The sequence below is a fragment of the Salvelinus fontinalis genome, chromosome 27 (genome assembly GCF_029448725.1).
Source record: "Salvelinus fontinalis isolate EN_2023a chromosome 27, ASM2944872v1, whole genome shotgun sequence".
Taxonomy (NCBI): domain Eukaryota; kingdom Metazoa; phylum Chordata; class Actinopteri; order Salmoniformes; family Salmonidae; genus Salvelinus; species Salvelinus fontinalis.
The window spans coordinates 1,572,877-1,692,136 of NC_074691.1; the positions used below are offsets into that span (position 1 = coordinate 1,572,877).

At 43.5% G+C, this 119,260-nt stretch overlaps 2 protein-coding genes and 1 long non-coding RNA gene across 5 annotated transcripts in view; 2 read left to right on the forward strand and 1 right to left on the reverse strand.

Annotated features, from left to right (window-relative positions):
• LOC129824846 (uncharacterized) overlaps positions 1-6,081 on the forward strand; it is a 6,747-nt gene extending 666 nt beyond the window's left edge. For both annotated transcript variants that reach the window (XR_008754795.1, XR_008754796.1), the window contains one exon: positions 4,256-6,081. This is a non-coding gene — a long non-coding RNA (uncharacterized LOC129824846). The remainder of the gene's footprint in view (positions 1-4,255) is intronic.
• An 8,726-nt stretch (positions 6,082-14,807) lies between these two features.
• Positions 14,808-41,117, reverse strand: LOC129824848 (tau-tubulin kinase 2-like). 2 transcript variants are annotated; one of them, XM_055884353.1, is made up of 15 exons: positions 40,718-41,117; positions 39,622-39,759; positions 39,149-39,296; positions 38,831-38,904; positions 38,385-38,525; positions 37,782-37,886; positions 37,401-37,466; positions 37,227-37,319; positions 37,026-37,151; positions 33,047-33,204; positions 29,221-29,437; positions 22,133-22,332; positions 21,113-21,551; positions 19,829-20,544; positions 14,808-19,430 (listed from the first exon to the last, which is right to left on the reverse strand). In XM_055884353.1, the coding sequence occupies exons 2-15, from the start codon at positions 39,691-39,693 to the stop codon at positions 19,067-19,069; spliced, it is 2,919 nt and encodes a 972-aa protein (XP_055740328.1). In that variant the 5' UTR covers positions 39,694-39,759; positions 40,718-41,117; the 3' UTR covers positions 14,808-19,066. The 2 variants fall into 2 exon arrangements, with proteins under 2 accessions (XP_055740328.1, XP_055740327.1); XM_055884352.1 differs by having other exon boundaries at positions 14,808-19,433.
• Positions 41,118-41,494: 377 nt separating this feature from the next.
• On the forward strand, positions 41,495-109,057 carry LOC129824847 (uncharacterized). The gene is made up of 32 exons (XM_055884351.1): positions 41,495-41,997; positions 42,718-44,554; positions 54,480-54,704; positions 55,037-55,385; positions 56,398-56,467; positions 56,903-57,048; positions 59,495-59,598; positions 59,832-59,907; positions 60,089-60,177; positions 60,422-60,565; positions 60,687-60,779; positions 60,977-61,155; positions 97,088-97,164; positions 101,301-101,396; positions 101,487-101,611; positions 101,854-101,997; positions 102,131-102,217; positions 102,298-102,459; positions 102,580-102,676; positions 102,903-103,120; positions 103,281-103,437; positions 103,664-103,872; positions 104,035-104,152; positions 104,314-104,516; positions 104,777-104,891; positions 105,049-105,218; positions 105,442-105,539; positions 105,616-105,746; positions 106,612-106,801; positions 108,451-108,592; positions 108,715-108,832; positions 108,951-109,057. Exons 2-32 carry the CDS (start codon positions 43,034-43,036, stop codon positions 109,028-109,030), a joined length of 5,733 nt encoding a protein of 1,910 aa, XP_055740326.1. The 5' UTR covers positions 41,495-41,997; positions 42,718-43,033; the 3' UTR covers positions 109,031-109,057.
• The last annotated feature ends 10,203 nt before the right edge of the window (positions 109,058-119,260 follow it).

Below are 119,260 nucleotides of genomic sequence, written 5' to 3' on the forward strand. Positions count from 1 at the left end.
GATGTCAACCATGTTCAATTCATTGTTGTAAATACTTAAGCTTCTAATAACAAGTCAAGTAACTGTATTTTATTTAGAGACATTGAGAGGAAAATAAGTAAAATTGTCTAAATTTCCACTGGCCAAAGTAATATGGTGTGGAGATTTTAATACAGTATTACATGATAATCTAGATAGATGGCCTCCTAAGGATAGCAATTCTGTTTGTGAGATAAGGAATATATGTCTAAGGTTAGGTGTTCTAGATATTTGGAGACATAAGAACCCAGATAAGATTATGTTTACATGGAGTACCAAAGATTTATCTATACAATCCCGTATTGATTTCTGGCTGATATCTGTAGATATGGCTGACAAGGTTCATAAAATCAATGGTTCAATCGAGACTCTAACAGACCACAACAGGATCTCAATAAAGATAAATATGCATGGTTTGTCAACCAAAAAAAGTTAAAGGTTACTGGAAAATGAACAAGACTTTACTAGAGAATGAAGTATTTAAGAAGGAAGTAGCAGGATTGAATGATAAATACAGGAATTGTGCCTGTGTTATGAATACGTTTGTTAGTTACTGGGAGCTAATGAAATTTGATTAAGGCTTTTGGCTATTTCAATGGGGAAAGAAATTGCTCGTGCCAAGAGAGAGAAAGAATATGACATCATAAACGGAATAATGGATTAAACTAAAAAAAGGGAACTAACTAATCAGGAATTACTGGAGCTATCATCATTGCAAATGCAGTTAGACTGTATCTACGAGGAAAAGGCCCGGGGAGTGTTTGTAAGATCAAGACGAAAATGGATGGAAGAGGGAGAGAGAAATACAAAGTATTTCTTTAATTTAGAAAAAAGGGCAGGTGAAAAGACTTCCTTTTGTAAATTAATGATTAATAATACTCCCAATGAAAATCCAAAAGAAATCTCTCAGCATGTTTCCCAGTTTTATCAGAATCTGTATACATCAGCCCATCCAACTTCCAATATGGATCTTTTCTTAGACAATGTCGCAAACATTGCTAAGAAGATAATGATTTCAGGGATTTTTGTGATGAGTTATCTGAAATTGAGATAAGACTGTATTAAAAGCCTTAAGGACAACAGGTTCCCTGGAAATGATGGTTTAATAAGCGAGATTTATAAATCATTCAACGATAAATTGATTCCTTTCATTCTTTGCTATGCTTCCTTACAGCAAGGTGTAATTACTTTGATTCAATGGACATGGGTGGGGGAATATTTGTGTGACGACCTAAAATGGGGGCAGAAGCTCACCAGCACCCCATCTTATATGTCCAACCACCCTGAACGTCAGACTCTATTGAAGCACATACAGTGGTGTAAAGTACTTGAGTAAAAATACTTTAAAGTACTACTTAAGTAGTTTTTGGGGGTATCTGTACTTTACTATTTATAGTTTTGACAACTTTTACTTTACTACATTTCTAAGGAAAATAATGTACTTTTTACTCCATACATTTTCCCTGACACCCAAAAGTAATCGTTCAATTTTGAATAGCTAGCAGGACAGGAAAATTGTCGGTTGGATGTACTGCCAAATTCTCCAAAATGACGTTGGAAGCGACTTATGGTAGAGAAATGAACATTCAATTCTCTGGCAGCAGCTCTGGTGAACATTCCTGCAGTCCGCATACCAATTGCACAATCCCTCAGAACTTCAGACGTCTGTGGCATTGCGTTGTGACAAATATGCACATTTTAGTGGCCTTTTGTCCCCAGCAAAGGTGCACCTGTGTAATGATCATGCTGTTTAATCAGTTTCTTGATATAGTGCACCTTTCAATGTGGATGGATTATCTTGGCAATGGAGAAATGCTCACAATTTTTTTGGTGTACAGAACATTTCCGGGATCTTTAGTTACAGCTCATGAAACATGGGACCAACCTTTTACATGTTGCATTATTTTGTTCAGTATAGTTTATTACAAATATAGCAGTATACAGTCCTCCAGATATCTGTTGACAAGGACATGCATCACTGTGTATGTGTTACTCTGTACATACAAAAATTGCCAAACATTTTTTTGTTTGTTGCCATTTTCCATTGTTACTAACTTGTACTGGTTAAAAGTATGATTAAAGAAGAAGAAAAAAACGTAAGTTTTGCAAACCATGTTTAGTATATCTGAAAGAGACAATGACAAATTCATGGTTCAACAAGATATTATAGTCATCAAAAGGGTAGAATTTTAGCATTGATATACTTATGATACAGTACTTTACAGCTTTGATTGGTCACAGAATATATGACATGAGGGGTGATGTAATATTCTGAATTACTGTAGATTTGAATAGTTTAGTTAATCAAAAGTGAAGTATGGTTATAGGTCCAATGGGTGTTGTTCATATACCATTCTCAGACTCAAAATCAATATATTAGATGCAAACTATTTATCAGCATATTGACATCAACTGCTGGTTGCAAGTTATTTTTGTATCTTGTTTTTATCTTTTGGAACAATGGCAATTAAGTTGATTAAAATTAAGTAGAATAGATAGATGGGCTAAACTATAGTTTGTTAAAACCTCTCTAGGGTACGTGGGACTCAACAGCCTGTGAAACTGCAGGGTGCCAAATTCAAAACAGAAACCCCATAATTAAAATTCCTCAAACATACATGTATTTTACCCCTTTTTAAAGATACACTTGTTGTAAATCCAGCCACAGTGTCCGATTTCAAAAAGGCTTTACAACGAAAGCAAACCAAACGATTATGTTAGGTGAGTGCCTATTTACAGAATAACACAGCCATTTTCCAGACAGAGAGGATTCATAAAAAGCAGAAATATAGATAAAATTAATCACTAACCTTTGATCTTCATCAGATGACACTCATAGGATTTCATGTTACACAATACATGTATGTTTTGTTCGGTAAAGTTCATATTTATATCCAAAAATCTGAATTTACATTGGCGTGTTATGTTCAGAAGTTCCAAAACATCTGGTGATTTTGCAGAGAGCCACATCAATTTACAGAAATACTCATAAATGTTGATGAAAATACAAGTGTTATGCATGGAATTTGAGATGCACTTCTCCTTAATGCAACCGCTGTGTCAGATTTATTATTATTATTTTTTATTACGGAAAAGGCAAACCATGCAATAATCTGAGGTCGGCGCTCAGAGCCAAATCAAGACACAAATAGATCCGCCATATTGTGCAGTCAATAGAAGTCAGAAATAACATTATAAACATTCACTTACCTTTGATGATCTTCATCAGAATGCACTCCCAGGAATCCCAGTTCCACAATAAATGTTTGTTTTGTTCGATAATGTCCATCATTTATATCCAAATTCCTCCTTGTTGTTCTAGCGTTCAGTACACTTTCCAAACTCATGACGCGCGGGCAAGTCCAGCGGAAAGTAGACGAAAAATTAAAAAAGTTATATTACAGTCCGTAAAAACATGACGAAGTATTGAATCAATCTTTAGGATGTTTTTAACATAATTCTTCAATAATGTTCCAACCGGAGAATTCCTTTGTCTTCAGAAGTTCGATGGAACAGAGCTCGCTCTCACATGAACGCGCATGTTCAGGTCATGGTAGACCTTACTCAATCCCCTCTCATTCGGCCTAACTTCACAGTAGAAGCATCAGACAAGGTTCTAAAGACTGTTGACTTCTAGTGGAAGCCTTAGGAAGTGCAACATTACCAATATCCCACTATCTTCAATAGGAACTGAGTTGAACATCGACCAACCTCAGATTTTCCACTTCCTGGTTGGATTTTTTCTCAGGTTTTTGCCTGCCATATGAGTTCTGTTATACTCACAGACATCATTCAAACAGTTTTAGAAACTTCAGAGTGTTTTCTATTCAAATCTACTAATAATATGTATATTCTAGCTTCTATGGCTTTGTAGCAGGCCGTTTACTCTGGGCATGCTTTTCATCCGGACGTGAAAATACTGCCCCCTACCCCAAAGAAGTTTTAACAAGAAATTTGTGGAGTGGTTGAAAAACTAGTTTAAATGACTCCAACCTAAGTGTATGTAAACTTCAGACTTCAACTGTATGTACAATACTTGAAAATGTTGAGGTGCGCTTTGTTTGCATTTTTGGGACTAATCCATTGGTTATATTGGACCAGGTAAAGAAATGAAGCAGAGCATTTGTATTTGAAAATATTCTACAGAAGGTCTGGCTTGATTTTTTTTAAATTCCTTTTTCGTGCATCACCCCTCTCCCCCTCCTGTATGTCTATCCCTCCATCCTCCTCTCCCTAGATGGTTGGGAGCCGGCAGCACCTGCAGAAAGACTTCTTCCTCTACAACGCTTCCAAGGCCAGTGCAAATCCTACATTAATCTGCACGAGGTGAGCGAGCACTTCTGCCTGCCCCTTGGGGAGAACGTGATCATCCCTTCGACCCCCATGAGGAGGGAATTCACCCTAAGGGTCTTCTCTGAGAAGAACAACACCTCAGAGTAACTGTGAGGGGAGGGAGAGTGGGGTTAGGGAGTGTATCTATGAATTAGTGTGCGAATGTTTGGTTTCTGTGGGTGAACATTTGTGTGTGTGAGTGGCATGCCAGTCAAGAGTAGCAGTAAAAATAAAGCGTCCATGGCAGTAAAAATGGCGTACGCTTCGATCTCAATCTTCTGCCACGGCGATGAGAACACAATTTGGTCAGACCAAATAGAGGTTAGTAAATTGACCTGCGTCTCCCTCACCTCCCAATCTGTTGTCCAAATTACCATATCCATCTGTTAATTTCTGTATGTCTGTGTCTTTGTCCTCCACCTGCCAAAAATACATCACTCAAACTTGAATGAAAAATAGTCCCATCACTGACAATCTCAGTCTGTCTGTCTCTCTATCTCAGTCTTTGGCTCTGTCTGTCAGACTGTCTGTCTCTAGCTTTTTCCTTTAACGAGTCCGACGAGAAAGATATACTGCTTTCCCGGGAATAGGCCCAGATACACGTCATTTGCGTAAAGAAAAGATGAAGGAAAGAGGACGCAGATCAGGCTGCCTTTTGAGAATGGGTAGACGAGCGAGTAAACACCCATTGCCATCAATTCTACTTGCTAACATGCAATCATTGGAAAATAAAATGGATGACCCACAATTATGATTATCCTACCAACGGGACATTAAGAATTGTAATATCCTGTGTTCCATCGAGTCGTGGCTGAACAACGACACGGACAATATAGAGCTGGAGGGATTTTCAATGCGCCGGCAGAACAGAGAAGCTAAGTAAGACGAGGGGTGGGGGTGTGTGTCTCGTTGTCAATAACAGCTCGTGCGCGATGTCTAATATTAAAGAAGTCTCAAGTTATTGCTCGCCAGAGGTAGAGTACCTTAGCTGTAAGCTAAGCTCTAAGCTGTAGACCACACTATCTACCAAGAGTTCTCATCTATATTATTTGTAGCCATCTATTTACCACCATAGACCGATATTGGCACCTAGAGCGCACTTAACCAACTCTATAAGGCCAAAAACAAAGAATAAAGTGCTCACCCAGAAGCGGCGCTCCTAGTGGCCGGGGTCTTTAATGCAAGGAAACTTAAATCAGTTTTACCAAATTTTTACCAGCATGTCACATGTGCAACCAGAGGGATAAAAACTCTAGACCAACTTTACTCCACATACAGAGATGCATACAAAGCTCTCCCCCGCCCTCCATTTGGCAAATCTGACCATAATTCTATCCTTCTGATTCCTGCTTACAAGCAAAAACTAAAGCAGGAAGTACCAGTGACTCGCTCAATACGGAAGTGGTCAGATGGCACGGATGCTATGCTACAGGACTGTTTTGCTAGCACAGACTGGAATATGTTCCGGGATTCATCTGTCACTCTGGTATAAAGGATTTGGAGACAGGCGCAGGAATACATCATCTGGAATTTGAATACACCCAAAACAAACACGTATACAAAACACTGGGATGTGCCCAAACAAAAGAGCGAGGGTAAACCTCGTAGAATGTCACGGTATGAGACCCGTAATACACAAAGCACAAAACACGCAGCACAGGCTGAAACAACGCATAGGTACTCACACGACCAACGGACATGGGAACAATAATCGACAGCCCAATGGGGAAACAAAGGGCACATAGGTGTACCGACCTCGGGCTTGCAGCCATAAGAGGTAGGTTAACATTCACAAAGCCGCGGGGCCAGATGGGTTACCAGGACGTGTACTCAAAAAATGCGCGGACCAACTGGCAAGTGTCGTCACTGACATTTTCAACCTCTCCCTGACTGAGTCTGTAATACCTACATGTTTCAAGCGGACCACCATAGTCCCTGTGCCCAAGGAAGCGAAGGTAACCTGCCTAAATGATTACTGCCTCGTAGCACTCACGTTGGTAGCCATGAAGTACTTTGAAAGGCTGGTCATGACTCGCATCAACAGCATCCTCCCAGATACCCTATACCGCCCCAACAGATCCACAGATGACGCAATCTCAATCGCACTCCATACTGCCCTTCCCACCTGGACAAAAGGAACACCTATGTGAGAATGCTGCTCATTGACTATAGCTCAGCGTTCAACACCATAGTGCCCACGAAGCTCATCACTAATCTAAGGACCCTGGGACTAAACACATCCCTCTGCAACTGGATCCTGGACTTCCTGACAGGCCGCCCCCAGGTGGTAAGGGTAGGCAACAACACGTCTGCCACGCTGATCCTCAACACTGGGGCCCCTCAGGGGTGTGTACTTAGTCCCCTGCTGTACTCCCTGTTCACCCACGACTGCGTGGCCAAACACGACTCCAACACCATCAAGTTTGCTGACGACAACAACAGTAGTAGGCCTGATCACCGACAACGATGAGACGGCCTATAGGGAGGAGGTCAGAGAACTGTCAGTGTGGTGCCAGGACAACAACTTCTCCCTCAATGTGAGCAAGACAAAGGACCTGATCGTGGACTACAGGAAAAGGCGGGCAGAACAGGCCCCCATTAACATGGACGGGGATGTAGTGGAGCGGGTCGACAGTTTCAACTTCCTTGGTGTCTACATCACCAGTGATCTATCATGGTCCAAACACACCAAGACAGTCGTGAAGAGGGCACGACAAAACCTTTTTCCCCTCAGGAGACTGAAAAGATTTGGCATGGGTCCCCAGATCTTCAAAAAGTTCTACAGCTGCACCATCGAGAGCATCCTGACCGGTTGCATCACCGCCTGGTATGGCAACTGCTCGACATCTGACCATAAGGCGCTGCAGAAGGTAGTGCATACGGCCCAGTACATCACTGGGGCCAATCTTCCTGCAGTCCAGGACCTATATAATAGGCGATGTCAGAGGAAAGCCCATAAAGCCTCATTTATACATAAATTTACATTACATAAATGTTTTTGCTTTGTCATTATGGGGTATTGTGTGTAGATTGATGAGGAAAGCCTCCCGAGTGGTGCAGCTACAGACCTGGGTTCAATCCCAGGCTGTGTCACAGCTGGCTGTGACCGGGAGACCCATGAGGCTGGTCTTGGTGTGGCCCTCCAGCGAGCACAGCAGCAGGCTGCTCTTGGCATTGCGCACGCTGATGGTGCTGTCGTAGGAGGCCACCAGCAGCACCCTCCGTGAACGCCCTCCTGGGATGCGCCCAGGCAGCTCACCCCCCACGGGTTGTGGCACTCATCCAAGACTGCAGGGGAGATGGGGAGGGAGGGGGTAAGAGAATTAAAATGTTTGTATCATATTCTGGCCCAAGCTATAACTAGGAACTACTATGTTGAATAGAGGTTAGGACCTGGACCCATCAAAGCGTCTCAGAAAAGGAGTGCCGATCTAGGATTGGTTGTGCCTTTTCGATCGTAATGAATACAATTATATGGATAGGGAGGACCTGATCTGCACTCTACTCGCAAAGAACACACAACAACAAGCCACCTAGGTAAGTAGATAAACTATCTATGGGGTTGTCAGAATTGTATATTCATCACTTGTTTTGTTTGCAGAGGAAAAGTAAATGTGAACTGTTCTACCAACTTCAAAGTGCGCCTCGGTAGATCATTTTTGTCATGTTCAATATGTTTGGGGTGTGACACTTTATGAATATCTAGACTCATCCCTTGAGCTAAAAGCTGATCAAGGATTCATTTGCCAGGCCTACGTACAGAATGCTCCAGTGAATGTGCAGACACAGCACCTGGCCCGACAAAGATTTGCTCAAGGCACTTATTTGACTGAGAAGGGAGAGGAGAAAGATGAGCACAATAGGGATTTAATGAGATGAAAATTCACTCATCAAAAGATGAGACAATGTACATGGCATATATGTACAGGCCAGACAGAAACGACACCAGCCAGGCAGTTGATCTTGTTGGTGTGGCCTTCGAACACCGCCTGGCACTCTTTGCTCTGAAAACACACCAGGAAAACGTTAGTCTACACACATTAAATCATCCCTCTTCTTACTTAATTCCCTACACACAGGGCTCCAGATAAAATGTTTCAGTTATTCATTTGGTCACACTTTTTTTTCCACAGGGTCACGCAAAAACATTTGTATTAGCTTTCAAAGTAATTCACAGTGCTTTATTAAAAAGTCTAATAGACTACTGAGATGGTTTTCACATTGTTTCATAATATTTTTATGTGCAACCTATTACAGTGATTTTTATGCATTTGGGGTTGACAATTAGGCTATTGTTATAAAATACGGATCCAGAATTATCTGAAGGTAATTTTTTGTTGTTCAATAGAGATGAATGTCTGCATCTTCATGTGCACTTATAGGCACATTTATTTGGTGCTAATTCACCACCTGAATAAGTGGAAACGTAAAACACATTAGCTAGCTAACTATAAATACAATATCCACTGCTAGTTGCCAGTACATTTAATGTCCCCAAAAAACGTTGTAGTCTACCGCCTATACAATCGCAATGGCCAATGAGTATTTCGTGCTCTCCGTATCTCAAAGTCATATCAAATATCTCAGTTGTAAAATAGTTGCTATTGAGCTCAAATTGTGAGTTGAGAAATAATAAGTATACCTACAGAAATATGTGAACCTCCTTTTTTCAACTATGCCAACAAGATAGCTGTGTTTTCCCCGCAATTGCATGTAAATGTTATACTATCAGCATTAGTTTTACCCTGGGGAAGGAGAGTGGCTCGCTCGACACAGCATTTCAGTGCTATACTTACATGTATACACCTGCTATATTACGCACCACTGGCAATATGCTTGCGCCGTGTTGTGCCCTGAACATGTATACAGAATTCCCCCGTGGATCTGGAGGTCATGGACGGGGCCAGTGAGGCCCTCAGAGCTCCCTAGGGACGGCTACTGCTCCTCAGCCACGTCAGCAGACTGAGCGGGGAGAGATGGAGGGTCAAACCAGGAAGCGGAGACATATCACAAACACGGGTTATCTAACAGACAGAAATCTGTACACCGTGTCGACGAACAAACAGACATACAAAACAATCATTCTTTATGGCATGAAAATCATGTTTATGCATTACTGCCCATCTTCCATTTCAGCGAGAAAGAGGTGGAAGTGGACTCACTTGGAGGACTATTCTGCTCTTTCACAGTAAGAGAGGGTAACTTGCTTTTGCTAGGAAAACAAGCCACATGTATTTCACACGCAGTACCATTAGGGAGAAAATTCAAGAGAGAAGGATTGTAATGCAATGGTGTTGGTGTAGGGGAGGTAGGTGCAGGTAGGCTCACTTTGGTGAAGGTGTGGGAAAGAGGACAGTGGAGGGAGGGTTCACAAGGGGGTAGGGAATGACAGGACTGTGGGAGGGGGCAGGGCAAGACTGGCTGTTGAGAGAGAGGCTCTTTGATGGGCAGGTTCACTGAGGGGTGGGGTTAAGGATGGACATGACTGAGGAAGTGGAGAGGTAAGCCAGGGTCAGTTAGGAAAGGGGAGAGAGGGCGTCGCAGACGTGGTTACAGGGCGGGGGAGGGGAAGGAATGAGGGAGGTGTCCAGGGCCTGTAGGGAGCCGCTCATCTCCTCCTCCATCAGAGAACTGGCTAGCAACTGGTCAACCTGGAAATTCTCTATAGAACAGGGGATGGGGTTGGTGGGGATACAACTGACCATACAGACAAAGTGGTGGAAGCCGATTTAGAGACTTTTGAGACGCAACCACAGAGACCAAAGACAAATATCCCACGTTGACAGCACAGTACAGCAGGGAAGTAACAATCTGGGAATATTTCAGGAAGGAGGGCACCACTAGATGAGGCAACTTGTTTGACTTGACCTTTTGACTTCTTCCTACTCTGATCCACACTAAGAGCATCAAGCAATTCACTATCCTGACAGAGGAAAATCAAAAGAGAAAAAGTGTCACGGCCGTCGAAAGAAGAGGACCAAAGTGCAGTGCTATAGTGCCACTAACAAAGATAACTTCCCACAATGACAACAGAGGAAAAGGCTGCATAAGTATGATTCCCAATCAGAGACAACGATAGACAGCTGTCCCTGATTGAGAACCATACCCGGCCAACACATAGAAATACAAAAACATAGAAATCAGAACATAGAATGCTCACCCCAAATCACACCCTGACCAAACCAAAATAGAGACATAAAAAGGCTCTCTAAGGGCAGGGCGGGACAAAAATAGTGCAGTGGCATTAACCCTAGCCGGCACAGTTAACAATAAAGAGACTTTAGGGTGTTCGTCTTCAGCTCCTACTTTAATATAAAGTCGGAGGAGCAGGAGCCTGATTGTCCAATAACTCTACTACTCCTATACCCCTACTGCTTTTCGCTCATTCTTTTTCCTCTATGTGTTCAACTCGCTCTGTTCACTCCTGCATTTCCGTACTGCTCGTGCTCTGATTCAGTCTTCACATATTACAGACACAGGGGCCTAGGAGGACCTGCTATCCCACGATACAATGCTAGGCTTCTCTGAGCCATGTGTCCGAGCATCTGGCGGTCACTCTGACGACATCAAGTGTGGATATGGCTGCAAGACTCTGTCTGGGAAGGCAGACTCCCATAGGAAGCCCTCTGTTAGGGGGAGGTCTTCATCTTCGTCCAGGAACAGGCCCTCGGGGTTGGATAGGGAGTTTCCAGCTCAATGCCAAACCTGCAACATGAAAAACAATAGCAGAACTTCAACCATCACCTTCCAATAACAGCATAGCGGGTAAAACCGGATGCATTCTTTCAGATGTTATCTTTATTGTTAAACTGCATAGTTACAGAATGGTCCAGAATAATCATCTGATTATTGCATGTGAAGGACTATATGGGCTGGTTTCCTGAACCTAGATTAACCCTAGTAATGGACTAAAAACTATTCTCAATAAAGAATTTCCATTGAAAGTGTGTTTTAGTCGAGGTCTAGGCTTAATCTGGTGTAACCAGGCCAGGCAGGAAATTCCACCACTTTTCAACCTCCTTTTCATCATCTCCAGCACAATACCAGTGTCTTCATATCAGAAAACGGCACAGTTCTACAAAAATATAAAGTTCAAAAGTTCTACCCAATGACATCATCAAAAGTTTAAACATAATTTTTTTTTAAAGTGATTTTCAAACACTATGAGATTTGTGGTGATGTGGGAAGCAAGAAAATACCCTCCCTCTGGCTAGAAACTCATTGCCGGTTTTGAAAATCAGTTTTTTAAAAACGTTTAATCCTACCCTGTGATGTCACAAAAGCATTTTTTAGGACCTTTCTTCTTATCTTTTTAACCACAGATCTTAAAATGCGCTGTTTTTACATGCAGACACTGGTTTGTTGCAGACACAGAATTGCCCTTCAACCTAAGTATAGGAAACAGGTCCTAAGGTTCTCTCAGCGACAGTGAAACTCCCTCACCTGGGCATGCCTTTGACCTTCTCCTGCTTCTTCCAGTTGGCCTCCTCGTACATAACCCTCCAGTTCCCCTTCCTCTGTGATCCTACCAAGCTCAGTTACCAGGCAGAGGTCACGTTTTACCATAAGCTACAGATCTGGTAGTGATAACCTGTGGGGAATGCAGGAAGGGGAGGCTGGTGAACTGGCTGGAGTGTGGAAGTGTGGCCGCCTCTCCGCGCTCGGTCCTCTGTTAGGCCGTCCTTGGCCTCTGCCTCTACCCTCTGCGTTGGCCCTGAGTTGGGGTGAGAGTCGGGATGACCGGGGAGGCTTTGGGGAGCTCCCGCACCCCCAGGGCCCAATGCACCTGACGCAGCGTCACCGTGACGTCCACGACCCGTATCCGGCCCGTGTCGCTGACCCAAGTGACCTGAGCTTTAAGGTAGAGACTGGGGCATAAGTATTACCAGAAAAACCCTCCCATGGACCGAAGATGATGGCTCCCTTAGGAGGTAGGTGATCACTAGTGAAATCCATATCCTGGGTCTCCTTGGAGGTGGGCATACTGGGTCCCTGCCCACAGAACTTGTATCCAAATTACTCATGTTAGGCCACCTCGGATGGCCTGGTGGTGGTGTCACAGGTTTTACTCCAACAGGTTTTACTCCCTCTCCTCAATGTAATAACCCTGCTAGCTTTGAAGCCCCTTCCTCTGTCTCTAGTGCCCAGGCTCTGGAAGTTAGGATTGCCAGACATTGGAGGATTGTCGTCACTGCAAACTTGCTGGGGAAATGTGTGTTGTTCATTATAGATCCACGTTCTACCTGGGACTTGCCTAAACTCTGACCAGGGAGACTGAACTCTACTCTGCTGACTGGGATGCAGCCATCCTTGTCTCCTGGCAAGCCTTCTTCTCTACCATCTTACCACTTGGTGGCTGTGATAATGTTTTCTGCTGGGGTTGCTTTTGTGACTTCTCTTTGGCCTGTTTTGGCGTTTTCGGTTTCGCTTGTTTCCGTGCTTTTAGTTTTGCTACTTGCGATATCACATTCAGTGCCTGTTCCTTTGTCTGCTAGCGAACTTTCCACTTTCCGGGTTTAGCTGTGCTTCCGTTTTTATCTTTTTGGTAACCAAAATGTTACCCAACTGTAAACAAAAACAAGCATTTCTTATTAGACAATTTCAGAGAGTATTTCCCCACGTTCTGCTGTTTTGTGTCTAATGAACATGGCCCTGAAAACGGTGCGTCTGTGCTGGAGTCTGTTTCTCATCTTACTAATGGTCTTTCTTTACTACCTAGAAGATGTGTGTAATTATAAATATAAAATATAATTTATTGAAATAAATAAATATTTAATACAATTGACAAACGCTTAGGCTCTACTTTACATCATCTGAGTTTTTTGTGTTGTGCCTACCATCGTTTGAGACATGCTCTTGAATGCAGAAATATCTCATTTATACAACAATATATCCCTTCAGACCACTTCAATTTAGCTGATACACCATTAACATTTTTACTTCTAATTACTACGGTAAAAATGTCTGCTGTCAAATGTCAACTTCAATGTCTATCTATTCTATTATGTATATTTCTATGATTTCAATAGGTTTCCTATGGAGGATTGACAGTATCACTTAAAACAGATATTCACATTCAAAACATTTTCTGATGTGTAGACCATGGAGATAGAGGACTCATCTTTGTATCTGTGCCATCATAGCATCTGTGACCGCATTGGCAGCGCCATTGAGGTTATCTCCATTTAAGTAGTCAATTTTCTTCTTCGTGATTGGCTGAGCCCTCCTGATGACTTGGTTGGACATGACTCAAACAGAGTCACCAGGAGGGGTCAGCCAATGAAGTTGTAAATCCCACCCAGTTGACTACATTAAAATGGTGGAAGCTCTCTATGGAGCTGTCCATGCTAATACAGCCTTTTAGCCACTAGGGGCCTTTGTCATTCTCTATGGTGTGGACCTCCAACAGTCTTTGCAGTAACATTTAAAAGTTGACATTTCTATTTTATTCCAAGTACATTTATCAGCCAAAACATGACACCCACTCTGTATTCAAGAGCATGTTGTATCTCAACCGATGGCAGGCACAACACAAAACCTCAGATGATGTAACATAGTGTCTAAGCGACAACATATGCAAATATGAAAAAACGTTTTTAGAATGATGTTGAGGTAAAAAAGTCAATTTAATAAAAAATCAAGAAATTGTGGTGGGGTATGCAAAATGGGTCAACTTTGAGCATCTTTCTTTATCTCTTGAATGTGTTGGAGATCAGGTCCAAAAAGTCACTTTCTGAGCACTTCTACAAAGGGCAAATATGTATCGAAGGTTTCGTTCAAATGAAAGGGGAGCTTTCAAAAAGTGATTGAATTCAAGTGGATTTACACTATAGTACGTTTTTAAAATGTAACATCGAGATGGGAAAATGTGTTTTTTATTCAGTTGAACATGTGGTCTTTATGAAAGAATGTTAAAATTAAGTGAATGTCCCTTTTTTTTAAACCAAGTTAAACTTCTCAAAGGCACCAAATTGGTGGAATGACCCAACTATAAATAATGACATTTGTTCATGGTGGGTGTTACTATGCTAAATACCACATAGCTGCATTGACTATTCCCTGTGACTTCTCTCCTGACGGCAACGTCATGGTCCTCTGTCCACTCCACGAGTACACGATGGCTGTGTGGGAAGGCGGAGGACTCCATCAGTGTGCTGCCAGACGATCCCAGGAAAACGGCCCCTCTTCTAGAACTCAGACTACAATGATAAGACAGACGACCAGGCGTAAACAATCAAGAACTGCGCGCTCAACATGAACCATAAGTCCTATGGCAGAGAGATGCACTATTACTGTTCTAGAATACAGAGCAGGCATTTTAGAACACATACTGTATCAAACCCAAAACCAAGCATCTCTATTTATGACTCTGTCCAGACGGAACATTTCACTTAAAGCACAGAGCTCATTCTTTACCACAGACTTATCATCAACAGTATGTGTAAGCAAAGTCCTCATAACATAGAACATGTTACTCTTTATTGACCACAGACATAATACAGTCTACTAGAATTGGACTGTATGGCTCGGGTTCACTTTGTAACAACCCCAAGCCCCTAGCCCCTATCAGAGATTCATCTTGGCCAATCAGAAGGCAAGGAGGAGCTTCTGCCATATTGCATTTACCTACGGATATACATCACGTTTGAGGTTTTGGGGGTTAGGGGTTGTTTGGGGACAGGGCCAAGTTTTCCAGACAAATACATGTTTTAGGACTTATAACCCTTATTGGTTCAGAACAGACTGCTGCTCAGGAGAAACAACTGTTACAGATCACATCTGTTTAATTAAATAGCTTTGACCGTATATTTTTTTATATGAATATTAAGTGAAACAAATGTTTGTTTTTGGGAGGAGGGGTGGGACTTGACACCTTGTACACATTTGTTGGTTACATAATAAAGACAAAAGGGTAGGTAGCCTACTACATTGAACATTCATTTCATATAGTTCACTATAAGCCAAATGTGTACTTTATTTGATTTTCTGCAATCATGATATCAGTTTTTCAGGAGGGGGGATACAAATAGACTACAATTTTGCTGGTCTGCATGATAAATGTATTTTTAAAAAATCGGGACCAGTTTATTAAAAAATACAGATTTGTTTTAGCGGACACTACAAATTATTTTAAAAATACACATATATTTGCAATGATATCCATGCACTTGTTACATTAATTCAGTATGAGTGCTTTTTATTTTATTTTTTTACATTCCAACAGTGTGACACCTCCACATCACCTAAATCAAGAGATTTTCTCGCAATAAAATCACAGAATTACATTGTGAATACGCCAGAGTGAGTGAGATCTTTTAAATAGCTTGAAATAGATGTTTCATCTAGTAGTTTTAGGGAAAGGAGGAATGGAGTTTAGATGGGACTACATGCCCTGGTCATTACAAATGAATGCCGATATGTTGGTGCAATAAGATGAACATTTAGTTTGATTGAACAGCACTGAAGTGCTCTCTATACAATTATCTTTTTAAAACGGTACATACAGTTGAAGTCGGAAGTTTACGTACACCTTAGCCAAACACATTTAAACAGTTTTTTACAATGGCTGACATTTAATCCTAGTACAAATTCGCTGTCTTAGGGCAGTTAGCATCACCTCTTTATTTTAAGAATGTGAAATGTCAGAATAATAGTGGAGAGTGATTTATTTCAGCTTTTATTTCTTTTATCACATTCCCAGTGGGTCAAACGTTTACATACACTCAATTAGTATTTGGTAGCATTGTCTTTAAATTGTTTAACTTGGGTCAAACGTTTCAGGTAGCCTTCCACAAGCTTCCCACAATAAGTTGGGTGAATTTTAGCCCATTCATCCTGACAGAGCTGGGTGTAACTGAGTCAGGTTTGTAGGCCACCTTGCTCGCACACGCTTTTTCAGCTCTGCCCACAAATTTTCTATAGGATTGAGATCAGGGCTTTGTGATGGCCACTCCAAAACCTTGACTTTGTTGTCCTTAAGCCATTTTGCCACAACTTTGGAAGTATGCTTGGGGTCATTGTCCATTTGAAAGACCCAGGTCAGGAAAGTATGATCTTTGTCCCCATGTGCAGCTGCAAACCATAGTCTGGCTTTTTATGGCGGTTTTGGAGCAGTGGCTTCTTCCTTGCTGTCACAGTCAAGGCACAGTCAACTTAGTGTATGTAAACTTCTGACCCACTGGAATTGTGATACAGTGAAATAATCTGTCTGTAAACAATTGTTGGAAAAATGACTTGTGTCATGCACAAAGTAGATGTCCAAACTGACTCGCCAAAACTATAGTTTGTTAACAAGAAATTTGTGGAGTGGTTGAAAAACGAGTTTTAATGACTCCAACCAAAGTGTATGTAAACTTCCGACTTCAACTGTATATACAAGTCGACCTCCTTTAGATCCCTCATATGATACAGTACAGATCTTTTTGGTCTCATGGCATACATACATACACACATACATACATAGTGTTAAGAACACAGGACTGGGGTCAGGGAGAAAGAGTAGACCATCTCAATGTTTTTCGGAAACGTGACGTTCCGACGCTGGAATCAAGCTACATTTTTCAAGTACATTTTTCGAGACACGTCAAATAAATAGATACATTCTATCGTACATTTTACATTACATACAGTACATTCCCTGGAGTACAGTAGTAGATCATACATATTTACACATGCTGTCAAAGTTGAAGATTGGATCAGATACAATACGTTCTCTGTACATACATTATTACAGTCTGAGTAGCCATAGGGCCGTGTGCAGTGGGGACGAAACAGAGATGTAAACAGAGATGTACCTGCTGGAAGCAGGGCTGGCCCTGGCTGTTCTATCACCCTAGGCGAGACAAATGAAAGACGGTCCAGACCGGACCAAATCTGAACCAAACATAGATGTCTATGATTTGGTCTGGACCGGACTAAAAACCAACATCCGTGGACGTGGAAATCAACGCCGGTCCAGACAGGACCCCTCAAAAAAAAAGACATCCAAAAGGCGACGGCATCGATCCGTGCTTACTGAGGTGTAGCCTACAGTGTCGTCTAATTCCAATTTTACGAATGCCCATCTATGTAGTAGGCCTACCGTTTGTAAAACACCAATAAAAGACGGCAGCTCCGGACAGGACCAAAAAAAGACATCCAGGAGATGTCGGCCCATGCTTGCTAGAGTGAAGCCTACTGTGTTGGTCTGCAAAGGAATTTTATCAACGCCCATCCATGTGGAAGACCCACCGTTTGTAAAACAGGCGTTGCATTGGCTTTATTAGTCCTGATTCCTGTGACTAATCAATTTGGCTATTTCAACTCTGAATATCAACTTCATCAGGAGTTATCCTGAGCCTATTTGCAATGTGTTTACACAGCGGGAAATCAGAAGTATTTTATTTTTTCGCCATGATCAGCTCGACAAAAATGTACAGATACAAACTTTAAACCACTGAACATTTTCCCCACGGGGTGAAACTTCTGGACAGCAGTTGTGAGTAACCTGATTATCCATTTCATATTGTCCATTTTACTATGACCTGTCCTGTTTTTAGGATATGTTGTTTAACATGTCAACGCAATTTAGATTAGGGTATTTGATCGGAGAAACCTGTATGATGTAAAAAGTCTCATTACATCGTCATACATTTGATCTCCGGCCTGTAGGCTACAGAAAAGGCCACATACTCTTTCTACCATATGCTATATTCAGTGGTGAAAGTATAATTAATTTCTTGCCGGTATGGGACCAACCGCGTGCGCACAACATTTTCCCAAGGGCCTAATCATTTTTCCCAAGGGCCTAATCATAGAATGATATCCCTATTAATGAGTCCCTATTAATTAATGAGTCCCTATTAATTCAATAGGATCTCAGTGGGCCTAGTCGTAAAGATCTGTTATTTAACTTTTAAAATGCATTACCTTATACTGTGGCATAAAAACAACCAGTCAAAATGTTTTCATCTGATTGTTAAACTTCAAAGGGCTCCGTCATAGGCTACCAGTGCACGTTCATCCACTTGCAACATATTACCAGACTCCAAACAGTGGTGAATGTAAAGAGACATCTGTTAAACGTAAACACCAAAAAGTAAAATGACAAATTTGGCTATTGTCATGTCGCCACGTCTCTGCCTTGGCAAAATGTCAATATTCTCGTCAAACCACATCACATTTGACTGTAGGCTATACCACCCGTTTTCAAGTCCATTCGCTAATTTGTCATGCCTCTGACATGCGGTAATTATAAAGTGGTGTAATAGCATAGTTTTCTTGACATTTTGCTGTAATTATTGTGAACGGCTCATGTTTTTACGCTGGCTATATCTGCTACATGATTTATGTTAGATCATTTTCTTAACGGAACGTTGGTGGAGCGCCCAATGGACAAGCAACATTTTTGTGCCCCTGCCCTTGACAAAGTGGGAACTGCTTATCACAGGGCAGCATCAGTGCTCACCTAAAAAGCCCATATGCCACTGGTTGAGAGAAATTGTCATTGTTTTGGGGCAGAATTATTTGAGGTTGTGTTGTTGGGTGTGCATCTTGTTTAGTTTAGCCCAGAAAATGCCACCCTCGTCAATCTGCCGCCATAGGTGGCCGCCTAATGAACTGACAAGGCCCTGGCTGAACGTGTCCAATTAGAAATGCTCATTTCGGGTTTATCGTTGCAAAATGTTTTACAACGGTGTGCCCTTCTGAACAACACACTGATCCCCATTCTGTCCACTTATCGGCTCACTTTGCCGCTGCCTTTGCCCTCGTGGCTAGGGCCCCTCCCTCTGGCACCGGGCCCTGCGCCCCACGGGATCCCCTGCCGCCCACTAAGCCTGTCCTGGGGGTACCATGGAGGGGGAGGGGACCCCGAGAAGCTGGACGGAGAGCGGCTACGCCCCAGGAATACCCCTCCCCCCTCGCGGAGCTCGTGACGTGAGGGGGAGGAGCTGAGTGAGCGCTGTAGAGAGGAGGAAGAGCTGCGGGGGTGTGGCGCCGGACTGGAAAGTGCACCGCCGCGGTCCTTTATCAGTTGGGTCAGACTGGCAAGGAAGTCGGCGTCGCTGGTGCTGCTGGCGCGCACCCGGAAACGCCGGCGCCTACTGGGGCAGAGAACAGAAGAGGTTGGATTTTAAAAACTAAAACAAACAATTCTGCAACTATAATGTATTATTCAGACACTCAGGTCTATACATTCTGATTTGTAGGATGCACCGATATGTTCCTAAACCAATCCACACAGAAAAAAATTGTCTATCATCAGTGATGTGGGACGCAACCCTTACTATCACAGCCTACTAGTCTTGCGTTTGGCAGGGCACAACGTTGTGGAACGTTCAGATACATATATAATGTAGAGTAAACATGCTTCAGATTGAATAGCTGTCGAATAAGAAAGTACATCAGTTTCATTCATGACATTTCTATCTGCAACACTCCATAAAGGTTGCTATTAAACGTGCCCCAGTGCTGTGCCATAATACCATGTTCTTCATACCTGTTGTCTACAGCTGGGCGGGTGGGCGGTTTCCCGGGAGGCGGACGAGGCAGAAACCTGCCGGAGGAGGAGAGCTGCTGCTGCTCGAGCCCCGGAAGAGGGGGAATGACAGGCCGGGGGATTTTACTCCTGCTGCCCGAGGAGGAGAGCGAGAGGGAGTCACGGTCTTCCCCCAGCCAGTCGGAGCGTGAGCCACGGTCTGAGCAGGAAAGGAACCTCTCCCGGACGCCACAGGGCAGCAGGTTGTCGCAGGAGAGCGATGGCGAGGGCGAGTGGGAGGGCGAGCCAGGCACGGGGCTGCTCCAGCGGTGGCGGCGGTCTATGGTGGGGGAATCCGGGACGGTGGTTGGATCTCGTATGGGGATGCGGCTCAATCTGGGCGAGGAGGGGGATTCTCTTCGCAGCAGTACCAAGGTGGGTGGGGGAGGGGAGGAGGAGAAGGTGCCGGTGCTCTCCGCGGCACTTCCGGCTTTCTCCATCTGAGGGTGTTGGTTGGGTTCGGAGGAACGGTCGGGGAGGCCTGAGTCGCTCTCTGGGTCTTTATCGTTTGCGAGGTGGGCTGGGATGAGGCTTGGCACAGGGCTGGGGGCTGACTCGACAATCTCCAGCTCGTCGACCTTGACCTCTTGGGGGTCATTGGGTTTGGTTGACAGGGCCTCTAGTGGTATGGCTTCACTCTTCTCCATCCCAGGGGACTGTGGTACAAGGTTGGCAGACTGTGGAGAGGCAGACCAGAGATTATTGGGAGATGGACATGAGAGGTGGTGAGGAGGCACAAGTAGAACTAGGACAGCAGAGCCCCTGACCATCTTCTGAAAACGACTGAAACCCTACTTCTTCAAAACAGTATATTAAACAAGACATCTCAGTCTTATTCTATCCTCCCAATAAAAAACTAAAATTGCACTTGTCTTTTCCTACTAGCAGTGACTTTGCTAATAACTTCTGTATCGAGGAAAGATTGACCTACTACGACTGTGATATGTCGTTGTCTAACCTAGCTATCTTAAGATGAGCGCACTTGAAATAAGTCGCTTTGGATGAAAGCGAGAAGTACAGATCTCTGTTCATGTCAGTGAATATCTGGCGTATGTACAGTTCTTCAAAAGTTAACCTGTACTGCAGTGGAGTAAGAAACGTTTCCTTCATAATGGATGTAACTGCACCGTCAGGGGCCATACTTCAGCAAGACATTTTGAAAAAGTTACATTTTAATGCCCAGAATACAACTTTATGTATATGTGTGAGCAATTCTTATTCTGCCAAAGCCTTGCTCGCACTCACCTGCTCCATCTGGGCTCGGCCCATGTGGCCTAGCATCCCAGGCAGCCTCCTGCCGCCCAGTAACCAGGTACAGGGCAGGGCCATGTGGGACAGGACGGGGCTGCTTGGGGCTGAGGGAGGCTGGTGGTCCTGGAACTCAGCCTCTGAATGCACCTCTAGTTTATTTCCATCCAGAGCATAGACTCCTGGAGGCTTGGCTGCCCCCGAGGCTTGGCTGCCTCCCCCCTGCTCCAGCATCAACCAATCCTGGGAGTTTCCCTCCTGGGGAACAGAACTGAGGTTCAGGGCCACAGCCCCCTCCTCCTGGTCGGGGGTCCCCACTCCGCCGGGAGTCTCTGTCGCCTGGTCCTCGTCACAGGGGGTGCCAACCTGCTCAACCCGCCCCCCGCCGCTTTCGGGGATGGTGATCTCTCGCTCCTGTGGAGGCTGATTTCCCAGACTGGAAATATAAAAGAAAATTTGACACGAGTAATTGCTTAATAAATATTTAAAAGTTGACTAATGGAAATTATTTTTAAAAATTAGATTTGTAAAATCTGCATAACTAGCTAATGAACATTCCAACAAGAGAGATTAAGTAAGTCGCCTTGCATGAGCCTTGGCTTGTGCAAGCTAGAAGCAGGAGCTTATCCTCGGTTTCTGTAGCATGATGTACAAGTACACCCCCTGGACTAGCCAATGAACAGTCCAACAAATTCAAGGTTGGTTGAAACAAAAACCTGCATACGGTAGATTAAGGACTAAATTAATACATATCCCTCTGCCTTGTGCCTAGTGCAGTGGTTCTCAAACCTCTCCTCCGGGACCCCCAGCAGTATTTGATCTATTCCAGAGCTAGCACAATGATTCAACTAATCATCAAGCCCTTGAGTACTGAATCAGGTCTTGTAGTTCACGAGTAAAACACAATTGTGAAATGTCTGCCCCCCCTGAGAGGTTTGAGAACCACTGTCCTACTGAACACTGTAGAACAATATAAACTATTAAACTACTATAAATGAATGGTAAAAAGGTACTGACTAGGCATCAAGGAAGCGTTCGATGGTGGGCTTGGGTTCGGGAGCCAGTCTCTTCTCGAATGCCAGGCTCTGGCTGTGTCTCATCCTCCGGAGCAGGGGGGCCGCCCGGTCCAGGAACATGGTCTCTGAGCGCACCCTTCTGGGGGAGCTCTGGCTCTGGTTGCCACCCTGGTTCCGGCTGTGCTCGTCCTCATTCACCACCTGGAGAAGGCGTAAGGAATGTAGTTGTCACAAAAAAAGGTGTTGGAAGTACAGCGTAACTGTTACCAAAGCCAGGTGACTTCTGACACACACAAAGAGAGGACAAGGTAAGAGGCTAATCTCCTTCAGCCTCTTGCTTCTCTCTTAGTAAGATCTTCGATTGCTTTTGCGGCCTATGGTCAAGTCATATTGCTGGGTCTTAAAAGAGTGACTGAACACACTGACCCCGCTATGTATCTCTGTTGTTCATTACGGGGAAAATAATGCAGTCTTGGGTGTGGTTCAATGTGGCAGTTACTGATGTTTTCCCCCCATGAGACACCATAGGACAGGGGTTCCCAAAGTGGTGTCCATGGATGTGGTACTGCAGCGGTCCGCAGCCAGATCCATCTCTCTCTCTGTTCTCCGTGGAATATGTTTAGAGGGTGTAATTCAATACAATGTAATATTAATCATCTACATTTTCTTAACCTTGGGCAACATGGGCCTGGGAGGCTTACAGGGATATTGGTATCCACAGCACTCCAATGATCCATTATATAACTGAATACATTCCTGTATTTTTTTTACGTTTAGAAAATAAACACTGTAATTTAAGCTTTAAAAACGGCAAAATATTTTGAAAAGGCTCGTAAGCAAGCATTTCACGGTTAAGTCTACACCCGTTCTAGTCGGCGCATGCGACAAATAAAATGTCTATATTGATATTAGGTATTAGTTCCTGAGGAACTTGCAATCCCAAAAGGGGTCCCTGGGCCCCAAAAAGTTTGAGAACCCCTGCCATGGGAACAAAGCCAGTATCACTTCCTCAAAATAATCAGAATGAATCTAAGATAGGGGAAAGTGTGGTAAGTACCTTTTTCTTTTCTTCACATTCAGCAGGGTAAATTAAGCCGCCTACAAATTTCTGTACTGAATAAAAAATGAACACTAACTTTATTTCCCAAACACAATTCAAGACAATCAAGTTTTTTAAACTTTTAATCTTTAATCTTTTAACACGGGCTTAACACCTAAACACATGCCTTGCATTACGCCTGGGAAAAACACTTCAATTTGCTCAACTTGACATTGGCTCACCTTACCTCAAAGCAAACATCAACTATATTAGCCCACAGTGACAAGAATGCACTTCCATGCTAGGTTTAGGACCTAATACTGAAGCTTAGAGACCCCAAATGATGTATAGAAAAAATCTTTAAATTATCTACTTTCTGGCCTCCCGAGTGGCGCAGTGGTCTAAAGGCGTCACAACAGACACAGGTTTGATCCCGGGCTGTGTCGCAGCCTGCCACGACCGGGAAACCCATGCCGTGACCGGGAGACCCATCTTCAACGTTGACGTTGAGACTGGTGTTTTGCGGGTACTATTTAAATGAAGCTGCCAGTTGAAGACTTGTGAGGCATCTGTTTCTCAAACTAGACACTCTAATATACTTGTCCTCTTGCTCAGTTGTGCACCAGGGTCTCCCACTCCTCTTTCTATTTTGGTTAGAGCCAGTTTGCGCTGTTCTGTGAAGGGAGTAGACATTTCTAAGTGACCCCAAACTTTTGAACAGTAGTATATATAAATAAAACCAACAATTAACTACTTTGGTTTAGATACAAGTATCATGAAACCTCAAACAAAATAAATAAATTAGACTTTGTGAAAAAAGGTTTTTTTGAACCTCACTTTTTCCATGTGGTTTCTTCCTTCACAGACTCCATGAAATGACCTCTTCCTAAATATTTGATCAAATTATACATTTTGTGTATAGTTTCCTAGAAACAAGGGTGGCTCAACTTACCCCTTTGGCTTAATTTACCCCACTCTCTCCTAATTCAAGAGCAATTTTACATCTAGCTAACGTGTTTGGTGACGTGTTGTCTTATGTAAACAAAGTCCGATCTGCTGCCAGCTGGGCATATATGTCTCACGGTCTGTGTGTTCAATCAAGAAGGCAGGTCTGAATGCTCATAATCATCAGCATAGAGTCTTTTCTTCTCCTCTTTCATATTAACCATGTACAGGTCATTCACATATTTACCTTACAGCCTATAAGCACGGCACAATAGCAGATGTTCTGAAAGAGCTGCAAAACCTGGACCCGTACAAATCAGCTGGGCTAGACAATCTGGACCCTCTCTTTCTAAAATGATCCACCGCCATTGTTGCAACCCCTATTACCAGTCTGTTCAACCGCTCTTTCGTATCGTTCGAGATCCCTAAAGATTGGAAAGCTGCCGCGGTCATCCCCCTCTTCAAAGGGGGTGACACTCTAGACCCAAACTGTTATATCCATCCTGCCCTGCCTATCTAAAGCCTTCGAAAGCCAAGTTAGTAAAAAGATCACTGACCATTTTGAATCCCACCGTACCTTCTCCGCTGTGCAATCCGGTTTCCGAGAAGGTCAAGGGTGCACCTCAGTCATGCTCAAGGTACTAAACGATATCATAACCGCCATCGATAAAAGATTGAAGACAGTACACAGTACATCGATGCACAGTACATCGACCTGGCCAAGGCTTTCGACTCTGTCAGTCACTGTATTCTTATAGGCAGACTCAACAGCCTTGGTTTCTCAAACGACTGCCTCGCCTGGTTCACCAACTACAGTTGAAGTCGGAAGTTTACATACACTTAGGTTGGAGTCATTAAAACTTGTTTTTCAACCACTCCACAAATTTCCTATTAATTAAAAAACTATAGTTTTGGCAAGTCTGTTAGGACATCTACTTTGTGCATGACACAAGTAATCTTTCCAACAATTGTTTACAGACAGATTATTTCACTTAAAATTCACTGTATCACAATTCCAGTGGGTCAGAAGTTTACATACACCAAGTTGACTGTGCCTTTAAACAGCTTGGAAAATTCCAGAAAATTATGTCATGGCTTTAGAAGCTTCTGATAGGCTAATTGACATCATTTGAGTCAATTGGAGGTGTACCTGTGGATGTATTCCAAGGCCTACCTTCAAACTCAGTGCCTCTTTGCTTGACATCATGGGAAAATCAAAAGCAATCAGCCAAGACCTCAGAAAAACAATTGTAGACCTCCACAAGTCGGGTTCATCCTTGGGAGCAATTTCCAAACACCTGAAGATACCACGTTCATCTGTACAAACAATAGTACGCAAGTATAAACACCATGGGACCACGCAGTCATCATATCGCTCAGGAAGGAGACGCATTATGTCTCCTAGAGATGAACGTACTTTGGTGCAAAAAGTGCAAATCAATCCCAGAACAGCAGCAAAGGACCTTGTGAAGATGCTGGAGGAAACAGTTTCAAAAGTATCTATATCCACAGTTAAATAAGTCCTATATTGACATAACCTGAAAGGCCGCTCAGCAAGGAAGAAGCCACTGCTCCAAGACTGCCTTAAAAAAGCTTGACTACGGTTTGCAACTGCACATGGGGACAAAGATTGTACTTTTTGGAGAAATGTCCTCTGGTCTGATGAAACAAAATGAGAACTGTTTGGCCATAATGACCATCGTTATGTTTGGAGGAAAAAGGGGGAGGCTTGCAAGCCAAAGAACACCATGCCAACCGTGAAGCACGGCGGTGGCAGCATATTGTTAGGGGGGTGCTTTGCTGCAGGAGGGACCGGTGCACTTCACAAAATAGATTGCATCATGAGGCAGGAAAATGATGTGGATATATTGAAGCAACATCTCAAGACAGCAGTCAGGAAGTTAAAGCTTGGTCACAAATGGGTCTTCCAAATGGACAGTGACCCCAAGCATACTTCCAAAGTTGTGGCAAAATAGCTTAAGGACAACAAAGTCAAGGCATTGGAGTGGCCATCACAAAGCCATGACCTCAACCCTATAAAAAAATGTGTGGGCAGAACTGAAAATGCATGTCTGAGCAAGGAGGCCTACAAACCTGACGCAGTTACACCAGCTCTGTCAGGAGGAATGGCCAAAATTCACCCAACTTCTTGTGGGAAGCTTGTGGAAGGCTACCCGAAACATTTGACCCAAGTTAAACAATTTAAAGACAATGCTACCAAATACTAATTGAGCATATGTAATCTTCTGACCCACTGGGAATGTAATGAAAGAAATAAAAGCTGAAATAAATCATTCTCTCTGCTACTATTCTGACATTTCACATTCTTAAAATGAAGTGGTGATCCTAACTGACCTAAGACAGGGAACTTTTACTAGGATTAAATGTCAGGATTTGTGAAAAACTGAGTTTAAATGTATTTGGCTAAGGTGTATGTAAACTTCCGACTTCAACTGTACTTCTCAGACAGAGTTCAGTGTGTCAAATCGGAGGGCCTGTTATCCGGACCTCTGGCAGTCTCTATGGGGTTGCCACAGGGTTCAATTCTTGGGCCGACTCTTTTCTCTGTATATATCAACGATGTTGCACTTGCTGCAGGTGATTCCCTGATCCACCTCCACGCAGACGACACCATTCTGTATACTTCTGGCCCTTCTTTGGAAACTGTTAACAAACCTCCAAACAAGCTTCAACGCCATACAACATTCCTTCCATGGCCTCCAACTGCTCTTAAATGCTAGTAAAACTAAATGCGTGCTTTTCAACCGTTCGCTGCCCTCACCCGCCCACCCGACTAGCATCACTACTCTGGACAGTTCTGACTTAGAAGATGTGGACAACTACAAATACCTAGGTGTCTGGCTAGACTGTAAACTCTCCTTCCAGTCTCATATTTAACATCTCCAATCCAAAATTAAATCTAGAATCGGCTTTCTATTCCTCAACAAAGCCTCCTTCACTCACGCCGCCAAACATACCCTAGTAAAACTGACTATCCTACCGATCCTCGACTTCGGCGATGTCATTTACAAAATAGCCTCCAACACCCTACTCAGCAAACTGGATGTAGTCTATCACAGTGCCATCTGTTTTGTCACCAAAGCCCCATATACCACCCACCACTGCGACCTGTATGTTCTAATCGGCTGGCCCTCGCTACATATTCGTCGCCAGACCCACTGGCTCCAGGTCATCTATAAGTCTTTGCTAGGTAAAGCTACGCCTTATCTCAGCTCACTGGTCACGATAACAATACCCACCCGTAGCACTCGCTCCAGCAGGTATATCTCACTGGTCATCCACAAAGCCAACACCTCCTCTGGCCGCCTTTCCTTCCAGTTCTCTGCTGCCAATGACTGGAACGAATTGCAAAAATCGCTGAAGCTGGAGACTTATATTTCCCTCATTAACTTTAAACATCAGCTATCCGAGCAGCTAACCAATCGCTGCAGCTGTACATAGCCCATCCAATCTACCTACTTCATTCCCATATTGTTTTTATTTACTTTTCTGCTCTTTTGCACACCAGTATTTCTACTTGCATTATTTCTATCACTCCAGTGATAATTTGGCGAATTGTAATTACTTCGCTACTATGGCCTACGTATTGCCTTACCTCCTCACGCCATTTGCACACACTGAATATAGACTTTATTTTTTACTATTGTGTTATTGACTGTACGCTTGTTTATTCCATGTGTAACTCTGTGTTGTTGTTTGTGTCGCACTGCTTTGCTTTATCTTGGCCAGGTCGCAGTTGTCAATGAGAACTTGTTCTCAACTAGCCTACCTGGTTAAATAAAGGTGAAATAATTGTATTTTATTTTAAATCATGCACATTCCTCACGCTTGTTGTTTAACTTAGGGGCTCAATCCTGCAATTATCACCTTCCTCTCTCTCAACCAATGGGTGTAAATCTTGGGATGTATTCAGTTGTCAACTTACCCATGTTCTCACTTCCTTTTTGTCAGCAACAGTTTGACAACCATCCACCATCAGCTATAATAACCTTAAGGCCCGTCATTGGAACTCCTTTCCCCTCATCTGGCTCTGAGGATCCTCCCTTGAAGTAGAGCCCATTCCCCAAACGATTGAATAAAATGTCATATTGCACTCAGTCTGTTGTTCATTCAGTTACGCTTGTACTCGATTGAACTGTGATAGGATTGGATAGAACGTAATCACTGCAGCTGTGTATTCCGTGTTAGTGGGCAAGTGAGCATTGTCGAAATCAAAACCCAACCCTCAAGTCATGACGAATTCACTTACAAAACTCTGTTTTGGACAAGACTGAATTTAGGACCAAAATGGTCCTATTTATACTTTCTACTCAATTCTGGCACTATAATAAACGTTGGACTAATATCCTTAGCACATTGGCCAGTTTTCTATCAGAGAAGTTGTTTATTGCCATCAGTTGAGCTTTAAGTTTAAGTAAAGATGAAATCCATATCATATTATTTGGGTCTCAATGGTGTTGCACACATTGTTAATATGCATTACTGCAGTTACAGATGGACCAAAAACATCACTGTATAGAATCATTATAGAAAATCAGTATAGAATTCTTGTCTTTGTGCTGTTGTCTGTGCCCAATAATGTCCGTACCATGTTTTGTGCTGCTACCATGTTGTGTTGTTGTCATGTTGTGTTGCTACCATGCTGTGTTGTCATGTGTTGCTGCCTTGCTATGTTGTTGTCTTAGGTCTCTCTTTATGTAGTGTTGTCTCTCTTGTCGTGATGTGTGTTTTGTCCTATATTTATATTATTTTTTATCCCAGCCCCCGTCCCCGCAGGAGGCTTTTTGGTAGGCCGTCATTGTAAATACGAATAAGTTCTTAACTAACTTGCCTAGTTAAATAAAGGTAAATTAAATTAATAAATTAAAAAAATAGTATAGTACTGTAAATACAGTCTTTAGTATAGAACATGTACCTGTTGAAGTAGACAAGGTTGGCTGAACTGCAGCAGTAATGGGAAACTAATGGGGGTGTTTATTTGATAGCATGCCATAATTGTGTGTTCCTGTCTAAAACCCAGTATTTAATTACATGGTCAATAATATTTGATTATTTCACAAATATGCATGTGTTCCAATCCTGACCTTCCTGATGAGCGGTTGTTGTTGTTGCTGGGCTGCGGCGTGGTTGCAGTTGCGGTTGCGGTCCATCTCCTCCCACACGTCAACGCCCTGGGCAGCACGTTGGTGCTGGGCCGGGATGGGGGGGCAGTTGTCGGCGTCGCTGAGGCGCTCGCCCTGCAGTACGTCCTCAGTGTTCTCCCTCTGCAGCTCGGCGGGGAGCACCGAGGCATTGGCCATGCTGGCGGGATATAGAGAAGGAGGAAGGGAGGGTGTTCGAGAGGGAGAAGGAGAAAGGGACAGAGGGGAGAGAGAAAATCATTCAGCTGCTACTTTCCAGAGGACAAATTAGGCCGGTGGTTTCAAAGGGATCGCTGACCGAATACACAGATTTCCTTTCCACCCAAAAAAGCGTGGCAGATTTGACAGAATCAACCCATGGATTGAATTGCGTGAGTGGGACAAAAGTTATACCATGTCGATTTGAAGGAAGGCATTACAGTCAAATCAGCAAGTGCTGACCAATTAGGCATCAATTACACCCATTCACACAAACATTCTGCCTCACACCAACCGACACGAAGCCAAACAAAGTGATGTATTAACATAACATTTCTCCATCTGACCTGTCAGATCAGCTCTGAAAAAGAGCTGATGTGAAAAGATCTGGGGCATCATTTATCCATCATGCAGAGCAGAGCTTGGGAGGATCAGAAAGGCAGAAACTCCCCAAATACAGGTGTGCCAAGCTTGTAGCGTCATACCCAAGACAACTCGAGGCTGTAATGGCTGCTAAAGGTGCTTCAACAAAGTACTGAGTAAAGGGTCTGAATACTTATGTAAATGTAATATTTCAGATTTAAATTTGTTATATATTTGCAAAAATATCTAAACCTGTTTTTGCTTAGTCATTATGGGTTATTGTGTGTGGATTGATGAGGGGAAAAACGACTGAATCAATTAGAATAGAATAAGGCTGTAACATAACAAAATCTGGAAAAAGTCAAGGGGTCTGAAGCTTTCCGAAGGCACTGGATGTGAAAATTGGGCATTTCTAGGTTTTGTAGTAAAAAAGAAACTCATCTTCCTGTCTTTTTTTTACTACAAAACCTAGAAACGCGCAATTTTCACATATGTTGTGGTGGATTAATGAAGTTGATTTTTTTTTACATTTCTCTTTAAATTAGAGACACGTCATCAGCAAAAGGAACAGGAACACTTACAATTCCCATACACCATGGCACAACAGGTTGAAGTCAAGAGGGGTTTCTTTGCCATAATGCCAATGGGTTTTCCAAATACGAACGTAGCAATAGACGGCACCAACATGGCCATAAAAGCCTCCTCCCAAAACAAGTTCAACTATGTGAACAGAAAAGGCTTCCACTCTTAATGTGCAGGTGATGGGTTATATGATGCGCAAAATACACTGCTGAATGTGGTGAAAAGGTGGCAAGCATGACTCGTTCATTCTGCAAAACAGCAATGTTGGCCTATATACCTGCAGGTGGAAGCTATTGAGGATGGATGGCTTATTGGCAAGTATTGCCTACTCATTTCAAGTATATTTGCCATTGCTAAAGCAACATGAATTGTCCTAACGGTCCTCTCTTTGTAGCTATGTTTTATTTTTACTGTTCAAGCCACAACGGAGCAAACCGAATAAAACATTTTGTTTTAACTCAATCTCTAACACTAGCACCTATATTCAGTCTCTGAAAATAGTTATTGTTATACTTTTTGGGGTTTCGCCATTGTATTTCATGGTAAGGCGTTGTATATTCCCCACAGACTTTAAAGGGATGATTGACCAAACAGTACCCACCGCTAATATTGGCACCCTTGGTAAATATGAGCAAAACGGGTTGTGAAATGAAATGTCTTTGCTGTTTATCCTATTTGTCTTTCATTCAAAATATTCACTAAACTCTAACCTTTAATTGAAGTCAAATTTTTATGTTAAATAAATGAAATATTTTTCTCCAAAACATGTGTGCCACAATTATTGGCAACCCATAGAAATTCTTATGAGTAAAATCTAACTGAAGTATATTCCCATATTTTACGTTTTTAAGTTCACCTGAGTGATTAGGAACACTTAAGTGGTAAGCCATGACTTCCTGTTTCACTGGGGTATGAATATGAGGTGACACACAGGCCAAGTTCCCATAGTCATCCATCACTATGGGAAAGACCCGAGAATACAGTAATGACATGCGACAAAAGGTTGTTGAGCTGCAAAAATCAGGAAATGGCTATAAGAAAAAAGATCAACGGTTGAAAATAGCCATTTCCACTATCAGGGCAATAATTAAGAAGTTTAAAGCAACTGGAGATGTTAAAAATCGGCCTGGTAGAGGACGTGTGTTTATAAGACCCCACTCACAGTGAGGAGGATGGTTTGAGTGGGTAAAAAATCTCCAAGGATAATACCTGGAGAATTGCAGACGTTTCCTGGGTCTTGGGGTCAGAAAGTCTCCAGAACTACGATCAGACGCCACCTACATAACCATAACCAAGTTGTTTGGGCGGGTTGCCACATAAAAAAGCCTTTGCTGTTATCAAACAACAAACTCAAGCGCCTACAGTTTGCCAAACGTTACTGGAACTTCAATGGGACCAGGTTCTATAGACAGATGAGACCAAAATAGAGCTTTTTGGAAACAAACATCAGAGGTGGGTTTGGCGAAGACAGAAAGATAGCCGTGCGTGTGGTGGTTGATCTTTGATGTTGCGGGGCAGTTTGTCTTCCAAAGGCCCTGGACAACTTGTCAGGATACATGGTATCATGGAACATCAAGTACCAGCAGATATTAAATCAAAACCTCTGCTAGGAAGCTTAAACTTGGCCGTGGTTAGATCTTCCAGTAGGACAATGATCCAAAGCACACCTCAAAATCAACACAAGAATGGTTCACTGATCACAGAACTAAGTTTTTGCCATGGCCATCCTAGTCCCCTGCCCTAAACCCCATAGAAAACTTGTGGGTTAAGCTAAAGAGGAGAATCCACAAGTGTGGACCTCCTGAATATGAAGGATCTGGACAGATTCTGTATGGAGGAATGTCTCAGATCCCTTGCCATGTGTTTTCCAACCTCATCACTCATTATAGGAGAAGATTCAGAGTTCTTATCTTTGCAAAGGGAGGTCGCACAAAGTATTGAATCAAGGGGTGCCAATAATTGTGGCACACATATTTGAGAAAAATATTGGTTTTATGATAAGAATGCATTTTTTCTTTCAATTATTTTACTTTTTTTAAAGGTTAGATTTTTGTGAATATTTTGATTGAAAGACCAAGAGGATAAACATTTACCAAGTGTGCCAATATTAGTGGAGGGCACTGTATATGCACTAAGTCCGAGAACATTTACATTTACATTTAAGTCATTTAGCAGACGCTCTTATCCAGAGCGACTTACAAATTGGTGCATTCACCTTATGATATCCAGTGGAACAACCACTTTACAATTGGTATTTATCAATGGTCATCAGCTGCCGGTGTACATATGACACTCGTTAGGATTGTTTGATAAAACACACTTTTTCTATGCAAACAAACATTCTAAATTCTGTTCGTAAGTAGTATTTTAGAAAAGTTTCGAAGCAATATTGATAAATATTAGTGGAACAAATATCAGAATTGGGCTGCCTGCAACATTTTGGGTATTTTCCCAAAATTTCCAGGTTTTCCAGATATCCAGTTTGGAAGATTCCTGGAATAAGTAGGAAATTCAGGAATTCTCCTACTTGGATTCCTGAAAAAAACTGCAACCCTACTTCTGATACCACACAGTTCTACCTCTTTGCTACTATTTTAAAACAATTTGCCATCATTGCAGTTCTTACCCAATGTAAGCTGGTGTGAGGCGGGTCAGTTGCTGAGCGGTAGTGGCTGAACCGGTGATGGTCAGCATATCCTCTGAGTCGCACCTCTCCCAGTCATACGGGTCGTTCTCCAACACGTTGTGGCTCTTCATGGCATTTTCAAACACTGAAATTAGTAGCTGGAACAGAACAACCAAAACCATTGACATTTAGCATTATGAAACAATGGGAAGATCTATTGTTGGCTTGTTGTTGGCAGACAAATACACACATAGGAGTGGGTGTAAATTCCATTCAAATTCAGTCAAACCAGGGAGTTAGGGCTGTCCGACAAATTTTTTGGGGGGGGTTGGCCAAGAGTTATCTGATCTTTTGACCAATGGATTGGTTGACATTTTTAAACATGTATCTTTCCATATATTTACACATCCTATGTGTTTAAATCAAATCAACTATATTCACTGAGCTTGTCTGATGCTTTAAGCACACGGTTTGATTAAATAATTAAGACACACTGGTCGGGAGCCCGACCAGCAATTGATTTGATTGTGCCGGGCCAGCTCAGACTTGCTGCACTGTGTTAAAAAAAAAGTTGTCTCTCTATTCCCTGCTGCAGCGACCACCACAGAACATCAAAGTGTTTGTTGATGAAGGTGCAACACAATTATTGCCATTTCTGTTACCGAAATCTTTCATTTCTTTAGGAAAAACATTCCCCATTCCCTCGACCCTTGCTCTCTTTACATGACACATATGCATCGCATGCACATGACCAAATACCTATTTGTATGGGACTAGTATTACTACAGAACGTTGGTTATGTAATTATTACTCCAGAATGTCTGTTATTCCAGAGGACAATTCAGGCGAGATTCATTTCTAAAAATCCAATAAATTGACAGTTTATGACGGAAGCCTGGAGGTTTGAATTCTAGGCATGAAGATACAGTATTTCATCATGTCCAGGTGATAGGGCCACACGGATAACTCAAGCTTGGTTCCTAAGTTTCTAAACCATACCAAACCATCTTTGCTATCGCGTCGCCATACTATTTGAATTGAGTAAGAGTGATGATAATCTTTAGGATATTTTAACGATCCGCAGTAGGTTACGTCCCAAATGCCCCGCAGCCTTCGGATGTGAGCTAAACAGTGCACTTGCCAGGGCCGGTCATTGCCTTTCTGCCGCCATAGGTGAGACCAAAAAATGCCATCCCCCGCAAAACTAGAATAGTCCCAGTAAACAAAATGACGTTGAAAAGAAGTCTAAAACATGTATTTTCCAGACGTTCAAGTTCAATATAGGTTCTGAATTAAATATGAAATGGTATTTTCCATATGTTTAAAATATATATTTTCCAGGATGCTGAAAAGGCATCTTTTCAGGACGTTGAGAAATATGTATTTTCATGACGTTGAAATCAGGTCAATTTTCGGTTCTTAATGAAAGTTGAAAATACTTACTTTCCTGATGTTGAAAATACATATTTACGGATGTCGCAAATATTTTGGGCAGATGTTGAAATCAGGCAATTTTTTGGTCCTGAATGAAAGTTGAAAATGAGTCATTTATAAACGTCTATGTTTGGACTGGTGCAAACTGGACAAAGTCTGAACCAAATCGTCCATGATTGGTTCAGATTTGGTACGGACCAGACAAAAAAACAATGTACATGGACATCAAGGCCTACGTGGAAATCAAGGACGGTCCGGAACTGCACCAAAAAAGGACATCCAAATGACGTCGGGCCATGCTTATTGAGGTGTCGCCTACAGTGTTGCCTGAAATGTCATTTTATGAATGCCCATCTACAGTATGTGGTAAGCCTACCCTTTTAAACACACCAAAAAACAACATCCGGACAGGACCAAAAAAAGACATTGGCTCATGCCTACTATGTCGCCCGCAATGGAATTTTATGAATGCCCATCCATGTGGTAGCCCCACCATTTGTAAAACAGGCCGCTGCATTGGCTTTATTTGTACTGATTCCTGTGACTAGTCAATTTGGATTTTTAAGCTCTGAATATCAACTACCCAACTTTATCAGGAGTTATCAGAAGCCTATTTGCAATGTGTTTACACAGCGGGAAATACAGAAGTACTTTCTTTTTCGCTATGATCAGCTTGTAAAAAAAATGTCTGGATACAAACTTCAAACCACTGATCATGACAATGGGGTGAAACTCCTGGACAACAGTTGTGATTGTCCATTCCATATTGTCCATTTTATTTTGACCTTTCCTGTTTTTAGGATCTGTTGATTTGTGACAGCTCTTCTTTATTTAAATGTATTTCATTGAGCGCCATTTATGTTTTTTGATCTGAGAAACCTGCATGATGTAAAAAGTGTCTGTCTCATTACATTGTCATACATTTTATCTCCAGCCTCTAAGCTACAGAAAAGGTTGTGTCCACCAAACAGGCGCTGTATAGATTACAATATTATTTTTCTGACTGTTTGGAACAATGTAAACAACACTAAATAAAGTGTAAGCATACCAGAAAGTCTGTTGTAAAAAAAACATTTTGTTAAGCCTTTATTACAGCAAAGACTAAAAACAGTCGCATTCACTCATGAATGCAATTTCCAAAATGGAACGGTTATTTTTTGTTTAAACTATTTATTCAAGGCTCGCTTTTTTATTTATTTTAAAACTAAAATGCTTGACTGCATTTCAAATCATGAATGACTCATACGCTGTGTGATGACATTAACAAATTAATGATTGATTCAGTAGCCTGTATAAGTATTGAAATATAGGCCAAATACGGTATTAACACTAAAAAGGATGCACTTTTACACCTGCAACACAATGGTGGTTATACAAGACTGCTATACTAAGCCTACTAATGATAATGAGAAGGATAAGGACAATAAAAATAAGAAAAATATCAAGAAAAAGGAACGTTATTGCTATTATAAATATAATTTTTCAGACAATTTGGAACAGTGTAAACAATAAATACATTTTAAATCATTCCAGAGAGGCTGCTCTAACGAGAAAAAAAAAAGTCTAAATCTTTACTACAGCAAAGCAAAGATAAAAAACAGCCAAATTTGTGAAATTGTTTACTTGACATGTCATTGCATGAGGCTTGGTGCTCAATGAATCAGTGGGCTATTAAACAAACACTCAGAGGCAACAGAAGCAGGATCTGTCTTATTTCTGTAGATATATTGATGGGCTCCCGAGTGGCGCAGCGGTCTAAGGCACTGCATCTCAGTGCTAGAGGCATCACTACAGACACTGGTTCAATTCCAGGCTGTACTGGCCGTGATTGGGAGTCCCATAGGCTGGCGCACAATTGGCCCAGCGTCGTCCGGGTTAGGGTTTGGCCGGGGTAGGCCGTCATTGTAAATAAGATTTTGTTCTCAACGGACTTGCCTAGTTAAATAAATACCTTTTTTTTTTTTTAAGTATAAAGCAGTTAGGCTATTGATTATAGACCTAATTAAGTTTGCGTTTCCTCTCTCCTCATTCTGCTGCTGCAGCATTGTTCTCAACACCAAAATGCTGGTTAACTTTGCTATTATGCGCATAGTAACATGGTCTACGAAAAGGCGCCAATTAAACAGCAGTTTTCAGAACAGTGGACAGCGACTGGTACCCAAAGAGGGAGAAAGCGCATTTGTTATAAAATAATATTATTTTTTATTAGTGTTGCACCATTGTTCTTATGTAATATAACCATGTACAATTTAAGTAGCACATATATTAAGACTGATGGACTGTGCCATCCCCGCGGCCTCCACAATGGATCAGTCCACTCAGACAGGTGCGAATCAGACATGTGTCTTACACACCATGATATTTCTTTTTTTGTTCTACTGCTTGACTAAAGAAATCTGGGTCGACCAACAACCTATCGACCAGTCAACTAAACAGTCCACTAAATGGGGACAGCCCTACAGGAAGTAAACTAAAATTCCAACTCCAATATTTTCTGGATATTTGAGTTAATGCACACATACGGAAACATATAGACCAATGTTACCTGATAGTCAGGCTTAGTGAAGTAGTCCAGGGTCAGGATATGATCCAGGAAGACGCTGAACTCTGAAGGGAGGTGTTTGAGCATGAGGCGATTGTCGTAGGTCTCTTTTAGGTTCCCCACCTGTTCCTGTGAGCAGAGGGAAAAGAGCATGAACACACATGCTCATACATGTACAGTGCACACACATGCACATACACTTACTTTGTCTTTGACCTTCCTCCAGGGTAGCTGGCCCACCGTGAACTCCACCAGCATGTAGAAGAGAGACCAGAGGTCATCATGGCGACCCATCTCCTGAATACCACAGACACACACAACATGGGTGAGCAAGGTGAGAACATGTACTCATATAGCCTAGTATAAGGTTGACCTCACCTTATTCTTGTGTGCGTTGACTGAGGCATAGCGCACCGTTCCTCTGAACCCTGCCACGGGACGAGGCTGACAGAGAGAGAGAGATGGATAAGAAATGAAATTGAATCTTCAATACTCACACTAGCATACTACTTAGAATACGTGCCCAATGCATTGCTTCATTTTAAGTGGACATGGAAATGTAGCCATCACATTGACATTTTAGTAATTTAATGGACACTCTTAACCAGAGTGACTAAAAGTAGTGAGTGCAGACACGTTCATACTTTTTTCGTACTGGTCCCCCATGGGAATCGAACCCATAACCCTGGCATTGCAAGCATCAAGCTTTACCAACTGAGCCACATGCGCATACACACATGCACGGGCAGGAATACTTACAGGACGCACTTCCTGACAAGAGTTGGTGAACTGTCGGGCCAGACCAAAGTCGAGCATGTAGCAGCATCGACACGTGCTGGCCAGGCGCCCCATGGCAAAGTTTGACTGGGGTAGTACAAACACAGTAAATCAGTCACTGATAATTAGTCTTGTCCTTGCCATTGATCTGATGAAGCAGGCAATAATCTAAGTAAATCCTGTTACTCTTTCCAGCAATGCCTGGTACAATGCTTTGAAACTTGAAGCGGTCTTATAATAAGGCATTTCTCACCATGCATCGTTTTTTTTTTACTGATAATAACAAAATGGCTGGGACGTCGTCAGGATCACTATGAGACATTATAATATTGTCATACATGGTTATGACAAGTTGACAATGCATTTTAAAACCACTTAAAGCGCTATACCTGCATTCATACACTGGACGCAGAGACATAAAAAGTGTATACATTAGTTAATCTGACGCTTAATTGCCAAAATGTCAAACTATCCCTTTAAGGCTTGAGTGTAACCAGTACATTATTTATGCTCTTATCTTGTTCCCTTACCCCTGATTCATGACCCCTTATTATTCCCTCATCTTCTGACCCCATGACCCCTTACCGGTTTGATGTCGCGGTGCAGGAAGCCCACAGAGTGGATGCTCTCGATGGCCTCCAGCATCTGTCGGCCCAGCCTCAGAGTGGTGGAGACGGTGAAGGTGCCGCGAGACATAGTTCTCCGCAGGTCTGCCAGATTCCTCCCCTATTAGGACACAGACAGTACAGCAATGTTTGTGGGATGGGGTGATGGTCACCCAAGGCTGAGATACCTGCTCATTCTTTCTTTCTTTCTCTCTCACACACACACACACACACACACACACACACACACACACACACACACACACACACACACACACACACACACACACACACACACACACACACACACACACACACACACACTTTATTTGAATCCACAAATCACATTACAATTAAAGGGATTCAAATATTTCAATGGTCGCACACAAGTGCGCATGAGCACGCACACGCAGCCAGAAACCTTACCTGAAGTTCCATCACCACATAGTTGAAGCGGTCATTGCGGCCACAGCCTACAAAGCGACACACATGATCTTTACCTGAAACAGAGAAACATAAATGTTGCTTACTTAGAAGGTCTCTCTTCTAAAACACATCAGATATTTACAGTATCTGGCCAAATTATTAGAAACACGTAAATATCCAATCAATATTTTCCACAAAGGTTTGATACGGTTGTGTGAATTTCAAAGTGATGGACATTTCAGTGCATTTCCGAACGACCTCCATTCTAAACGTATATCTGAGGTCGTACTGTATTCCAACAGTACCCCTGTCTCTCACCCTGGAGCTTCTTCAGCACGGCCACCTCCATCTTCAGCACCTGTTTGGGCTGCTGAGCAGACTCCACCTTCAGGGCCACGTTGACCTGGCTCAGCTGATCCAGCACCTCGTAGATCTCCCCGAAGCCACCCCCACCAATTTTCTTCAGCTGAAAATAGAATGGAGAAGGTGGAATGCAGGTAGTAAAGAAAGAAGAGAGAGCGGGTGGGTGGGGGATGGAGGTGGAGAGAGAGAGAGAACGAGAGGGAATGTGTGAGTGTTCTGTATGTAAATTGCCATACTCTACCTACAGAAGGTATACACACACACCACATCTTATACCGGTTAGACACATTACATAACACATTACAGAAAGCTGCTTTGACATTCTCGCTGCTGCCTTCTCGCTAGGAGAATGGGAGCAGCAACAAAGACAGATTTGACCGAAGCTAGCTGTGCCCTTTCTGTAGCTGGTAGTATTTATAGTAACTCACCACTCTCCATCTCTCCCGGACCAAGTCTGTGACTGACAGGATGTCTGCCGCCTGCTCTACTGCACCACTCATCCCAAGTGCTGCTCGGAGTGCTCCCAACGACGGCCTGCACCTGGCATCAGTGTCGCTGGCTTTTTACTGCCGAAAGAAATGGCGAAAGGAGAGAAACATTTCAATTTAGACAACTGACAAATCATGCCGAAGTAGAGTCCCTGATGACCGCCGTCTTCATGTGTCCCCAGAGAGATGTCAAAATGTGTGTGTTATCACTGTCATTTTACTTTCTTCACCTATATACTAATGTAAAGGACGTATTGGAACATTTACATCCATTTTGTTTTTACTCACTGCAAATAATGTTTCTTTAGATAATCGCATCACTGGACATATTGAAAGCACCATCAGCAGAATCTACAACCTCTATTGCAGGCTACTTTTAAAGCCCATTTAGCCAAGTCCTTTTTCGTACTGTTGTAATAGCTAATATAGCTAAGGATAATGCATGAACACAGTGATTGCCATAAGAGCTGCTTGTTCGCAACTTACCCTGTGTGTTGTTTACGTAGCCAACAGACATAGCAGTGTACCAACCTAACATAGCCATCCTATTCCAACATCATCAGCTGTCATTCTGAAAACTGTTAATACAGGCATTTCATTTGATAAAATATCTGGCAAGCTGGTAGGCTAGCTGGCTAACGTTAGCTAGGTCTAGTAACGTTAAGGTCTTACAAAAGAGAGAGAGGAAGGATCGCTTTGCTAAAAATTAGATAGCGTAACGTTACCTTGCTTGACAACAAAGCATCACCCTTTGCATCCATCACGCACTGGACCAGTTAGCTAACAACAAACCTATGCTAGCTATCTTTTTAGACAGCTATCTATCTAACGTTGTCTATCTATATGGTATTTAGTAGCTGGGATAACACTAAATATGGGTAACGCTAGCTAGCTAACTGGTACAAGCAAACGATTTCTTGTCTCTGTAACATGTCGTTTATTTAGCAAGCAAAATAGCTAGCATGCTATGTAACAAGCCTAGCTAGCTAATTTTGGCTAGTAAAACAGATTTACATGCGGCTTTCATCTAACCTACCTTATTTGATTGCACCATTTCCAAGAATATACTCTTTTCAATCCAGACAGTTAAGTGACATTTCTCCATATCCACTGCTGTGCTTTCAACTCTTAAAACGTTTCATGGGAAGAAGGCTTCTCCTCCGCTCATTCACACAACAGAAGCGGTTACGTCACGGGCAAGCGCTCCTTCTATCAATTGATTGATCAATCTGCATCCCTCTGCATCTTTGCAGAGTTCTCTCTTCGATAAGAGGATGCTCTGTCTCCGCTGCCGGGCTAGGGATACGAAATATAGATGTCCCTGTCATTGCATTATTATAATCAACAGCGTTCCCTGGCACATGCTAAAACTGTGATGAGATTGTGAGATTACAGTATTATGCGCAAAAGAGTGGCACCTCAGAACAGCAATGCAGAGACTGATCGACAGTGACAGATCAGAATGAATCCACTGACATTTTAAAGCTAAATTGTGCTATCAAATGCTACATAGAATACTTTGGAAATGCAAATTGTGCTAATGATATATATCCACATATTATTACAATGCCACACCACTGTCCAAAATCAATCATTTTGGATTTAAGCATGCAGGCACCCTTCAACATGCGATCCTTATGGGAGGCTGGGGGCTTGCTGACGGAATTTCCCGTTAGAAACACTGCCAGGGTGTGCTGCAATTTACTGGATGACGCCAAACGCAAGCAGTGGGACAACCATACAAGTCATTGGGACAACCGTATAAGGTGGATAATAGGCGTGGTCAGACAGTCGAATTGGATAACAGAACGTCAGTTGAAGGGTGAAGTGGAGCGTTCACGAGCGTCAGAACTTCAACGATTTTGCGCAGCTTCACAGATTTATAAACACTGTTCAGGATGATTGTATCTAGGACTATAATAGGAACCAATGTATATGACAGACAGATTTGTGAAAAAACGGAACAAAATGCAGCGTACTTCACATTTTGAGCATACCACGTTATCAGTTTATGTACGTATACACACTCGATGCGGGGAGTAAGTTTTTGGACATGTTTTCCTGAAAGTGTATAATTAATTCACTGTTACGGTGCGTAACATCCTAGACAGTATAGCCTGATTTCGGATTAAATAAACATTGCGATACCAAGTCCAGTGTTTGCATGGTTTCGACGCAAGTTTAATCTTTGGTCTGAATAGAAGTAGTCGAAGTATGTCATCTGCTGCGCACGATCCCGCCATGCAGTCGACTTTGGACCAGAGCAAATTGGCTCCACAGAACTTGCTGTCAAATACATAAAACGATATTGAAACGGTAAGTGTCTATTGAATTCGTGCCATATCACGTTTCTGTTGTTGATCAACATGAGCGCAAAACATGGAGAACTTTATATTGTAAACAGAATCCCATGGCAGTATGCAATGTGTGTTTTGTAGGTTTCGTAGTTTTTTTTTAAACTCAAGGAGCCACGATGTGATTTAGAGAACCTGTCAACATGTATTGCACACACACACACACGCACAGATTGTTACCGTATCTAATCTGCGACGGTAACAGTGTTGCAACATAATACTAAAATGTAACACAAAAGGTTGCCTGAAATTTCGATGCAATTGGCTGGGGACTGGGGGTTCCACGAGGAGGATAGAAAGCGGCTCTGCTTGTTTCCCCTCGTTTCCTGTATTTCTCGCTGTGTTAAATGGCAATTATGTGTACTGTCCACGCCTCGCTCTGTTGCTGCCTGCTTTTATCACAGTCGAAATGAACGTCTATGTTCTGTAGACAATGGGCCGACACGGATACCTTTGTCTGACATGTCATTACATGTGAATTGGATTTGGATGTACTGAAGTGATAACGATTTGCTTGCACGATACTTGTACTGTGCATGCTAACAAACTTATTTTGCTTTCATTATGAATACCCTGTATCCTAGTTCCTTCCTCTGAGCTAAGCAAACAGGCCTGGTCTGCACAAAAGCTTGTTGAAAACATACTTTATTAGCAGTCAATTTTCTCATCCTCTCTCTTTCAGGGTCCTGTACATGAATGAGGGCCACAAGGGGATCTAGGGCCACAGCGACCGCAAACAGCAGCAAACTTCTTCAGGTCTGACTTGGGGGAGGAGGGTTGTGTGGTCTCCACCCTCTACCCTTTCCTGCAGGACTTGTTTCCTCCCGAATCCTTCTATTCTCTCCATTAAACAAAGCAGGCCACAACAGTCCCAGACTGAGGCAGTGTAGACAGTGTAGACACACTTGGTCTTGTCCCTATTTTACACTTAATTGACTGGGGAAATATAAAGAACCCAGACTTTTTTTCCGCTGTTGTTTTTTAGCTAGATTATTAGTATGAGTCTTCCTCCCCAGCAGAAAGTGATCCCTGATAAGAGTGGGGGCAAACATCGGGCTGTAGCTGCCATGAAGGAGCCCTCAGTGCAGCACGTCGTGGCTCCTGATGTCTTCTATGGTGGTATGGGCCCACCGGCTCTGGAGTCTGCTCACGGGGTTGTTGAGCCTGGAGGCCACGGCTCTGGGGTTTTCAACCCAGAGAAGGGGCCCCAAAGTCGGGCTCACTACCAGCAGACTGCCCCTGTCAAATGGATGCACCAGGACCCCATCCAGGCCCCTGGCTGGTCTCAGGAAGCTCCCGGGCCCAAGCCAACCAATCCATGGGGGCAGAACTTTGGCCCGTATATGGGCGGCTTGAACAACGTTAGGGGCCAGGTGGCTTTCCCCAAGGGGAGCCACGATGGAGGAGCTGCTTTGCAGATGGTGCCAGCAGAGAAGCAGGCTCCAGGATCCATGGCCCAGGATAGGGGCTTAGAGTGGGAGCAGCATGGTGCGGCGGCCGCCATACGCCAAGCCCAGCTCCAGGCCCTCCAGCAGGGCCATAAGGGTGTAGCCCTCCAGGCTCAGAACCCCCATGCTCCCCCCTCTCACCCCTCCATGCCACAAGGGTCCTTGTTGCAACCCTTCCAGCTGGCGTTTGGACCCACCAAGCAACACCTTCCATCTGGTTACTACCAGGTGTTCCAAGGGGGAACCAAAGCCAGGCCCAACCTGAACTACAACGAGCAGTCTAAAGCCCAGCAACAACACCAACTGATGCAGCTTCAGATGCAACAGCAGCACCAAATGCATCAACAACAGCACCAGTTGCAGCAGCACCAGTTGCAGCACCAGCACCAAATGCAACAGCATCAGCTCCAACTGCAGCAGCAAATGCAACAGCAGTTTCACAAGCAGCAACTACAACAGGAGCAACGGCAACAAATTCACCAGTTGCAGCAACAGCAGCAACCACACAGTTTACCGCCGCAAGAAATACTGCAGCCACAGTCTCAGCAAAAGCAGCAGCCAAACCAACACTTCCTTAGCTACCACCAGCCCCCTGACAACTGTCCGTCTAGCGCTAGACCCCCACCCTCTCAGAAGTACAAGCCTCCGTCTGTGGAAACTCATGGACAGGGACAGACACCGGAAGTAGAGACCCCATCCACTGATCTGTCAAGCCCACCCTGCAACCCCTGCCTTCCAATGGTCTCACCTAACCCCATGTCACCCTCCTCCTCCTCCGACGCACCTTTGGCTGCCCCCCGCCGCTCCCGCCGCCTCTCCAGGGACGGGCTGTCCCCCCTGGGGGGCCCTCCCTCATTAACCTCCTGGAAACAGACCTCCAGGGAGGTACCCCAGAACGGCGTGGTGGCCGGAGGAGAGGAAGGGAGGATGGGGGAGGGCCAGGGTCCCACGGGGGGGGTCATCCAGAGTACCCGTCGGAGGGCGTCGAAAGAGATCAATCTGGAGACTCTGGCCCAGAAGGCTTCCGAGATGGAGTCGATGCCCGCTGCCAAGGTTGCCAAGACATCCAAGGTTTGTTTAGACTGTTTTTATTTAGTTCAACCAGGCCTAAAACCTGTTCCAAGTACTTTTCATTCACATAGTGGCCTGGGGTTGTCCAGCGGTCTAAGCCACTGCTTATGAATCACATGTACTGTGTAGCGCTGCGAGCATGGATTTGAATCTGACCCAATGCTGTAGCATTCTCTCTCCTGTCCAATAAACCCAAACGTACAATGACATTGTTAAAAATGATTGCTGTTTACATAAAGGCCTGCACAATGGGTCAGGGAAATTGATATTGATTTAGTTACTATTTTCCTGATGTATTTCCTGAAGGGAAAAACAAGGGGACCTGACAATTCGAAGTTAGATTAATTCCCGGATGACGGGAGAACTGATTGTGTTATTCCTGTACTTGGCTGCCACTGTGACCGCTACAATGCACTGTTCCTCTTTCAATAGGACGAGTATGGTTTCTATGTAGGCGGTCTGTCACCTTGACTTTGACAGTTTGCAAGCTGTTTGGTTTGTTTATAACTGGCAATCCGGCTATAGGGCCTAGCGCAAACACACACACACACACACACACTCTCTTTCCATCTACTGTACATCCTCCTCATAAACAGGATACTTGTGCAGCCTGAAAATTGGCTTTTTCTGAGAATTTCTGGTGAATCCTCCATCCCACACAGGAGTCTTCTGAGGGGAGGACGGCTCATAATAATGGCTGGAACCATGGCTGGAATGGCTGGAACCACCAATAATGGGGGTAACCAGAAAAGTGTTAAACAAATCAAAATATAATTGAGATTCAAATAGCCACCCTTTGCCTTGATGACAGCTTTGCACACTCTTGGCATTCGCTCAACCAGCTTCATGAGGTAGTCACCTGGAATGCATTTCAATTAACAGGTGTGCCTTGTTAATTTGGGGGATTTCTTTCCTTCTTAATGCGTTTGAGCCAATCAGTTAGGGCTATCTTCTGTATACCACCCCTATTTGGTAAAATACCAAGTCCATATGGCAAGAACAGCTCAAATAAACAAAGAAAAACAACAGTCCATCATTACTTTAAGACATGAAGGTCAGTTAATATGCATCATTTCAAGAACTTTTAAAGTTTCTTCAAGTGTAGTTGCAAAAACCATCAAGCGCTGTGATGAAACTGCGTCTCATGAGGACCGCCACAGGAAAGGAAGACCCAGAGTTACCTCTGCTGCAGAGGATAAGTTCATTAGAATTATCTGCACCTTAGATTGCAGCCTAAATAAATGCTGCACAGAGTTCAAGTAACAGACGCATCTCAACCTCAACTGTTCATAGGAGACTACGTGAATCAGACCTTCATGGTCGAATTGCTGCAAAGAAACGACTACTAAAGAACACCAATAAGAAGAAGAGACTTGCTTGGGCCAAGAAACACGAGCAATGGACATTAGACTGGTGGAAATCTGTCCTTTGGTCTGATGAGTCCAAATTTGAGATGTTTGGTTCCAACTGCCGTGTCTTTGTGAGACGGAAGAGTAGGTGAAAAGATGATCTCCGCATGTGGTTCCCACCATGAAGCATGGAGGAGGAGGTGTGATGGTGTGGGGGTGCTTTGCTGGTGACACTGTCGGTGACTTATTTAGAATTCAAGTCACACTTAACCAGCATGGCTACCACAGCATTCTGCATCCATATGCCATCCCATCTGGTTTGCGCTTAGTGGGACAATCATTTATTTTTCAACAGGACAATGGCCCGAAACACACCTCCAGGCTGTATAAGGGTTACTTGACCGAGGAGAGTGATGGATTGCTGCATCAGATGACCTGGCCTCCACAATCACCCGACCTCAACCCAATTGAGATCGTTTGGGATGAGTTGAAGAAAAAGAAGCCAACAAGTGCTCCGCGTATGTGTGACCTCCTTCAAGACGGTTGGAAAAGCATTCCTCATGAAGCTGGTTGAGAGAATACCAAGAGTGTGCAAAGCTGTCATCAAGGCAAAGGGTGGCTACTTTGAAGAATATAAAATATATTTTGATTTGTTTAACACTTGTTTTTGGTTACTACATGATTTCATATGTGTTATTTCATAGTTTTGATGTCTTCACTTTTTCTACAATATAGTAAAAATAAAGAAACTCTTGAATGAGTCCAAACTTTTGACTGGTACAGTATATTTAAGTGATAATGCCACAGAAGCCGTGTTTGTAGGATATAATGGAACGGGTGCTGTTAGGCCCGAGACCAATTCGAGGGCTGGCAAACCGTACCAATATCCTCCAAACACCGGCTTCTAGGGCAGTATTAATTTTACACAACGGGTTACCGACATATTCAAATATGATTTGACATATTTTCATTACCTTTATTTTGATGAATTTATTCATACTATTTCATCTTTCCACAAGATTTAGTCCCAACACAAATCTAGGGTTGCTACCCAAGCCGGCTGGTTGTTCGTTCTATCGGTTCGGTTGCCAGAAATACGACTCAATCGTTCAGTCTTTTTGTTCAGTAACTATGGACACAGTCGTTCGTTCAAAATGTTCCATTTCCGTACTGGCTGGCAACATTCTTATCCCTTGCTTGCTAGCTATGAAACTATGTCTAACTTAGTCACGTCAAACAGTGTAGCAAGAATAACAGTAAAGTAGCTGCACATTTGTTTAAGCTGTTTTCTACTGTCAGTTATTTGGATACATCCATAACAATGAGCTAATGATGCTCGATTTCGCCTGGCATAGAAAATGTGCTCTCTCGTCAGGACACTGTTGTTCAGAGGAGCTAGCCAACCACTCCGCTAACACAATCACTTCAAACCGAAGCTGGAAAGATGGCAAACTAGCTGCACTTCGTTAAGTTTTACCTGTTTTCGATTGATCATTTTTATGGAAATATACAAAGAACTATGTTGATTCATGATTTCGGCTGAGAAAAGCTGCCTGCCTGTCTGTCTCATCCCGACACGTTCATTACTATGAGACAGCTGGCGATCGAATGTTTCAATTTTCAAAATGTTGCAATTGTTGGAGATAGACAGCAAATTTTATACAGATCTCCTCTGTTAAAAAAAACTAAATGTTATTCTAAAAGAAATGTGAGATACTTTCTAGATGTTTTTATATAGTGGAGATCATGTTTATAAATTGCCTGGCTGGGCTGATGAGACTGTATATTGCACATTCAGATGTAACAGAGTAAATAGGCATTTTAACGTCATAGATTTAGCTGGTGGTAGCTAGTGGAATAATCACTGTCTGGTTAAAAGCACATACCAATCAGGATTAGACCCACCTGTTACATAATTATATAGATTTGTATTTATTTATTTATTTGCTCAGAAAACTTGGGGGGCCAAATAAAACCACCTGTGGGCCACCAGTTGGGGAACCCTGTTTTAAAGTAATTGGTCCAAGGATGTACATCTGGTGAAATAGAAGCAATTATTGGTACCATGATTGTGTTCTTTTTTTTATATATATATACTGAACAAAAATAAACACAGCATGTAAAGTGTTGGTCCCATTTTTCATGAGCTGAAATAAAAGATCCCAGAAATGTTCCATACGCACAAACAGCTTATTTCTTTCAAATTTGGTGCACACATTTGTTTACATCCCTGTTAGTGAGCATTTCTCCTTTGCCAAGATAATCCATCCCGTCTGACAGGTGTGGCATGTCAAGAAGCTGATTAAACAGCATGATCATTACACAGGTGCACCTTGTGCTAGGGACAATAAAATAAAATTTAACTAGGCAAGTCCGTTAAGAACAATTTCTTATTTACAATGACGGCCTACCCCGGCCAAACCCTAACCCGGATGACGCTGGGCAAATTGTGCCCCCCTTCTGGGACTCCCAATCCCGGCCGGTTGTGATACAGCCTGGAATTGACCAGGGTCTGTAGTGACAACTCTAGCACTGAGATGCAGTGCCTTAGACCGCTGTGCCACTCAGGAGCACTCGGGGAAAAGTGCAGTTTTGTCACACAACACAATGCCACACATTGGGTGTGTAATTGGCATGTTGACTGCAGGAATGGGTGGGCCTGGCTCCAAAGTGGGTGGGTCTATGCCCTCCCAGGCCCACGCATGGCTCTGCGCCCCTCCCCAATCATGTGAAATCCATAGATTAGGGCCTAATTTATTTCAATTGACTGATATCCTTCTATGAACTGTAACTCAGTAAAATCTTTGAAATTGTTGCATGTTGCATTTATATTTTTGTTCAGTGTATAACCATGAACATTGATCACGAAGATTGCCATTTCCCCATTCACTATAATGGAGGATCCTGTTTTCTACAAACAATGCCTGCAGTACCACAGTCAGCCGTCAACTTGAAATCCTCAATGTGTGAGGGTGCAGTTGTTCTTCCCTGTGCTATTCAACTATTGGAGCACAGTTTTGGAGTGGCAGTGGAATGAACCAATCACATTTTGACTTGCAATGGGTGGGACCGTTGGGGGGGGGGGGGGTAGTGACCTGTCTATGCCTCCTCGTCACTACTGAGAGCGCAAGACAAAATATCAGTTGGGAAGCAGTTTTCCTATGGTAACGCAATAACGTTAGCTAGCTTGTGTTATAGTAGTGTGACCGGCGACAGCGGCTGCAGCAGCTGTTATCAACTTCAAGGTGGATGTTTTTGCTCATTTGTTTGCATCACCCTTTTTGAGATTAACTTTCAAATGTTGTTTACAAATGATCATGGCTAAGCATTTACAGGCGTTTCACTCTAAGGTCCAGCTGTTGTATTCGGAGCATGTGACAAATAAAATCTCATTTTATTTCATCACCTTCTGGGGAGTGGCAATTTTTTGTTGCAGCTCGCTCGCTGTTAACTATCTCTTTGAAAATAACGACTGTGAAACATTGTTGCATTTAAACTTTTACCGGTTATTGTGATGAACGTGAAAAAATATATTTCAAATCAAATTGTATTTGTCACATACACATGGTTAGCAGATGTTAATGCGAGTGTAGCGAAATGCTTGTGCTTCTAGTTCCGACAATGCAGTAATAACCAACGAGTAATCTAACCTAACAATTCCACAACTACTACCTTATACACACAAGTGTAAAGGGATAAAGAATATGTACATAAAGATATATGAATGAGTGATGGTACAGAATGGCATAGGCAAGATGCAGTAGATGGTATAGAGTACAGTATATACATATGAGATGAATAATGTAGGGTATGTAAACCTAAAAGTGCATAGTTTAAAGTGGCTAGTGATACATGTATTACATAAAGATGGCAGATGCAGTAGATGATATAGAGTATCAATCAATCAAGTTTATTTTATATAGCCCTTCGTACATCAGCTAATATCTCGAAGTGCTGTACAGAAACCCAGCCTAAAACCCCAAACAGCAAGCAATGCAGGTGTAGAAGCACGGTGGCTAGGAAAAACTCCCTAGAAAGGCCAAAACCTAGGAAGAAACATAGAGAGGAACCAGGCTATGAGGGGTGGCCAGTCCTCTTCTGGCTGTGCCGGGTGGAAATTATAACAGAACTATGCCAAGATGTTCAAAATGTTCATAAGTGACAAGCATGGTCAAATAATAATCATGAATAATTTTCAGTTGGCTTTTCATAGCCGATCATTAAGAGTTGAAAACAGCAGGTCTGGGACAGGTGGCGGTTCCATAACCGCAGGCAGAACAGTTGAAACTGGAATAGCAGCAAGGCCAGGTGGACTGAGGACAGCAAGGAGTCATCATGCCCGGTTTGCCGTGACGTATGGTCCTAGGGCTCAGGTTCTCAGAGAGAGAGAAAGAAAGAGAGAAGGAGAGAATTAGAAAGAGCATACTTAAATTCACACAGGACACTGGATAAGACAGGATAAGTACTCCAGGTATAACCAACTGACCCTAGCCCCCCGACACATAAACTACTGCAGCATAAATACTGGAGGCTGAGACAGGAGCGGTCAGGAGACACTGTGGCCCCATCCGAAAGATACCCCCGGACAGGGCCAAACAGGAAGGATATAACCCCACCCACTTTGCCAAAGCACAGCCCCCGTACCACAAGATGGATATCTTCAACCACCAACTTACAATCCTGAGACAAGGCCGAGTATAGCCCACAAAGATCTCCATCCCAGCACAAACCAAGGGGGGGCGCCAACCCAGACAGGAAGATCACGTCAGTAACTCAACCCACTCAAGTGACGCACCCCTCCCAGGGACGGCATGAAAGAGCACCAGTAAGCCAGTGACTCAGCCCCTGTAATAGGGTTAGAGGCAGAGGATCCCAGTGGAGAGAGGGGAACCGGCCAGGCAGAGACAGCAAGAGCGGTTCGTTGCTCCAGAGCCTTTCCGTTCACCTTCACACTCCTGGGCCAGACTACACTCAATCATATGACCTACTGAAGAGATAAGTCTTCAGTAAAGACTTAAAGGTTGAGACCGAGTCTGCGTCTCTCACATGGGTAGGCAGACCGTTCCATAAAAATGGAGATCTATAGGAGAAATCCCTGCCTCCCGCTGTTTGCTTAGAAATTCTAGGGACAATTAGGAGGCCTGCGTCTTGTGACCGTAGCGTACGTATAGGTATGTACGGCAGGACCAACTCGGAAAGATAGGTAGGAGCAAGCCCATGTAACGCTTTATAGGTTAACAGTAAAACCTTAATCAGCCCTTGCCTTAACAGGAAGCCAGTGTAGGGAAGCTAGCACTGGAGTAATATGATCAAATTTCTTGGTTCTAGTCAGGATTCTAGCAGCCGTATTTAGCACTAACTGAAGTTTATTTAGTGCTTTATCCGGGTAGCCGGAAAGTAGAGGATTGCAGTAGTCTAACCTAGAAGTAACAAATGCATGGATTAATTTTTCTGCATCATTTTTGGACAGAAAATTTCTGATTTTTGCAATGTTACGTAGATGGAAAAAAGCTGTCCTTGAAACAGTCTTGATATGTTCGTCAAAAGAGAGATCAGGGTCAAGAGTAACGCCGAGGTCCTTCACAGTTTTATTTGAGACGACTTTACAACCATCAAGATTAATTGTCAGATTTAACAGAAGATCTCTTTGTTTCTTGGGACCTAGAACAAGCATCTCTGTTTTGTCCGAGTTTAAAAGTAGAACGTTTTCAGCCATCCACTTCCTTATGTCTGAAACACAGGCTTCTAGCGAGGGCAATTTTGGGGCTTCACCATGTTTCATTGAAATGTACAGCTGTGTGTCATCCGCATAGCAGTGAAAGTTAACATTATGCTTTCGAATGACATCCACAAGAGGTAAAATATATAGTGAAAACAATAGTGGTCCTAAAACGGAACCTTTTACAGTATATACATACAGTATATACATATCATTATATTAAGTGGCATTGTTTAAAGTGGCTAGTGATCCATTTTGATCAATTTCCATTATTAAAGTGAGCTGGAGTTGAGTCAGTATGTTGGCAGCAGCCACTTGATGTTAGTGTTGGCTGTTTAACAGTCTGATGGCCTTGAGAGAAGCTGTTTTTCAGTCTCTCGGTCCCTGTTTTGATGCACCTGTACTGACCTCGCCTTCTGGATGATAGTGGGGTGAACAGGCAGTGGCTCGGGTGGTTGTTGTCCTTTGATCTTTATGGCCTTCCTGTGACATCGGGTGGTGTAGGTGTCCTGGAGGGCAGGTAGTTTGTGATGCGTTGTGCAGACCTCACTACCCTCTGGAGAGCCTTACGGTTGTGGGCGGAGCAGTTGCCGTACCAGGCGGTGATACAGCCCGACAGGATGCTCTCGATTGTGCATCTGTAGAAGTTTGTGAGTGGTTTTGGTGACAAGCTGAATTTCTTCAGCCTCCTGAGGTTGAAGAGGCGCTGCTGCGCCTTCTTCACAATGCTGTCTGTGTGGGTGGACCAATTCAGTTTGTCCGTGATGTGTACGCCGAGGAACTTAAAACTTACTACCCTCTCCACTACTGTCCCGTCGATGTGGATAGGGGGGTGCTCCCTCTGCTGTTTCCTGAAGTCCACAATCATCTCCTTTGTTTTGTTGACGTTGAGTGTGAGGTTATTTTCCTGACACCACACTCCGAGGGCCCTCACCTCCTCCCTGTAGGCCGTCTCGTTGTTGTTGGTAATCAAGCCTACCACTGTAGTATCGTCCGCAAACTTGATGATTGAGTTGGAGGCGTGCATGGCCACGCAGTCATGGGTGAACAGGGAGTACAGGAGAGGGCTCAGAACGCACCCTTGTGGGGCCCCAGTGTTGAGGATCAGCGGGGTGGAGATGTTACCTACCCTCACCACCTGGGGGCGGCCCGTCAGGAAGTCCAGTACCCAGGTGCACAGGGCGGGGTCGAGACCCAGGGTCTCGAGCTTGATGACGAGTTTGGAGGGTACTATGGTGTTAAATGCTGAGCTGTAGTCGATGAACAGCATTCTCACATAGGTATTCCTCTTGTCCAGATAGGTTAGGGCAGTGTGCAGTGTGGTTGCGATTGCATCGTCTGTGGACCTATTGGGGCGGTGAGCAAATTGGAGTGGGTCTAGGGTGTCAGGTAGGGTGGAGGTGATATGGTCCTTGACTAGTCTCTCAAAGCACTTCATGATGACGGAAGTGAGTGCTATGGGGCGGTAGTCGTTTAGCTCAGTTACCTTAGCTTTACAATGGGAAGTAATAGCTGGTTTGTTAATTCAATTTTGAAAATGAAACCGTTCTTTTATATTCGTGTGATTTCATGGGGCCTACTGGAGTGAATGGTCTGCTTATTCTTTAACGTTATTTGATGCTGTGTGTGTTTTTTGTTTCACTGATCGCATTATTTTATGCTGTGTGTCACATGTGTCCATGCCGGTTCTGACTCTTAGTGTGTGTGTGTGTGTGTGTGTGTGTGGCAGCCCGAAGCGCAGCCAGGCCTGTTTCATTCATTCATAATGTCATCAAAAAGCATTGCTCTTTCTTCACTAGAACTACAATGGTTTGACTACAGAAGATATGTCGGGCGCATTAAGTGATGCTATGTTTTCTGTTATTTTTGTTTTGTTTGATACACCACATTGGTGGATTTTTGGTCCCTCTGAAGGCCAAGGTCCTATAGTCACAATTCGACACTGATTATACTGCTGTGAGAAAAGAGAGCGATCCCTAGCCTTGCTGTCCGGAATTTGATGTTTACGTTTCCCTAGGGCACACCCACTGAAGCAGCTGCATTTTTTTTCACCTCTTGTTTTTTAAAGGCAAAACATGCTGACAAATCCACTCACCAAGTGATAAAACACATTGCTCTGGTTGTTGTCATTCTGTTTTAAACCTTCCTGCACTTCAGCCCACAGGGAGCCGTGTGTGCGTGAAAGAGAGGCTGTGTGCAGACTGTTGAAGCAGCTGCATGTCTACACACCTCCACATTCCTCAGGGCTATCCCTACCCAGCCATTCAGCTGAGCCAGGGAGGGGCCACGGATGCAGCCTGGAGCCACAGCCAGACCTGCAACCTCGCACTCCTCCACACTCTCTGCCCAACCAGTTGCCTTAATAAAACAGTCCTACTACTAATATTCACAATCCTTGTTTCTATTTCTAAATCACAAGCCCAGCCAGAAGACTGCTGAGTTGGCCATGTGGAGTGGAGTTGAATGGAAAACAGTGCAGAATTGAGGTTGACACATTTACTGGAGTCATTTGAACTTGATTTCACATTTTATTTTCTGTCCTGGCATGAATGGGTTTTCTAATGAATTTTCAGTAAGTTTTGTAAGCTGACAGTAACCATGTGCTACCTATAAGTAACTGTTTGTTCATACCACATGTGCAGTGTATTCTCAAGTCTGTGGTACCGGATCTTGCAACACTGAAGACTGCCTCTAAGCAATGTTCATAAATTGCTCTGTGTGTGAGACATGCATACTTATGGTCTGACAAAAACAATTGCTCCATGTAGAATGTTAAGTTTACTAATGCACTCCCATTTTTATCTCCCTCACCTCATATGTTATTCCCTTCTGTTTCCCCCCCTCTCTCTTTCCCCAGCAGCTGCAGGAGGGTCCTACAGGCAGACAGGCTGGCATGGTGCCCTTGGTTATACCCGTGTCGGTGCCAGTGCGTCAGGGTCAGACAGCCCCTCCGGGCACCTGGCTTTACGGGCGCCTCCCGAGTCAGCACCCCCTGCTCCTGCCCCAGCCCAAACACAAGCCCTCTGTCATTGTGGCCCGGCGCCGTTCCCTGAGGAACTCCTTGTCGGAAAGCTTCAGCCAGGTAGGTCCTGTTGCAGACCTGGGTTGTGTAAATTAGGGCACATCGTAGTAAAAACTTTTGCACCGTTTCAGTGTTTCTTGTAGGACAAGTTCTCATTGTTTCAGTCCATATTCTTCCGTTTGGTGCCTAATGAACACGGTCACATAGTGTTTGTTTTCTTTCAAATAAGTTGAGTGTTTGATTTTACTTGCCTGAAGTACAAGATGGCTGGGGTTGCACTTTTGGGACTATTCCCTTGTTTACATTGCACCAGCCAGACAAGCTCAATGAATTGCAGCTAAATTATTTGAAAGAAAACAAATGCCATCCTCACAATCGTCTCACCAAAACAGGACGAGGAGAGCAACGCGGGGCAGGAGAATGATGGGAAATTGGCCAAGCACAAACAGCGTCCTCGTCCTGAGCCGCTCTTCATCCCTCCGCCCAAACCGACCACGTTCATCGTTCCCTCGGTCTACTCCGCCATCACTCCCTACCAGAGCCACCTACGCTCACCCATCCGCTTGCCCGACCACCCCTTCACAATGCCGCCCTACACCCCGCCTCCCATCCTGTCACCGGTGCGCGGGGGCTCAGGGCTCTACTTCTCCACCTTCCTGTCCTCCATCACCACCAGCAACCAAACCCTGCAACCACCGCCCATTACACCCAAGTCAAACTCGCGCAGCCTGCTGCATTCCAGTAAGTGTTATCATGGAGCCTCGAGGAGTGTCTCTGTATTCCTGTCTCTCTCTCTCTCTCGCTGCTTTTCACTCAATCACTTGTCTGCCTAGTCTTGCACTTCTGTCTCTCTCTGTGGTGAAAAGTACTTAAGTAGTTTTTTGGGGTATTTGTACTTTGACTTCGTTACATTTCTAAAGAAAATATTGTATTTTTTACTCCATACATTTTCCCCTGACACCCAAAAGTACTCGTTCCATTTTGAATTGTCCAATTCATGCACTTATCAAGAGAACATCCCTGGTTATCCCTACTGCCTCTGATCTGGCGGACTCACTAAACAAACGTTTCATTTGTTGAAGTGTGACCCTGGCTATCCGTAAATTTAAAAAACAAGAAAATCGACTTAAGTATATATTAAAACCAAATACGTTTAGCCTTTTACTCAAGTAGTATATTACTGAGTGACTTTCAATTGAACTTTAGTCATTTTCTTTTAAGGTATTTTTACTAAGGTATTTTTAAGTTTTACTTTTTCCACCACTGCTTTCTCTTCCTTTTTACTCTCCACCTTGTTTTTTTGTACGTCTGTCTAGACTTTGCAGCCAGCCCTGTCATTTTTGTTAGTGTTTCTTCTCTAGATGACCCATACTTCTGTCGTTCTTGCATTTTTGTATTTGTCCCTTTCTTTTCCTGTGCACTGCATGCGTTCTTGACACAATGTATTTTTCGGTCAATAGTCCACTACTCTTAGGGCTGGTTTCCTGGACACAGAGTAGTTAACCCAAGTCCTAGACTAACAAAGCACTTTCAATAGAGAAATCTCCCTTAATAAAGTTTAGGCTGTCACAAATAATACCCTATTCCCAGTATAGTGCACTACTTTTGACCAGTCCTATGGACCCTGGCAAAAAGTGCCATTTGGGTGGCAGACCCATAGTCCTCCAGGGGTGAAATAGACCCATGTCTGCCTCTCTGTTTTGGTCCAGATAGTAGTGCCCTAAAAGCCCTGCCTTCCTTGTGTGTTCTACAGCCAGCTCTACAGACATCACACCCCTGGTCCTCCCTTTGATCACCGACGCCACACCTGTCAGCTTTGACCCGTGAGTACAAACCTCTGTGACACTTTACTCAAAGCCTGCAGGTATAATGCATTATGATGCACTTATAATGCATTGAAAGACTTGTCCTAAGCATGTATGACCCTCTTATAATGTTTTATGGCCCATCCATGGCTCGAGACTATAAAATGTTCACTTTTTCAGTTGGTGGCACCAGCCCTTGATTTGTGGCTTCAGGGGACACTTATCTTCAAATCTACCTATGTATCTACAATATCTATCCACACAGCATGGTCCTCATGGAGAGAGCCTACAGCAGAACTTCAGACTGGTATGGCCACAATGGCTGCTGATTTCCTAATATTTCTCTCTCGCTCCACCCTCCACTCTCTCCCTCTCCCTTTTGTCTCTCTCTCTTTCCGCCCCTCCACCCTCTCCCAACCTCTCCCTTTTTCTCCCTCTCCCCCCTCCCTCCAGGCGTATTAACATTGGTCTGCAGTACCAGGCAGAGGTGCCAGAGCTGCAGCGAGACTGCTCGCTGACCCAGTGGGACCAGCACAAGGCTGACCTGGTCTGGCTCCCCATGAAGGAATCCCAGCTACGCCACGCAGTGCAGGAGACTGGTAACTATACTAGGCTAGGGCGGTATCCTGATTGGCATGCCTTCCTATCGACCTTGTGCCATGACAGGACATTTGGTAATATCAGCACTGAACACAAGGGCCGCTTTTTTCAAACCCTACTGGGCCTCTGTAATCCGAAGGTTAGCAATGCTAACAAGTACATGTAAATACCCATAGTGAATGCTAGCTAAATGCTAACGAGTGCATTGCAAACATTTTATACAGTCTCTGACAAACTATTTGTAGGGCAGACATCCCAGGTCATAAAGTTATACAAGTAACTCAAAAATGCTACTCACAGTTTGCTGCACGCACAAAATACATATTAGACAGCAAGGCTCTTGATCCAGGAGGGGATTCTCTGCTGTTACCAAAATAAGCTTGATTTTGCAAGAAACTAACTACTTAGCTAGATAACTAGCTACTAAATTAGCATACCAAATGTACAACTGCAGAGCATTTAACACATTTTAGACAGTTAACTTAATAGTTATAAGATATCTGGCAAATATTTAGTTGTGAATTCCATACTATAACTAGATCACCTGGTACGCGCTGCACAACAGTGAGCGACTTACAAGGCAACGGTCTCTCAATGTTTTGTGGTTGTAAACAAACACCATGTGACTGGGGACGACCAGTAAGCTTCATAATGAAAAATAATGTGACAGGTGAAATGAAGAACGTGATCGCTTTATCTCCTAACGTAGTTGACTGCAGCTATTTACTTAAAGTAGCTACAAATATACAGATAGTGTATTCAGATCCCTTGACTTTTTCCACATTTTGTTACGTTACAGCCTTATTCTAAAATGGATTAAATAGTTTTTTCCCTCATCAATCCACATACAATACCCCATAATGACAGCAAAAAAATGTTTTTTAGAAATTTTTGCAAATGTATAAAATAAATTAAACTGAAATATCACATTTACGTAAGTATTCAGACCCTTTACTCAGTACTTTGTTGAATCACCTTTGGCAGCGATTTAAAGCCTTGAGTCTTGGGTATGACGCTACAAGCTTGGCACACCTGTATTTGGGGAGTTTCTCCCATTCTTCTCTGCAGATCCTATCAAGCTCTGTCAGGTTGGATGGGGATCGTCTCTGCACAGCTATTTTCAGGTCTCTCTAGAGATGTTCGATCGGGTTCAAGTCTGGGCTCTGGCTGGACCACTCAAAGACATTCAGAGACTTGTGCCACAGCCACTCCTGCTTTGTCTTGTGCTTGGCATACTTGGCATTCAGGCCAAAGTTTTCAATATTGGTTTCATCAGACCACAGCATTTTGTTTCTCATAGTCTGAGTCCTTCAGGTGCCTTTTGGCAAACTCCAAGCAGGCTGTCATGTGCCTTTTACTGAGGAGTGGCTTCTGTCTGGCCACTCTACCATAAAGGCCTGATTGGTGAAGTGCTGCAGAGATGGTTGTCCTTCTGGAAGGTTCTCCCATTTCCACAGAGGAACTCTTCTCCCCCGATTGCTCAGTTTGGCCAGGCGGCCAGCTCTAGGAAGATTCTTGGTGGTTCAAAACTTCTTCCATTTTTAAGAATGATGGAGGCTACTGTGTTCTTGGTGACCTTCAATGTTTCAGACATTTTTTGCAGATCTGTGTGTTGACACAATCCTGTTTCGGAGCTCTACGGACAATTCCTTTGACCGCATGGCTTGGTTTTCGCTCTGACATGCACTGCCAACTGTGGGATTTTATATAGACAGGTGTGTGCCTTTCCAAATCATGTCCAATCAATTTAAATTTAACAAAGGTGGACTCCAAGTTGTAGAAACATTTCAAGAATGATCAATAGAAACAGGATGACCCTGAGCTCAATTTCGAGTCTCATAGCAAGTGTCTGAATACTTATGTAAATAAGGTATATCAGTTTTTTTTTAAACTGTTTTTCGCTTTGCTTTATGGGATATTGTGTGTAGATCGATGAGGATTTTTTTTGTTTCATACATTGTAGAATAAGGCTGTAACGTAACAATGTGGAAAAAGTCAAGGGGTCTAAATACTTTCCGAATAAATAGTTTCAACGGTATTGAAGAACCATCCCGACGCTATTTCCAAATACTCCGGTATACGGTATACTGCCCAAGCCTAAACTGCTGTCCCTTCCTCAAACGTTATAGCCATCTAAATGTGTTTTCACACTATAGGGCCAACCCGAACCGTACTGTGCTAGCACTACAGCTATTTTATTTCCATTTTTTCAGCATGGTTCTAGAAACTATGTTGAATGCATAATCAGGCCAGCACTGCTTAGCTCGGCTCAGCTTGGTATGGCTCTGTAGTGTTTTTTGTATGAAACTTAAAGTATGCACATTTGAGCTTTCTGTCAAATTTTTTTGTATCTGTCTATCTTCTCCACCCCTACTCACTTTCTCTCTCCCTGCACCTCTTCCTCCCTGCCTTCCTCTCTCAAAACTGCCTCACTCTCCCCCCTAGTGGATGACCTGATGAGCCTGGCCTGCTCATGCGCTCTGTATGGCGGAGGCACCAATCAAGAGTTGGCCCTTCACTGTCTGCATGAGTGCGGGGGCAATGTCCTTGTGAGTACAGTGACTCATCCATTGATATAACCGAGAAGTTTACAATGACGCTGCCTCCCCTACGCTTTCAGAATGATCCATTGTGGCAAGTTTATCCCGGGCTGTGTCGCAAATGGCACCTTATTCACTTGATAGTACATTTCTGTGGCCCCTGGTCAAATGTAGTGTGCTATATAGGGAATAGGGTGCCATTTGGGAAACACCCTGGTGATGAATTGTGTTGTGCTCCCCAGGAGGCCCTGGCATTCCTGCTGCTCAAGGAGCCCATTTTCTCTAAAGGCCATCACCTGGCAGACTATCACTACTCAGGTGGGGACGTTGTCTTGTTTCCTCATGTGCTTCCTTCTAAAGTGTGTGCTTGTTAAAGGGGAGAAGGGGCAGGGGAGTGATGGAATTCATTCACTCACAACCCCCCCCCCCCCACACACACACACACACACACACACACCGCGTGACTCATTGACAGTATGGTGAATAATTTCCCTCCCAGGATCAGACAGTTGGACTCCCTCAGAGAAGCGCTACTTCAACAAAGGCATCTCTGCCTACAGGAAGGACTTCTTCATGGTGCAGAAATTGGTACGCCCAATTCTAATCAGGCCATGTCGGCCATGACACTTTCACCACATGGCATGAATCAGCATATTATCACTACCTGGGCAAACAGTGGGAGTACCATTTAGAAGTGAATAACTTTTTAATAACGGTGTCTGTGTCTATATTTCTATGTGTGTACGGGAATGAGGGGAGAGGAAGAGTATAATGAATACCTTTGTCTGTGTGTGTGTGTCTGCGTACGTGTGTTTTGTCGCTCCATATACAGGTGCGGACTAAGACAGTGGCACAGTGTGTGGAGTTCTACTACACGTATAAGAAACGGGTGAAGATCGGTCGCAGTGGAACCCTTACCTACGGACCTTCAGAGTCACCAGCGGCGAAACACACAGAGGCAGTATTGGATGTCAAAGTAGGGCTTAGTTAATGAAAACAAATATAATAAAACAAGTAGTTAATGATTACTTAAACTTTTTAATTTTTTACATTACTTTCATTAAGATGAACATTTATTGTGTTATATGCCAACTCAGAGAGAAGACAACAGGAAGTGGGAAGGGTCATGTGAACGGGGTAAAGATGGCAGCCAGTTGAGGGTTAACCAGACACTACAGGCTCACGACAATGTAAGTGCTCATTTTCACTTGAAATTACATTTAAAAGTGTTTGTTAAACTATTCAACCACTTTGTATCATGTTTATATCCACCCCATACTGGGTATATCCTATGTCTATATGTTCTTTGACCAATGATCCACAAGCAGTGCAATACAACACTTGTATGACAGACTAACACAATGAAATGTAATGTTTGGCCCACAAGACAGGAGCAGTGCTAGGACACAAGGACCAGAATACTGTACAAAAGGTGGGGCCTCACCATCCAACCCCTCCCTTTGCACTCCGAAATCCTCGTCCCGAGTCTGCAGGGAAGAAGAGCAGAGCGCCCCCAAAGCCCCCGGGCGACCCAGAGGGAGTGTTCCCCTGCAAGAAGTGTAGTAGGTCAGTGTGTTTGTGTGTGTCTGTCTATGTAAGAGTCTTTTTCTATGTATTGTGTCTGCAAACCGATACACACACACACTCCACCATGCAATCCTACCACTATTAACAGTTTCCACCTAACAGTTTTTATAGTGAAAGAAAAACAGGGTGAAAGAAATGGATTGACCAAGCGTATTATAAACCAGGCATCTCTCTTAGAGACCAGTGTTCACTGGAAACATCCCAGACTGGTGGGATGACAATGGAGACAAAATCGATTGGTGCTATTTGTTGCAGTTGCGTTGCACGGATAATCCGATTTTACAACATAGGGATATGCACGGTTATTGGAATATTTGACTAGCCAAAGAGACGTTAATATTTGAGTACTTTGGAGAGGATCCATTTGAGACCAGAAAATATAGGCACATTTTAACAATGAAAAGGCTTTGTCTCAAATGAAATACAATTATCTATGTGACATTGCCACATAGCCTACAAGGACAGACCATCACCTTTGAAATTGTCATAAAACAATCGTTTTATGACAGTTTTATGAGTGCAACCCCATAAGACACTCTGGGAGCCTGCACACGTTTCACATGTGTAGCTTGTTGTCGTCGGTCAATCGAAGCGGCATGTGTAGCAAGTGAAGTGGGTGATTTCTAATCCATGCCAAATGTAATTAAAATGACAGAAATAAGTTGGCTAAATGAGAAGGAGTAGGCTACAATGATCAACCACCAGGTAGGCTGTTGTTTCATATGAATGGAGTTGTTGTAGACAAGTAAAGGGAGTGGCAGATCTTTTTTTGATAGCGCTACAAACGGCTATATCGGTCCGCTAATACAGGGGGTACAGCGCACTGTCTCTAATACAAACCCTGTATTAGCGGACCGATATAGCAGTCTGTAGCACTAGCAACAAAAAATATCTTCCACTCCCCATACTTGTCTTCAACAACTCCATTCATATGAAACAACAGTCTACCTGTCGGTGCACATTAGATTTTTTTTGCCTTAGAACCACACAGCTGATTCAAATAAACAACTCATCATCAAGCATTTGATTATTTGAATCCGCTGTGTCGTGCTAGGGCAAAAACCAAAACGTGCACCCAGGGGAGGGACCCGGGTCCGAGTTTAGGAACCACTGCGCTAATACAGGACTAGTAAAGGCAAGGTGCACTACTTTTGTCAATAGCCGCAAATACAGGACTAATACATTTTTTTCAATTATTTATGTTTTATATTCTGAATTATTATTATTTATTTATTTGTTTGTTATTTAAGGGGGTGCTGCAGCACTCTCGGCACCTGCGCTCACTGTCTTTCTGTCGAGTCGTGTTAGCAAGTCTCCATTTGAAGTAAAACATTTGAAATTTAACATGTATTTCGACTTTCTGGATATCCAAAGTGTCATGATATTATTTGAATAGTGAAATCATTTCAAATCCCCATCCCTATTACAACACCTGGAGAATAATTTTACGTCTCTGTAACCATATTGATATGGTATAGCAATCTTCTGAGATGCACAGCGCGATGACCTGGTACACCACTTGTGACTAGGTTCTATCCGAGCCATATAATTCTCTTTATATACACTACAATACCAAAATATGTGGGCACCTGCTCGTCGAACATCTCATTACAAAATCCTGGGTATTAATATGGAGTTGGTCCACCCTTTGCTGCTATAACAGCATCCACTCATCTGGGAAGGCTTTCCACTAGATGTTGGAACATTGCTGCGGGGACGTGTTTCCTATCAGCCACGAGCATTAGTGAGGTCGTGCACTGATGTTTGGCAATTAGGCTTGGCTCGCAGTGTTCCAATTCATCCCAAAGATGTTCAATGGGGTTGAGGTCAGGGCTCTGTTCAGGCCATTCAAGTTCTTCCACACCGATCTCAACAAACCATTTCTGTATGGACCTCACTCTGTGCCCCGGGGGATTGTCATGCTGAAACAGGAAAGGGCCTTCCCAAACTTTTGCTGCAAAGTTGGAAGCACCGAATCGTCTAGAATCGTCTAGAATCGTCTACAGCGCTGTAATTAAGATTTCCCTTCACTGGAACTAAAAGGCCTAGCCCGAACCATGAAAAACAGCCCCAGACTATTATTCCTCCTCCACCAAACTTTACAGTTGGCACTATGCATTGGGGCAAGTAGCAGTCTCCTGGCTTCCGCCAAACAAAGATTTGTCCATTGGACTGCCAGATGGTGAAGCGTGATTCATCGCTCCAGAAAACACATTTCCACTGCTCCAGAGTCCAATGGCGGCAAGCTTTACACCACCTCAGCCGACACTTGGCATTGCGCATGGTGATCTTAGGCTTGTGTGCGGTTGCTCGGCCATGGAAACCCATTTAATGAAGCTCCCGATGAACAGTTCTTGTGCTAACCTTGCTTCCAGAGGCAGTTGGGAACTCGATAGATTTTTACGCACTTAAGCACTCGGTGGTCCTGTTCTGTGGGCTTGTGTGGCCTACCACTTTGCTGCTAAGCCTTTGTTGCTCCTAGACGTTTCCACCTCACATTAACAGCATTTACAGTTGACCGGGGCAGCTCTAGCAGTGCAGAAATTTGACAACCAGACTTGTTGGAACGGTGCCACGTTGAAAGTCACTGAGCTCTTCAGTAAGGCCATTCTACTGACAATGTTTGTCTATGTAGGTTCCATGGCTGTGTGCTCGATTCTATACACCTGTCAGCACTGGGTGTGGCTGAAATAGCAGAGTCCACTCATTTGAAGGAGGTGTCCACATACTTTTGTGTATATAGTGTATATAGCGCTCTGGGTTATATTGTTAATGTGTCTGACCTTTGACCTCCAGGGTGTTCTACAAGGTTAAGAGCCGCAGCGCCCACATGAAGAGCCACTCTGAGCGGGAGAAGAAGGACGCCGCGCTCAAACTCAAAGAGGAGGAGGAGCGGGCGACCCTGGCGGCGGCAGCAGCCGAGGCACGGGCCAAGGAGGCAGCAGAGGCTATGCAGAATGTGAATGGTTGTTGTAATGAAGCGGGAGAACAGTATGAGGTCAGTGATGAGGATGTGCCTTCAGAGGCAGAAGATGAAGAGGACATGGATTGGCACTGAAAGAGAGAGAGAAGGGGACAAAAGAGTGGTGGGGGGGGGGGACTTGGGCGTGATGCAGAGAAAGAGGGAAGGAAAGAGAGATCCCACTCCTATAAAAACACAGTTTAAAGAAACTTTACCTAAAACCATGAGATTGAGTATGGTGGCGTTCCAGGTCGTTCATGTATCTGTAGATTATCAGATCTTGGAACACCTGGGGAACTGTTAAACATCTAGGAACCACATATTCATATGATATAACAATATTCTGACATGCTCAACGTGACTGCAAAAAAAGAATACCTGGAACATCCACTTTGTCTCAGATCCCAGTGCCACAACGTCAGTCTTCCGGTTAATCGCTTTTCGCACTCCACATCTTTACTTTTCACAAGGAAATATATTTTTGTAAATGCACTTATACATTGTATTCTATTGCTTTTGCCAATGTCTCTTCTTTTTATATCCCTTATTTAATTGAATATCTGTATTGGAATAGCAATATGGCTGTTTCATTGTGTGTGCTATTTAGGCTTTTGGTTGTTTTTAATAGTTTGTACTGCAGTGGATGTTTATGACAAACTAGCTATACTCAGTGGATACCTGTTTTGCCTTACTAAATCATGATCAAAGAGACTTTTCACTTTTATAATATCGGTCTGTTTTCAAAAATTGGGGATAATGTAGATATTACCTTTTTATGAATTCTGCTTTGCTTTTAAGGTAAATATCGTGGAGAATTTTTTAAAGAATTGTCATCAAACTCTAAGGTTGAATTGCACATTTATAATACAAAGTAAGGGACCTTTCAAATGTAATGTACGAAAGTCCAGAGGACATATTAATGAAAAGATAATTCCCTCATTATGTCCGTCACAACTTATTTATCTATCTCATGATCACAACATAACAAGTTGCTTTGTCGAGATCACAAGCTAATTTTCCCAGGATCATGACATAACAAAAGTTGTTTGGTTGAGATCACGAGATAAACTCCATAAATAGGAGTGGACTTATTGATGATAGCTTGACAGTATGGCTGAGGCTGCAGAGTCCACAGTGGATTCAGCACGTTTTTTAAAATTGCTATGGTAAGGGATAGTACATTTCATGCTAACATCATGCATTCATTTGTGTTTGGAGCTTATTATCAGTTTGATAACTAGCTCACAAGACTAGCCAAGTTAGCTGCGTTGTCCCTTGCATGCGATTGGTTGTGGTCTTAGGGGCGGCACGTAGCCTTGGAGACACAGCTGCCTGTCAGGCATCGTTCAGGGCTTAGAAGCCCAGTATTGCGATCAACGCAGCCAGAGGGCTCCTTGATGAAGTGGTTATCATGCATCTGAACAAATCAATGGATGACGCATGGTACTTTTGAATATCTCTTGATCTCGACAAAACAACTTTTGTTATGTGATCATGAGATAAATAAGTTGTGATCTCGACATAATGAGGGGAAAAAAAACATTTAATTCATGATGCCCTCTCTGGACTATCGTAGTAATGTGTCTTGTGTAAAAAAAAATATTTTATAAAAAGTTTATATATTGAAAATACTGCATTGCAAATAATGTTGCCAACTTTTAAATAATCAATAATGTCAACTGCCGTTGAATTGAAAAAGTTGATTAAAAATCTATTCAGAAACGATGTTTCTGTCATTCCCTGAAGAGGTCTTATCTAAGCTTTGTATAATTTTCTCACATACAACAAGGTGTATTAATTAGTACACTCTGTAGCAAAAATGTTTTGCAACAGAAAATGTTTGCAATGAACGAGTTTCTTATTGGAAAATTCAGGTAGGTAACTCCCTGTTTCAGGGAGGGGCAATAATCCCTACAATTTACAATTCAAGAGCATTCCCTTGGGTTTCAATACATATGCTCTATTATGAATACCACAATATACTACACAAAATGATACAAATACTAAGACAAATCAATAAATAGCATAATGGTAGTAAATGTCAAGTGACTTGACCTGACACATCCAAGACGGCGTAGCAGTGTAGACGTCTTTGTCCTGTCGTGTCCCGTGTCCCTTGTATATATCTTTTTACATCTTTTTCTTCGCATATCTTTTAAAAATACTTTCTTAAACCTCAACTTCTAAATACTCTCCTGCAACCCGCCTCACCCAATGTGGCGTGGATCTGCTTTTTTCTAAAGTATTTCTATTTACTTCTGATCTGGAATCCATCTACTGAAGATAGCCAGCTAACTGCCTACCAGCTATCAGTTAGCAAACCATTGCTAGCGGTCATCAGCTAACCTTTAGCTCGGAAAGCTCTCGCTAGTTCGAACAACGTGACTAAAACCAGAGCATAACGGACCTATTTCTCTCCATATCCCCGGATTCCTACCGCAAACTCTGAACATTTTCATCTGGATCTTCGCAACTAGCTAACCACAATCCCGGGTGACCACTCCTGGCTAGCGTTTCCATCCCGGAGCAGGCACCGGAGCAGGCACCAATTAGCCTGAAGCCAATTGGCTAGGGCTCCTGTGCTACCACTGAAGCCCACTCCTGGGCTACAAGACCCGGACCCATTTACTGCCGGTACGGAGCACGGAACCCCGCCTATCCTCTACGACTGGAATACCGACATAATCTGCCCGGGGACTCCAACAGGCCCCTCAGGCGTGACGCCCGCTGAAGGCCCATTCTGCTAACCTACTAGGCCTGTTAGCTACCTAGAGCTACCTGGAACCCTACTAATTCCACGACTGGTCTATCGACGTCACCGCACGAAGAGGCAAAAACAGACGTCCCCCAAAGGCTAACTTGCCTGCCCCGGTCTGCTAACTGCTAGCTTATCTTGCAGCTAGCGCAGCTAGGAAGCTAGCACCAGTTAGCAAACACAATTCTACAATTCACAACCTCTCTTTCGCCATCGCTATCCGGCTTGGATTCTCTGTCGACACGACCACGTCTGGTTTGCAGACGTGCCCTCAACCGGTGCCCTCAACCGGCCTCCGTCTGAGCAGACCCCCTCCGTCTGAGCAGACCACCCCCCCCGGGCTACTAACTTTAAACGCGTGCTAGCTTAGTTGAGGCCTCACTACTCCATCTACGGCTGCCCCTGGACACTATGATCACTTGGCTACATAGCTGATGCCTGCTTGACTGTCCATTAATTCACGGTACTCCATTCTGTTTATTTGTGTTTTATCTGTCGGCTCTGTGCCTTAACTCAGGATCTGTGTGTAGTTAATCCGACCCTCTCTGCCCAGTCGTCGCCATTTTTACCTTCTGTTGCTGTGTTAGCTGACTAGCTGCTGTTATTTCACCTGCTGTTTTAGCTAGCTCTCCCAATCATGACCTGCAATCACTTTATGCCTTATTGTATGTCTCTCTCTAATATCAATATGCCTTACATACTGTTGTTCAGGCTAGTTATCATTGTTTTGGTTTGCAATGGACCCCGTAGTTCCACTCTCCGTACCTCTGATACCTCCTTTGTCCCACCCCCCACACATGCGGTGACCTCACCCATTGAGACCAGCATGTCCAGAGATACAACCTCTCTTATCACCCAGTGCCTGGGCTTGCCTCCGCTGTACCCGTGCCCCACCATACCCTGGTCTGCACATTATGCCCAGAATCTATTCTACCACGCCCATAAATCTGCTCCTTTTATTCCTTGTCCCCAACGCTCTAGGCGACCAGTTTTGATAGCCTTTAGCCGCACCCTCATTCTACTACTCCTCTGTTCCTCGGGTGATGTGGAGGTAAACCCAGGCCCTGCATGTCCCCAGTCACCCTCATTTGTTGACTTCTGTGATCGAAAAAGCCTTGGCCTCATGCATGTCAACATCAGAAGCCTCCTCCCCAAGTTTGCCTTACTCACCGCTTTAGCACACTCTGCCAACCCTGATGTCCTTGCCGTGTCTGAATCCTGGCTTAGGAAGGCCACCAAAAACTCTGAGATTTCCATACCCAACTATAACACTTTCCGTCAAGATAGAACTGCCAAAGGGGGAGGAGTTGCAATCTACTGCAGAGATAGCCTGCAAAGTTCTGTCATACTTTCCAAGTCTATGCCCAAACAGTTCGAACTTCTAATTTTAAAAATTAATCTCTCCAGAAATAAGTCTCTCACTGTTGCCGCCTGCTACCGACCCCCCTCAGCTCCCAGCTGTGCCCTGGACACCATCTGTGAATTGATCGCTCCCCATCTAGCTTCAGAGTTTGTTCTGTTAGGTGACCTAAACTGGGATATGCTTAACACCCCGGCAGTCCTACAATCTAAGCTTGATGCCCTCAATCTCACACAAATCATCAAGGAACCCACCAGGTACAACCCTAAATCCGTAAACATGGGCACCCTAATAGACATTATCCTGACCAACTTGCCCTCCAAATACACCTCTGCTGTCTTCAATCAAGATCTCAGCGATCACTGCCTCATTGCCTGTATCCGCCACGGGTCCACGGTCAAACGACCACCCCTCATCACTGTCAAACGCTCCCTGAAACACTTCTGTGAGCAGGCCTTTCTAATCGACCTGGCCCGGGTACCCTGGAAGGATATTGACCTCATCCCGTCAGTTGAGGATGCCTGGTCATTCTTTAAAAGTTACTTCCTCACCATATTAGACAAGCATGCTCCGTTCAAAAAATGCAGAACCAAGAACAGATATAGCCCTTGGTTCACTCCAGACCTGACTGCCCTCGACCAGCACAAAAACATCCTGTGGCGAACTGCAATAGCATCGAAGAGCCCCCGTGATATGCAACTGTTCAGGGAAGTCAGGAACCAATACACGCAGTCAGTCAGGAAAGCAAAGGCCAGCTTTTTCAAGCAGAAATTTGCATCCTGTAGCTCTAACTCCAAAAAGTTCTGGGATACTGTAAAGTCCATGGAAAACAAGAGCACCTCCTCCCAGCTGCCCACTGCACTGAGGCTAGATAACACGGTCACCACTGATAAGTCCGTGATAATCGAAAACTTCAACAAACATTTCTCAATGGCTGGCCATGCCTTCCACCTGGCGACTCCAACCTTGGCCAACAGCCCCGCCCCCCCCGCTGCTACTCGCCCAAGCCTCCCCAGCTTCTCCTTTACCCATATCCAGATAGCAGATGTTCTGAAAGAGCTGGAAAACCTGGACCCATACAAATCAGCTAGGCTTGACAATCTGGGCCCCCTATTTCTGAAACTGTCCGCTGCCATTGTCGCACCCCCTATTACCAGCCTGTTCAACCTCTCCTTCGTATCATCTGAGATCCCCAAGGATTGGAAAGCTGCCGCTGTCATCCCCCTCTTCAAAGGGGGAGACACCCTGGACCCAAACTGTTACAGACCTATATCCATCCTGCCCTGCCTAGCTAAGGTCTTCGAAAGCCAAGTCAACAAACAGATCACTGACCATCTCGAATCCCACCGTACCTTCTCCGCTGTGCAATCCGGTTTCCGAGCCGGTCACGGGTGCACCTCAGCCACGCTCAAGGTACTAAACGATATCATAACCGGCATCGATAAAAGACATTACTGTGCAGCCGTCTTCATCGACCTGGCCAAGGCTTTCGACTTTGTCAATCACCATATTCTTATCGGCAGACTCAATAGCCTCGGCTTTTCTAATGACTGCCTTGCCTGGTTCACCAACTACTTTGCAGACAGAGTTCAGTGTGTCAAATCGGAGGGGATGTTGTCCGGTCCTCTGGCAGTCTCTATGGGGGTACCACAGGGTTCAATTCTCGGGCCGACTCTTTTCTCTGTATACATCAATGATGTTGCTCTTGCTGCGGGCGATTCCCTGATCCACCTCTACGCAGACGACACCATTCTGTATACTTCCGGCCCTTCCCTGGACACTGTGCTATCTAACCTCCAAACGAGCTTCAATGCCATACAACACTCCTTCCGTGGCCTGCAACTGCTCTTAAACGCTAGTAAAACCAAATGCATGCTTTTCAACCGTTCGATGCCTGCACCCGCACGCCCGACTAGCATCACCACCCTGGACGGTTCCGACCTAGAATATGTGGACATCTATAAGTACCTAGGTGTCTGGCTAGACTGCAAACTCTCCTTCCAGACTCATATCAAACATCTCCAATCCAAAATCAAATCTAGAGTCGGCTTTCTATTCCGGAACAAAGCCTCCTTCACTCACGCCGCCAAACTTACCCTAGTAAAACTGACTATCCTACCGATCCTCGACTTCGGCAATGTCATCTACAAAATAGCCTCCAATACTCTACTCAGCAAACTGGATGCAGTTTATCACAGTGCCATCCGTTTTGTTACTAAAGCACCTTATACGACCCACCACTGCGACCTGTATGCCCTAGTCGGCTGGCCCTCGCTACATGTTCGTCGTCAGACCCACTGGCTCCAGGTCATCTACAAGGCTATGCTAGGCAAAGTGCCGCATTATCTCAGTTCACTGGTCACGATGGCTACACCCACCCGTAGCACGCGCTCCAGCAGGTGTATCTCACTGATCATCCCTAAAGCCAAAACCTCATTTGGACGCCTTTCCTTCCAGTTCTCTGCTGCCTGCGACTGGAACGAATTGCAAAAATCTCTGAAGTTGGAGACTTTTATCTCCCTCAACAACTTTAAAAATCTGCTATCCGAGCAGCTGACCGATCGCTGCAGCTGTACATAGTCCATCTGTAAACTACCCACCCAATTTACCTACCTCACCCCCATACTGCTTTTATTTATTTTACTTTTCTGCACTTTTGCACACCAGTATCTCTTCTTGCACATGATCATCTGATGATTGATCACTCCAGTGTTAATCTGCTAAATTGTAATTATTCGATTTATTGCCTACCTCATACCTTTTGCACACATTGTATATAGATTCTCTTTTTTCTACCATGTTATTGACTTGTCTATTGTTTACTCCATGTGTAACTCTGTGTTGTTGTCTGTTCACACTGCTATGCTTTATCTTGGCCAGGTCGCAGTTGCAAATGAGAACTTGTTCTCAACTAGCCTACCTGGTTAAATAAAGGTGAAATAAAATAAAAAATAAATAAAAAATAACAGAAATGTTTATAGAAATGTTGTTTAGCCTGTTATTTCAACCGTACCCAGGAACTATTTTTCTATTGGTGTACATGAGTCCAATACACACATTTGTCAATGACTGTAGAAGAGAGAAAAGCATTGATTAACCTTCTATTACAGACACATTTTAGAAATGTTATTTGCATAGCAAATTAACAATATAGTCAAACATGATTTTTAACCTGATTTTCAAAACCTTCAAATTGAATTCAGAGAAATATAATCTATTCTCTGTAAAATGTTGATTGTATGAATCTGAAACGTGTTGATTGATTGAATCACTTATGCCTCTCATTAATTATGTTAGATGTAAAAAATATAACTTTACCGGTCTTTATTTGGGCAAAATAACGTGTTATTTAGAGAGAAATGAGAACTCTAGATGGATATACAGTTGAAGTCGGAAGTTTACATACCCCTTACATACGCCAAATACATTTAAATGACTATAAGATGAATGGAGGAAAGTACAGAGAGATCCTTGATGAAAACCTGCTCCAGAGTGCTCAGGACCTCAGACTGGGGCGAAGGTTTACCTTCCAACATTGCACTAACATGGCCAGCTTGAGTGTAGATTTACAGTTGAAGTCGGAGGTTTACATACACCTTAGCCAAATACATTTAAACTCAGTTTTTCACAATTCCTGACATTTAGTCAGAGTAAAAATTCCCTTTCTTAGGTCAGTTAGGATCACCACTTCATTTTAAGAATGTGAAATGTCAGAATAGCAGTAGAGAATGATTTCTTTCAGCTTTCATTTCTTTCATTACATTCCCAGTGGGTCAGAAGTTTACAAATTAGTATTTGGTAGCAATGCCTTTAAATTGTTTAACTTGGGTCAAACATTTTGGGTAGCCTTCCACAAGCTTCCCACAATAAGTTGGGTGGATTTTGTTCCATTCCTCCTGACAGAGCTGGTATAACAGAGTCAGGTTTGTAGGCCTCCTTGCTTGCACATGCTTTTTCAGTTCTGCCTGCAAATTGTCTGTAGGATTGAGGTCAAGGCTTTGTGATGGCCACTCCAATACCCTGACTTTGTTGTCCTTTAGCCATTTTGCCACAACTTTGGAAGTATGCTTGGGGTCATTGTCCAGACTGCTGTCTTAAGATGTTGCTTCAATATATCCAAAATTTTCCTGCCTCATGATGCCATCTATTTTGTGAAGTGCAACAGTCCCTCCTGCAGCCAAGCACCCCCACAACATGATGCTGCCACCCCCGTGCTTCACGGTTGGGATGGTGTTCTTTGGCTTGCAAGCATCCCCCTTTTTCCTCCAAACATAACGATGGTCATTATGGCCAAACAGTTCTATTTTTGTTTCATCAGACCAGAGGACATTTCTCCAAAAAGTACGGTCTCAGTCCCCATGTCCAGTTGCAAACCGTAGTCTGGCTTTTTATGGTGGTTTTGGAGCAACGGCTTCTTCCTTGATGAACAGCTTTTTCAGGTTATGTCGATATAGGACTCGTTTTACTGTGGATATAGATACTTTTGTACCTGTTTCGTCCAGCATCTTCACAAGGTCCTTTGCTGTTGTTCAGGGATTGATTTGCACTTTTCGGACCAAAGTATGTTCATCTCTAGGAGACAGAACGCGTCTCCTTCCTGAGCAGTATGACGGATGTGTGGTCCCATGGTGTATATACTTGCGTACTATTGTTTGTACAGATGAACGTGGTACCTTCAGTTGTTTGAACATTTCTCCCAATGATGAACCAGACTTGTGGAGGTCTACAATTTTTTTTCTGAGGTCTTGGCTGATTGCTTTTGATTTTCCCATGATGTCAAGCAAAGAGGCACTGCGTTTGAAGGTAGGCCTTGAAATATATCCACATCCTCCAATTGACTCAAATGATGTCAATTAGCCTATCAGAAGCTTCTAAAGCTATGACATAATTTTCTGGAATTTTCCAAGCTGTTTAAAGGCACAGCCAACTTAGTGTATGTAAACTTCTGATCCACTGGAATTGTGATACAGTGAATTATAAGTGAAATAATCTGTCTGTAAACAATTGTTGGAAAAATGACTTGTGTCATGCACAAAGTACATGTCCTAACCGACTTGCCAAAACTAGTTTGTTAACAAGAAATGTGTGGAGTGGTTGAAAAACAAGTTTTAATGACTCTAAGTGTATGTAAACTTCCAACTTGAACTGTAACTTGTTTTAGTGTAGACATTGCCATTGAGGGCTTCCATCATTTGAAAGTACTCAACTAGATGGGGATTCCTATATATTGGGAGTGATCAGTAAATGATCAGAGAGCATTGTATTCTTCAAATTGGGTTGACTATGGTTTGTAAACCAAAGACTAAGGTCATATCCAGAAGCCAAGACGAAGATTTATATCAGGACATTGGTCCCAAGATCCAGACAAGTTAAAGGGGATCTGCCTCCTAGAACCAACTTCTCTGATTATAAACGGCCAATGTGCCATCGATATGAGTCAGAATTGTCAAAATGTACTACAAAGTTTAAATATGATAATTTGGGTCATAAAGTTAGTCTTGTCCAAAATTAGATTTGGAAGTGGGTGGGTCAAGACGGGTATGGTTGGGTTGAGTATGGATTACTTACATGTCTATTTTTGCCAATGATGGCCAATTTCCCGGAGACAAAAAGGTGTAATCAGCTATGTTGTGGTACTGTTGTCAAGTCTGCAACGCACACACACTTGCTTATATAGGAGAGAAAATGGGCTTCCAAATGGGCTCCCATAAAGTTTGTGTAAACTTCTAATGCATTCAACAATATTGAGCAACACGGCAAGGAAGGAATTGCGTACAACAAAAGTACGACATGGCTGTGGATAGTGTGGTAAGTAGCTAGCCTGGTTATAATACTGTCATGCTGTGATGTAACTAGCTAAATACATAGCCTCTCCCTAATGTGTAATTTGATGTCATGTCATAGAGGAAGATTTGCATAGCTAACGTTGCATCTGACGATAAGGTTTGATAGGATGTAACGTTAGCTAGCTTGCTATCGATAATGTTTCAACTCGAACTGGCTAGCTAAGAAAATCCCTGCTAGCTAACATTACCTAGCTAGCTAGCCAATTAATTACAACTCGGACTAAGACATTGAAATTAACCCGAATTTGTCAGTTATGTAGCTAGGCATGTTGTTTTGGTTAGCACTTGCTCTCAATAACTCTGTGGCCCTGATGCCATTCTACCTTTACTGTAATGGAACTGGGAGTCATGATCAAAGAAGTGGTTAGCACCACTAGATAGCTTGCATTAGGAGGCTTTGTCTACTACTAGTGCTAAAACAACATGCCTGTTCTCATAAAAGTCTATTGTGTATTTTCTAAGGATGGTATTTGTCTAGCCTGAGTACCACTCTTTTTTTGCTAACATGCTGCAAATACGTGCACAGAAGGCACAGTGATGCCGAAACATTGGTGATTTACCCAATAAATTACTGGGAGTTCAAATATTGAGTGTGCGACTCTCTTTATATTTAATTTTATAGCAAGCATTCAGCAACATAACGTTTTACAGCTGGTTGCATATTAACCTCTAATGGGTCACAACCCCGGATCCGGGATCCCCCCCATCAAAAAAGCTGACTAGCATAGCCTAGCCTAAAGCGACAGGGATATCATATAATACAATTTTCATGAAATCACAAGTCCAAGACACCAAATGAAAGATAAACATCTTGTGAATCCAGCCAATATTTCAGATTTTTTAAGTGTTTTACAGCGAAAACACAATATAGCATTATATTAGCTTACTACAATAGCCTACCACACAGCCCCATTCATTCAACATAACGTTAGCGTTAGCGAATAAACCAGCAAAAGATATACATTTTTTCACTAACCTTCTCAAACTTCTTCAGATGACAGTCATATAACATCATATTACACAATACATATAGAGTTTGTTCGAATATGTGCATATTTAGCGGCACAAATCGTGGTTATACAATGTGAATAGTAGCCAAACTTCAAACAAAATGTCGGGAGGAATCTTGGGAGAGGCACCTAATCTAATCAATAACTAATCATAAACTTGACTAAAAAATACAGGTTGGACAGCAAATGAAAGATACATTAGTTCTTAATGCAACCGCTGTGTTAGATTTTTAAAATTAACATTACTATGACATACAGCGTGCGTTACAGCGAGACCGTGCCGAAATTAATGGCGGAATTATAGTTTTACATTTTTCAACAGAAATACGAATTAACAGCATAAATAGTTCTTACTATTTGATGAGCTTCCATCAGAATCTTGTGCAAGTTGTCCTTTGTCCAGAATCATCGTTGCTCGGTTGTAGATTGTCGTCTTCAACTTTGGAATTAGCAGCAAACATTAGCTATGTGGCGCAGCCGTGTCCAACTCTTCATAACGCAGCACAAAGAAAAATCCGAAAATTGCAATATACTGATAAACTGATATAACTCGGTTTAAAATAACTACATTATGATGTCTTTAACACCTATATCGAATAAAATCAGAGCCGGATATATCTAACGCCTTTAACGAGAGCTTTTCAGAATGCCATCCTGAGGTCTGTCTCGCGTCATGACGAACTTTGAAAAGACTGCACCCCCCGTTCCAAGAGCTTTTATACGGCCTCAGATCTACCTAGCAACCCCATTACAATTCTCACTGCTTACTGACATCTAGGGGAAATCGTATGCAGTGCATGTCGACCCATAGATTACATGCAAATTAATAAACTGACCCTGGAACAGAGTGCCCGATTTCAGATTTCTTACTTCCTGACAGGAAGTTAGCTGCAACTTGAGTTCTGTTTTACTCACAGATATAATTCAAACGGTTTTAGAAACTAGAGAGTGTTTTCTATCCAATAGTAATAATAATATGCATATTGTACGAGCAAGAATTGAGTACGAGGCAGTTTAATTTGGGAACAAATTTTTACAAAGTGAAAACAGCGCCCCCATATTGACAAGAAGTCAGCGTCACTTGCCTGACTCTTTTCTGTACTTCAGTAACTCTACTAGTATAATTATTTCCATAATTACTTTGTTGTTCAGCAGTGTCGTCAAAACCCCCCAACCATATCAGGAGCAGAAGGGTGAGGCAGTTCATGGCCAGGCGCCAATCCCACTTCATTTTGGTCACATTTGATCTGGTCATGGGTGTCGTGGAAATTGCAAGATTATGTTATAATGCTTGTATTGCATTATAATGGTTGTTTCGCTCGACAGAATAGTGTTCGGTTAACAATTGTGTGTGTGTTTTACTGAGGAGGGCCTCTATGAGATAGCACAGACAGAGGTGATTTATGATGTCTTTGGGTGCTAAAACCTGAATAGCATTCCAGAGAACATGAGGTAATGTTTTTGTGCTATACCGTACCAGGGTGAGACGGTTCCAGGTTGGAGTAGGAGGACCAGACACTGGTCTTTACAATGAAAACGGTTGACACAGCAGTTGCTGTCTGCTATGTATTATAGATACCTTTCATACAAATCTTAACCTTGTGACCATTCTATGTATCTGTTGTCTGTCATGTAGGTTGAGAGGAGTGTATCTTGGCTATAAAAGATCTTTGTACTTTTGTTTTGTCACTTTCAATGGTTCATTAGAAATGGTGCATCATTGAAAGTCATTGCTATTGCAAAGCTCGTATTATTAAAGATGTTGTCATGCCCTGACCTTAGAGATCCCTGTTTATTCTCTATATTTTACTTAGGTCAGGGTGTGACTGGGGTGGGTACTCTAATTTTTGTATATCTATGTTTTCTTTTTCTTTGTTGGCCTAGTATGGTTCCCAATCAGAGGCAGCTGTCCATCGTTGTCTCTGATTGGGGATCATACTTAACCAGCCCTTTTTCCCACCTTCAGTTGTGGGATCTTGTCTTTGTTTGGTTGCATGTATGTTGCACGACGAAGCTTTTCGTTCGTTGTGTTGTTGTTTTTTCGCTGGTTCACATTTACATGAAGTATGATGAACCCAAATCACGCTGCGCCTTGGTCTACCCTTAACGACGAACGTTACAGATGTAGTTTAAGTAGAACTCTGACTGGTGTGTGAAGTTTGTATCTCTCCTCATTTGGTAATACAGAAATTAACCACCACATAGGTCAAAATACTATCACTTGTCTGTCCTGGAATTCACCTAACAACCAATGATAATGAAATCAGAGCTCTACCTTGGGTTTCTACAGATGGAGGACAGACGAGATGGTGTGTCACTAAAAGACAGGTTGATACAGATATCTGAACTGTGAGAGGACTTGCACTCAGCATTAAAATTATACATCGTCTTTGTTATTATTGAATGGAATGGTAGAGGGGGTGCGTCACTGTGTATCCTTCAAACATGTCAGGGAACTGTCTTATATGGGATACCATGGGATGATAACTAACATGTACCACCAGACCAAATGCTGATAGGTACAGTATCTGTGTCGGCTGTGAATGAAAAAAGATAAAAGACGAGTGTAATATTTGCACATTGTTATATTAGCAGAACACTGCTAGTACAGTATTATGGGAAAGTTATCAAAACTCGTTTAGAATATCTACACACGTCCTGCAATTGCACTCTTGTCATATTACTCTGTAGGCTACTGACCGATTCAAAGCTTCCTCCTGGAGGTCAGTAGCTACAGAGTGGTATGAGAAGAGTGCCATTTTCCTGCATCTCACATCTGCTTGTATTTATTGAACTCTGCCTGCTGGACCCATGGATTTAGGCAAATTATGTCATTTCTAGGATGGAGTGGCATGTACTCCTCCCCTCCTTCCACATGACTGCGCCTGTCCATAACCTGTAATACATGACATAGATGCAAGGGACTGGAGTCACCCATTGGAGACGTGAAGACATAACCTCACCCAGAGAGCTGTGCATTTCAGTGTGTGGTTAGACAGCCAAAGCCATAGAAGTAGAATAGAATGTCATGCTAGTTCTGGGACAGCTGAAGTTGTACCAAATATTTTTATGCTCCTTGTTCTATCTGTGGTTGTACTCTACACACAACTTATTTTCATTTGCTAGGTAAAGTCAATGGGATTTTTTAGTTGATAAATGTATCTACACTCAAGCTGACCATGTTTATGCAATGTCCACATGTAGCCTACACCTGTAGGGATATTAGTTATTGGATTTGTTCCCCCGGGAAAGATCTAATAGCGGACAAAAGGAGAGAAGAGACAAAACCTTGGGTTACGGATGTAACCTTGGTTCTCTGAGTAGAGTAACGGGTCGCTAAACAACCTATGGGAACTCAAATATGTTTATAGTCACACTACACCCTTACTGTACCCACGTGACCTGTCACTATAAAACGCGGTGTGGCGTACTGTTTATTACTTCACTCGAACTCCACGGGGGTGGAGGAACAACATGAAAGCTTGGTGACCCGTTACTCTACTCAGAGAATCAAGGTTACATCTGTAACCCAATGGTCTCTTTCATTTTCGTAAGCGGTCGCCAAACGACCTATGGGAGAGGCTGTACCAAAGAGGTCATTCGGACAACATAGTGGGATAACGCACCATTTAACTTAGTCCACTTTTTTTTTTTTTTACGTGTGTTCGTGCGGGTGACTGGGTATCATAACCTTTCCAGACAAATTGCTAGAGTGCTTAGAAAATGTGTTGGGGGTTTGAATGAGGCTGAATTAGTGTTGTGGAAGCTAGTCATGTGAACGAACCCCATGCAATGAGTTATTGTTTTGCAGTGGTGGGCCGTCAGGCCCAGCAAGGTCTTCTCTGCTGGCCTAAACATCATCAGAATATATATATTTTTTTTTTATATATTTTCCCACAAATATGTATTAAATTATTCCCCAGAGTAAGAGTTATACTCTTCATTTCATAGCTTTCCTCTTGGTTGCACTGCTTCCAGCCCCAGGTTGAGATTTGGAGGGCTGGTCTTTATGTTGTATCTTTTATCCAATCATATTCAGCCATCATGTGTTGCCAGGGGTCTAAAATCTGCCCTCAGGCCTTCAGAATCAACAGTGCGGGTGCTTGTAGCTTAAAGTGAATGGAAATGAAAATTTTGTGTCAACCAATCAGCTTTAGAGTTGGCTATTGTACGCCTGCTGGCTGGCTCCAGTGTTACACAGGAGCCACCTAGCAGGCGTAGTGCGTGCATGTCTTTTGATTGGATTACCAATATTGAGAGGCAGGTCCTATGGGCAGGTCTATGCAGAACCTCAGAACTAGGAAACTGAATTTGATAAACAAATTAATTCGCGTACTACTAAGCTGTTTTTTCAACCCACAATGGCGGAAGGAGGAGAAGATATCGATTTGGTAGAGGATATAATTATAACGCCATTCTCAAGACGAACTTTTCAAGAAAAGTTAGACATTGTAAGGAGAGGTCGCCCGATGCCGACGCTACAAAGCCTGTCACAGGTGGGAAAGGGGTTCGTTCGCCACTTTCAAAGTTCCAACTACGAGCGCTATCAATGGCTCACAGGCTCCGAGAAGCACTGCAAACTACTGCTTGGAATGCCTATTATTTGCAAGTGATCGATTTGGTGTTTGGAGCCACACTAGCTTTGCAAACTTGAGTTGTCTAACCAAGGCAGCAACGAGACACCAAAGTGCGGCTGGGCACTTACAAGCAATGGTGCTTTTGAAAACTTTTGGGGACACCCGAGTGGATCTACAGCTCAACGAACAAGCGCGCAGGGCAACGGAGCTGCACAATGAAAAGGTGAAGAAAAATAGGGAAATATTGAAAAGACTCATTGATTGTGTCATGTTTTTGGGTAAACAGGAACTTTGATTTAGGGGACACGATGAAAGTGCTGACTCCACAAACAAAGGGAACTACGTGGAGCTTCTTTCTTTTCTTTCTGAAAGCAACACAGATTTACAATACCACCTGTCCACTAACAAAGTGTTCATTGGGACGTCAGGCAAAATACAAAATGACCTAATTTATGCTATTGCTGAAGTGATGGGAGAAGAGATCAAAATGGAGATTAAAAAAGACACAGGAGTCAAGGAGCGATTTATCCGATTTGAAGATGTGACAAGCGGCAAGCGAGCTGATGACATTGCCGCTCTTATTTTCTGTTTCTTGGAGGAAAATGAATGTAGTCTGGATAAAGTTGGCACAGTGTTTTGATGGCGCAGCAGTCATGGCATCTGGACTCAATGGGGTGCAGGCTAAAGTTAAGGAGAGGGCACCGATGATGGCCTTATTCATTCACTGCTATGCACATCGACTAAATTTAGTACTGACTCAAGGAGCCTCAAAGCTTAAAGAATGCAAGGTCTTCTTTGCCAACCTCAATGGCCTTGCAGCATTTTTCCCACGATCCCCTAAGCGCACGCAACTGCTGGATGACATTTGCAAGCGTCGTCTTCCTAAGGTTGCACCAACAAGGTGGCAATATACATCTAGATTGGTCGGTCAATGCAGTCTTTGAAAAGAGAGTTGCCCTAAAGGAGCTGTTTAACCACTTACTGGAACATCATGATGACCATGACGGGGATACTGTGCTTATGGCTGATGGATTTAATGCACGTTTGGATGATTTTGAGTTTTGTTTTTTGCTTGAGACATTCAATGGGATTTTTAATTATTCGGATGTGCTTTTTTCGGATGTGCTTTTCTGCCTGACAAGAGGGAAATAGTTTTGTGACACAATTGAGCGAGAGAGGCGCAGGTTCAGTCAAATCTACGATGACACAGCGCGCATCTCAAGTTCACCCAGCGCACGCAGAGGCCCAGCACAAGGAGACCCTCGCACATACTACCAACAACTCCACAGCAACATTCTTTGCCAGATACGAAACAGGTTTCAAGACCACGAAAAATGTATGTTTCTCTCCCTCCTGGACCCCCAGCACTTTCAGACCTACCGGAAAAAATTCCCACAAACAGCCTTCTCCAGCTTAACAGAGAGTCACGGAACACTGTTCAACCTATCCAAGCTAAAAACAGAACTGACTGTAATGTATGCTATGACTGATTTTGAAGGGAAAAGTCCCTCTGACCTCCTTGATTTCCTTAAGCAGAAAAATCTGAATGAGGACATGGGGCAACTTTACACATTGGCATGTGTGACAGTGACTATCCCTGTGTCCACGGCTTCTGTCGAGTGGTCATTCTCGGCCTTAAAGCGAATCAAAACGTATTCCAGAAATGCTACTGGACAGACTCGGCTTTCAGCATTAGCCTCCATGTCGATAAAAGGACTTATTGGTGGAACTAAAACGCACAGATAGACTGTACAACAGAGTCATTGAAGTCTTCTTGAGGAAAGAAAGGAGGAAGGATTTTGTGTTCAAATAATCAGTCTTTGGTGAGTAGGCATACAATGCATTTTATTTTTTATTAAATGTGTATGTATGTTTCGCATTTTATTTCGTTAATATTAAATAGCCTATATATTAACAAAATAATGCGCTGTTAAATGAACACACTGTATTATTTTTTTTGGACTTAAAGCTCAAAGTCTGTGGACCAGAAATAGATAGAAGAAGAATATTAATATAACTCTGTTGCACTCGACTATGTTCTTGCCTATTAGTTGAACTGTACTGTATTGTACTCTTCCCCTGCAATTCTCTGAATAAAAATGTCAATTTCAAGGTGACGCAACGCCTGGTTATACTGCGTTTCTGTCTAAATGTATAGTGTCTAGAGCCATGGCATCATAATGATGGTAATAAGAGGTGGATTAATTCGGGTGGGGCTGTGTAGGACCTCACTGAAGGCCCACGTCCCACGGCACGCCACTGTTGTTTTGTGATTTTGGTTTATGTAGAATATATGCATTTTCTATGTGAATGAATGTTCTTAAATCTTGTAATTTTCTTTTAAGTTGAGAGGACTCTCAAAATGGGGGAGATGTCGTGGAAATTGCAAGATGATGTCCTTGCATCCACCACAGGATCAACAGAATATACAGTGCATTCGGAAAGTATTTAGACCCCCTGACCTTTTCAACATTATGTGTTATTAGGGGTGTTATTATTCTAAAATTAATTTAATTGTTTTATTCCCCTCAACCTACACACAACAGCCCATAAAGAAACAGCAAATAAGGGTTGAGAAAAAAACCTATAATATCACATTTATCTAAGTATACAGACCCTTCACTCAGTACTTTGTTGAAGCACCTTTGGCGGCGATTACTGCCTCGAGTATTTTGGGGTTTGACGCTACAATCTTGGCACACCTGTATTTGGGGAGTTTCTCCCGTTCTTCTCTTCAGATCCTCTCAAGCTCTGTCAGGTTGGATGGGGAGTGTCGCTGCACAGCTATTTTCAGGTCTCTCGAGATGTTCAATCGTGTTCAAGTCCGGACTCTGGCTGGGCCACTCAAGGACATTCAGAAACTTGTCCCGAAGCCACTCCTGCGTTGTCTTGTCTGTGTGCTTAGGGTCTATCATTTGCTAGGCAAAGTCAATATGATTTTTCGGTGATAAATACAGTTGAAGGCAGAAGTTTACATACACTTAGGTTGGAGTCATTAAAACTCATTTTTCAACCACTCCACAAATTTTTTGTTAACAAACTATAGTTTTGGCAAGTCGGTTAGGACATCTACTTTGTGCATGACACAAGTCATTTTTCCACCAATTGTTTACAGACAGATTATTTCACTTACAATTCATTGTATCACACATCCAGTGGGTCACAAGTTTACATACACTAAGTTGACTGCATTTAAACAGCTTGGAAAATTCCAGAAAATTATGTCATAGCTTTAGAAGCTTCTGATAGGCTAATTGGCATCATTTGAGTCAATTGGAGGTGTACCTATGGATGTATTTCAAGGCCTGCCTTCAAACACTGTGCCTCTTTGCTTGACATCATGGGAAAATTAAAAGCAATCAGCCAAGACCTCAGAATTTCTTTTGTAGACCTCCATAAGTCTGGTTCATCCTTGGGAGCAATTTCCAATTGCCTGAAGGTACCACGTTCATCTGTACAAACAATAATACGCAAGTATAAACACCATGGGACCATGCAGCCGTCATACCGCTCAGGAAGTTTGACGCTACAATCGGTCTCCTAGAGATGAACGTACTTTGGTGCGAAAAGTGCAAGTCAATTCCAGAACAACAGCAAAGGACCTTGTGAAGATGCTGGAGGAAACAGATAGAAAAGTATCTATATCCACAGGTAAACAAGTCCTATATCGACATAACCTGAATGGCCGCTCAGCAAGGAAGAAGCCACTGCTCCAAAACTGCCATAAAAAGCCAGACTACGGTTTGCAACTGCACATGGGGACAAAGATCGTACTTTTTGGAGAAATGTCCTCTGTTCTGATGAAACAAAAATAGAACTGTTTGGCCATAATGACCATCATTATTTTTGGAGGAAACAGGGGCCTGGTGCACTTCACATAATAGATGGCATCATGAGGTTGGAAAATTATGTGGATATATTGAAGCAACATCTCAAGATATCAGTCAGGAAGTTGAAACTTGGTTGCAAATGGGCCTTCCAAATGGACAATGACCCCCAAGCATACTTCCAAAGTTGTGGCAAAATGGCCTAAGGACAACTAAGTCAAGGTATTGGAGTGGCCATCACAAAGCCCTGACCTCAATCCCATAGAAAATGTGTGGGCAGATCTGAAAAAGCGTGTGCGAGCAAAGAGGCCTACAAACCTGACTCCGTTACACCAGCTCTGTCAGGAGGAATGGCTTGTGGAAGGCTACCCGAAATGTTTGACCCAAGTTTAAATTGTTTAAGGCAATGCTACCAAATACTAATTGAGTGTATGTAAACTTCTGACCCACTGGGAATGTGATGAAAGAAATGAAAGCTGAAATAAATCATTCTCTCTACTATTATTCTGACATTTCACATTCTTAAAATAAAGTGGTGATCCTAACTGACCTAAGACAGGGAATTTGTACTAGGATTAAATGTCAGGAATTGTGAAAAACTGAGTTTGAATGTATTTGGCTAAGGTGTATGTAAACCTCCGACTTCAACTGTAAATCTACACTCAAGCTGGCCATGTTAGCGCAATGTTGGAAGGTAAACCTTCGCTCCAGTCTGAGGTCCTGAGCACTCTGGAGCAGGTTTTCATCAAGGATCTCTCTGTACTTTCCTCCATTCATCTTATAATCAAAACCCCTTCCCGTTTCCAGCATCCTTATTCTAATATGGATATAAAAAAACATTTTTCTTCAATCTACACGCATAACGACAGGGTGAAAACAGGTTTTTAGAAATGTACTTTCTGAATGCACTGTTATTACCCTACAGGGTAACACAGATTTTCAACTGTGGTATACAACTGTATGTACAGGTAAGCTAAAAACTAGAACTTAAAACAAGAGGCTTTAATTGGTTGCAACAGCACTAAGTGTGGAAGGCCTCTGTATAGAGGATGTATATAACCACTGATGGTTGAGAAGTATGTACAATGTTCACGGTACAATCATTTATCTGGGTTGAGAGAGCAAAACATGTCCAGAACCACAGACCCCACTAATGGTGTGGACATAACATTGAGTCTGTATCACTTTATGAAAGTCATGGATGTTGCCCAGCTTGCAGCAGCAAAGATAGGGAGGTCCAGGGTGGCCATGAAGTGGCCATACCCTTGGTGGAGTGTGCCACCACGCCATCTGGAGTTGGTCTACATGCTGCAGCGTAGGATTTTGACACTGCGTTGGTAATCCGACGTGCCAGTCTCCACTTCGAGACAGCGCAAACGTTGGTGTTCTACCCATAACACACAAAAAGCTGTTCTGTTTGACGAGCAGTTCTTGTTGCAGCAAGATAGGCACTCTATGCCCTAACCGGGCAAAATGTATGCAACTCACGACTCTCCTGTGAGGAGTAGGAAGGTGGGTGAAATGCCACTATGATCAAGGGCTGGTTAGCATGTGATGAGGAAAGCACCTTAGGTAAGAATGCTGGATTTGGCTGAAGCACTGCCTTAGATCCATCTTCTGCTAAAGTGAGGCATGAAGGATGTGTAGAAAAATAATTACATGCGCTAACACGCTTGGCTGAAACAATAGCCAATAGAAAGGCAGTCTTGGCTGAGAGCTCACATAGCTGAAGTGAAGACAGGGACTCAAACAGTGGGCTCATAAGTGATCGTAGAACAACATCTAACGCCCATGAGGGTACTGAAGGAGCCATAGCGGGCCATAGACTGCGGGCACCTTTCATGAATTGCGATGCTAGAGGGTGTGCCCCTGGTGATGCACCCAAAATCTGGTCATGACCCATAGAGATGGCTGCCATATACACTTTCAATGTAGATGAGGACTTCCCTTCAGCCATAAGCTCCTGGAGGAAAGTCAGAATGATAGAAATTGGGCAGGAAGATGCTAGTTCTGCATGGTCGACACACCACTTCCTAAACACATTCCACTTGTGGGAATACAGCGTTCACATAGAGGAAGCCCTGGCTGCCTGAACTGTATCAATTACCAAGGAGGGCAACCTTGCAGCTACAAGGCAGTCACATTCAGGGGCTACAACCACAACTTCATATGCTAGGTTTGTGGTGCCAAAACTTGCCATTCGCTTGTGACAGGAGGTCCGCTTGAAGATGGTTGGGAGGTTGTCAGCTGTATAAGGTCTGAAAATCAAGGATGCTGTGGCCAATGTGGCGCAACAAGTAGAACTGACGTGCTTTTGAGACGCATCTTCCTCAAGACCTGAGGGGGCAAGGGAATTGGTGGAAATGCATACAGCAGCCTCCTTGGCTATCTGTGTGATAGTGCGCTGACCCCGAGTGGGCCTGCTGGACCCTTAGACAATGGGTTGATTCCTGGATTGCAAACAGATCATCTCCACTACTGTGGGATGTATCCTCCAGTCTGAGGGGAGAGGGCCTTCTCTGGAGAGAAGGTCTGCTGCCTGATTCTCCATCCCCTCTGGGAGCAATACACCTGGTGCAGTGCCATTGACCTCAATCCTCCCTGGGGGTTGATGTGTGCAACCACAGTTGTGTTGTCTGTCCGTGTCAGTACATGTTGTCCTCTCAGTACTCAGAGAAAAAGTCAGAGTGTAAGGTGAACCGCCTTGAGGTCCAGTACATTGATGTGAGCTGTTGTCCATGGTGCAGACCATACACCATCGACCCATGGACTGGTTCAAGACTGCTTCCCATCCCTGTAGGGAGGCGTCTATGATCAAAGTCACCCGGTAGTGAATTGTGCCAAGGAAAACTCCACTGGGAGTTTGAAGTGCTAGGCGCCACCATTGTATTGCTCTCCAGAAACTCATTGAAATAGTTTTTTGTGTTTGTCCCTTCTGGGACATAGATTGTGTCTGTTGTACCAGCGCTGTTTTGGCTGCATGTGGAGCAAACCCAATGGTATAACATGGAAGGCAGCAGCTAGGAGGCCTAGGCGCCTCTGACTATCGAGTGCTGTCACCTGTTTTCTCAGTTTGAATATTGAAAGACAGTTTGTCAACGATACCACTCTTTCTGCCGAGAGTTGCTCACATGATTTGAGTGTCCAGTGTCAAGCCTAGGAAGTGCACACACTGAGTGGGAACCGGAGAACTGCTTTTCCAGTTCATTGTTAGTCCCAACTTAGTCCCAATGGATGTGTGTGCCAAAGCTTGGCTTCGTAACCCTGCACATATTAGCCAATCATCTAGTAGTTCAATACCCTGACCCCTGCTTGGCGGAGGTGGGGGCTAGCCAAGGGATGGTGGGGGGGGGGGGGTAGTTCTGCGCTTGTGAAAGTGCGAGGAGCGAGGGAAAAGCTGAAGGGTAGAACTCAAAAACAGAAACACATTTTTCAAAAGGCAAATCTCAGGTTTTTTCTGTGTGCTGGTAGAATGGGGAAATGAAAGTATGCGCATTTCAGGTCCACTGTGGTGAACCAATCGCCTGGGTGTGCTGACTGAAGGATGATTTGGATTGTCAGCATTTTGAAGGGTAGTAAAAGATGAAGATTCATGCATCTTTGATCCAGGATCGGACGGAGGCCTCGCCCTTTTTTGACACCAGAAAATTGATTGAGTAGAACCCACAGTTTTGGAGTGGAACCTTTTCTTTGTCAGGGAGCTTGGACGGTGCTAACCATAGGGGGTGTCGTGCAGCACACCGTGTTGCAATGATTTCCCAACCATCTGAGCATTCATCTGAAGGCATTGGATGAGGATGTCAGCAACTGTAGACAGTTCTTTCATGGTCCCATAATCGTAGTTTGCGGAGAGGTGTGCCTTCATGTAAGGGGCGCGTAACTGGTGGCAGGGAAGTTAAACGCAGGAGAGCAGAACTTGGTGAATAGCCGGAGCAGTTTAATATATAAAACTAACGGCATATAAAACAACAAACACATGGGTACAAAACCCGTAGCGCACCAGTAACACATAGCACAAGAACTTACAATAAACAATTCCCGACAAGGACATGGGGGAAACAGAGGGAAAATATACAACATGTAATTGGGGAATTGAAACCAGGTGAGTGTGAAAACAAGACAAAAGAAATGGAACATGAAAAATGAATCGGCGATGGCTAGAAGACCGGTGACGTCGAACGCCGAACACCCCCCGAACAAGGAGAGGAACTGACTTCGGGAGAAGTCGTGACACTTCAGCTCCTTCTGAGAGAAGGCCAGTATTGCTGCTGAATTGCTAAGACTAGCGGCTGAAGAGGTGCTGTCATGTGTCCTGTGTAGGAAGTGATCAGATTCCTTGCATTGTTTGTTAGGCAGCTCTTGGCCTGAACTGTGACGGAGAAAGGCAGGCAGAACAAGCAAAGAAAATGATTTGTCCATACGGGCTAAATGGACAAAACCATTCTCATCTGCACCATGAACTGTAGCTAAGGGAGTGCATATGCTTGGCATGGCAGGGCTTCTGTCATTTGGCGTCCTCCAAGTGCATTGGAGCTCACGCACAAAGTCTTTGAACAATGGGATGGATGTCTCAGTCTTTGAAGCACTGAATTAATCAATGTGGATGTGGACGCCATGGCAGTAGGTGCATGCTCCACATTGAGGTTCCTGCTTGCCCTCACAAAGATTTCAGTCAAGGATATTTTCTGGTCAACCATCACTGCCAGTCTGGCAGGCTGGGACTGAATGAGGCTAGAGCTGTGGTACATAGCATCATCATCAGAGTGCTAATAGTCTGTCATAAGAGTGGGAGGCTCTTGTGTACAGTACGTCAGTGTCGATTCAACAACCACGCTCCGTTCAGATGTAGGGTTGTGTTTGGTACCAGCGGGCCAGGATGTGCTCAAGGGCAGACTCAATGATTGCAATACGACTGTCCAGTGACTTAATCTCCTTGTGCATCTCAGTGTGTTGAGATTTGTGCCCAGGCAAGGATGAGCGATGGCGTTTATTGGGCGGTGGATCATGGACGAGTGAGACCCGTCATTAGACCTGGAGTGTTTGGAATTATCATTGATCTGTGTGGCAGACTCAGCTGATGAGAATCCGGAGGCTCTGCCCCCAAAGTGTGAAAGTCGATATTTCAATGCGTTCGGTTTGAATTACTGACAGTGAGTTCAAGAGCTGCTACCCTGTTCAGCCACTTGAGCATGTTCAGCTCCCAAGCAAAGAACACAAAGTGTGTGCTCACCTGAGGCTGGGAGTTGTTTTTCACACTGTTGAACAACTGGGTGGAACAACATCCTGTGTACAGCTCTGAATCACTGTGCAGAAGTGTGTTCCAAGAAATATAGCTATTTGCCTCCATGTGTCTTGGTGTATGCTTCGTTTACCTCAGTATCGGCTTTGAGAGAATGTTATACTTACCGTCGGCTCCAATCCTTAGTGCTTCAGGTCGAGACTCCCTCCCATGTAACAAGGTCAGAGTTTGAAACTCCCGCCTATATGCACAGTCAAGCGTGGACTGTCAGTCTTGGCATTGGTGGAATCGTTCAAGCGAGCACCAGTAGCCTACAGCACTGCTGAGCTCCGTGGTCACAGCAAAACTCCAAGCGAGGGAGTGGTAATGCTGCATCAACAGTCTGGTGTGGTAGTCAAGCAGGGACTGGCAAGACACAGTGGGTCAACAAGCACCAACAACAGGTACAACAAGCCAACTATGGTAGCTATGTGTGGCTAATTTAGCTAGCTAGCTACGAGCTAACTTCTGAGGTAATGGGATAGACTTGAAGCTAACTAGCTAGCTAACGCACAAGCATGGAATTGCCCAACAAAAATAAATAAAAGTTAGTGAGTATGGGCAGGCACAATAACGAGAGAGAGGAGGATTAGATAAAATCAACTACTCACAGCACCTCCTCGAGTTGTTGAAGAATCAATATCTTAAGAAAGTAATCTGAAGGGCATTACTAGCAATCTCGTAATGTAAAACACAAACCTAAGACTGAAGAAAAGACAGTATGTCACACCACACCGCCTTTTATAGTGACAGGTCACGTGGGTAGAGTAAGGGTTTGGTGTGACTGTAAACATCGTTGATATTAAAGGGAAATTTCACCGCTGCTCTATTTCACTATATATATCTATTAATATGTTATTAACATATCATATGTATCATAAAAAGGTAGAATTTACGAGTGTTTCTGCATCTTACCGGCACAATATACAGAATTCATAGCGATTTCAGGATGTGGAGGACCGCCCCATGGAGGTGTATCGACATGTCTATGTTTTTAGCCAGTACATTCAGCCCTGGTTTTGGCATGGAGCAGCTCACAGAAGAATGACATTGGTAGACGGTAGGGTAGGAAAGACGTTTCAACGAATGATATCTACCAGTAAATGCTAACTAAGGCAACAATGGGTATTCCAACCAGGTATTGAAAAAATTGAATATGAAGTGTTGGTTAGTTGGCTATTTGTGATAAGCACTTGTCATCATGTGCTGTTTGCATCAGGGGCGTAGACATGGTGTCACACCAGCCTTCGCTTTGGCTACCCCTCCTGTCCAGCTCAGGCGTTTGGCGTTGCCAAACCCACTGCTGAACCCACTGCCAAACCCACAGCTGGAAATCGCCCTTCACTCATCAAATCAAATGTACACTGCTCAAAAAAATAAAGGGAACACTTAAACAACACAATGTAACTCCAAGTCAATCACACTTCTGTGAAATCAAACTGTCCACTTAGGAAGCAACACTGATTGACAATAAATTTCACATGCTGTTGTGCAAATGGAATAGACAAAAGGTGGAAATTATAGGCAATTAGCAAGACACCCTCAAAAAAGGAATGATTCTGCAGGTGGTGATCACAGACCACTTCTCAGTTCCTATGCTTCCTGGCTGATGTTTTGGTCACTTTTGAATGCTGGCGGTGCTCTCACTCTAGTGGTAGCATGAGACGGAGTCTACAACCCACACAAGTGGCTCAGGTAGTGCAGTTCATCCAGGATGGCACATCAATGCGAGCTGTGGCAAAAAGGTTTGCTGTGTCTGTCAGTGTAGTGTCCAGAGCATGGAGGCGCTACCAAGAGACAGGCCAGTACATCAGGAGACGTGGAGGAGGCCGTAGGAGGGCAACAACCCAGCAGCAGGACCGCTACCTCCGCCTTTGTGCAAGGAGGTGCACTGCCAGCGCCCTGCAAAATGACCTCCAGCAGGCCACAAATGTGCATGTGTCTGCTCAAACGGTCAGAAACAGACTCCATGAGGGTGGTATGAGGGCCCGACGTCCACAGGTGGGGGTTGTGCTTACAGCCCAAAACCGTGCAGGACGTTTGCCATTTGCCAGAGAACACCAAGATTGGCAAATTCGCCACTGGCGCCCTGTGCTCTTCACAGATGAAAGCAGGTTCACACTGAGCACATGAGCACATGTGACAGACGTGACAGAGTCTGGAGACGCCGTGGAGAACGTTCTGCTGCCTGCAACATCCTCCAGCATGACCGGTTTGGCGATGGGTCAGTCATGGTGTGGGGTGGCATTTCTTTGTGGGGCCGCACAGCCCTCCATGTGCTCGCCAGAGGTAGCCTGACTGCCATTAGGTACCGAGATGAGATCCTCAGACCCCTTGTGAGACCATATGCTGACACATGCACATTTGTGGCCTGCTGGAGGTCATTTTGCAGGGCGCTGGCAGTGCACCTCCTTGCACAAAGGCGGAGGTAGCGGTCCTGCTACTGGGTTGTTGCCCTCCTACGGCCTCCTCCACGTCTCCTGATGTACTGGCCTGTCTCCTGGTAGCGCCTCTATGCTCTGGACACTACGCTGACAGACACAGCAAACCTTTTTGCCACAGCTCGCATTGATGTGCCATCCTGGATGAACTGCACTACCTGAGCCACTTGTGTGGGTTGTAGACTCCGTCTCATGCTACCACTAGAGTGAGAGCACCGCCAGCATTCAAAAGTGACCAAAACATCAGCCAGGAAGCATAGGAACTGAGAAGTGGTCTGTGGTCACCACCTGCAGAATCACTCCTTTTTTGGGGGTGTCTTGCTAATTGCCTATAATTTCCACCTTTTGTCTATTCCATTTGCACAACAGCATGTGAAATGTATTGTCAATCAGTGTTGCTTCCTAAGTGGACAGTTTGATTTAACAGAAGTGTGATTGACTTGGAGTTACATTGTGTTGTTTAAGTGTTCCCTTTATTTTTTTGAGCAGTGTATTTATAAAGCTCTTCTTACATCAACTGATATCTCAAAGTGCTGTACAGAAACCCAGTCTAAAACACCAAACAGCAAGCAATGCAGGTGTAGAAGCACAGTGGCTAGCAAAAACTCCCTAGAAATGCCAGAACCTAGGAAGAAACCTAGAGAGGAACCAGGCTATGATGGGTGGCCAGTCCTCTTCTGGCTGTGCCGGGTGGAGATTATAACAGAACATGGCCAAGATGTTCAAATGTTCATAAATGACCAGCATGGTCAAATAATAATAATCACAGTAGTTGTCGAGGGTGCAGCAAGTCAGTACCTCAAGAGTAAATGTCAGTTGGCTTGTCATAGCCGATCATTAAGAGTATCTCTACCGCTCCTGCTGTCTCTAGAGAGTTGAAAACAGCAGGTCTGGGACAGGTAGCACGTCCGGTGAATAGGTCAGGGTTCCATAGCCGCAGACAGAACTGTTGAAACTGGAGCAGCAGCACGGCCAGGTGGACTGGGGACAGCAAGGAGTCATCATGCCAGGTAGTCCTGAGTCATTGTCCTAGGGCTCAGGTCCTCCGAGAAAGAGAGCATACTTAAATTCACACAGGTCACTGGATAAGACAGAAGTACTCCAGATATAACAAACTGACCCTAGCCCCACGACACAATCTAATGCAGCATAAATACTGGAGGCTGAGACAGGAGGGGCCAGGAGACACTGTGGCCCCATCCGATGATACCCCCGGACAGGGCCAAACAGGAAGGATATAACCCCACCCACTTTGCCAAAGCACAGCCCCCACACCACTAGAGGGATATATTCAACCACTGAGACAAGGCCGAGTATAGCCCACAAAGATCTTGGAACGCGATAGGCCTAGAACTGCCCACCTTAGCGGGATCTTTATCTGGTTTTACAAACGGCACACCACTGCACGTTTCCACCCAGTAGGTATCACCCCACGCCATCATAAATCAATTGCTAGCGCCAAGGCCCAGAGGCCCAAGTCAGTCCCACAGACACAGATGAGAGAGTACTGAGAAACCTTATTCGATGCATACACAGTAGTAAAACATAATCTTGTAATTTTCTACCATAATGGCAGCACCTGACGTTTTCCTCCCCCGGAACACATTGGAACAGTCACATCTGCAGCTGATATAGTTACAGACATTACTGCCTCCACGCACTCATCCACAGACCCCTCCATTGCTAACTTATGTGCCGTTCGCTCACACAGGTGCTTGAACATCTTCCAGTTAGCTTTCTCAAAGCACCACCTCATGTTATTGCCTCTACTCTGCATACACACATCCATATCTACCTTACATCGAACCGGAAAATAATCACTCCCTACCGTGGTTTCTCTCAACACTCCCCATTCACACCTCCCAGCTACAAATGTAAAATTATTACACCATATTACCTTACCACCCCTACCCGTCCTATCAATCCCTTCTAACTGTGCTAATATGAGAGGTTTGCTGGCGTTATAGAAATTAACTATTACAATGTTACCTCTATTCCTACATATTTCTATCACCAGACATTCCAATTCCTGTATCTCTAATACTCTTTACGCATTCCCCTCTTTAACCAACGTAGCACAACCCCCACCCGACCCCTCCACTCTATCACACCGTACCGAACTGAATCCGGGAATCAAACTCCAGTTGAGGTTTGAGCCATGTCTATTGGACCAACACTACATCTGGTACTACATCTGGACATCCATGTCAAATAAAAACGTCTTAACCCTTTCTCCTATGCTGAGTCTCCTCACACATCTGAACAGGGAATACAACTCTGTTGCTAGACAGAACTTTAATGATATCTGTTCTTCCTCCGACCTGACCTGGGCCCAAATTCCTCACTCCTCCCCGACTCACGGCTGTCCTGTTGACTTGTACCAGACTGTGGCCCTTCTCCTTCCCAAAGGATCCCTGATGTCTAACAATATCATATTCTGACAGAATGTAAATGTTCTACATTCCCCTCTCTCCTTCAGTGACATGAATAAGGATATTTCATATATTCAAGTTTAGGAGTCAGAACCCATCAAGGTTAAGAAGAAGTCTGCAAGCCTAGAAGTGGGGCTACACACATCCAAAGATTTCCTGGAAATTACAGAAGCAACTGGAGTAATGATGCGTTGAATCAGCCAAGAGGTGGTGGGTTGGAATAACCTATTTAGTATGTTTTTTGTGGTCCTTTTATGGAACGCTAGAAGCTTAATAGCTAACAGGCAGGAGTTTAACGGGATCGGTGTCCCTAAACCGGGACGGTTGTTGCTAACGTGCACCAATGTGACTAGAATGACATTGTAGGGGCCTCCCGGGTGGCGCAGTGGTCTAGAGCACTGCATCGCAGTGCTAACTGCGCCACCAGAGTCTCTGGGTTCGCCCCCAGGCTCTGTCGCAGCCGACCGCGACCGGGAGGTCCGTGGGGCGACGCACAATTGGGATAGCGTCGTCCGGGTAAGGGAGGGTTTGGCCGGTAGGGATTTCCTTGTCTCATCGCGCTCCAGCGACTCCTGTGGCGGGCTGGGCGCAGTGCGTGCCAACCAAGGGGGCCAGGTGCACGGTGTTTCCTCCGACACATTGGTGCAGCTGGCTTCCGGGTTGGAGGCGCGCTGTGTTAAAGAAGCAGTGCGGCTTGGTTGGGTTGTGCTTCGGAGGACGCATGACTTTCGACCTTCGTCTCTCCCGAGCCCGTACGGGAGTTATAGCGATGAGACAAGATAGTAATTACTAGCGATTGGATACCACGAAAATTGGGGAGAAAAGGGGTTAACAAAAAAAAAAAAAAAAACGGAACGGGATAAAAAAAACGGAACGGGATACTCGGACTGTCCTTCCTAACCTGCGTTTGTAGCAGCTGTTGCCAACTCAACGGCTAGGAGATATCACTTCTGTAGTGAACACGAGTTCAAAGTTCATACCATTCACAATCAAAGTCCATGCTGATGTTGGCTTCATCTATAGTGATTATCTGAACCATTCTGACCCTGGATCGTCATCCTAGAGTACCCGGAACAGGAAGTTATTTTCTGGGAAAATGGCTTTTATAGTGGAGGGAGAGGGGTGTGTCTGAAAGGTTTATAACCCATTCCTCTTCACAGGGGCGGACCACTGTGAGCAGAGAAACTTATGAAAGCACAGATCTCTCATTTCGAAGCTAAAATTACATTTAATCTCTTCACAAATAATGTCATATTCAAACATTTGAATTAAACAACAATTCCATGTGAATCCGATACCTCTGACGTTTAGACTTTTCACAGTAGCGTTTATGTCATTCTATCATTGATGAGAATGTGTCAGAGGGCAACCGAACTGACATAATATACCTTAAGTACCACCGCATATGTACAGTTGGTTGGATTACCAGAATATAGTTCATTTCCCCCAACTTCTGATGTTACCCAGAATCTCTATGTTAACCCATGGGTTTCCTTATGTCACATCAGTTATAGTGGGGAGAGAGAAAAAGGGGGAAAGAGGTATTTATGACTGTCATAAACCTACCCCCAACCCAACGTCATGACAACTCCTTGCTGTACCCAGTCCACCTGGCCTTGCTGCTGTTCCAGTTTCAACTGTTCTGCCTGCGGTTTTGGAACCCCTACCTGTCCCAGACCTGCTGTTTTCAACTCTTAATGATCGGCTATGAAAAGCCAACTGACATTTATTCCTGATTATTATTTGACCATGCTTGTCATTTATGAACATTTTGAACATCTTGGCCATGTTCTGTTATAATCTCCACCCGGCACAGCCAAAAGAGGACTGGCCACACCTCATAGCCTGGTTCCTCTCTAGGTTTCTTCCTAGGTTTTGGCCTTTCTAGGGAGTTTTTCCTTGCCACCGTGCTTCTACACCTGCATTGCTTGCTGTTTGGGGTTTTAGGCTGGGTTTCTGTACAGCACTTTGAGATATTAGCTGATGTACGACGGGCTATATAAAATAAACTTGATTTGATTTTGATTTGATGTTCAAATGTAGGAACTGGGGTCTACAGTTTGACCCCACTGCTGTCTCTGGCTCTACACCCACCCCGCCCGGCCATCTAGATGTGTGAAAGTTAGTGTATAAGCTAATGATCCATCATGTATAACATTCATGGGAGTGTGTAAACTAAAAAATGTTATGACCATAGCATTTTTGTATGTTCTCTATAGTTATGTACTTGAACATGTATCAATTGACCAATTGGCAAACTCCTGGCAGACTTGATACAACATATTGTGCAGTAATGTAATTCTTCGCTGGATCAGTCTGAAACTTTGGACACACTGCTGCCATCTGGTGGCCAAAATCTAAATATATTACAACTAGACTCCTATTTGAAAGTATGGCCTTTCTCTTGCATTTGGAACAAAAAATGCAGATTTTTTTTTGGGGGGGGGGGGGGGGGGGGGGGAATGCATGTTTTTGTGTTTGTATTATCTTTTACCAGATCTAGTGTGTTATATTCTCCTACATTAATTTCAAATTTACACAAACTACAGTGTTTCCTTTCAAATGGTATCAAGCAAATGCATATAGTTGCTTCAGGTCCTGAGTTAGATTTGCGTATGTCATTTTAGGGGATTTTTTTCTAAAGTGTCCGATCCTTAATAACAGACTCAAACACAATCACACTATAGGCTAAATACAGCTCGCTTCACAGCTTCCCCGGGAAAGTCGACGTATTGTAGCAGCAAAATATGATGTGTTGCGGTGGTGCTTCAGGAGAATAGACAGACAGAATAGATAGGTAGGGAGCAGTGGAGGCTGGTGGAAGGAGCTATAGAAGGACGGGCTCATTGTAATGGCTGGAATGGAATTAATGGAACGGAGTCAAATGTGGTTTCCATATGTTTGATGTGGTTGATACCGTTGAATGTGACATAATAAGAATAATAAAAGGAATAATAAAAATAAGCTAGATGGAATTAAAAAAGTACATTTGCAGAAATATAAATGCAGGGAAGGCACTCAAGGCACTCAAACACATTTACTCTACATGACAGGGAAGCATGTCAGTTCTGTGTAACACATTTCTATCTGACTGTTCTGCCCTCTGATTACTGCTAACATGCTGTGAATGTGGGCTGTTAATTGCTAATGACTGTCACTTGCTGCCAGTGTGATTGGCTACCAGATAAAACACCTGGGGAGGGCCACATGAGACAGCAATTCCGTGTTCCAGTGGTATAGTTTACAGCTGGTCTGCTCTTGGTTGTTTGACTGTGGTGGGCCACCTACATGCCAAAGCTCCCTTTTGATTTGGCATGATGCATGTTTTTGGATGTTTGTAAGTCTTCTGAGCTTTTCCTATGCAGTGTACTTTTTACATCTGGGAAAATTAATGAGTTATATATTTTTGTGTTCTTATCTTAGTGTGACATGGATTTTCCTAGCTGTTGCAGTCTCTGGTCTGTTCCAGAGGCCTAGTTCCAAGCCCAGTTCACATCCAGGTTAGTGCTACCTAATTTTATTTATTTAACCAGGTAGGCCAGTTGAGCACAAGTTCTCATTTATAACTGCGACCTGACAGAGATAAAGCAAAGCTGGATGACAAACAACAGTTGCACATAAACAAATGTACATTCAATAACACAATAGAAAAACTATGTACAGTTGTGTAAATGTAGGTAGGCCATAGAGGTGAAATAATTACAATTTAGCATTAACACTGGTGTGAGATGTGCAGATGATGATGTGCAAGTAGAGATACTGGGGTGCAAGAGGGTAAGTAATAATATGAGGGTGACGTAGTTGGGTGTGCTGTTTACATATTGATTGGTAAGCTGCTCTGACAACTGATGCTTAGTTAGAGAGGGAGACTCCAGCTTCAGAGATTTTTGCATGTTGTCCAGTCATTTGGCAGCAGAGAATTTGAAGGAAAGGAGGTGTTGGTTTTTGTCATGACCAGTGCAATATACCTGCTGGAGCATGTGCTACGGGTGGGTGTTGCTATGGTGAGCTGAGAAGGCAGGGCTTTACCCAGCAAAGACTTATAGATGACCTGGCGCCAGTGGGTTAGGTGACGGTATTGTAGTGAGGGCCAGCCAACAAGAGCATACAGGTCGCAGTGCTGGGTAGTATAAGGGGCTTTGGTGAGACAATGGGTGGCACTGATAGACTGCATCCAATTTGCTGAGTAGTGTTGGAGGCTATTTTGTAAATGACGTCGCCGAAGTCAAGGATTGGAAGGATAGGCAATTTTACGAGGGTATGTTTGGCAGCATGAGTGAAGGAGGCATTGTTGTGAAATAGGAAGCCGATTTAATTTAGGATTGGAGATGCTTAATGTGAGTCTGGAAGGAGAGTTTAGTCTAACCTAACACCTAGGTAGTTGTCCACATTATTTTATGTCAGAACTGTCCAGAGTAGTGATGCTAGTCGGACGGGAAGGTGCAGGCAGAAATCGGTTGAAGAGCATGCACTTAGTTTTACTAGCATTTAAAAGCAGTTGGATGCCACGGAAGGCGTGTTGTATGGCATTGAAGCTCGTCTGGAGGTTAGTTAGCACAGTGTCCAAAGAAGGGCCAGAAGTATACAGAATGGTGTCATCTGTGTAGAGGTGTATTAGAGAATCACCAGCAGCAAGAGCGACATCATTGCTATATACAGAGAAAAGAGTTTGCCTAAGAACTGAACCCTGTGACACCCCCAGAGACTGCCGGAGGTCCGGACAACAGGCCCTCTGATTTGACACACTGGAATCTATCGGAGAAGTAGTTGGTGAGGCAGTCATTTGAGAAACCAAAGCTATTGAGTCTGCCAATAAGAATGCGGTGATTGACAGTCGAAAGCCTTGGCCAGGTTGATGAATACGGTTGCACAGTATTGTCTTCTATTGATGGCGGTTATGATATCGTTTAGGACCTTGAACATGGCTGAGGTGCACCCATGACCAGCTCGGAAAACAGATTGCATAGTGAAGCGACGGTGGGATTTGAAATGGTTGGTCATCTGTTTGTTAACTTGGCTTTTGAAGATTTTTGTAAGGGGATCTCAGACGATACCAAAGAGGTTAAATAGACTAATAGGGGTTGCAACAATTTTGGCAGATAATTTGAGGTCCATATTGTATAGCCCAGCTGTTTTGTAGGGATCCTGAATTTGCAGCTCTTTCATAACATTGGCTGTCTGGTTTTGGGTGAAGGCGAAGTTGGTGGGGGTTTGGGCAAGTTGCTGCAGGGCGTGCTGAGCTGTTGGCCGGGGTAGGAGTTGCCAGGTAGAAAGCATGGCCAGCTGTAGAGGAATGCATGTTGATATGATCAATAATCGTAGCTTTATCGGTGGTGAGTGTTTCCTATCCTCAGTGCTGGGAGGAGGTGCTCTTAATCTCCATTGACATTAGTGTCCCAGAACTTTTTGGTGTCAGTGCTACAGGAAGCAAGGTTCTGTTTGAAAAAGCTAGCCTTAGCTTTCCTAACCGACTGAGTTTATTGGTTCCTGACTTCCCTGAAAAGCTGCATATCGCGGGGGCTATTTGATGCTAATGCAGAACGCCACAGAATGTTTTTGTGCTGGTCAAGGGCAGTAAAGTCTGGGGTGAACTAAGTGTTATATCTGGTCTTAGTTCTACACTTTTAGAATGGGGCATGCTTATTTAAGATGGAGAGGAAAGCCCTTTTGAAGAGCAACCAGGCATCCTCTACTGACGGGATGAGGTCAATATCCTTCCAGGATACCCGGGCCAGGTCGATTGGAAAGGCCTGCTCACTGAAGTGTTTGACAGTGATGGGTTTTTGTTTGACCGTGGACCCATTATGCACACAAGCAATGAGGCAGTGATCACTGAGATCCTGGTTGAAGACAGCAGAGGTGTATTTAGAGGGCAAGCTGGTAAGGATGATATCTATGAGGGTGCCCGTGTTCACGGATTTGGGGTTGTACCTGGTAGGTTCATTGATAATTTGGTTGAGATTGAGGGCATCTAGCTTATATTGTAGGATGGCCGGGATGTTGAGCATGTCCCAGCTAAGGTCACCTAACCGTACGAACTCTGAAGATAGATGGGGGGGTGATCAATTCACATATGGTGTCCAGGGACCAGCTGGGGGCTGAAGGTTGTCTATAACAAGCAGCAACGGTGAGAAACTTGTTTCTGGAAAGGTGCTGTTTTTTTTTTTTAAAGTAGACGCTTGACTTGTTTGGGCACAGACCTGGATAGCCTGCAGAGTTCTGTCATGCTATATCTACAGTAGTTTTCAACTCTGCCACCTTTGGCAGTTCTATCTTGTCGGAAATGTTATAGTTAGGGATGGACATTTTTGGTGGCCTTCCTAAGCCAGGATTCAGACACGGCTAGGACATACGGGTTGGCGGAGTGTGGTAAAGCGTAGAGTAAATCAACTTGAGGCTTTCAATGTTAACATGCATGAAACAATGCTTTTAAGGTTACAGAAGTCAACAAATGAGAGCGCCTGGGGAATGGGAGTGATGCTGGGGGCTGCAGGGCCTTCTTGGTTAACATCTACATCACCGGAGTAGGATAAGAGTATGGCTGAAGGCCAAAAACGGGTCTTCTAGTGCGTTCGGAACAGAGTAAAAGGAGCAGATTTCTGGGCGCGGTAGAATAGATTCAAGGCATAATGTACCGACAAGGGTGTGGTAGGACGTGAGTACAGTGGAGGTAAGCCTAGTCATTGAGTGACGATGAGAGGTTTTGACTCTAGATGCACCTTTTAAGCCAGGTGAGGTCACCGCGTGTGGGGGGTGGAACAAAAGGGCTAGCTGAGGCATATTGATCATGGCTGGAGGCTCTACAGTGAAATAAGACTAACCAAAATGGCAGTAGACAAGCCATCTTGACATTAGGGAGAGGCATGTGTAGCCAAGTGATCGTAGGGTCCAGTGAGCTGGAGGCACAGCAATTTCAGACAGCTAGCAGGCCGGGGCTAGCAGATGGGCCTCGGATGTCGCAACGGGAGAGTCTGAAGTAACCCCCTCGGACGGTTACATCGGCAGACCAGTCGTGATGGATCGGCGGAGCTCCGTGTCGGCAGCAAATGGTCCAAGTCAATTGGCAAAAGTTACTGAACCCCAGGAATTGTCTGGATCTCTTCGGCTAGCAGGGAGATGGGTCCTAGCTCGAGGCTAGCTCCAGGACAGATGTTAGCCAGGAGTAGCCACTCGGATAGCAGCTAGCTGCGACGATCCGGCGTAAAAGTTCAGAGCTTGCAGTAGGAATCTGGAGATGTGGTAGAGAAAAAGCAGTCTGGTATGCTCTGGGTTGATATTGCGCTCTGCAGACGGGCAGGAATTGACCGGGCTGAGGCTGGCAGATGTCTGAGTCAATGGTTATGCCCGCTAGCAGTGGCTAACTGACTACTAGCAGCTAGCTTCTGAAGGGGGTTCCGGGTCTAAAGTATAAAAAAATATTAGATCCATACCACATTGGGTGAGGTGGGTTGCAGGAGAGCATGTCTGTAGATTGAGACTAAAAATGTATATGAAGAATAAGTGATATGCACGGGACAAGACAAACTAAACAGACTGCTACGCCAAATTATCTTAGTTGTGTAATTTTTGCCTGTATTGTATCTGTACCTACTTACCACTGATCAATATGACTTACTGGCACCTTCTCTCCAAACAGATGGTGGTTTGAGGTCTGAGTGCCTTTGGAATATCGTGAGGATAACATTGGACGAAGCTCTGGCTGTGGGGAGCCAGCTAGAAATTGCTGCCATCAGTGAGTAGATTGAGTACAGAAGAATCTCCACGTTTTATGTGAACGTTCCTCTCAAATCTGCTCTGCTCTTATCCACCACTGTGCTTTCAGATGGCACTGACATTATACCTTTGTCGCCCACCTTGGCTGCCCAGTGTGGATACAGCATGGACTCTGACCCTTGGGGGAACACTAAAGTCTTTGTGTCCTTGTTGGGCTGTTATGTTGACAACCAGGTAAATCTTAAAGGGACATTTAGGTTCACAAATGACAACTATGGGGTTTCTCGATCTGGTCCTTTGACAAGCTGGTTATCTCGTGTCTGTTAACTCCTTGAGTCACCAATGTGTATTCATTTAGGGAAACTAATGTCAAAAGCTCTTGCAACACTACCAGCGTTCTAGGTAGTCAACCCTATTTTCAGCCAGTTATGTTTAGTGCATAATGAACTTGACCCAGTACTAAATTTGTTCCATAGGCGGATGAGACATTTAACCTTGGCCTGCGATTCCAAATGTATGGCGATGGCCTGTCAAAGCAGGTCCAGCATGACGTGACCGAGACATGCAGCTACTCCCGCTGGGCGTCCCGGGAAATTCTCTGTGACAGGAACTACATGGAGGTGAGGCAATCCTGATCATCCCTAGATTTTCAGGTACATTTACAGTACATTTGGATTGGGGGGGGGATGCTGGCAGGCAATGGTTGGGTTAGAATTTACTGAGCACGCTTTGGCGACTTGCTCTGTCCCTTAGGTGTCAACCCTCATGGTCACTCCAGAAGTCCCAGTCACCATGGATGGCCAGAAAGTTCAAGAGACCTGGCAGGATGCCATCCCTGACGTAGGTCTCATGAATAGATTGTTTTTATACACCTGGCATGAATGACTTGTCTAAACTGAGATGCTATTTTCCCTTGGCAGGCCGTTGCGCCAAACAGCATCTGGAAGATGACATTCCACACCCCTGACTCGAAGGTCATGGTGCTGAAGGATGCTCACCGAGCTGGCTACGGTGCAATGACTACCCCAACAAGACTGGTGTTGCGAAGCCCCTACAACATGCCGGAGACCTACGCTGAAGAAGTGAGCCTCTGCCCAAGCATCTTCTGCATCCTGGTGTATCACTTCCCTGTTAACATGGCAGACATTTATTGGCTAGAATATGCCTGTCATGTAGAAGGATCATTGTCCTTCTCTCCCCAGGTGGCAGGAGTTCCCATGGAGGTCTTCAGTGTGTCCACTTACTACAAGCAGGTTCGCAGGTTGGCCATCATGGTTTCGACTGCTGTCTGTCCTACAGGTATGTGTATATGCTGTTTAAATGGGACTTTCACTATGTTTTCATTCCTGCTTGGAGTACTGCTGTAGCATTGTTGTCCCAGCTTCATTTATCACACCTGACTGAACTGATTGGTGAACCCCCTTGATTAGTTGTATTGTCAGCTTCACCACTGAGCTGGGGTATCTTAGCATTGCGGATCAGTAATTAATGTGCCTATATAATTGCTCATTTGGTTCCTCTGCAGGTGGCTTGATCTTCACTGATGAGGTGATCACCTGGTACGTGCCTCGCCGCATCCCCACGCTGAGCTCTAGCGCCGTCAAGATCCTGGAGACTCACATGGGCATTGATGGCCAGAGGTTGGACAAAACCATGATGGCCATCAGACGCTACAAGCTGTCAATCACAGAGTCTCATGTTGTCATTGAGCTTCCTGTGGAGTCACCTGATGGCTACTACAAGGTCTGACATGACTTACATGTTCATTACGGCACAACTAACAATTTGTCATGGTTAATTAGCATATTGGACTTGTCAATTTATCTGTTTGGTGCCAACTGAACACAACCCTCTTAAGATTACATGAATTACCTGATTTGTAATTATTTCATTCTGAGTGCAGAGTCACGCTCCAGATTATTCATACCACATAACCTACACTGTTGAACCCATGCTTGAGTTGCTGTGGAGGGCAGAGGACACACAGGCTGACACGAGATATAAAGTCCTCTTTCCCATCACTACCCCTCTGATGCCCAGGCCTCCACATGTTACTGAAAGTAAGTCTGCTTCATTTGTAGTAAAGGCAGGCTGTTCAGTGCTGAACTGTTTCCCAACGTCTAAACAGGTGCTAGCCCAAGTAGGAAGTCATAGCTTGCTGGTCTCGGATACAAAAATGACACTGATGGCTCTAATTCAATTACTATCTGCAATGTTTTGTGCATGAACACACCCCATTAAACGTAGCTGTTTAATCCATATTGGCCTCTACCCTTTGTCTTCTAGACATAGTTCCTGAGCAGAAGGTGTTCAATGTCCTTTTAGGGACCTTCCTCCATGATGTGGTGCTGATTAACATTACTTTCACTACTGGGGTGCTGACTGTCACGGAGTGCAATGCCAGAGGCTTTGACTTTCAGGAGCACCGCTTCGCCAACAGCTCAAAGACCTTCTCGCTGCAAGTGCCCTTCTCGGATGAAGTTGTCCTGAAACATGTAAGTCCCTTTGGTCAAATCAATTTGTAGAATGTTGTAAATATATTTATGCCAGTAGAAGATCTCGTAAAATAACATTTGGGGATTTTCAGTTTAGAGTACTTGAACAGATGACATGCAGAACACTACCAACATGTAATGCTCTTTCTCCACAATCTGCAGAACCCTAATCCCTTGACAACTGTCTACTTCCTCCCTCTGGTCTTCGGTCTGCTCATCCTGCCTGAACAAATCCCATTCCCCCACCCTGTGGAGCTGGAGGCCTCCCTGGAAGATGTTGGTAAGGCCACTTGGGTTAAATCTCCTCTAGCTCCCTTCAGTAGAATGACTCAAGGATGTTAGGCATCAAATTACATGCACCCAGCCAGGTGTTTCAGATCAACTGAAGGATTAGATTATTATTTGTCATGACAGAACTGAATTTTTCCTTAACCCCTTTAGTTCCTCCCACCACCACCGGATTCTGCGACCAGGAAAATTTCTACATTTCTGTGAAATATGGGAGCCAAGGGGACAACTTCCAAATCATGATGCTTCATGCTGGTTCATGGCGGGAGCTAGACATTGAGCTGTATAGTCCCACTGACAACAGCACTCACGTCAGTATCGTAGTGCCGTACACCGCTCCTGATACAGTTTTTGAGGTATGAGCTGTCGGCTCATGTTTACTTGTAGCTCTAATGCCACTACACTACCCTTGTAAGCCAAATGTCTGTAACAATGGTGATTCATGTGGATCAGCTGACTTCATTGAACTACCTAATAAGCCAGGGGTTGTCAGACCCAGTTTCCAGATTTGTACATTTCCGGGGCCAAGTAGCATTGACTGTTCCTGACCATCAGTTTAATCTTGTCCAGCTGTTATATTGTACTTGCCTACCCCTGAATTATTTGTTTTTTTAAGATGGTGCAGTCTGACTCTATCAGAGCCAGAGTAGACTTGTTGCTCTTGGAGACCCCTAACATGTGGCAACTCAACGACCTCTCGCTTGCCTGCTACTTCCCCTTAATCATGACTGGTTTGTTTTAAATTGAGTCATATGCTTTATACTTGACTAAGACTACTAGAAAGTTATAAAGAGCTGATTAAATATTACATTAACAGCATGTTGAATTGGGTAAGGGTACATTACCTTTTCTACACTTGCTTTGTTGAACACTTTGCTTTTATTTCAGAGTGCTACTCCAATGGCACAGTGACTGCACTGGCAGTGAAGGTGGAATCTGTTCGCAACCTAAACCCTGAATACCTGACCTTGAGTGACCAGTCATGTAAACCTGTCTTCAGCAATGACCGCTTTGCCTTCTTCTCCTTCAGCCTCAACTCCTGTGGCACCACCAGAACAGTAAGACTGTTTCTGGGCCCGTAGTTGTAAAGTGTCTCAGATTAGGAGTGCTGAGCTGTGACCCAGTTTAATTGCAGTGGTTATTTGCGCCAATGTTAGCACTCCTGTGCTGACACAGGCTCAGGTGTCTAGACTTTACCTTTCTGTACTGTAAATTACTTGTCTAATGCTGTACTTGTACTGATAAGTTTGCAGCTCTAATAGGCCTTCCCTCGCTTTGTAGTTCTTTGACAATGTCATGGTGTACGAGAATGAAATCGCCATTCACCACAGCATGGGCAAACATCAAAGTAGGAAAGGTCTAATCAATCCAGACTATCGGTAAGAATGTGCCACTAGGTTTTGACCGCCCCTCAGTCATATGCGTATCCCTCACTGGTTTAACTGCTTCTTTCAGGCACACAGTCTCCTGCTACTACCTGCTCAACGACGCTGACACCATGGCATTCCGCACTACGCCAAGGAACAGCGACCCTAAGGCTGATCCTGGAGTGGGACAGCTAGTGGTCCAAATGAGACAAGCCCAGGGTAAAACTAGACTAGTTTGGGTGCAACCCTGTCTGAATATGGGTGTTCTATTCACTAAATGTTGAGGTTACATTTTTACCTTGAACCTAAACTTAAGTAGGCTATATTTTTCCAACCATGGTTGTCTTAAATCTTATGGCTGGGGGGGGGGGTAGGGTTTCCTATTTCATTAACATCTAATCACATGGCTGCCCTGACTTTTTGCATTCCCCCTTTACACTGCTGCTATATCTATGCATAGTCACTTTAATAACTCTACTTGTATGTATTACCTTGACTTTTTATTTTATTTAACCAGGTAGGCTAGTTGAGAACAAGTTCTCATTTACAACTGCGACCTGGCCAAGATAAAGCATAGCACTGTGAACAGACAACAACACAGAGTTACACATGGAGTAAACAATAAACAAGTCAATAACACAGTAGGGGGAAAAATTAGTCTATATACATTGTGTGCAAAAGGCATGAGGTAGGCAATAGGCCATAGGAGCGAATAATTACAATTTAGCAGATTAACACGAGTGAAATCATCAGATGATCATGTGCAAGTAGAGCTACTGGTGTGCAGAAAAATAAATAAAAACGGTAAGGGGATGAGGTGGGCTGTTTACAGATGGACTATGTGCAGCGATCGGTTAGCTGCTCAGATGGCAGATGTTTAAAGTTGGTGAGGGAAATTAAAGTCCAACTTCAGTGCCCATGTACATTGACTCTGTATCTGTATATAGCCTCGCTGTTATTTTACTGCTGCTCTTTAATTATTTGCTACTTATTTCTTTTGTAGGTATTTTTAAAACCGCTTTTAATTACTTGCAAGAATACCTCTTGTATTTGGCTCATGTGACAATTTGATTTCTGTTTTCAGAGGTTTCTTATGACTTATTCTACCAAACTGAGGACTACCCAGTGGTGAAGTACTTGAAACAGCCTCTGTATTTTGAGGTGGAGCTGATGCGGTCTACTGACCCTCGGCTTGCACTGGTCTTGGAGAACTGCTGGGCAACTCTACATGAGGACAGGACCACTCTACCTAGCTGGGACCTCATTGTGGACGGGTAGCTAGCATGACTTTTGATATACAAACTTGAAGACTTGTCTTGGGCAGGATAACCAAGTGACATTTACTAGGATTTAAACATTAAGGGTCTACTTGTCTTAATTTCTTGTTGCCAGCAGTTTGCTGGGCAAAAAAGTAAACGGTCCTGAAAATGGGACCTGTCTTTCAAAGAATGTGTAAAAATCCATAACTTCACAGAACTTCATTGCAAAGGGTTTAAACACTTTCCCCTGCTTGTTCATTGAACCATAAACAATTAGTGAACATGCACCAGTGGAACGGTTAAGACGCTTACATACGGTAGACAATTAAGGGGACCATTATGGAAACTTAGGCCACTAGAGGACTTTCTACTGACTCTGGAAAACACCAAGAAAGATTCCCAGGGTCCCTGCTCAGCTATGTGAACGTGCCTTAGGCATGCTGCAAGGAGGCATGAGGACTGCAAACATTGCCAGGGCAATAAATTGCGATGTCCGTGCTGTGAGACGACCAAGACAGTGCTACAGGACGGACAGCTGATCGTCCTCGCAGTGGCAGACCACGTGTAACACCTGCCCAGGATTGGTACATCCCAACATTACACGTGTGGGACAGGATGGCAACCACTGCCTGATTTTTACTCCAAGAACGCACAATCCCTCCATCAGTGCTCAGTGTTTGCAATAGGCCTGTTGTAAGGCAGGTCCTCACCAGACATCACCGGCAACTACGTCGCCTATGGGCACAAACCCACTGTCGCTGGATCAGACAGGACAGGCAAAGGGTGCTTTTCACTGCCGAGTCGCGGTTTTGTCTCACCAGGGGTGATGGTCAGATTCGCGTTTATTGTCACTGGAATGAGCGTTACACTGAGGCCTGTACTCTGGAGCGGGATAGATTTGGCGGTGGAGGGGCCGTCATGGTCTGGGGCGGTGTCACAGCATCATCAGACTGAGCTTGTGAGATTGACGACAATGCTGTGCATTACAGGGAAGACATCCTCCTCCCTCATGTGGCACCCTTCCTGCAGGCTCATCCTGACATGACAATGCCATATTGCTCGTACTGTGTGTTTTCCTGCAAGACGAATGTCAGTTCTGCCATGGCCAGCGACGAGGACGGAGCACGTCTGGGACCGGTTGGCTCGGCGGGTGAGGGCCTTGGTGGAAGAGTGGGTTAATATTTTACAGCAAGAACTGGCAAATCTGGTGCAGTCCATGAGGTGATGGAGTACTTAATGCAGCTGGTGGCCACACCAGATACTGACTGCTATTTTTGACCCCCCCTTTGTTCAGGGACACATTATTCCATTTCTGTTAGTCACATGTCTGTGGAACTTGTTCAGTTTCTCTCAGTTGTTGAATCTTATGTTCATAAATATTTACACATTAAGTTTAATGAAAATGAATATAGTTGACTGAGGACAACTTTTTTTTTTTTTTTTGATTTTTATGAACCCTGAATTATTTCTGCTATATCAATCTCACTCCATTGTGTGGACGGCCTTTGGCTGGAGTGATGTGGAGTGGTAGCCAGGCTGAAAATGATTAGAACCCAGGGTCAGTCACTACACACCAAACGGGGAGGGACTACTTGAACTTAACCAAGAAATTGGTGTTCTGTTGCCTAACATTTAAAGCAAATGTATTCTCTTGTTTCCCTCAGTTGTGAGAATCTTGATGACCGCTACATCCTAGTCTTCCATCCAGTTGTTGCAGACGTCAGGGTTCATGTACCCACTCACATCAAACGCTTCTCAGTCAAGATGTTCACCTTCATCACGGATGGGACGGTCCTGAAAGAACAGGTAATTTAGACCAGTTGCTCTGAAGGGCCTACATTCTTCTAGCTTGAGTCATTTAAAAAAAAAAAAATATATATATATATATATATATATATATATATATACAATAACTCTCCTCTCCATAGATCTTTGTTCATTGTGATGCAGTCCTCTGCGACACCACCAAACCTGATGGCATCTGCTCTGGCCAGTGTGCAAGCCCCCTTAGGAACGCAGAGCCTCTCAAACCAACTGGCTCAAGAAGTATGTTCATAACTCTACCCCTCTTGAGATTTCTAGCCTCCAATGGCCCTGTAAGGTTAGCCACATTTAGTATGAACTTCATCCTGTCCTCCTGACCCTTTGTATGATCTTGTTCTAGGTCGCAGAGCTGCAGACATCAGCCATCTGCAGATCTCATCTGGACCTATTCTTCTGTCTGGCTCATTTAACTTTGTTTAAAAAAATGTAATAAAAGTATTCCTTTTATTTGTTTTTGCTTCATTGTACAATTTTAAATGTAAATTCAGATTGGTTAAATCAGCATTTTAAAACCTCTACCGCTTCTCTCTCCCAGATCTGGGATCCTCCTCATCAAAAAAGCTGACTAGCATAGCCTAGCCTAATGGGACAGGGATATTATAATTTTCTTTTTAATCAGAAGTCCAATACAGCAAATGAAAGCTGAAACATCTTGTGAATCCAGCCATCATTTCCGATTTTTAAAATGTTTTACAGCAAACACTATGGCTATTGTGGTTAGCTAATAGAAATACAAACACACACCTGCATCTTTTCACCATGTTTCTACCGCATAGGTAGCTTACACAAAATAGAGAATTAGTCACTAACCAAGAAACAACTTCATCAGATGAGTCTTGTAACATGTTATACGATAAATTTATGTTTTGTTTGAAAATGTGCATATTTAGAGCTGCAAATCGTTGTTATACATTGAATATGTAGCAACATTTTCCCAGAATGTCCGGAGATATTTTGGACACTCACCTAATCTGACCAAAGAACTCATAATAAACTTTACATAAAATTACTTGTATTGCAAATGAAAGATACACTGGTTCTTAATGCAACTGCTGTGTTAGTTTTAAAAATCTAACTTTACTACAAAATACATTGAGACGCTCACATAATCTCCGCCCTGTTGGATTCTACATAATCCACAGAAATGCAAAATAACATGTTTTCTTTCTTTTGCTGAGCTTTCATCAATGTTGTACAAGGAGTCCTATTTCCAGAATAAATCGTTTGGTTTTAGAATGTTCATTTCTTCTGTCGAATTCGCGCCACAATCCTAGCCAAGGTTGCTAACATTCCCATCCTCTTGGCGCAAAGAACGGAAAACTCAAAGTCCCAATAAATGTTGAATAAACTGATAAAACTCGGTTGAGAACCTACTTTATGATATATGTATCAAATCAGAGCCGGAGATATTCGCCGTGTATACCGAACGCTTTTCAGAAGACAATGTCGAGCTCCTCTGCACGCCTTCGAGGACAAATAAAATACCGGACCTGTCACTCCAAAAGCTCTTATTCGACCTCAGATCAAGCTAGACACCCCATTCCACCTTCCACTGCCTGTTGACATCTAGTGGAAGGCGTATGAAGTGCATGCATATCGATAAATAACAGCCAGTTGAATAGGCAGGACATGAAACAGAGCCTCGTTTTCAGATTTTTCACTTTCTATATGGAAGTCTGCTGCCAAATGAGTGCTGTTTTACGCACAGATATAATTCAAACAGTTTCAGAAAATTTAGTGTTTCCTATCCAATAGTAATAATATGCATATTGTATGATCTAGAATAGAGTACGAGGCTGTTTAAAGCACAATTTCTTTCCAAAGTGAAAACAGCGCCCCCCTTTTGACAAGAAGTTAAGAACTAATTTTGTTCAATAAACTCTTAATACCTATTTGAGGCAATTATCATGTCAAGTTCAGTGTACCAGCACTAACGTGGTGCTGAGTAATGAGCTAGCTAGTCCAGGGTTAACTTGGCAAATGGTGTGCCCCCTCAACAGAAGTAGTTGGGACACTGACACTTGGTCATGGCAGTGAAGCTATTGTTCAATAAAGTAATACAATTCTATCAACATTTAAACACTGGTTCAGCTCTTTCCAACATTTCAGGACCAGCGATAACACTGACACAATACCTAAATGTTCTAATAACTTTAAGACTTGACAGTCTTGGTGACCCAGGTACATGGCATCAAGGCCTTCTGCCGTGCACTTTAAGGCTTTCTCAAAGAGGTGCACAACAGTATTCCCAGTGAAAGTAGGAGGGTTGCCCCTTTCACATTGCCAATGCATCCTGTGACGAACTAACCAGGGGAATGAAATGTGTACATTTCCCCTTGGCTTCTGACATTATGCCAAATATTTGACAACTTTCTCTTGCAATGTAAATCACTTTGCTACTTAAATTTCCAGGTGTTTTTAAAGGGGCACTACACCTGTTGACTTTGCTTTTTTTGGGGGGGGGGGGGGGGGGGGTTGCTCATGCAGAATTGCTGGCAGAAGCCAAATCTGAGTTGGCTTGGTGTGGTCTGAGTTTCTTTGGTCTCTTGGCAAGTACACACCTGTCAAACCTTGCCTGCAGCTGCTTCCTCCTACTCAAATCTGCAGGTTGAGTTCAGTAACTACAGCTGTACGGTGAGATTCCAGAGGAAGCTTTGACTAGGTCAGTAGCGTAATGTATTGCTGATAATTTATGCTAGGGTTCGTGCAGATATCCAAGGTTTTGCGACGTTCAGTAATGAGAACTGATGAGGTAAGAATAATACATTAATACAAGACTGTACTCGATATGAAAATATCTGAAGAGTCGATTCGAGAAATAGACTCTATAAACATTTTCCCATGGTGCCACGACTTCCTAGTTAAAGTTTACATGATTAGTTTAATCACATAATTACAGAGAAATTATTTGATTTAATGACAGTCCAGACACAACATTGTTCATTAGTTTACTCCAATTCAGGGATGGGTGGTAGGATTAGGGGGAAATAATGGAAAATATATACAGTACCAGTCAAGGGTTTTTCTTTATTTTTACTATTTTCTACATTGTAGAATAATAGTGAAGACATCACAACTATGAAATAACCCATATGGAATAATGTAGTAACCCAAAGAAGTGTTAAATAAATCCAAATATATTTTAGACTCTTCAAATGTAGCCACCCTTTGCCTTCACAGCTTTGCACATTCTTGGCCTTCTCTCACCCAGCTTCACCTGCAAGGCTTTTCCAACAGTCTTGAAGGAGTTCCCACATATGCTGTGCACTAGTTGGCTGCTATTTCTTCACTCTGCGGTCCAACTCATCCCAAACCATCTCAATTAGGTTGAGGTCGGGTGATTGGGGAGGCCAAGTCATCTGATGCAGCACTCCATCACTCTCCTTCGTGGTCAAATAGACCTTACAAAGTCTGGAGTGTTTTGGGTCATTGTCCTGTTGAAAAACAAATGATAGTCCTACTAAGCGCAAACCAGATGGGATGGCATATTGCTGCAGAATCCTGTGTTAGCAATGCTTGTTAAGTGTGCCTTGAATTCTAAATAAATCACTGACAGTGTCACCAGCAAAGCACCATCACACCTCCTCCTCCATGCTTCACGGTGGGAACCACACATGTAGGGATAATCCGTCCACCTACTCTGCATCTCACAAAGACATGGCGGTTGGAATCCAAAATTTTGGACTCATCAGACCAAAGACAGATTTCCAACGGTCGAATGTCCATTGCTCGTGTTTCTTGGCCCAAGTAAGTGTCTTCTTCTTATTGGTGTCCTTTTAGTATTGGTTTCTTTATTGCTATTTGACCACGAATGCCTGATTCATGCAGTCTCCTCTGAAGAGTTGATGTTGAAATGTGTCTGTTACTTGAACTCTGTGAAGCATATATTTGGGCTGCAGTTTCTGAGGCTGGTAACTCTAATGAACTTATCCTCTGTAGCAGAGGTAACTCTGGGTCATCCTTTCCTGTGGTGGTCCTCATGAAAGCCAGTTTTATCATAGCGTTTGATGGTTTTTGCGACTGCACTTTTAGAAACTTTCAAAGTTCTTGACATTTTCCATATTGACTGACCTGGTCTTTTATCAAAGAGGTCTATCTTCTGTTTACCACCCCTACCTTGTCACAACACAACAGATTGGCTTAAACACATTATTAAGAAGGAAAGAAATTCCACAAATTAACTTTTAACAAGACACACCTGTTAATTTAAATGCATTCCAGGTGAGCTGGTTGAGAGAATGCCAATAGTGTGCAAAGCTTACATCAAGGCAAAAAGTGTCTACTTTGAATAATCTCAAATAGAAAATATATTTTGACTTGTGTTAACACTTTTTTGGGTTACTGCATAATTCCATATGTGTTATTTCATAGTTTGTCTTCACTATTATTCGACAAATGTAGAGAATAATAAATAAATAAATAAACCCCTTGAATGAGTATGTGTGTCCAAACCTTTGTCTTGTACTGGGCCTTTGGAAAGTATTCAGACCCCTTTTTCCACATTTTGTTACGCTACAGCCTTAAAAATGGATAAAATATATTTTTTAAATGATCAACAATCTACACACAATACCCCAGAATGACAAATCAAAAACAGGTTTTTAGAAATGTGTTTGAAAGAAAAAACAAAATATCTTATTTACATAAGTATTCAGACCCTTTGCTATGAGACTTGAAATTGAGCTCAGGTGTATCCCGATTCCATTGATCATCCTTGAGATGTTTCTACAACTTGATTGGAGTCCACCTGTGGTAGATTCAATTGATTGGACATGATTTGGAGAGGCACTCCTGTCTATGTAAGGTCCCCCAGTTGACAGTGCATGTCAGAGCAAAAACTAAGCCATGAGGTCAAAGAAATTGTCTGTAGAGCTCTGAAATATGATTGTGTCGAGGTACAGAGGTGGGGAAGGGTACCAACAAATGTGTGCAGCATTGAAGTTCCCCAAGAACAGTGGGCTCCATCATTCAAACTGAGAAAGCGGGGGAGAAGGGCTTTGGTCAGGGAGGTGACCAAGAACCCAATGGCCACTCTGACAGAGCTCTAGAGTTTCTCTGTGGAAATGAGAGAACCTTCCAGAAGGACAACCATCTCTGCAGCACTCCACCAATCAGTCCTTTATGGTAGAGTGGCCAGACGGAAGCCACTCCTCAGTAAAAGGCACATGACAGCCCGGTTGGCGTTTGCCAAAAAGGCACCTAAAGGATTCTCAGATGAGAAACAAGATTCTCTGGTCTGATGAAACCAAGATTAAACTCTTTGGCCTGAATGCCAAGCGTCATGTCTGGAGGAAACCTGGCAGCATCCCTACGGTGAAGCATGGTGGTGGCAGCATCATGCTGGGGAATGATTTTCAGCGGCAGGGACTGGGAGACTAGTCAAGATCGAGGCAAAGACGAACGGGAACAAAGTACAGAGAGGTCCTTGTTGAAAACCTGTTTAAGCGGTCAGCACCGGTCTGAGGTCCTAAGGTTCACCTTCCAACAGAACAACGACTGTCGGCTCCCAAGTGTTGCAGCATTCTAAGGCACTGCAGCTCAGTGTTAGAGGCATCACTACCGACCCTGGTTCGATCCCGGGCTGTATCACAACCGGCCGTGATCGGGAGTCTCACAGGGCGGCGCACAATTGGCCCAGCGTCGTCCGGGTTATATACTGCACGGTACTGTCTTTCCAAGCTAGTCGGAAGACTTCCAGTTTGGTGTGGCGCCAGTTCCGTTCCAATTTTCTGGAAGCTTGCTTCAGAGCTCGGGTATTTTCTGTATACCAGGGAGCTAGTTTCTTATGACAAACGTTTGTAGTTTTTAGGGGTGCGACTGCATCTAGGGTATTGCGCAAGGTTAAATTGAGTGCCTCAGTTAGGTGGTTAATTGATTTTTGTCCTCTGACGTCCTTGGGTAGGCAGAGGGAGTCTGGAAGGGCATCAAGGAATCTTTGTGTTGTCTGAGAATTTATAGTACGACTTTTGATGCTCCTTAGTATATTGAGTTATGCCTTGGATGAGGTAATGTTTTGGTACTATGAAGTACCAGGAATGAGATTAGAACCTCGTTTTAGAGACCAAAATGAGCGATAATTTATAGCAAATGCAATCTGGCTAAGGGATACTCCTTTCTCAAGTAAAAGGCCCTTTGTGAAGTTTTCCTAAGATCTGTGGTTAGTCATGTAAGATGAGAGGGGTATATCTTTGCTATAAAAGATCTCAGTTGCCAATATGTTGGAACTCTCAACAATTCATAGATAGTGAATTGTTGAAAGTCACAGGGCTTTGGTAAAGCTAATATTATTAAAGGGAGAAGTTTAAGTATAACTCTGACTGGTGTGTGGTTTGTAACTCTCCTCATTTGGTAATACAGGAAATTGCCACGACAGCACTCATAATGCATTTGGGTCCCAAGGCTTTGTGATGACGAATTTTGACGCGAGCCACCGTTGCCTTGTGGCGCTCAGCGAAGATGGCTGACGTCTTAACGAGTCAAGCAAATGTACAATTTGAGAGGAATGTGTTAATGTAGAGACAAACGCATTGACTGCACAATTGTGTAAGCTTGCCTTGCAATGCAGCTGAAGTAACATAGCTAGCTAACTATTTACTTGCTTATTGTGTCGGGTTAAACATAACTATGTAGCCGATCTGGGTATGGACCCTAAAACGTAAAGTTCTTAACTAATATTCATACCAGTCTATGAACCTCAAGTCTGAATGGCATTAATGAAGCCTAGAGTAGAATATAACTTTAATGTGCCAAGGATGCAAGTCCTATATACACATGTACTGTAGTCTGTACATTGAATATATTCACCGATCATGTACTCTTCCTTGGCAAATAAAGGTGCGGTTCAGGTATGACTGAGACAGTATTTTTCAGTCATATCAAACGCCATTATTTAAATGATGCGGTGTCTGCATGTATTACAATTATACACTTCAACAGTGTTTACTGCTCCTGGGATATCAATGATTACACATTGTAACTATACAATAGACTAAACATGATTGATCTGTAATTTATATATACAGAGAGAAAAAAACCTATGCACATTTAACTCCATTAATCAGAGGACGGACACAGGGTAGTATTTTAACCAGTGGAGAATGTGAAACGCTTTATTGAAAGAAGTGCATTTTAATTGTAATATTATAAATACAAGTTCAATCTTGGGCGGGCAGGTGGACTAGTAACCGGAAGGTTGCAAGATCGAATCCCCGAGCCGACAAGGTCTGTCCTTCTGTCCCTGAACAAGGCAGTTCTTAGGCCGTCATTCTTATCTGACTTGCCTAGTTAAAAAAAACTGGTAGGCAAATCTGTACTTCAATGCACATATGGTGTGCATTAGAAGATGAGGTGGGTAGAGAGGTAAGAACAGCGGCAGATAGCACATGATTCATGAATGACAGTGCTACCCTAATATTCTCTCAGTTCATCACAATTGCGCTGTCGGGACTGGATTCCTCTCACATCAAAACATACCTGCAGACGAGAAAGCATGATTAAGCCTTGTTTTTTTAATGTCTAACACGGTCAGTCATCTTAAATCAGGAGGTGAAATGCAAAACTGACCTTGGATCATTAACTCTGGGGTTTCAATGTAAAGCATCTCTTTAATAATACTTCCTGTTGACTCAACCAAGTGACATCTCACCTATGATCAGGCTGTGCCCTCTGTCAGCCAGTTCAGATGCGGGAGAGGTTCAACAAAACAGCTGATATAACCTAGAGGATTTAGGGGGAGAGGGATGACGTGAGTGGCTACAGAGTACTTTAAGCTGAAAAACAGACCCATGAGGACAAACAATAGAAGATAATGCCAATAGGTGTCTCACCACTTGGTTATTGCAAGGCTAACCCAAGACTTAGCAGCAACAGATAGTCCAGTGAAAATGGCTGTAAATATGAAAATTAGCAGCTGACATCGTAAGTTTTTTTTTAAATTCATGCATGTGAGACAGATTCCATGTACAACAAGACAGGCAGAGATGGAGAAAAATAACACAGAACAGTTTAATTACCTCTGGTTAGGGACACTTTGCCAGCAATAAATCTTCCACGGCCTGGTCCTCACACAGTGAACATCTGGCAATATCTACATTTTCGACCCCCTTGGTCAGCTCGCTCTCTGAAAGTAAAGAAAACAATAACTGAGATATGACCGTTCAATCTAAAGCAGCACATGTCATTGTTTGAGGATACGTCAATACAGCCCAGTGCTGCTTACCTGAGATGCCATCTTCGTAGGTGTCCGCTTTGACTTCCTTTTCTGTCGGGGAAAAAATTGCTGTCAGAACAATTATTTTGACAAAAAGTAACAAATGCACCTCCATAGCATATAACAAATTGCCTGTAAATAACCACACCTTCATACAAGCGTGCTACTATTTTTTGAAATAACAAAAAAATATCAATTGTTGTTGGAAGATATGGATATGGTGAATTATTTGTCAACCATAAAACACCTAATGTGGTACACACAATGAATAATATAAAAATAACTGATTATCTTAAAATGGAAAAATTGTCACATATATGGTTCTTCGTCTGTAGGATTCATTTACTTACTGTACAGACAAGTATATTTTATACATATATATTTTTTTTAACTAATTTTTTAATGTATTCCATAGACAGAACTAAATATATTTAGATGCATTTTGAATTTCTAATTGTCAATATTTTATTTTCTGTGTCATGTGTTCATGCCCATTTATGTACATCCTGTGTATGTTACCCTTCCAATGAGCTTATCGTATAAACTACAACGCAAAAACTACGGTTTACCTCACTTTGAATAATGTTAGCACAGGTAACGGCCGTTTACAGTCTTTCTTTAGTTTTTCATTCGTACTCTTCCCGATTCACTTAAACTATATTTATTTATTTCCCATGGGCTTCACCAGAGTACCCCCTAGTGGCTGGAATACAACTGTATTAACCTGTTATGGCTGAAGGGGCAGCATTGAGTAACCTGGAAAGAGGTGGCCATTTCAAACGGCCTCCTACTCAATTCTTGCTCGTACAATATGCATATTATCATTACTATTGGATAGAAAACACTCTCTAGTTTCTTAAACCGTTTGAATTATTTCTCTAAGTGAACCAGAACTCTTTCTGCAGCCCATTTCCTATCCGGAAGTGAGATTTCCGGATAGGAAATCTTTTTTCAAGAGCTTGTCTATAAAAGGGCATGTCACTTGGGACTATAGAAACACGTCATACACCTTCCCCTGGGTGTCAAGCGGAAGTGAGAGCAGAAATGACTTGATTATCTCGTTCTGGGATTGAATACATCCTCTTGGAGTGAGAGGTCCGCCATTATTTTATTTTTTCGAAGGCGCGAAGTTGGACCTGGAATTGCCTCCTGGAAAATCGTCGTTATAGGTGAATATGATCTCCGGCTTCGATTTTATTTGATACATGTCACAATATCATCCTAAAGTATGTTTTTTCAATATAGTTTAATTATATTATTGAAATTTATTCGGGACTTTAGACGTGATGCGTTGGAAGAATTTGTTCAAGAAGGAGAGGTTAGCGCCGCACGGCCAGTGTGTTTGCTAATTCAAGAGGGAAATAGTTTGTTCTGGATCCAAACAAAGACGGTTCTGGACAATGGACCCCTTTACAACATTCTGATGGAAGATCAACAAAGATAAGGACCCAATTTGGGATGCTATTTCATATATCTGTCGAACTGTGCTATCACTACCGATTACTTGGAAACAATGCTGTTGTGTGTTAGCTATTGCAGTAAGCTAATATAACGATATATTGTGTTTTCGCTGTAAAACACTTAAAAAATCGGAAATATTGGCTGTATTCACAAGATCTTTGTCTTTCATTTTGCTATACACCATATATTTTTCTGAAATGTTTTATGATGAGTAATTAGGTAGTTGACGTTGGTGTCTGTATTTACTCTGGCTACTCCCGTGCTATTTCTGACTGTAGCTATGATGGTAGCATCAATGTAAAACTGATTTATAGCTCAAATATGCACATTTTTCGAACACAACATAGATTTATTGTGTAACATGTTATAGGACTGTCATCTGAGGAAGTTATTTATAGGTTTGTTTGGTTGGATCTTGGTTAGTTAGGTTGGCTTTGTGCATGCTACCTGTGCTGTGAAAAATGTCTGTCCTCTTTTGTATTTGGTGGTGAACTAACATAAATATACGTGGTGTTTTCGCTGTAAAACATTTTAAAAATCGGACACGTTGGCTGGATTCACAAGATGTTTATCTTTCAAATGCTGTATTGGACTTGTTAATGTGTGAAAGTTAAATATATAAAAAAAAAAGATTTTGAATTTCGCGCCCTGCAATTGAGCTGGATGTTGTCATAAGTGTACCGACCTCGGGTTTGCAGCCCAAACACCATTCTTACCCAGAGCCCTCTGTTGCACACATGTTTTTGTATGTTACTTTTCCTGAGTTTTCCCCGCTTTCCCAGCATAAAACGTTCATCGATTCAGGCGCGACTGGGAATTTTATAGACAGATCATTTGCCTATAGTTTAGGGATCCCCATTGTTCCAGTGGCTATGCCCTTCCCAGTTCACGCCTTAGTCAACCAATATGGTCAGGGTTGATTAGGGAGGCCACCCTTTCCGCTCAGTCTCTTCCTCATTGACTCTCCTGCATTACCCGTG

Bases quoted from the DNA above. Each gene is read 5' to 3' on its own strand.
- LOC129824848 (XM_055884352.1), bottom strand. From the start codon at position 39,693: ATGAGTGGTGCAGTAGAGCAGGCGGCAGACATCCTGTCAGTCACAGAC. The intron at 37,887-38,384 runs GTAAGGGGTCAT...GTACTACCCCAG, and splicing joins TGCACCGCGACATCAAACCG to TCAAACTTTGCCATGGGGCG. The intron at 19,434-19,828 runs GTATGAAGAACA...TCTCTGCCCCAG, and splicing joins CGCCCAGCTGTAGACAACAG to TAGGCGCCGGCGTTTCCGGG.
- LOC129824847 (XM_055884351.1), top strand. From the start codon at position 43,034: ATGAGTCTTCCTCCCCAGCAGAAAGTGATCCCTGATAAGAGTGGGGGC. The intron at 60,178-60,421 runs GTACGCCCAATT...CTCCATATACAG, and splicing joins TCTTCATGGTGCAGAAATTG to GTGCGGACTAAGACAGTGGC. The intron at 105,540-105,615 runs GTAAGAATGTGC...TGCTTCTTTCAG, and splicing joins CTAATCAATCCAGACTATCG to GCACACAGTCTCCTGCTACT.